At 37.9% G+C, this 134,036-nt stretch overlaps 1 long non-coding RNA gene across 2 annotated transcripts; it reads left to right on the top strand.

The window, feature by feature from the left end:
• The first annotated feature begins 56,968 nt into the window (after positions 1-56,968).
• LOC135579023 (uncharacterized) lies at positions 56,969-107,181 on the top strand. 2 transcript variants are annotated; one of them, XR_010471268.1, is made up of 4 exons: positions 56,969-57,313; positions 90,341-90,436; positions 99,034-99,147; positions 103,110-107,181. It is a non-coding gene; the product is annotated as an uncharacterized LOC135579023 (long non-coding RNA). The 2 variants fall into 2 exon arrangements; XR_010471269.1 differs by lacking the exon at positions 99,034-99,147.
• The last annotated feature ends 26,855 nt before the right edge of the window (positions 107,182-134,036 follow it).

Below are 134,036 nucleotides of genomic sequence, written 5' to 3' on the forward strand. Positions count from 1 at the left end.
ACTGTGATGAAAGCAGTGTTGGCAGCACAGGGGTGTTTTAGTCATTGCTGAGCAGTGCTTACGAAGCATGAAGGACTTTCCTGCTCCTCACACCACCCCACCAGCAAGGAGGCTGTGGAGTACACAAGGAGCTGGAAGGGGACACAGACAGGACAGCTGATTCCAACTGAATGAAAGGATATCCCACACCATATACATCATGCTCAGCAATAAATGCTGATGTTTGGATGTTACAGCATCTACCTTCCCAAGTAGCCATCAGGCATGATGGAGCCCTGCTTTGCTGGAGATGGCTGAACACCTGCCTGCTGATGGGAAGCAGTGAATGAATTCATTGTCTTAGTTTGCCTGTACACGCAGTTTTTTCTTTACCTATTAAGCTGTCTTTGTCTCAACCCATGAGTTTTCTCCCTTTTAGCCTTCTGATTCCCTTCCCCGTCCTGCCGGAGGGGTGAGTGAGTGAGCAGAGAAGGACAAAAGAGATTTTTCTCTTAGTGGTTAGAAAACACATTCACATGGCAGGGTAATGGAAGCAATGACCTAAAATCTCAAACTGGGTACTTAGGTTATATAGTCAATGCAAAGACACACAGACAGACAGACAGAAGAAGCCAGAAAGAGCGTTCAGAGCAGGGAGCTGCCTGAGGGAAATGTTACATGGGTGTTTCTAAATAGGTCTAAGGTATGTGCTGTGCTGCCCTTGTTGTTCTGTTTCCTCAGAGCACAGAGTGTGTCTGTATTCTTTCATGCATTCCTTCTCAAAAGAAAGCTGGAACATGTATTCCTTTCAGTCAAACCTTCAGAATTTTTGTCATCCACCCAAGACAGGGAAATAAGCTAGGTCACCTCTCTTTGAATTCAGTTTAATCTTCCTGCAGAGAACCTTGACATGTACAGGACAGGAGAACACAAGGCTAGAAAGAGTTGCTTCAGCCAGCAAGCACATTAGAGGATGGTATTAAAATTCAAAATTATGGTGACAAATTGGAGAAGTGGCTTAAAAATGTAAGGTATAATCTAATAAAGACAAGTGGTAGATTTTACTGTTAGGAAGAAATAATCAACTTCACAAATGTTGCATGGAGAATGACTGAAAAAAAGGCAATAGCAGCTTTTCAGAAAACTGTCTAAGCCTTATAATAAATAGATCACATGCTGAGCATGAATCAACACTGTCATGCTGTAGAGAAAAAGGTAAATGCCAAACAGACATGCAAACAGAATCATCATCTAGAAAACCCAAGCTTAATTCTTTTGCTGTACTAAGTGAATCATTAAGGCCCCAGCTGAATACTGCCTCCAGTTGTGGACATCAGACTTCAAAAATAATGTCAACCAATAATAGAAGTTTCTCTGCAATAAATGAAAACTATAAAAATAATCTTTGAAGGCACACTGAAAGCATTAATAAGTATTAACTTAGTTCAGAAAAAAAAATACGCATGGCATAATGAAAGTGAGAAAACATTCAGAAAATAATCAGAAAATCTTGATCTTAGCAAAAAGAAAGGCTATCCATGTCCACTGCAATCAGGACAATAAAGAGTGAGTTTGAAGGGTTTTAGTTCGGCCATACAGAAAACCTTTCTGAATCTAGGGCTCATCAAGCCCTGGAGCAGGTTGTTGCCTGAACAAGTTTGTAATCTTCATTGTTAGAGGTTCAACAGACAGCAGTTGGGGAAGGTTTAGGTCTGTCAGATTCTGCTTTAGGGTGTCAACCTCTATTGGAAAGATCATGGTGGACTGAATAACTTCTTGTTGACCCTTCTATTTGCTTTTCAGTGAGCCTATGATAAGAACAGCAATGGCTTGGATCACACTCCAGCACTCTCTTTGCTATCCTTTATAGAACTGATATAAAAAAATGCACTGAAGTATATAAGGGGAAGGTGAGGTGAGAAAGAGATAAGGGGAAAAGCAACAAGTAATGGGAGAGAAAAAAGATGGTACAAGAGGGAGAACTTTTCATTTGGCCCTAGTTCAATAATGAATGTTGAGTCTGCAGCTTTGTACATGCAAATTACAAATTAATTTGTTCTGGGACATATTCAGGCCTGACTGGATGAAACCCAGAGCAACCTGATCTGAACTTACGGATCACCCTGCTTTGAGCAGGAGTTTGGACTAGATTCTTTTTTAAGGTCCCTTCCCACTTAAATTATCCTATGTTCCTACTGTTGCTGCTCCGCTTTGGCTATGTACTTATGATGACTTTTCCAAATGCATATCTTATTTTAGATACATATATGTAATTTAGACATATGCAAGTCCTCTTGTAAAACCTTTTCTGTTTAGAAAAATACAGGTTGAAGACCAAGAATACTATTATTTCCAGAAAAATTAGATAAAACCTTGCAGATCTTAAATTCACAGCCATTAATATGGAGGTACCTTTAAAAATTCCTGATTTATTGTTTTTTAAATCTGTGGAATCTGTATCATCAATTATCAGTGTGTGACAAGCTACTGTAGCTCTAGATAAAATGTAATTTTTGCCAGTGTTCTGGATTTAAAAAGCAGCTTTAAAGCTCCCTGGATCAAATATTTAACCTGATTTATGGGTTGTGCTCTGAGAGTACTAAGGCTAAATCTCACTAAAATCACTTTAAATGACTTTTAAAATTAAGTAAAGAACCAAATGTAACTACTAATCTAAACATACTGTGAAATATTAATTATGCATTTTAAGTGAAGGGAATAAACAAGAAATAATTTAATCTGTGACATATAATAAATCCCAAAATGTATCCTTGCTGAAGGCATTTTCTAAATAAACACTTGTTTTTAAGCCACAAAGGAACTGAAGTTGAAACCATTAGTTACTGAGTCAGAAGCTGTTTACTAAAACATTTTTTGCAGTCACCTGTTAAAAATACATAAAAGTTTCTAAAGGGTGAATACATTGAGAGAAAAGTAAAGTAGCCTAACGTGAAAGGGAAGGAAAGATCTTTGTGTTATGCCCAGCAATGTCTATTAATGAGACAAAACTACTTAAGATCAATCACAACCACCAAGCCAATGTAAAATATATTTTAAGTTCACACAAAGTTCTGATATTTCAGTCAACATATCACACAAATGCAAAAATTGAGAGCTAAACAAAAAATCATACTTCCATAGACAAATTGTTCATGACCCCCTAGGTACACATTCCTCATGTTCTTTCATGCAGAAACTCCCCTGTGCAAAGTAAGCTCTGCTCACTGCAGAACCTAAATATCATGTATATTTTCTAAATGGAACATGCAGAAAAAGGGACTGACCTCTTTTCACTGGACAGTACTAAAACAAGATAGGTCAGGAAAACCTTCCTGGGGTGTAAATTTTACTCCTTCAGGAAGTAACCCTTCCAGTTCTTCTTCTGTACAATATGAGTACCACAGGGCCATGTATCAGTTTACTACTGAAAAGATAAGGTGTTCTGTTTTGTTTTTCTAGTGAGCTATGCAGATATCAGATATATAGAGTCTACAGAGACACTATTAAACTTAGAAGCCTTGTGAGTGAAATACTACTGCCCTCCAAAATATATAAGGAAAAGAAAAGAAAACAAGAATAAAACCACTGACCTGTGGAGTTTTCCCCTTGTGACCTTTCTTTAATCTGAGTAACAGTGCTATCTCACAGAACACTTACCTGGAGGATCTGGAGATGTGCATGTACAGGTGTGAATATTTAATAAAAGAAACATTGGTAACAGTCAGGATGAGAATACTTCAAACACTCTGTCTAGTATTGTTTGTCTTTTTCTTTGGCAGCGAAACTTAAAGGAAGGGCAAGAAGATAACTGCACTGAAGTCTGGGCTCAGAAGATGCATTTTCCCACTCAAAGTTACTACCTTTACATCTTTCCTACTCAGAGTTGCTGCCTTTCCATTTTGATCCAGACAGCCCAGCAATTACAGATCTGTGTATGGACTGGTGTACAACTTGTATTTCAAGTGCTCAGTACAAAAATTTTCACAGGACCCTGTGCTGTGTACCTTCAGAAAGTCCCATCAGAGTAAGACTAGAGACCGTGGCCAAACAGCAATCAGCTTCTTTTGCTGAGTGCTATGCATCTCCCTAGGAGCCCTTAATTTCTTCTTCTTATAGTCTTAATAAATATATATACTTGTGCTACCGAAAATCCTCCCTGATCCTAGCTTGACTTTGTACCTTATCTTCTGAATATGTTGATGGTGTACCATCTCCTTCTCAATAATCGCATCATATAACGTTGATCGTCATGTAAATATGTTTATGTTATGTATCTCTACATATTATTTTTTCTCAGTTCCAGAACTTTATAAAATATTATCAATCTGGTAATGCCCTTAAGGCTCAGCTACTTGTGGTGGGTTGACCCTGGCTAGATGCCAGGTGCCCACAAAGTCTTTCTACCACTCCTGCTCCTCAGCTGGACAGAAGAAGACAAAAAAAAACACAATGAAAGGCTTGTGGGTCGAGATAAAAACAGAAGGAGATCACTCATCAATCACCATCACAAGCAAAACAGACTCAACTTGAGGAAATTAATATAATTTATTGCCAACCAAATCAGAGCAGTGTAATAGGAACTAAAATGCAAATCTTAAAACACCTTCCAGCCACCCCTCCCTTCTTTCCAGGCTCAACTTCATTCCCAATTTTCTCTTCCTCCTCCCCTCCACTGGTGCAAGGGGATGAGAAATAGAGGTTGCAGTGAGTTTATCACATGTTGTCTCTACCACTCCTTCTTCCTCGGGGGAGGACTCCTCACACTCTTCCCATGTTCCAGCATGGGGTCCCTCCTATGGGAGACGGTTCTTCACAAACTTCTCCAATATGAGTCCTTTCTACATGCTGTAGCTCTTCACAAACTGCTCCAGTGTGGGTCCCCGACCGGGCCACAAGTTCTGCCAGCAAACTTGCTCTAGCCTGGGCTTCTCTCTCCATAGGTCCACAATTCCTGCCAGAAGCCTGCTCCTGTGTGGCCTCTCCAAGGAGTCATACCTCCTTCAGAAGTATCTGCCTGCTCCATTGTGGGGTTGTCCCCAGGCTGAAGGTGGAGGTCTGCTCCACCATTAACTTCCATGGACTGCAAGGGGACAGCCTGCCTCACCATGGTCTTCACCATGGGCAGCAGGGGCATCTCTGTTCTGGTGCCTGGAGCACCTTTTCCTCCTCCTTCACTGACCTTTGTGTCTACAGAGTTGATTCTCTCTCACATATTCTCACTCACTCTGCCAGCTGCTGTTGCACAGCAGTTTTTTCCCCTTCTTAAATGTGCTATCACAGAGGGCTACCACCGTCACTCATGGGCTTGGCCTTGGCCAGTGGTGGGTCCATCTTCGAGACGGTTGAAACTGGCTCTATCGGACACAGGGGAAGCTTCTCACAGAGGCCACCCGTTTAGTCCCACCACTGCCAGAACCTTGCGCACAAATTCAATACACTACTATGCAAACATGCTGTGCTTAGAAATGTGACAAGTCAACATTTCCAAAACACTCCCTCTTTCTTTGAATATGGAGTGATCTGACTCTCAGTGAGTTCAGAGGTTATATTTTCACACCCACATAAACATTCTAATTTTTCTGTCACAACTCCAATCTGTGCTTACACTGGCCTTGTGTCATTAGGCAGGCCTGATTATTGACTCTTGCTTCTTAAGCCATTAGCCACTGAAATCCCTGCAATTCTCAAGTGTAAAACACATGAGCTCAACAACAAATGGACTCAGTCTCTACAGCATTTTAACAAAATACTTGTATGCCAACAGAAAGAAGGATGGTTCCTGTGTATCTATATATTTCTGTGCACACCATAGTGTGCACTGTGCTGAAGTACTCCAGAAACAGACTATATCAAGTCATATCAAGTTCTTGAAGAGGACACATGCCACAGAAATTCACTGCAGCTTCTTTACGTTATGACCTTTTATGACCTTGTGACAGTGAATGTTGGCGTTTTATTTTGTTTTAGCAAAGCTTTTGGTACCGTCTCTCATAGTATCCTCTGGACAAAATGACCAGCATACAGCTAGACATGTACACAAGATGATGAGTGAACAATTGGCTGAAGGGTTGGGCTCACAGAGTTGTAGTAAATGAGCTAACATCTGTCTGGCAGTCAGTCCCTAGTGGTATTCCCCAGGGCTCAATTTTATGGTCAGTTCACTTTAATGTTTTTTATCAATGACCTGGACACAGGAGTTGAGTGCACACTAAGTTGGTTTGCCAATGATACTAAATTAAGAGGAGCCATTGATTCCCTCAAGGGTAGAGAGATCTAACAGAGACACCTTGATAGATGTCACTGACTATATGAAATGTAACGAGGACAAATGCCAGATTCTACACCTGGGACAGTGTAATCCTGGATGTATGTATAGACTGGGGGACAAGAAGCAGTGCAGCCCTGCCAAAAAGGGTTCTGGGGGTTTTGGTTAATGTTAAGCTCAATATAAATCAACAATGGATCCTGGAAGTCAAAAGGGCCAACTGTATCCTGGGGTGCATTAACTATAGTATAGTTAACCAGTAAAAAAAAAAAAAAAGTTATTGTCCTGTTATACTCAGCACTGGTGCAGCCACACCTTGAGTACTTTGTGCATGTTTGGGCTCCGAAATATAAGGATATCAAAATATCAGAATGTGTCCAAAGGAGAGCAAAAAAGATGGTATAAGGACTAGAGGGCATAAATTCTGATGAACAACTGAGGACAATAGTTTTTTTCAGCTTAGAGAAGAGGACACTGAGGGATGACATCATTGTTGCCTACAACTTTCTCAAGAAGGGAAGTGGAGAGGGAGGTCTTCTCTCTGGTGTCTAGTGATAGGACACGAGGGGATGGCTTAAAACTGTGTCAGGAGAAGTTCAGATTGGACATTAGGAAAAAGTTCTTCACTGAGAGGGTGGCTGAGCACTGGAAGAAGCTCCCCAGAGAAGTGGTCATGGCCCCAAGCCTGTCAGTGTTCAAGAAGCATTTTGATAACACTCTAAGACGTATGGTTTAACTTTTAGGTTGCTCTGTGTAGAGTCAGGAGTTGGATTCAATGATCCTCATGGGTCTCTTCCAATTCAGTATATTCTATGATCCTGTGATTCTGTCCTCCTCAGACAACCATTGATACAGGTTTGATAAAGAGAGGTTAAGGTTATTTACTGTCGTTACCATCTGTCCTCATTCCAAGTGTGGCAACACAAGGGTTGAAAGAGCCTCCTTCCCTCTTGTGGAGCACTGAGTAGGAATCTGGTTTAGTGTTCACACACTCAGACACCAGTTATAATTGCTGGAACCAATACATCAAAACAAGATGTTTCATGGGAAGTGATGACAACAGATGCAATTTGAAATATTGTATCTAAACATCACCATCTGTGCAGCTTCATTAGCGCAGACACTCAAGAGAGGGATTAAGAATTTTAGAGGAAAAACATAGAGGTTCTACTGGTAGTAGAGAGATGATATTGGTGTACCCCTAAACTTGGCATAAGAAGGGGGACACAAGAGAGGATGACTTCACTACATTTATAGTAAATTTGAGTAAATGTACCTCAAAAGGTATAGATGTGGAGGTGTAATGTCTATTGAACTGGGGACTCTGTACCCCCCTGAAATGACCATATCTGCTTCTCCCAATTGCTTCTAGCCTTCCCTCATGGTACCACTTAGCACCCATCAAGAGAGAGAGATGTTACAAGATAATTTAACAGTCGTTAGCTAAAACATGTAACTCTTTATAGCGCCCAAGCTATGCCAATGTGCAGCAGGACTTAGAGATGGGGAATCAGTCCATGAACCATAAAAAGCCACACAGCAAACAGGCATTCAGTAGAGTCTAGGTCTCAACAATTAGTAACAATTATGGATTTTCGAAAATACTAACAGAAAGACGCACGCATGCATATTTATTTATATATAAATACATGTGATTGCATTTGATATATGACAATAATAATAACAAACTTTTCCCAACATCCAGTAATGAAATTTAATTGGCAGATTCATGCTAATGACTGTATCTATATGCTATGTTGTAACCTAAAGCATTTTAGCCAGATTGTGAACATGTATCCTATCAAGCTACAAGCAGACAGACACTCAAATAGAGGGATTTAATTATTTAGATTTCTATAAAAACCTTTGTTCACTGAGTTACTAACATGCTTTGTGGTGATGAATATAATCTACATTTCCTGAAACAGAAAAAAAAAAATCCTATCAATTGAAAGAATGGACTTGGTCAATTTACAACAGGCAGTTTGAACTCTGAGGAATGGGAAATCCTTCTAGGCATGCATTTGCCTTCAAAAATGTTTGCAATTTGTATTTAAGTGGTGACAAGTGATGCATGGATGAAAGAGCAAAACATCCCTTTCATGCTCAGTGATACATGGGAAGATCATATATTCCACAAAACATATTGCACATCTGTGCTCTTAAAGCTTGGCTTTCAAACCCTCCTAGGACACAAACCTTTCTTCAGAGAAGAAAGGGGAAAAAAAGTCACTTGCATTGCTTTATTTTTCTCCTGTGTCTATAAAATGTTTCTCTCTGTGGAACTGCAGCTGGGCACTGTTACAAAGATTAAGGATACAATTCTCCAAGAAATAAAAGCATTAAATCGAATGATTCTAAAGTTTAATCCATGCACAGTTTGCAACACTCAAGTCTACTATCACACACAATGCACACACCTACAGTCACACACACGCATCAGCAATGGATAATCCTTTCAAACAGCCCACACTGCAGCACAATCACTGAGAAAATGATCCAATGCACTCAGGAGCACAGTAGGATTCCCACTCAGAGCTGGTTGACCTTCACCCAGGTTCCACTGATATGCTTTTGATCGTGTGATTTTTAAAGGTCAATTTGTCATCGTAAGGAAGACCACACTGCTGACAGTAAAATTATGAGCTTAGAAATACACTTCTGCTGATGCTTGAATCATTTAAAAGCAGCTTGTATTAAGAATTTTCATTCTTTTGCTATCATACCTTAGTTTGGATTATTTTTCTCTGTCAGAAGAACATGCTACCAGTGAAATTAAACAGCTGCGTAAAGTGAAAAATAGCTCATGATCTATATAGAGGAATCTGCTGTTTCCATCTGACTTTTCTTACAGCCCTTGCTTTCAGAAGTAGGCTGTTCTATGTGCATCGTCAAAGATTCAAAATCATGTTTACCAACTGTAGAGGGCTTAAAATCTCATGCATAAGGTTGCACTAAAATGAGGCTTTGGGGTTTTTTTGTTTGTTATCACAATCCCAGGACAATTCAGTAAGCAAAATAGTCTAACTGGTTGCATTATTGTGTGCAAAATGCTAGCATATTGCTTGTTTTGAAGAATGGCAAATTGTGATATTTGGAGGATTCTCTCATTATAGTATCTGATCTCTATTAGAAATGTGGTATTGTCATAAATATGACACCTGTCAGCTGGTTCAAGGTCATGCAGTGGTGTTTTACATATGACTGCATAAAATTATGACACAGTATTTCCTAAGAGTATGTGAAAACAGGCACAGAAATGCAGAGAAAATGTAGCCAAAACTTAATGAACAGTTTGGTTGAAACTACACTGACTGGCAATATCATCACTTACCAACTCTGTAGTGAATGTGCAGATGGGTAACTCACAAGGTATTTTATTTTCACAGCTACAGAAGAGACCGTGTTGTTTCTCAGAGGCTTTTGCTGTTTTCCCTTTTGAAGAGCTTGATGCATCTCAATATATATGTCTTACATAATAGTTTCCTGATCCCTAAGGAGGTTAAATGGCCTGATGGACTGAGCATGAAGCCAAAAGCCAAGAACTTCCAAGCTGTAATACTGGGCTCTGACACCAACTCACTATGTGGTTTGGGTTTAACAGGTGCCATTTTTCCCTAAATAAGGGCAGTATTATTTAAGAACCACAAAGAGCGCAGCAAAATATAATTATTATTTTACTGTGTTTTGAAAACACAAAGCAACAAAACTATCCACCAAGATAGGCATGATTTGCTGAGTTTTTCAGTGTTTACTTCAGTAGTAATGAGAGGAGACAGATTTCACTGGAGACTATGCCATCAGCAGAAGGAAAACCAGTTGTTAAGGGAAGATGCATATGGGAACTGTGAGATGATACCCAGACCAAGGAAAGCTGTTTCATTTTCTAATCAGAGCAGAGCGAACCGGTAATTGCAGCAGTCTGAGGGGAGAGCTGCTGAGGAGGCTGTGCCTGACCCCCATCTCACTCAACACCCATCTCCAACTGGCAGCTGAGAGCTGCCCGGGGACAGCAGGAGCCAGGAGGGAGCCTGTACGAGCTGGAGGCTGCAGCTGAGTGACCTCCACTGAAGCACAGAGCATCCGCTACAAATGCTGCCACGGGGCAGCCTGGCATCAGTCTGGCCAGGAGCAGCTTGAGGCAGCTTTGCCAGCTGCTTCACGGGCATCTGCTCCTCACTCCCACCAGCATCAGGAAGGCACTGCTCTGTATGAAAAGCTAGTTTATCAGCCCAAATTCCACAGATCATTTTGGACCTGTGTCAGGGCATGGAGGGGGAGAGTCTTCAGCCAGCAGCACTCAGGCCAAATCTGAGCCCAGCCCCTTGGTTTGCTGTCTTCTCACCAGGACACTCAGCAAGCTTCCCCTTTACTGGATAAATACGTCAGCCCCACACCATTTTTAAGCTCCCAGGCATGACGCATGCTGTTAATATTTTCTCCAAAGTGAAAGGTGACCAGGTAGGGGCAGAACACCCAGGTGCCAGCAGATGACTTGCCATTAAACATGTGGTCTCCAGGTCTCCACTGCATGGCCAGGTGGGTAGGCATTTCAGGGGTGGGTGGGATACTCTTTCAGTCTCAAGTATAGCTTTATTTGAAGGTTATGTGGATCACAGCTGGCTTTCAAAGATGTCATAAATTAGTAAGAAGAAGAAAAAACAGTAAAAACAGACTTTTCTGGACAAAGCTGTAACTGCTGCATCCTCTGAGCCCACTAACAAGATCCTAGGGCTTAGTCCCTAGTCCACAGGACTGCTGACTTATGCTAGGCAGCTTTGTAGGAACGCTTTCCAGTGGCATTTCCAATTAAAAGGAATGAAAAAACAATACTGGATGCTTCTCTCCCTCCCCACAGTGTTTCCCAATCAGAAACACTCGAACTATTTCACTATCTGGGTATGTGTTAGGAAGCTGATACAGAAAAACACCAATCAAATGCACTGAAAAAATAGCAGCAGGCTACAGTATTAACTTTAAAAGCTATTAGAAATCAATCAGGACTTCAGCAGGGCCTGAGGGGCAGACTGATGTAATGGAAGGCAGTCTATTAAGCATAAAAGTCAATTACACAAAAAGTTCAAAGCTCCTGTCCTCCAACACAAAAAATTAAGGAAAAAGAGATTATGTCAGCTTGGACCCTCATCTTCTCACAGGCTCATAACCTGAGGGCTCATCTCTTAACAACTGCGGTCCCACAAATGGGTCCAAATAAAGGACAATCAGGTGGGCATTTGTAGGAACCTATGTTCTGAAAATAGTGAAGATAGCTACCATACAATCAGACATCCTGGTCTGGTGTTTGGGGATGGTGCCTCACTGTTATCTGGAGATCACTTTAAAAACTCCTTTAAAGTGCATTGCCACTGATTATTAATTAATTAAAAAAAAAATAAAAAAAGAAAATAAAATCCCACAATCAACAACAAAAAGCCACGTTTACTGAGGCTAAAGGAAAGCTTAGGGAAAAAGTACATCTCAAGCACTTCTTAAATATTACCTACGTATTCCCTGCTCAGGGACATCAGTTCTCATTGGCACATAATAATATCCTACACATACATAAGGTCATAATGACTTGTTCCCTAAATCTCTACGCTCATGCAAAAAGAACTGGCAGCTGATGGGAAAAAAATTCTTCATCCATCCTGAGTCTGTCAGAAAAGCTTAATTCCAGCAGCCAGTTTAAGCAGAAAGAAATCCATATGACAAGAGGCAGAGGTCAAAGAAATAAGGGGGTTGTTTCTACTTGCAGTCCCCTGATAGCAGTACAAAACTTTTAGAAGGCTGGGATAGGTTTTGGAAATGTCATTCAATTCAAGACAGAACAACTAAAAACACACAAAGTGCTGCTTTGTTTTCTTACATGTTCTAAGGCAAAAATCCTTTATTTAAGAAACTATGTCACAGAGATAAATGCTGCCCTCTTATATTTTCCCAAAATATTTTTCTTACTCATATCTTTTCACCTTTTCTGCCACTTTTATTGCATTCATATATCTAGAAACAAGGTATAACATCTGCACATACTAGCCCTTGGTCTCTGAAGATGAGGGTTTAAATTGGCTTTAAAAAGAATTTCAAAGTGAAATATATAAACCCACATAGTTTCTCACTCTTGTTTGATATTACCAGTGCTGGCAAGAGCCATTACTTGATACAGCAGACTGAGTGCAGAATGAGAGAAAGGTGTTCCACAACCATAGGACAGCCTGAATGTTGGGTTAGTTCAGACTAATCAGTGCGTAACTTTCTGGAGTAATGAGAGTCACCAATTTCATCTATATGTTAGAAATACACCAAATCCTAGGAACAATGGAAAAAGCACATCATTGCATCACAACGGCCTACAGTTAGGGGAGCAGAGGAATCTAAAAGTGCCCGAGAACTATAATGTAAATGCAAAGGGTGAGCTGCAAAAATATTTACAGCTCACTATTGCCCTCTAGTGTATGCTGTGCAAGCATTTGTGGTCTTTTTAAGTGATGAAGGCGAAAGATTTTGAAGTACAGCGCTTTCTTTTAAATTGAAAGATAACAGCCCTTTCCAGAGAACTGGAGCTTTCTATAATTTCAAGTTAACCTTGAGAGAATCTGGAGTAGGTAGAGGACGGGCGTTTGGAAAGGTGATAATAATGCTCCATACCTTCTCTCCCCTGATTTTTGGAAGAACAGGTATTTTGCTTGGAAAATATTTGCTTCACAGACCCTCTGTCTTCTAATCTAGTTGCATCATGTAGCAACAAATAAATTGTTTCTTGACTGTTATAAGGCAAGACAAGACAGCAGAAAATATTAATTCCAGCATGAGATAGAGAGTAAGGGAAGAGCTTTTATTAAAAAAAAAAAAAAAAATGCTCATGGTCATTTGTTATACATAAGTATTTTTTTCTGCTTAAGGGTATCTAAAAGGATTTAAAGAAGGTTCTTCAGATGCCAAGATATGTAAAACACTAGGATAATAAAACCTGATTGAACATTTCTGAGAACAATGTTCCCAGAATGTTTTATGTACTGGGAAGCAATACTGCTGTAAGTTAAACAAATGATTTTTTTTTATTAGCATAGAAAAATATGTCTAAATGGATAAGAAAATTACTTATGCAATTTTCTGCAAAAAATCTTGTGATTACCACAGCTTAAAATGAGAGAATGAAAGAGAATGGAAATAATTACTACATTCAAGATAGAATGGAAAAACATGCTCAGAAAAAAGACATTTCCCTTGCTAAGCATTTGATTGTGACCAGTCTCTATGTGATCCTGAATATAATGTAGTTGTGCCAATAAAGGAGACTTCCAGATCCATTTCTGTGAATTACTGCTTGTTTCACCTGAAGCAACCATCTCAGTTTTCCCTGCCAACATTAATACTTTTTCTACTCACTCCCTCCTTAGTTGTCCAGAGTGGGGAGTGGGATTCAGCTGTTCAACATGTGTAACATGAACATAAACATTTTTTATTGCCCTCAAAGTTGAGCGTTGTCAGTGAAAATGTATAAGTGCTACAAGCGTGATTTACGTTACTTTTAAAGAAAGCATAGAAAAATCGAACCCTGGAAAGGCCCTTGCCTGAGCCTAAGGGGATGACCTAACATGTCCATACAGAAGACCACTAAAGTCAAGCAAGATGAGTCTATGAGCCTGGTCTCCAAATATCAAGAACATTTTGAAGATCCACCTTGCTTTCAGAGCAAATAGATTTGGGAAATAAGCTGCTCCCTTCTTTCCCCTGCTCTCCTGCACCAGTACGAAGTTCAAGCTTTCTTTTACTTCCAAATTCACTCATTTAAACTGCCTGCTTCAACACAGTTGTCCACAGCCAATTTCTGGAAGCTATTCAATCAGAGTCATTTAGCCACTGTGATACTAAGCCTTCATTCTTTCAAGTATTCTATTGTTAGCATAAATCAAAAGCAAAAGAACATTTGAAACCCCGAGGACTGCGTATTGACTGTCAGATCTGTGTGATTTGATGAACTGGGATGAAAAAAACCCCTCAAATGTTAGGGTTTATCATGGGGCAACTGACAAACTCTTAGCTTAAGCACTGCTGGCATGGCATTATCATAATGACATCAATTGCCATGGCAGATAAAGTATGTGAGTTTGACAAGTTCATTCTTTCAGAGGATCTGATTTGATAATAATTATTATTTTACAAGGACTAACCTGTAGATGAGATTAAAAATTAAGCAGACATACTTTGCTCTCTCATGCTTATCAGAAAGTATCCCAATGTACCTTCAAGGATCATAGTGAATAGCATATACAGACATTAATTTATTCATTACTCGAATCCAGGGAAAAAAAAACAGTTTTATTCTGGATTTTGATCTTGTTTGCTTGTTCTCCAAAAGCATGAGATGGTTATATTTACAAAGAAGCTACATTATTCTGATTGCATACAACTCCACTACCACTGAAATAATTGTCTATGGAAATACAAGCTCTTCTGGTGCTTAGTAGAACAATGAAAAGTCAGACTCAGCAGCTATGTAACCACAGTTAAGGGACAGTTAAATCTTAAGTAGTTACCAAAAATAAAATAATTTTAAAATATATTTTAAAAGTTACTTTGTCTTAGCTACACTGTGCAAAAAAATCACAGGAAATTAAAAAAAATCCTTTATTTGAAAGAATCTTAAATCAAGGAGTCAACTTTACCTCTTCTAAGCAACTATAAACTTCGTACCTGGATTTAGAGCCCTACCCTTTTGTAATCCAATAGAAACATTCAAGGCACCAGCTGACATGAGTATATTAGGTGACATTCATAGAAAAAAACATATCACAGTAGAACAGCTCTAATCTTAACAGAATGAAAAAAGGGGGGGGGGGGGGGGGGAAAGAGTGTTTTTCCAAATACTCTGCTTCCAGAAGGTGACCACATTCAAATTGTGTCAGAAGAATCTCTCCCAGGTCATTCTAACTTTTGAGTCTTGCCTGGGCATCGTCTATGAAGTGCAGCTTACCAGCAGCTTACAGACACAGAGGACAGAGGGTCAGCACTGAGAAATGTCTTGTGCACAGACCTTGTGATAAAGCACTGTTAGGGAAGTCCCAGCAAACCCATTTTTGTCAGACTGCCCCAGGACTGGTCCAAGGGAAATCAAGTTCCCTGTTTTTAGAGTTCAGACTCAGGCTGGATAGGGAATGGAGATGTGAAATTTGACTTGAAGGAAAAAAAAAAAAAAAAAGAAAGAAAAAAATAAAAGAAAAAGAAAAGAAAAAGAAAACAGTTTAATTCATTGCTAACCTCACTACTTTCCACATAGCAAGAAAATTTGTAAACTACACATTTTATTTGCTTTTTTGGTGGGGTGAGAGGGAGGATTGCTCTCTGCAGTAAAACTAATTTTAGCATTTCCAAAAACATCACAAATCAGAAATTCTGGCTTTCATTTGACTTTGCTTACAACAAAGAAAAATGTTGAGCAATGAAATAGCTGCAGCAGGGAGCTCATTCAGAGAGGCAAACAAGATGCCATTGCATGACCCAAAAACAGAATAGTGCTCTGATTCTCAATGAAAATCAGAAACTGAGAGAAAGAAGGAAATTTCAAGGTGATTCAGAGTCAAACATGGTTGGTATTAAATTACATTTCAAAGCTAAAATCCCAGCCAATTTGTTTTCCATCTACTGTGTGTTTTATACCATGATACCATATGTTACAGTTTGGAGTACTATCTCCCTCAGTTGTCTTTTAATTGGCTTGACCTATGGGAAAGATGGCAGGAAACCAAGCTAATTATATCAATTCACCTCATGCTCTATAAAATCTGCCTTAGAATGACATGTCAGGTGAAAAAAGCAAAAAAATGAAGCAATAGTAACAATGCAATTACAGTTTCTTAAGGTATTCCTACATGCTGGACCTTGTTTGTTGCACTAGCAGTTTATGGATTTCTAAGAATTTCACTTTATAAAGTGAGTGGTTTCAGATCTCAGGCTACAAAATAAAACTCCAGCAGAAAAAAAACAAAAACAAAAAGCCACCAAACCAAATCAAAGAAACAAAACAAAACACACACACACACAAAAACACAACACAAAACAAAAAAAACCCACCAAAACAACTCATAACATTTATTCTCCATAGAACTTTTTCGAATGCCACTAACAGTACTTCCAAAATGAGCAGACCCCAATGCAGAATAATTGGCTCATTTCCAATTAAAACCAGAATCAGTATTTTTATACCTTCTACTCAGCATACATCAGTGTTACTCTCCAGTTACACTTCTTTAAATCAAAATATCATTTCTAAACTTCTGAGAAACCGGGAGCTGATGTCAAAAAAACTGTTAAGATTGCAAGGTGACATGAGTTAGACAGTGAAGTAGATATCAGAGCTGTAAGAAAGTCTTATTCAAAGCCACAATTGCATGTCCCATATGTCAATAAAATAAGCATCTTGTCCCAACTGGCATCATATCCACTTTACAGACTGATATTTGAGATGATGAACAATGGAAAGCTTGTGAAATGCTATCCCAGTACACTTCATAGCTGCCGTGGAGTGCATTAGACACAAATGGGTGGTATTTTAATGGCTACCTACAATGAAATTATGAACTCTGTCTTACCTAATTTGGGCCACCTAAAAGTTAATGGTCTATTCTAGCTCCCCAGTCCTTGTTAAACCTGGAGCTCTCTCCGTGTCTTCATTGACACTGGAACATGTCTGGATGATTGACTTATCCGTCAAATACTTGGTGATATGAGCACCACTTTAAATCCTGAAGATTTAATCCTAGAGATTAAATCCTTGGAATACATTCCTGAGAGATTTAATCAATGTTTTTCAACAAATAGCATGCACATATAGTTGCTTATTTGTCACATCTCTCCCACATATTGGTTTACATGTGTGAAAGTGAACCCTCAGTATGCATTGAAATACATGCCTACCATCTCCAGCAGTCTTTTAGAATACATTCCTATTTGTATTTTGGTTTTGTAGGTAAGAGGACAGCCTACTAACAAACCCAGTTAAAATAATTCACAGAATAACTATAGAGGCTTAATGAAACCACCGGGAGAGAATTAATTAACTACCTCCACTAAATGGTTCAGCTTAAATGCAGCAAAGTGCTTGGATATCTGTTTAATTTGGACGAGAAAAAGCAGCACTGTTTAAACAGTCAAAGAAAAGTCAAAAGAGTCTCAGCTATGCATAGAGTATGTCAACAGCAATGTTGTGCAAAAATTCTGTTGCTCTCTTTCATGTAGTTTTCCTGAAATCCTAGTATTTTCATTTTCAGGGCATTTCTTGGAAATGCAGTACATCACCAGATTTCAACACTTAACAAGATTAGACACATAGGGCCCGGTCTCAAACTGAGCAGATATGCCTATTTGGCTAGTTCAGTTTTAAACTCACTGTCAAATTTCCATTTGGATACACTGCTTGCCAAAGTCAATATGAATCTCTTTGTGGGTTACAATACCACTGTGTTAGTCTAGTCCTTATTCTCTTATAAATTCCAGAGTTTTGGCATGGATGCTGTCTGATAACTGGACAGAGATGATTCCTGCAAATCAGTTACAAAATGGTCCTGCTACTGTTACACATTCGTAAAGAGTTGTACAAAAATTGCCAGTACCAATGAATCACAATAGTCTGATTTTGGGGTTTTTTGTTTTTTGTTTTTTTTTTTTCCTTTGAGACAGCAGTTTATTTCAAAAGCAACTACAGGAAATGGGCCTATCTTAAGGAGAAAAACAAAACAAAACAAAACAAACAAACAAACAAACAAGTAAACAGATACATTCTGTGCAAAATATTCCTCTTACTTTTCGCTCTGCAAGAACATCTAATGGGGTGCTCTGTAGAGATAGTCTCCACTCTCTACAGACAACTACGTGCAGGGCACTCACTTGAGGCATGCCATTTTTCTGAAAAAATGAGAACATTCTGCAACACCCTTGGAGCGCCCTGCACAGCAGAGCATTCTCACAGGTGAGCTTTCTTCACCTTCACCCCTCCAAAAGAACATACTGGATCTTTATTCAACCACATAAACTATTTTTGTTTGAAAGTAATAGGACCCAAGAAGCTTTTTTGGAAGTTTTTAAAGTCTCAGGCTGAGCTGTGACTGGCCAGGGCTTAAATCAACATATTTTTGCTTTCTCACAGCTCACCTAGAGTCGTAATCATGTTATGGAAAGATCACAGGAAACTGCCACCAAAGACAGTTATGATACTACAGATCTAATGCTGGTAGAGCCACAGAGAGTGAACTTCTAAAGAACAAACAATGAGTTTCCATGTAAGGACTTCCAGCAATTCAACATGCTCCAGTAATTCAATCACAAGCTGTTATGTTATGTGCAACAGTCCCTGGGTGAAATTGTGTAGTTTGGGTTATGCAGGAGTTCAGCCAGGATGATCATAATTGCTCCCTGCAGCCTTTAGACGTATTAAAAAAAATAAATAAATAAATAAATAAATAAAAAAAAAAAAAACAAAGAAACAGCTGAAACTGCCATATGTAGGGAAGGCAGACTTGTTTCCAAATTTTGGTCTTTCGTTTTGTTTTCCTCAAGTGCTATTCTTGACTGAGATTACAACTTCTTTGACAGAGCTGATATGACCTGGGCAATCAATCATAATGAATGTTCTTTTCCAAAAAAAACCTCATAGTGATCCTATAATTTTTAAGGTGAATTTCAGGAAAATGAGATTGAAAAAGCAGGTAGCCTGAACTTGAATGTGAAATAAGAATTTTTATTTACATATACTCATATATAACAGCTCTTTAAATAATCACTGAAAATGACCATAGGGAGGCCTCCCACTGAAAGCTGCTGCACTGGCCTGCCAAAGTTTTAAGGCCTTTAAGATCAGGGTACCTATGAGAATATGAAGACAGTTTATTTTAGTAAAAAAACTGCTATTGTGGTTCTGCAATATAAAAAGCAGAAAGGAACTGCATGACAGTTTGGGAGTTGAAACCTTCAACATACCCCAGCTTGCCAAATTTTAACCTCCAATATGAAATTATTCTCTCCTTTTAGTTTTTAATATAACCCACAAGCACAAGACTCTTCAGCTACAAGTGAATGCTGAGTGCAAAACCAAGAGTTGCAATAAAAACATAAGAAAATTCTGTAGATATTTCAGAAAAAAAATACATAAATAAACATCAAGTAAACCACTTCTGATGCTTCCAGCAATATACTGTGATGTTCATTTATTTAGGTTTAATTCTGAGAGAGAAAAGTGAAGAATATGGAAAATGCACCTGGAGTGGTTTCCGTGTGGAAAAGGCTATGTACTTATTGAAAGAAGTGAGTCCAGAGAGGCTGTGAAATCTCCGTTCTTAGAGATACAAAAAAAAATCAACTGGAAAAGTCTTATGGCAAACTGTCCCAACACTGAAATTATTCTGACTTGAGTGGGATTTATACTAGTCCACCAGTTCACAAATTCCTTTCAATTTATATTATTCTACAGTTCTAAACATGTGGTAATCCTCACTGACTAGAATCAATCTTAAAATCATCCTACATGCCCTTTCCCTATATTTCATTCCTCGTACTTAGGTCCCATGGAATGTGCAGTAGTCAAAGTGCTTCAACACTGAGGCTTCCTCTTCTTTCTGTCTTCAGAGATGCACACACAAAATATCACGACTCGGAGACAGAAATGCTTGCCTGGGGCTTGTTGCCTAATCCACCTACATCAAAATAAATCAGGGGTCACTCCTAAAATGAACAAGTAGCTTAATACACAGTGGCGCAGCTTCCACCCTTGTGCACTCCTCACCTCTCCTCTAAGGTGCCACTCTCTTCACCTTCTCCCAAAGTTGGAGAGATTTGAAACCTTCAGATATGCAGCAGTCTCAGTTCTCCCACTCATGGAAAACCAGTGTTCAACACTGTGCAGTTACAAAAAAGGAAACAACCGCAGCACTACCCCTTTTGAACGACACTTCCCACCCACAAGAGATAGCTCTTCACAAACTTTGCCAGCATGGGTCCTTTCCACAGAGTGCAGTCCTTCAGGAACAGACTGCTCCAGTGTGGGTCCCCCAAAGGGTCACAGGTCCTGCCAGGAGCCTGCTCCCAGTGTGAGCTCTGCACAGGATCACAGCTTCCTTCAGGGAAGCTTGCCCTGGCATGGAGTCCTCCACAGGCTGCAACATGGATATCTGCTCTGCCATGGTTTTCCAGGGGCTGCAAGACAACTTGCTTCACCGTGGTCTTCTCCACAGGCTGCAGGGGAATCTCTGCTCTGGCACCTGGAGCACCTCCTTCCCCTCCTTCTTCACTGACCTTGGTGTCTGCAGAGCTTGGTGTCTACAGAAACTGTTCTCCAAGTCACATTTTCTAACTCTTCTCTCACTGTTGCTTTGCTTTTTACCGCTTCCTAAATGTTATCACAAAGGTTCCACCAACAATGCTTATGGGCTCAGCTTTGCCCAGCAGCAGGTCCATTTTGGTGCCAGCTGAAACTGACTCTGACTGACATTGTGGGGATTTTTTCACAGAAGTCACCCCTGCAGCCTGCATCACCACCCCCACCAATACCAAAACCTTGACGCATAAACCTAATATGAGCAAAAAAACAGGCTAAGAAGTGGCTTATCCATAGTCACGAACTACATCAATGTCTGAGGAAAAAAAACAAATCCAGATCTCCAAAATGCAGGTCTACCACCGGGCAAGCTCTTGCTAACCTGATTTTGCATTGCTGCATTAAGGATAACGAGTTTTTTAATCAGTTTTGCTCATGTCAAATACACAGTGCAGGATAGTTCCTTGCTCCCCTAGTGTTAATTCTAAATGGAAAGAAAATTACAGTCAAATAAACTCTGTGAATTTGAATTTCTCCTTAACTTCCCAGTATTATTTAAAAGACTGACTTTTTTTCTTACTGGAGAGGTCTCTAGCCCTGTACCTTCAAGCTGCCTTTTACAAAACAAGATTTTAATTTATAGATATTAGAGATATCTACCTCATTTGCAAAAAAAAAAACCTAAAAAACAAAACCACAAAAAAAAAGTTACCAAACAGCTTTACACAGAGAAAAAAAAAAACCTTTTCTGGGGGAGTGGTAAAAATAAAGTGCCAGCATGTGTGTATTAATGCACATTTGCAAATGCAGACACCAGAAAGCTTAAATTAAAATAATGCTAGAAAGAAATATCTTATACTAGTGGACAGCAACCATTGTTCATAGTGAGAGGAAAAATACTAAATATTGGATAAGCTGGGAGATAATGTTGTGGAAAAGATCCACTATATTTGCACTGAACCGTATTTTCTGATTCTGCTTTTATGCAATGGTGTGTATAATAAAAGATGGTTGCCACTGAAATGTTATGTTTGACCAAGTATGAGAAAACATGGAATGTGTTCTGGAGCACCATTTGTATTGGCAAAATTCTCAGCTAGAGTCCCACAGAGCTACAAGATATTAAATAGATTTATTGCCTATCAGTTTTATACCAGAGGGAGAATATCTGCTTCTCACAGTGAAGAGATGCATTATAAAAAAAGTAACTTTGTGACTAAGAAATCATCATTCAGCCAAGCTAAAATAAATGATAAATTCCCTTTGTGGCTTATTTTTATTTGGCTGCACCTGACCACGAAAGTTTTCACAGGCAGATACTCATATATTTTAAAAGGAGAGTAACTATAAACAACATTTCGTGATATCAGTTTAACCCTCTCCCTTCTCTTCCCCATTTTCCCAAGCTATTGACCGCAGCAGAGAAAGCCCTTTATCAAATATAACTTGAGTCTATAGAGAAGTCAAAAGATAAGTCAGACAAAACATAGAATATAAATTTTCAATACCATTTTACACTTTCAGCAAAGCAAAGGTAGGCATAGTCTCTGCTAGGATTTTCTGCCACTTTCTGGAGCTTCACAGTATAAAAGGATCCTGATGTCCTACAGCATATGAAAAATATAATTCTTCATCATACTTCTGCAAGTAACAGAAACTAAGGTAAAGACCCTCATATGTTCCATACTAACATAAAACCCAAGAAAAAAGCCCCCATAGATTTCTTGATTTTACAAGTGAACTATGAAAAACATCCTCTATTAAACAAACATTTACTGCATAGCAAAATTAATACATTATGTCATGATCAAGCATTCAATAATTACACAGATTCACAGAATAGTTGGGCTTGTAAGGGACCTCTGGAGATCAAAATCCATCCCATATTTGTTTTGCCAGGGTCTATAAGTCAGGAATTATAGGAGATGGAAACACACCAGTAGGCAGGTATAAACATCTTTTAAGTTGCATAGGTTAAATATGAACGTCGCAAATCAACAGTAAATCTGAAATCTCATTCTCTTAACACAAAAATGGTGTGAATGGCTTATTCTTACTTAAAAGTTTTATACTTTTTTGTATCAGTGAAAATAACCAAAGAGCAGCAGAGTAGCAGGCATTACTTTACTCTGTACTCCATAAGATATGGTTTGTTTTTGACATGTGTCTCTTGGCTGCACATCTCTCTCTCTTCCTTAGCTTTTCTACATTATTTTTTCTTTTTTGTATATGGACATTTTCCTGTTCCTAATGGACTTTTTGAGTGGGAGTACACTTCTTAATATAAATTCGTTTGCTGATACTGAAATTCAAATCCTTTGCCTTTCCTGAAATGTGTTTTTTTCTGAGAGCTGAAATTCATTTTTACCGTGAGTACAAGGCTGTTGTTTATAAAGGATTGTTGCCCAATCCCATGGGAGCTGTTTTCTGTGACAGTGAGCATTAAGCTTTGAGCAATTGTACTATGGGTTCCAATGAAACTGTTCTCCAAATCTTACTCTAAAGTCCTCAGGGTAGGAAAATGTAGAGGCACTTAGGTCTTCATCTAACAGACAGAATAGCTTGTAAATAATAAAAAGAACCTGTACCTTTCTGGTAAAGGTGTGCAGCCAGAGTTCACATCCAAATTAAAGCACCATACATTTCACATGAAGGAGAATAGGGAAAGAGCTGTATTTGAAATAGGGCGACTCCTTGGTCATATCTATGAGGATTCACCCTGAAGCTGAAGGGCAAATTTAGTATTCTCTGCGCATAAGTGACAGATTGAACATGAAGGGAACAGAAAGGTATATTTTTGTAAACACTAAATTAAACTCATTTCCCCCTTTCTTTCATATTTTCCTTTTGAATTGAATATGGTCAGTAATTTCATTGAGAAATTGATGTGTGTAAGGTTGGATAAATAGAATTATTTACCCTGCCAGTGGAAGGTCCCCCTACATTCAGAAGTAATAAAGCTTACTGACATGATTAGACCTATTTTAATCTATGTTCTAGTTCAATTTGCTCTCTCATTTCTCCCTTCACTATTTTCTTTCTTTGACTAATTTTTCTGATTAATATTCAACAGCTGAATTACTCTGGAATCATGCTACAGTGTGAGGGCACAGGAAGTTCTAAGGCTTTAGCCTTGCAATTCATTCTGTGCAGAAAGAAAAAAAACAGGTTTAATGATTAACACGGTCTCTTATTTAGACTCAAACAAGGCACCCAAAGAGACAAGATATGTTATTGTTTGTTCTGTATATTGAAACAAGCAGATATCCAGATTGACTCAATTTATCTCAGCCCAAAGAAGGAATTTCAGTTTACAAGAAAACAAAACAAAACAAAAAAACAGTCCTAGATACATTATTATTGTTTCTAATTCATTAGTCTTGATTGGCTTTAATAGGTAAGAATTTGGTGAACTCTCTGCTAAGGCTTCTGAATTTACACCAGAAAAATAACAGCAGGATGGTTTTTATTCTAGCTAGCTTTGAAAATTAATTTGGAGGCATCAAAATTTTAGGTAGCACAGAAAGGCTTAGAACTGTACTCTATTTCTTTGTTACTGCTTAGCTTTGGATGATATAGATGAGTAAACCAGACTTGCAAACAGAACATACTCAAGACCATGTTCTGGCCCTGAGGCTGGCTGTCGCAGAAGAGCAGTGTCCATGGTCTGAAGGTCCCTGGGCCTCCAAAGCTGGGTGGCCACACATAAAACATCCATGACAATGCTCCCCAGACTGTGCTGAGCTCCAGAACAGCACTTGGGAATTAGTGGCATGGTGACAAATGTCCCAGGCCAGAGCTGTAGCAGGAACTCTTCCAACAGCAAGGATGAGCAAACACCAGTCCTCTGCGTCTGGCACTGCTCAAATTAGTAATACAGGCCTAGCTATAGAGTCTAAGTGCTTTGGTTGCTGTTTTGTGAGTGGCAGAAGCAGCTACTCCTGCCAGCTGGGCTGTTTGAAACCCGCTTCACACATCAGCACAACCAAGATCTATGAATCATGACTTTTCCATCTGTATACTGCAAGTTCAGCCCTCTGAGATTTCTTAAAGAACAATTCATGGCGTGAAGGTGACTGTTGCTTTTAAATTCTTCTTCAGGTGGTCTGAGGCTATAAGAACTGCTTTGACAGGGGGTGTGAATGTGTGTGTGCGCAGTGGGAGAAGAAGCTAATGAATGCCCCCTTTAGATTCAGGATGCCAGCTTCCAAACTCTTGTAGAAGCTGCACACCTACATTTCCAGAGGGAGTTCACACATGCCTGCTAAATCATCTGCAACGCAAAGGATATGCAACTGCTCAGCAGATCAGGACAGGTGGAAGCATTCAATTAGGAAGGAGAGCCTAGGGTTCCTGTCCCTCTGGAAATGTTTCTTTAAATATGTAAACTATCCTGGAGCAAACCTACAATAAGTGGTCTCCTGAAAGTGAGCCATCAGTATTTCCTTACCCTTCTCTATCGCCATCTGCCCAAAGCAACTTCAGTGCTTTTGTAAAGAGGAACAAATGCAATTAAAAGCATGATGCCAGAAAGGCTTATTTGCAGTCTAGCAGTTGAGTCATTGCTCTGCAAGATGGCTGAAGCAAGGACAAATGACAACCATGCTTCTCCTGCTGAGTGGTGAGGCACAGCTTCCTGACAGGGCTCAGTGAGTCACCCCTGTCCTGGAGGGCGATGCACTTCGATATACATCTCTAGAAGCTCACACCCAGCACGCAAGAGAATGCAGAGGCTCGTGCATATGCACATCATGGTGCTGTACTCTGTGGTGCTTACCTTATTCAATGTGCTCTTTAGGGGACAGTAGTCAACTTCAGAACACTGTATTCATCTTTGGGCTGTGGACTTCAGTTCAATGCTATACATCCCAAAGTTAATGGTACCATTTCACCCTGCAGTAGCCAAGTTATTTTTGCAACTCTGTCCCATTCTGACAATTTACGTTTCTGACTTACATTACAGAATCTCTGGAACCTGGTCATAAATCTAGCTGGGAATTATGTGATGGGGAAAGAAAGAGAATATGTGTCCTTCAAGTCTTAGGTCAGGAGCTCACCACCGAAATTCCAAGTCTCTGCAAATGTGAAAGCTCAGAGTAATGAATTTCTTTTTCTCCTTCTCTTTGCCTGCTTTCAGAGTTAAGCAAACCATTTTCAAATGAAAGGCAAAATTTCTCACAAGCAGATTTAGCTTTTTGTTTCCCAAGTGATTCCCTCTCTAAGTCAGTTTAAATGAAAAGGGAGTCATAAATTCATATCCATTTCCTGTCTTCACTATGAAAACAGCTATTTCAACTACTGTGGACAGATGACCATTTCCAGGTAAATATGAGCAAAACAAAAATTCAGAAACCAAAGGTCAGTGGTGAAATATTAGCACCATACAGTGTCAAAGCTATTGAACAGTTCATGTCCCCTTCTGCCTTACAAATTCATGACAGCTGAACATGAAATTTCCACATTTGGGACTGAAAGTTTTTCAGTATTATGACGATATTATAATTCTTGGTTTACAGCCTGGATTTAGAGAACTAGTTCCTGGAACATTTTCAAACAGCAAAATGTCTCAACAGCACGTATTTCCAGACTGTAGTTTCAGCAGATAACAAAAATAGCTTTTACTGGATAGTGTATGCTAGACTCCAGTCAGTGCATTCCCTGACAAAACACTCGATGCCATTTAAGTACATCCAGAGTGGAGGGAGGCCAGTGAACAGCATGTATCTAAAACAATATGCAAGGTAATAGAAAGATATAACTTTCCGCTTCTTTTCACTGGTAGTTTCAGACACTGGGTTTTTTGCATACTGACTGTCGGCTCAAATGCTGTTGTTTGTCTGGCAGCTGCAAGGGGCCATGTATAAAGTGGTAGCCGCATTCTGGAAAGGTAAGTTTTTTCCATTTTTTTCTGCACTTTTTTGACAATTCATTCATGCTCTTGAGCTGGTGTACCTGGTATATTAGTATGCATATTTATTAGTGCAGTTTCTCAAATTGTCAAAGCTTTCCTCCCTAAAGTACATAAAACATGACTTGTACAGCATTCCAGCACACTTTTCTTTTCCACACTAGCAGGTGAGGTTTGTAATCCTTTTTTCCTCTTTTCAAGTGACAGGTCGAGGATTCTTCACCTATCTCAAGGGTCGGACGCTCAGCTGCTTGGGCTTCCAGACTAGAGCTCCATCTGTTTTCAAGCTCTGTGGAAGACAAGGCAACCAGGGGAGCTGAGACTCCCCAGGAGCGAGACTCTGGCTGATTAATGACTCAGAAAATGGGTTCTCCAGAACAGAATGTTATCTATTCACCTGCAGTGCATAACACACACCACTGTAACACACACCAGTGTCAGAACAACCGAGTGTTAAAATGTACGTTTCCTTTAAGAATACAATAATATTTCCTTGGAAGATATGTGAGGTTCTCTCATCCCAGCCAGGCTAAGAGTAGCAGATTGATCTGTTTATAGTACTTACCCTGCACCTTTGTGTAAAACAGTTTATCTGGATTTCAGTCTTCTCTAATTCAGTCGTATTAATTAGTCCAGCATACCCAATTTAATACTACCTATAATTCTACGTATTTGACATGGAAAGATGAGCTGTAGAGTTGTCAAGTAGAAAGTACAATAGCTCCCCCACTGTTTTTCAGATACTTTCCAAGTGATTGTATATTCAACTGCTTCTCTCTTTCTTCTTAAACTTCTTTTAATTTATCTGTGTATTTTCTGATAGGTTAATATCACACAGGTAATCAGCCCTATGACATTTATTAAAACACTACAAAGAATTCCCTTATTCATCACATAAAATAATTCAATTCTCATTATGTGCTTATCAAATGAGTATTTGACTATTAAATATTCAGTAAATGACACTCCATTTTGTCCCATTCTGGCCCTAAGCAACAAATATTGCTTGTGATCCCTTCCTCACCCACATCTTACTTATTCTCCTAGAATTTACTGAGATTTCTTCATGATGGTCCCCTTCAACTTGTTACTTCTAGAGATAAAAGGAAAATACAGGAAAATGCTAGTCATGTTACGATGGTAAAGTATGTCTAAATATTTGCTACCAAAGAGCTGCATTATGTGTCAGGTTCTGGTGAAAACCTTTTCATACATATTCCATGGGCCTTACTGAAGTGCCTAAGAAAGACAGTGAGACAGAAAGTCTCTGGGCATGATCAGTGAATACTGGAACTACAAAAGAGAGTAACAGGCTTTTGTAGATGAGTTAGTAATTCTCCTAGGGTAAAGGAGAAGGATTGGTTTGCTCTATTCTCCACATCTTTTAGGGAAGGGCTGGCTCAAGCCCAGTATTTAAAAAAAATGAGAACATTCAAATGTGATACTTGATCCTAGGTATTCTCTTTTTTTCCTAACTTGGCAGATTGTGTTTGAATCCATTTGGAATTACACTAACAGTAACACTAGCACAATAAAAGACAGATCTTCAAGGCTGTAACTGAAGCAATAATTTCTCTTTTACGCACACTGCCTGCAGCCACACTGTGCTGGCATATGCCAGTGAGAACAGAGGCTGTATCACCTCCCTTGTCTGCTCTTCCTGACTCTGCACACCCATCCACACTGTGTCATATATACAGGCTCCTGTGAAACCCCAAGGAGCACCACGCACCACGAGAGTAATCCAGGTGAAGCTTTCTTTTCCCTTGTTCTCTCCCAGAGTTTTAGTCCCAGAGCGGTTTCCTCGTTGGCTTCTCTGCTGTCATTAGAAGGGGATTGAGGACAAGGCCCAGTTGTGGCTGAGACTGCTTCTTTAGTAGGAGTGCTGGCTTGTACCAGTTACATGTACACAATATCCTTAGTCTGTGGCAGGAAAGATTACTCAGATCAGCAGTATTGTAATACCTTTAGCTCGTCAAGATAACAGGGCAGAAAAGATAAAGATGTGAAAAGTGAAGAGCAGACAGTTGATGCCCTGAATATTTATGAATGGAAATCATGACCAGAAGGCTCTATGAATTCCTGAAAAAAATAGGATATTGCTTGAAATTTGCTATTAACACTGAAATAGTCAATTTAATTTTCATTTGCAACATTTTTCCCTTTCACTATTATCTGGAAAATTTGTGTAAAATCTTTCAAATAAAGAAAGGCTTAAAAAAAATCACTTTTTTCTTAAGCCAAACTTAAAAGAAAATCGATTTCATTGTGGTTGCAGGTGAATACATTTAAGCTTCCCATTTTATACATACATTGACTAGAAAGATTATTGTGCTTTCAGGGTCATTTGAAAACAAGTGCTCGTGAAAGATAAAATTTGAGAGGGCTTTTAAACACACCATGTCCCATGAGCTGCAGCAAACAGTCTTATATTATTAAGTGACAATCTCAAGTATATACACACAGCTAAGTAACTCCTGTTGAATTCCTTGCCAGCTGAGTTAAGGTGCAGGGATTTAGGAAGCACATTGCTTTTTTTCATACTACAAGACACAGACACAGATTTATCCTAATGGCACACATTAACATCCTCATACCATAGATTTCAATTTCAAGTAGAATAGCTTCATCTGCTTTCATCGATCTGTTCTTTGACAAAGAGGATTGAGGGAAGGAAATTTCAGACAAAAATCCAGTATGCAGTACCGAGGTTAAAACAACAGGTACCCTAAATAAGTAAGTGTATCATTAAGATTTAAAAATGCAGAAGTAAAAATAAATTTCACACTTAGCCATATGTAACTGGTACAGTTCATGTCATAATAATTACTTCACTACTAATATAACAGAATACAGATCTGTTTGATTTGTGTTAATACTGTATTTCTGTGTTGCAAAAAAAGGTTCAGTGCTTCTGACAGCACAGTTGGTGACTCTGACAAAGTTACAGTCCCACTTGCACATCACATTCTGTTCTACATATCATGGCAACTATGAGATTATGATGATGTGATAGAGTCATCCTGTCTACACAGTACTTGGATTTTGTATTTCTTTCCAGATGTTTGGTTCAAACCTGCATATCTCTTCAGTCTCAATGGCTTTAAAGTAAGTGTATTTATTTATTTTAGTGATTCCAAGAAAACCTATAGGAGAGAATGGAATGGTTCTAAGGAACTAGAAGAGAAATGGCAAATTGTGCACAGTATCTACAGTCAGGGTTTTCACTGATGAGGTCTTTGTAGCATTTTCTTTCTTCTTTCCAGTGAGAGAGACTGCTTTGGGGCTGAGAACACCTTTGTGTTCTGTGCTTCAGCAGCTTGACATGCTTAGGCAAAACAGAAGTCAAAAGTAATTTTCATTGAGAAAAAAAAAATACAGTTTATTAATTTGTTTGTTTATTTTTTTCCTCTGTAGCAGGGTTTTATCTTGGGAAATTTGAACACATTTTTTAATTGTTTGCTTTCCTCTTCTTTTTTAGATTTAAGTCTCTCCAAATTGTTGCTGCTCTAATGTGTGCTTTCGTAACTGCTTTCCAAAATAGCAAAGTGGAGAAACAAAACAAAACAAAAGGGAGTGGTAGAGAATGAGAAAGAGGGATATGGAAACCAAATGTGGGAGAATATAATCACAAAATGGAAACACGTGACCTTTCCACATAATAAATTTCAAGAATCCGAAGTTTGATTTTCCCTTGTCCAAAAACTAAACGTGAGCTCCATTTGACTGATTTATACTGTCCCCTTGCATGTTGTGCAACATACAGTTGGTTATATTTGTGGCATAATGAAAGAATATGCCTCGAGTCCTGAAAACCTCTGAGACACCCCTGTAAGAAGGTTGTCTGCAGTTTGAGTATTCCTTACCTGCTACAGAAAAGCTTGGAAATACCTTGGACTTCTCTTTCATACAGGTCAAGTGTGTGTTGCTGAAAACCAGGATCTTTAGGAGATTTGTTTCTTTGTTATGCATTCATAAGGAGTAGGTTTTTTGCTATTTCAGTAAGAATGAACAAGTATAAGATAGAAGTTTGAAGGTCAAAAGTAATGTAAAATCATTTAACAACACTGTAGATTCCTGTGTATTCAGTACAAATGAGGTCCAACTGGCTGAGTAGCTTAATATTTTCTTGTTGTGCATCCATCACAGTTGTCTGTGTACAGCAATCATTTTAAACAGATGCCTGCTTACTACATCTATGATGCCAGAATAAATCTAGCATCCAGTGATAAATCAATGTTGCTTTTAACATCACCATCCAGAAAGTCTTATATAGAGCACCATAAATGTGCTAGTGACCTTATACTGTATTATATAATCTTATAGTAATTCTTTCTACATTTTTATATGATAGAAAAATCCAATTCCCACTGCACTGTATTAGTTTGATATTTCAATAGTAGTTATTCTTCCCTAATGTTAAGCAAAAGCCCTACTGTGATAATATTTTTCTTCCAAAACTCTCCCAAAAGGTCTTATCCAAAGATAGCATTACATTTGTATAAGACTGAGTAGTTTTAAAGGTTTTGTAGGTAATCTGAGGATTAAACATCTGTAAAAGCAAATGTGAGAGGAAATAAGTAAAATAATTCATTCTGACTATAGGTAAGTTCTTTTCCTTGGCCAGAACAGCTTACTTTTCACTCCCAGAATTTTTTGAAACATTGCATACTTTTCAATAACTACTTCTCTGTTCCCCCCACACTGTTCTTCTCACACAAAAAAGAAATTGCAGTATTCAGTCTCATACTATCACAAGCCACACCCAGTAGGAGCAAACTAATAGATGTTCTCCTACTAGACCGACCTAAGCAAACTGCCCATCTCCTTTCTCACTGCTTGTAAACCTTTCCTTCTCACTAAAGTCACCCCCTGGAGAAGTTTTACAGGCACTATGCAGTCTTTGGTACAGACCATGCAGCTCCTGCTGTAACCAAACCTACAGCTGGCCAGGTGGCCTCCCCAACAACAGGTGCATTCCCGGCACAGGCCAACAGCTGCTCTCATGGAGGTTCAAATCTCTGCTATAGTCAACTTAAATTAGCAATTTTCTGGTCTCCTACATGTAAAAATGGAGACAACAGATGACCATTCTATCTCTTTCACCTATGTGATATAGTAGGGTACCAGAAATTTTCTGCACAATTTTCCTTAGATATGGTGTTTTGTGGGGTTGTCTGGTCTGTCATTCCTCCTGACAGAGGCAATGTACTGGATGGAGACACTAAAATTAATAGACCAGGTGCAGTCCTCAGGCCGCCATTTTGACCTTATAAGGTAACGCTCCATCATGAAGAGGTGCAGATGTGAAACAGCCTTTGGGTTTAGGGTCTATGATTATATTTTCTGCTGATGAAGCCTCTAAGACCACTTTTGAGACAATAGATTTTTCCTGTCTATTAGATGTTCGGGGTTTTTTCACATTTTCATAGGGAATTCGTGTGTGTTAAAAAAGCATGACATCCCTAGGAGAAATTTTTTGACACCTAACCACAAAACTCTGCTAATATAAGGCAGTACATACAGCAATAGCAGAGCTCAGTATGCCATAACCTCTTACAGACTTTCTTTTAAATATGAACAGTGAGTCTATCAAATTCCTTGGCCACGGAGAATTCACAGACTAACTGGCCACAGATGATTCTCACATCTGTTTCTTAAGAGTGCCTTTGCAAACACAGAGTTCAAATTGCTTTGGCACCAGAACAAGAAACAGAAATGGATGGACAAGCACAGCTATGACTCATACGACTTCACAGAAGCTTCCTAGAGCAGAATTGCCAGATCAAAATCAGACTGTTTCTTTCCTTTCTTCAGCTGTTGCTACAACCTAAATTAGCAATTCCAACATGTTGCAAGGAGGTAAGAGGGAGCAGAACTACTTGGCATGGATCAAAAGTTGGATCATCTCTGTGTTGATTAAGGAACCGGGAGTACTGAGTGTGAGCACCTATCAGAAACCGGTCTGAAGTAACTGAATTTTCCTGTAGTGGAAAAGCACAGGTTCATTTAGCAAACTCAAGGCACATCCATTTCCAGCTTTGATGGACAGATTTCCCATATAGGTCAACGCAGATCAGTCTTTGCCTGACATCCCCATGTATTGTGCTCCACGTTCAGGGATTTAAGAGAGTGAGACCTACAGCATCTCCAGTGGGTGTTGTCTAGTTGCATTGACACTGGCTGCACAATTGGGACTTAGTATCTGTCTTGCTTGCTAACCATGATTGCATTGTTTGTAGATCTGCCATGCCCACTGCTAACAATGTCTGCTGGAGGATATTCAATTCCTATATAGAAACGTGTATAAAGCATTAAGACAGCTTCTTCCTATCCAGTAAATATGCTCAAAACACAATCTAAAAGTCTGGAAAGACTCAGGGAAATAATGCCAAGTACCATGCAAAATATTCCAGGATTCATGAACTTTTAGGGAAAGACCAGACACTAGGTTTTAGGGACGTAAATTCTATTTAAAGTATCTGCCTTCTTTAGGAGTTTTGATCATAGATTTTACAAAGGAAATGTGAACAGAGGGCCCAGGGCCTCCCACTTTACCCTATTAAACAGAGACTCCCCAGGGGCAACCAACTTGATATTCCACCGCTTTAACTTTTCAAAAAGAGACATAATGTGCAGCAGTGTACTGATGGGATTAAGCCAGTGCCACTACATCCGTGACACCAGCCTCAGTCTGCGAGAGCCGTCAATGGTTTCATCTCAGTTACCCGAGTCTAGTCTCCCTCAAGTGTTACAGCCTAACAGTGGTAAAACTTACCCTAAGCAAAATAAAATTATCAGCTTTCTTGACTGTCCTCAACAGCTTAATACAGAATTTAATTTGCTGAAATAAATGTTAGAAGAGTTTTGTTTTTGTCCAGAGTAGCATCACAGACTGGGATAACATTGATTTGCACCTCTAGTCACAAACAGAATCTGTTAAGATCTGAGTTGCCATTAACATTATTAGTTTCAGTTGTGGAAAGTGGGCATGGGATTTACTTTTCTGTAAAAGGACACTAATTATCTCTTGTTATTTAGAGTTTTAAAAGCATTTTCAAATATCATGCTAAATAATTTCATATGTCAACAGTCATACAGCAGATAACAGAAGAACTAAAATCCTCTATCTACTACCCGTCTATTTTGCTCACTGCAAAAGAGCTGTGTAACACTCAGCTCATAATTTGATAATCCTGACCCAGAGGAAAGGGAGGAAACAGGTGTTTTATGTCAGCATGAGAAATATTTTTTTCTCACCCATTATGTTATTAGTATAGATTCAAAGGCACAGAGATGATAATTTTGGCCTGGAAAATGAAATTCTTCTCCAGGGACCCTTTTCAAACTGATTTATTCAATCAGAGCTCTCTCCTGCTACCTGATCATGGCTATGGTGCTTTAGAGTGCCTAATCAAGAGATGATTAGAGATGATGACATTAAGTAGGTTCAGGTTTAGTGCCATCATGGTGGCCAATCAATAATATGATTGTCCAACCCAGTACTCAGAGGATCTGTGTATAAATCTTGTTATTTACTAACCCTTCATTTCCTGCTATGAAAGCAAAACTGATGTGCTTTTATAGTGCAAAAATGCTCACTCTAAGAATATTTTGTCTGGCATAGGCATTAACACCTCTGAGACAATTCTTTCAGTCTCCTTTTGGCTTTAGCATAATTACAAGTGTTTTCACACTTTCAATGATTTGCCACTTTATCCGTGTTTCCTGTGTTCCAAAGACAAAATTAAGGCTGGCTGTAGTTTTCTGGATATACAGATCTCCAGTAAAAGATACCTTCACAATACTTGGAGCCCTTTGACACCAGTTTTGGAAAGGCAGTCTGATCAGTGAATTTCAAACACTAAAAGTTATTCAAAAACACAACCTAAAAAACCTCCAAGCAAACAAAGAGCTTATTATGAAATAGCAATAGGTTCCCCTTCTTACACTGTAAGGCTTAATAATTTTTTTTTCTCGTGATTCAAAACTAATCAAATCATATCTTTGTTCATAACTTATTTTACCTGGAGAATAACAAGGTTCAACATTTACTAGTTTTCCTGTTTTCTAACTAGGCATTAGATGTTGTGCTTCAACTGCAGAGCAGCAGAACTCAAGAACACTTTCAAAACACTTTTTGACAGAAGGAACTAATAAAAATTCACATTACTTAATTAATAAAGATTCAGAGTCATCTAGCTTTGTTTACTTTGCTGCACTGTACATTTTTACTTTTGAACAGAGTACAGGGTATTTATAACTTCCTCCAGGATTTATCTGTAAATAGTCACTCTGTCGTGACTCAGTTCAAGGGTTTCTGTGTTTTGGCCAGAGTAACTGAAATCTGGATCTGGCAGAAGATTTACCAAATTTCCATGTAGTTAGTTTGATTTCTATTCTGCAGTGCCTCAGCAAAAAGCAAGGTAATACTGACACTGTGTGAGAAAATTTCTGTAGCTAACATTAATTTTCTTCAGAGGAACTAGAACGCAATTACGCTGTACCCCAGCCATTTCAGTGAGAATCCCCATTTCTGATTTCACCAGGGCAGAACAAGATCATGTGGTGCTGTGAGTCAAAACACTTTGAACAGGAGCACTCTTGACACAATAATTTCATCATTCACTATTTCATGAAATAAAAAAAAATATTGTTATAACCTTTGTCCTTGCATTGTGGACAAGGCTTGTTGCCTGGTTCTATGCTTATTGTTTCAAATTTGATCATCAGGTCAGATCAGGTACTTGCTAATAGATGTTGCCAAAGGATAGGTTTGTTTTTGTTTTCCACGAGGAGTCAGACTTAAGTATTTATTGGTATATAAGATCTATGTGAAAGCCAAAGAAGCTTCAGAAGGTAAAATTTGAATCAAGAGTTGAAATGTAAAACTACCAGATTTAAGATACTTCAAAGATTTGAACCTGTTATATATATAATGGTTTGCAGAAGTGCCTTTTGAAAGTAGTTTTCCCTAACACTTTTGGGCTGTGAGTGAAATATCTTCTGTTTATTATTTTCATGATGTTCAGACTCTTATCTGATACAGTGTGAAGAATTTGATCCTGAAACAAAATCTGCAAAAAGTAAATAAATCAACCTACTGTGACCAGAGGTAGCTAACAGGAGCAAAAAACAAAGTAGTCAATACTTAAGTTCTAGACTACAAACAGCATATTTAAGAACATAAATGAAAATGCAACACAGACGGAAAAAAACCCCTATTTTTTAAATGAAAGGTATATGAAAAATGCACTTAAAATGAAGTACTTAAACCAGGTCCAAATACACTCCCCTAAAAATAATAAAGAACTAGGCAACAAAAGTACAACTTGATACCAGTCAAATTAAACCAGAAAAAGAACAGAAGGAAAATGCATGAAATAAACAGTGCTTTAGAACTACAGATAAATAAGTAGAAGCAAAATAAAAGGGATAAACTGCTTGGTAAAACCAAAAATACGCAATTTGTTGTAAAATAACACTACACAGAAATAAAGCTATACAGACAAAAAAAGAACATTAAAGTTATCTGTATTTGAGACAAGGATTTAGGCCTCAGGTGTTTGCAGGAATGGCTGCAACAACGTTGTAAAGGGTTTTCAAACCACTAATAGTTTTATTTCCTTGCTTTACTTATTTTTACACGAGCAGTTGCAAAGTGATAAACTACAGGATAAGCACAAAGTGATAATAGAATTTGATAAGACAGAACATGTTCAGTGCAGTACAATTCATGCCAGATGATGAAACTAGCAGAAGTTGTAAACAAATAAAAGATATTGTTCATTCAAGTCCAAAGCTGACCTCCCAGAACTCACAGGGAGAATGTCAGATAAAAGGAAGAAAGCATCTTTATCCCACAGCACAATTTGACAGGAGCTACAGTGCAAGAAAGTTCATACCTAAGCTATTACCAGCCTTCTTCCTCATTTATTAATTGGCCATATTTTGGCCCAACACCAAGTCTACTCCAGCTCTGGATCTCAATACAGTTGCTACATCCCCTAATTTGAACGATGTAATTCCCCCCTCTTCCACCACTGCTTCACTCCTCTTGTTCATAGCAGGAGGCAATCCTGGTGTGGTCCCAGTCCAAGATGTATTCCAGACCACTGCTAAGCCCTCGGGGGATGAAGAGGGGAGAAGCAGGAGGAACGGCAAAACCATCAGAAGCACAGATTCATTTATTCTTGCAGCTCACCAAGATCACCCAAGCCCTAGGCCTGATCTGTTACAACACAAGGAATTCTATTGCCAAAGGGGAATTTTTATGATGCAGACTCCTGCCAACAAATAAATACTTAAAGACTATTGATTAGCATCAGAGAGACCATCATCTGGCACAGTTTTGTCATTTCTAGTCTGAGCAGGCTTCAAACTAGCAGCTAAAAGAAGAGAATCTTTCTTACCCCATGTCAGCCACACACTTCCCTATAAGCAGGATAAGATTTGCCAATACTTCTGTAACATTTCATGGGTGTAACAAGAAAGAGTATTGCTATTAACTGACCATACCACTGGCCTCACACTTACAAATGCTGCTGATCTCCTCTTCCTCTGTTCCTAATTAACAGAGGATGCTTGTCTGTAGGCTTCAGGCTGGAAGCTGTCACCCTTGCACTCAGTCGGATGTGTGGCAGTAATCCCTGCATCTGCAAGGCCTCCTTTAAAGTCATAGGTCCCACCAGCCCCAGAGCCACGCTGCAGCTGTGCCTCCTTCCTTAAGCCTCACTGCTGCAATGGGAGTTTAAGCCTGGCTTGGGTGACTGCTCTGCTTCCACAGATCTTTTGTAAAGAGTCAGACTCCCTATTGCCTTGGGCAGCATGCTGTCATTTACCCCTATGCAAAGTGGGTATAACATACTGTTGGAGCAGTGCACTAGACAGATGAAAACTACTAAGATCAAGGTAACAACATGAAATGGCTTCCTCTCAGCAAGAGACTTCAGTAAGATGCTTTCAATTTAAGTGTAAAATTCTCTGCATTTTTCTGTACTGTAAATTCAGCAGAGGCTGGTTCTTTCACAAGCAAGCCTCTGAGTTTATTTTTTTTTTTAGGCTTCTTGTTTTCCTTATAAGCAAGCAAATACAATCAAGACTGCCACTGTAAAGCTATCTTACGAGGCTTACCTGATTCACACAGCAGGCTACAATGACAAAAACAAGAGATCTGCTATGTGGAAGCAGACTAATCCAGAGGAAAGGAATAGCAATCAAATAAAATTGTTAATGGAAGGGGGGAAAACATCTTTAAATAGCTATACAAGTGAGAATGGCTGGTAAAGAACAATCAAAATGATAGCTTTAATTACTGAGGAACAAGTAGGGGGGGAAATAAATAAATAAATAAAAGACTACTGTGTCCCAAAGATGCAAGTGGCTCTCCCCCAGGTCCTTTAAATATTGTAAGAAAATTGGACATTAATGAAGGTGGTAGGATGAATTCGGTCAAAAATGCAAGAAAAGGAGGCAGGACTATCAAAGTAGTGAAAAAGAATGATGCAATGCAGTACATATTTATGACCTGTAGCCTTTAATGGCCCAGAAGAGAGACATACCTAATTCCTTATTTTTGGGTTTGTTTCATTTTCTGTGGTTACTAGTTCTCCAGTTTGGTTCGTTTCCATTCTCTGTAGTTTCACACAATAATCCTTTACTACGAATTTTATAACTGAGTGTTTTGGGTCTTTTTGTGGGGTCAGATGCAGCGTCTTGTAGAAGGAAAACTACACAGCTTGAAAGAAATTGTGGCTGTACAGCACCTTCCCCTCTATCTACAGGGGTAGTGGCTGTCATAACCTACTGTTTGGAAACCCAACAGTGCCTAAGTAGTTCAAACATCAGTGATGTTATGTATCCAAGCATGTGTGAATCGCAGTCAAAGGCAAAACCATACAACCTAGCTTTGAACCAGACAGTTTGTGTGCCAACAGCAATGTGTCTCCGCATCACCACAGTTCTTTCTGCTCTGTTCCAAATGAATTTCGTAATGTGATCTATATAAAGAGAATTACTGACCTCAGCACACCTGTCACTTCAGCCTGGGCAATATTATTACTAATAGCATCTCTTTTGTAGTAGACTTACAGTGATGTGTATGGAGAATATGCTACATAGAACAGACTTTGAAAATTAGTCCTCATGTTTTTCAGGGGAAACATCATTTTTCCATGTATAATCATCAGAAAGATTGAGAACAAATCTAATCATTATATTTGATGAGTACTCTATCCTTCCACCTAACTCTAGACAAGAATATCTCACAGTATGTTGCATTTCCATCATTCTCCACAGAATCCCAGTATTTGCTGTTGAAGAAAATGGGGGCAGGGACTGATCTCTGGGTAAACAGTTTGACTTAACTACATCCACACTACGCAGCACTTAGTATTCATCTTTCCCTAAGTCTCAGTCACCTTAAGTCATGTTTATCACCTTTATATATTTTCAACTGGCATGTCTATACTACTGAGAAATCTGTGTTATAGTCCATCAGTGCTCCACTGCTTGAAACTGGAGGTGTTTTGGAGGTGCTGGGGTGTAGCCTGAGTGTGGGCACACAGGAGTGCTTGAGGATGCCAGTATTTCTGGGATACTGTTGGAGGATTGTACAAGGGAGAACTGTTGCACCACGTACCTTTTATGGTCAGCGATATGAGAGCTCCCTGACACATGCTATCCCCAAATTTTACCCATACATTGTCTCAGAAAATTCTAGTGGGTGCCAAAGCCACGACTGGAAGCATGACAGCAATTAAATAACATGCATGATGACAGAGCAAGTCCTGAAGGCGCCTCCCTGGATCTGGTTTGTTTAGCAGTGTAGACACAGCTTATGATACATTCCTGACTAACTTTTCCACTCCTTTTGTCTTGATCTTTTATTGATACTCCAGGCAAAAAGGCTAATACAATGCAACGGGGTCAGTGGAATCTTCTAACAGGACCTAGCAGTCAGCAAAGAAAAGAATAGCATCAGGAAGCAAGTATAAAGAAACAAAAACCTGATTACAGTGAAACATTACATGTAATTAATGATAACACAAATCTGAGAAGTAAAGAAAGGCTTAGATGCCATGGCAGCAATATTTCCATGTATGTGGCGACCTAGTCAAACATGCAAACTGTTCTGTCCCTGATGTCACAGATTACTGTTATAGCAAAGCTACAAAAGGTGTCTTAAGGTCTGCGGGCTTGTTTGCTTTTATTCCCCTCAAAGGAAAGCGGCAAGCTAAAAATCCAACTCCAGAAAGTGACAATAAGAGCTGCCTTTTACTGACAAACTGCTCTAGCAGTTTAGATGGGTTCCTTGCTGCTTCGCAATTAGTTATGAATTTTTGAAGCCCTCCTCTCCTTGCAGAGAGCACACAATGGAGATGATGAGGGCTAATGGTGGTGTGTGAGCCAACACTCCCATTAGTGTGTTCTGATGCACTTGCAGCTCTGCTAACTACATCTGAGCACTGCTCAGTCTCCAGCACAGAAAACCTAAAGTAAGAATAAATTTAGACTGTAATCACATTTCTAAAACAACCTATAAACAACCTAACAAATATGTGCAAAAAGGATGTGTCCTGTTTTTCTAGGGACATTCACTTTACGACTTACCTTGATGTAGTTAGTCTTCAAGTAAATGAAGGCTAAATCATTATCTGCTGACCACTATAATTAAAGAAGCAATTACTTTAACAAGTAATTGGTAACAAAATGCCTAACCAGTAATCAGAAGTACAAGCCATATGTTTTTAAATATGACCGGATCATTTGCATAGTGTTTATGTTCAATAAATTAAACCCAAATGAAAAATCTGCTGACAGGAAATAAGCAGCAATAAGGGTAGAGCGATACGTTAAATCCTTCATTCTGGATCATTTAGGTAATGTTCCATTCATTTTAGATTCATGAGTAGAAGCCTTTACAGATTGGGCATGCATACCATAAATCTCAGGTTATCCATTATTAGGTGGCATTCTGCTGTTTGCAATTGTACATGTTTACTTTGTGCATAATTAACTGCATAATAGCTGTCTATGTTCTGCACAGAATTTACACTCAGGCTCTCATCAAAACAAATGAATCTAGAAAGTAGTGTGATTCCATTAAGCTCTCTGCAATATGCATTTTCTAATACTGGGTCACAGAAAATGGAGTTGGACCTTTGATTTTCCAACTGCAATCTGAAAAAAATCCAGTCTATCAAAGGTCCTCGTGTTTGTTTTTCAGGGTATTTTATTAAATCTCAGAGAAGCAGTTGGAACACCAAGGGGTGGAGACAGACTGAAGCTGAGAATGCCTAACAGAAACGGGGAGGATACATTTCCATAAAAATAATAAGTATGGAGCAGATTTGGACAGGCAATTGATCATTGCAGAGCTCCATGCTATGGATCAAAAGCTTCACCCTGCAGTTCTTCTATTTCAGTGCATGATTACCACTACTAGGTCAACCACTTCGGCCATACAGTTTCTTTATACACTGTATGTCAGCAAAAGCTCCCAGATTTCTTTCTCCATAATGCAAAATTGGATGGAGAAGATAAAAATTAACATAAAATAAAATAAGGCTGAAAGAAAGGGGGGAAGCTGCTAATATGGAGGCCTGCAGCTACAGAATAAAATGAGAGAAAATAGAAAGAAGTGGTGAATTCATTCATGGAACTGCAAGGTGATGTCTCTATATTTTCAAATGATCTAGGTGCTACATAAAGAATATTTAGTACAAATGCAGGTATGCAGTGAATATTATTTTACAGCTGTTCTGCTGCATAAAGGAAGTATTTTATAACCGGAGTTATTTGAAAAGTGATTTGTAAAAATGTGTGGGAAGAAATCTTATAACCTACCCTTATGTTTGAAAGAAGTATTGTGATTAAATGTGACTATCATGGTGAAGAATAATATAAATATTCATAACAAATAAAATTTCTCATATTGGGCAGCTCTAAGCTAAAAAGCATGAAGAATATAAATGGCCCACTAATGTTAATGAGCTTCCATTTTTCCCCCTTGAAATGATGTAGGGCCATACTTGAGGGAAACAAATTAAATGTGAAATTAATTGCAAAGATAATAACATGCTTTTTACAGGAATTCCTTTGTTTCTGTTGCTTTAGAGGTTATGATAATGTAAATTTACATTTTTTTCTTACAAACAATCGTACTCTGAATTCACTGGAGGGGGGGAAATTTTTTTTCCTGGTTTTCCTTTTTGCTTTTAAAAGAAGCTGTGGTTTCTTACAGGGCAACAGCAGGAGGGGCTCTTTTCTATTATTTTTCTAATTGCTTTTCTGGGAAGGGATCTCCCTCAGTCCACACCCTTCATCACCCCAGAGAAGTCTAGTATATCTGATTCACGTAATGTCAGAATGTAGAATTTTTTTCAGAGGAAATTCTGAGAACTTGTGAAGTAAATGACAGTGCCTTTCCAAATGTCATATTAAAACTGATATATATTTCTACAGCTTGGCATGATTTCCTTTATTTTTTTGCAAACTCTTCACTATTGAAAAGTACGTATCAAAACATATCAAAACCAAAACATGCCAGATTCTGCAAGCTGATGTCTATATGTATTTACATTATCTAGATGGTATGTAAACAATAATTAGTACCCACACAGACATGCAGTGAATATTATTTTACATTTATGTACTGCATAAAGAGCTTTATAACAGGAGCTGCACTCAGTCCTCAAACTGCTTAATCCCAATGTATTTTTCTGTTTTGTTCTGTTGTGGTTTTTTTTTAATACATATAAAGGGATAAGCAGCTAGCAAACAAGCTTCTACTGCATGATTTTCCAGGCTGAGATTTATTCATTTCTTCTCAGTTCACATGTTATAACACTGCTGCTTTATACCCTACCTTTCAGCAAAACATCTCATTATTAAAGATTCCTTCTGTAGGCCATTGTTTTGTATTCTTTTTATAGATGATATATTAACACATGCAGATACCTAAATTTAATAAAAAGAGTCATTGAAGGCTAAAAGCAGCAAATGGAAGTTGATAGATGTTTCTGCTTATTTCCTATTTATGCCTTTGAGAATCCCTACTGTTACCCCTGTAAGCACCGTTGTACAAGTTGAAACCCAAGTCTGCATTCATCAAACAGCTACTCTGTAGAGTCATCCTTTTCATTCAGGAGCCCTCATCATCTTTTTTACAAGAAAGAAAAAAATAAAGGAGAAAGTAAAAAAAAAAAAAAAAAAGAAGAAAAGAGATGGAACTCTTCAAAGAAGAGTAAAATAAAACTTTAGACATTAAATGCCATCAGGACCCATACACATCCAAGGGGTACCTGTATAAAATCACATACAGTTCAGAATCTTAAGCAAACTCTGTCCATCTCAACTGTGATCAAATCCAATACTTCACTTTGAACATCTCCTGCTGTAAAGCAGCACAACCTTCTGGCTTTCGGGAGGCTTAGTCATTTTCATTAATTGAGCACTTGGTTCTTTTCAATTTGTGTTTGCTCTTGTTATGATTAGACAGTATATACATATTATATATGTATAAATACGTGTATGTGTATATCTTTGCTATGAAATTTTTGAACACAAATATTCATACAAGTGCTGTGCTGTGAAAGATTATTTCCCATATATTTTGTAACAAGAAATATACATAAAAGCAGGTTTGTTTCAGCAAAACTGATCTGTTAGTGATTTTAACACCCTCACAAGAATATTTTGTGCCATGAGAAAGGTAAAGGATTAAAAGGATGAGAAAAAGATACTTCAGGACTTGTATTAACTTCATAATGCTGATGATGCACAGTATAGTGTTGAAAAGCATGCTTGGACAAGATGAGAGCATTTACTAATGAGCTTTCAAGTGCACATAGCAGGAACCAAGAAAGTAACATTCTGTTTGGTAGGCTTCTTTTTAAATAACAGCTGATGTTCCCAGGGTCATATCCTTTCCCTTTCTCTGTAATATTCAATGGTGTATAAGTTGCTTTTCTGTAAGAGCTCCAAAGATCTGGAGGGAATTCTCCTGCAGGAACAAAATTACTCAATCTAGCACTTTCTTCTACTTGGAATTAAGCAGTGAATCAGGGAATGCAAGAATCTGCATCTACAGCTTACAGTTAATCAAAAATTAGCTAGATGAATGCCAGAGAGGGGAAGGATAAGTCTAAGCAGCTTCAAAGAGCAATCTAAGACTTTAGCTATAGTTTTGTCTGCAGCTGCCCAGGACACAGAGGGAATAAGGACTTCTCAGCTTCTCCTGGATCACCTGAGTTAGATTCACCTAACTGACCACAGTCATTGACAATACAGACATCTACATATGAACTGGTAATCCCTGGTTCCCCTCCTCGGCAATGGAGAGAACGAAGCACTTCTGAGGTTCAGTGGCCTATTTCAGGTAGTTCCTTTGCTATGAGATAGTTACTACCCTAGAAAACCTCTTTCTCTGACAGGGAAGAGAATCTAGATACACACCTCAGCAATAAGCACCCACACTGCAGATGTCTATAATTTGATCAGATGAATCCAACCATTTTTTCTGCTCTAGTTCTCAGGATCCTTATTAGCGCTGTTCAAGACCTTGACTCTAAGTAATTGCTTTTCAGCTGTTGTAGCTCTCTGGTGCAAACAGTAACAGTCTTTATCTGTAAACCTGTGGAGACAGAAATCCACAGCAGCAGGATTTAATCTGGTCTGGCCAGCTGAATCACTCTAGAAAAATATCAGGATCAAAGCTCGTAGTCTGAGTAACTGAGCAGGTAATATCTGACTCCTGGCTCCATTGTTTTTCTGCCTAGATAATGTCTATCAAATGTGATCTTTCCTTTCAAGTCTTTCCATGTTGATGAAAGAGCTCCAACTTATTTTTCCACAGAAGCACTTTGTGTTGGGAATGAGAACTGTCCTACTTTGCTTCACCTCTTAGTATGTACTACTGGGACAGACAAATGACAGGGAAAATAGGCTGCCCTACCTGAGCTGCTGGTGCTGAGATGGCTGCATATTGTCCTGTAGGAGGTCTTACTGCAAAGGATTCCAGCGGTTCATTCACCACAGCAAGCAGGCAACAAACTTTAGTCCTGTTATGAATGTATCCGGACAACCGCATTCACTTCCAGGTTGTTCGTAAAATCAGTAGAACAAATTCTACTATAAATTCTGGATTCAAAAAAAATCATTATGTCTTGTTTTATTGTTTTTGTCATTTTCATCTATGTAAATGTATGTTTCGTAGGTAATGAGACATTCATCTCTCTTTACTAGGTAAAAAGTCCTGCTCCCCTGTGTGCCAGCATATTTTTCAAGAACAAACAGAATCATGAATGTTTAATATATAAAGGCAGGAAAACACAGCAAATAATTGGATGTAAATTTATTTCATCCCATACACCCATTATAACAGCAAACATTTTTTAAATTAACTGATTTTACATCCTGTGTTTCTAAGCCATAGAGGTTTCGATTTCTCTCCACTGGCTACAAAGGAAGACCCCAGTGTTAAAATCAGGTGAAGATACCTAATCAAAAGCTAAGCAACATGAATACCAGCATTCCTGTTTTCTGATTATCATTCTTGCAATTTGCACATGTAAATTTAGAGCTCAAAGACAGCTTCTCTGATGAGCTGTAAATATTTACAGTAATTATCTTGGTTATCATCTTGGGTCACTGCTACATTTACCCTGCTGATTTTTCTTACACTAGGATTTTGATCACAGATTCTGTTGGGGAAAGTCATCTTCCACCCTGTTAATGTTGCTTATTCAAGATAACAGGAGTTTTTCTTCTGGTAAAATGTGTTTTTATCTCTAAACTGTGCTATGATCAGAGTAAAATCCTGCGGCTGGGTTTCACACCAAGAATCCTAAACTGATATGTGTGAAAGTGATGACTGCTAACACCTATATTCCAGAATGTGTATATGGGTGCAAATACAACAAGTTATACTTAAACTTCAGGTCACTGATTTCTCCTTTAATAGGAAGAGGAATTATAATGCCCTGGACACTTTTTAAGTATTCTGCAAAATATTAGGTTATGAATAAAAGCCACTAGCATTGACATTCAGAAGAACTATTTCACAGTGTGTCTTCCAGAGTATATACTTAATATACTTAAAGTTTGATGGATTTATGTGGCTCCTCCACAGTTTGTAAATTAATTTGCTTGCACAGTCATAGAAAATGAGCACTCTAGAAGTTATTTGAAATAAATAACCTGTGAAATTTGTATAAGTATTAACCGACATCATCCATGCCTGTTTTTCACAGAGGCATCCTTGAATCCATGCTTAAGAGTTCAGTTTAAGTTGCTTACAGAACGTGGTAGCAGTTAACACCACAAGAAGGTATTTGCAGCAGCAGGAACCATTACAAAGCTAACAAGCCCCTTCTTCAACTGCTGTTTACAAATATCAAATCAGGAAAATAAAGAAGCATATTCAGTTCTGCTGTAAACACAAATGCTTCTCAAATGCATTTCCTCACAGTCAGGTTCACTGAGGTCGAGGGTGCTTTTCACGGCCATAATCCCTTAACTGTTGCACAATGAAAATACACTGACGTTCAACAAGCAATTTCTTGCACACTTGTAAAGTCAGCCTGAGCCAGACCTTGTATTAATCACATCACTAGTGTTGACTGTTTCATTTTTTTTCCAATCTAAGTGTCTCAGATGTACTTGAATGAAACACATGTCAGCCCATAATGCCTGGTTTCTATTCAGTAACAGGAACGACAAATGTATAGTCTGCAGCAATTCATGTCAAGCCAGTGTCATGTTATTTTTAAACTGTATTAGGTAGGGAGATTGAAGTGTTGTGAATAGGGCTATCAGTCTCCCTACCACCTACAGCATCTTTGGAGACAATTCTCATCACATTTGAATAATGTTTTGGCACAGGAACACTTTATCTTTAAGATCTGGAAGCAGCACTTACACAGAGTTTTCTTACACTTATCACGTCTTACATATTCTGAAAGAGTTAGAAAGAAACATTTCTGCCTGTTGGTGCTTGTCATCAGTAGGGCAAAGACCACCAGAAACAAAACTAGGCATTCTGCAATGATTTATCCAAACACACAGTCAGAAAAGACACCACCTCTTTCCCAGGAAAGAGACTTTCATATTCTAACATTGGTGCCTGCTGTCTCTGTGTCATAGAAGAAAACTAACTTTACTGTTTCCTGCAGCCTACTACTAATGAATGATTGAAGAGCCACATATTCTATGCAAGAGAAGATGGAGTGCATCCTAAAAAGAACATATCATTGACAAAAAAGAGACACCTTCTATGAAAACCTAGTGAAGACCTGAAAACCTAGTCAAGACATCTCCCTAATGTTCGGTGAGACCTTTTTATACACAACAATGTGAATTACTGTGGTCTGCACCGCACTTGGGATCTTATCTGCAAATAGAGGCAGATCACCATGGCAACTTACATCAGCCTGGATGTTTATGGTTTGTTTTTTTCTGGTAGAACTTTACATTCTGTTATTTCCTCAGTAATCATAACATGTGAAGACTGAACTAAGAGCCTATGTGCATATCTTTACATCCTGTCTAATACTATTATATGCCTTTTCTGCTTGCTCTTATTTCAGCTTTCCTGTCTCTGTCATACTGTTAACTTGTATTAAATTTCCACTAACAATCGTGTGAGTTAGTCATTGCAAAAGGAACCATGACAATGAGAATAAAGAAGTTGCCTTTAACCCAGAAACTTTTATAAGGGGCAATACTCAATGAGACATTACTTTTAGGAAAAGGAAAGGAAAGGGGAAGGGGAAGGGGAAGGGGAAGGGGAAGGGGAAGGGGAAGGGGAAGGGGAAGGGGAAGGGGAAGGGGAAGGGAAGGGAAGGGAAGGGAAGGGAAGGGAAGGGAAGGGAAGGGAAGGGAAGGGAAGGGAAGGGAAGGGAAGGGAGAAAGAAAAGAAAAGAAGAAAAAAAAGAAAGAAAAGAAAAGAAAAGAAAAGAAAAGAAAAGAAAAGAAAAGAAAAGGAAAGGAAAGGAAAGGAAAGGAAAGGAAAGGAAAGGAAAGGAAAGGAAAGGAAAGGAAAGGAAAGGAAAGGAAAGGAAAGGAAAGGAAAGGAAAGGAAAGGAAAGGAAAGGAAAGGAAAGGAAAGGAAAGGAAAGGAAAGGAAAGGAAAGGAAAGGAAAGGAAAGGAAAGGAAAGAAAAGAAAAGAAAAGAAAAGAAAAGAAAAGAAAAGAAAAGAAAAGAAAAGAAAAGAAAAGAAAAGAAAAGAAAAGAAAAGAAAAGAAAAGAAAAGAAAAGGAAAATGTAAATATACAGCTAGCATGAATTCGTTGTATAGTAATCAGAATTAATGTACTGGTTCTTTCTAATGAAGCATTAATGAGCTATCAATTGCACCAGCCAAACAACAAAAACAACATGAAAACAAAAGAAGTCTAACTACATACATTGCTTTAATTGTTGATTAATTTCACTTTCTCCTGTTGTTAATTGCTGCTATAAACAGACTATGTTTCTTTCAGTTTATGGTTTGTTTGTTTGTTTGTTTTCCTAATTCAGCAAAAGACCTCTTCTATTTTATTATTTAATATAGAATTCCATCTCTTAGAATTAGTGGGAAGTGCTTGGATCAAGAGAAATTAATCTGCTAATCCCAAGATCCTACTGTGCATGCCATTCTCATCTACTTACTAGAAATGGGATTACTTCTACTTTGAATGAGGAGAGCAATGCTTCTCCACATTAATCACCATTATTTAGCAGTCAGAAGAGTCTCTGTTTTGACACTTCCCTGAAATCAACAGCTTTGAATTTTCAGTGTGCAAAATGGAAATTTGCAATTGATAACATGCAAATTTTAAAGTAACACCTGTTCAAACATGTTTGTTTCAACTGAAAACAGAAAGGAAAAAGGAAATATTTAAAGTTTCAGTACCACAATGATGTGCTGCCATACACAGGCTCGTTTTAAACAGTTAGTATTTACGTAAAAGCTAATTATGAAACGGAATCAAGCGCCAAAGGTCCACCTGGATCAGTATACTGGCCCTGACTGTAGTCACATGCTATGCCTTTTAAGAGTGAAAATGAAGCAAGCATGTTTAATGCTTTCTCCCATCTTCAGCTATTTTCACTTCCTTTCAGTTCCTGATCTAAAGAGATTCTTTCGTGTGATAAATACAGCTACTAAGTTATGACTATACGGAAGGCTACAGTATTCTCTAGAGATAAGAAAATGGCCTATCAATAAGCCAATTCAACTATCAAAAGTAATTTAGCCTATGCAGGAAGTTTTGCATAGGCTAATTTATCTTGATTTTCACTGAATTATGTCATATGTCGTTGGACCAGATTACTTCTGCTCTTGAAATTGTCTAATTTAAACCTAGCTCTACATTAACATGATGTCATTACACTGACTTCAGCACAAAACAATGTGGCTTTTTGCAGAAATACTACAGCTTCAGTTTGATGCTCCATAAGTAGATCCACCAATGCTCAAACATATGTCTAAAAGAGACAAGATTTTCTTGACTTTCTCCATTGACTAGGGAGGAACCCAAGCCGTACTCCTTGGACGTTTCATGAGTAAAGGCTGAAGTGACATATATCCCACCCTTGTCACCTCAACACGTATCGCTGTTTTCTAGTCTAATTTTCTAGTCTGGTTTTCTAGTATGTCTACTATTCTCTGTATCCCTTGTTATTTGGTGACAGGCAGAGTATGCTGGAGATCTAAATATGGAAATTTTTGTCGCAGGGTGATCTTAACTGTATTCCTGAGGATCATGCTATTTAATGCAAGGGCAAGCCTAATAGTTTACCATAAACTCAGGCAAAGATATTTAATAATGAAACACATTATTGCTAGCACGTGCTCTCTGTAGATCACTTCAGATTTTCACATATCAAGAATCTAGAAAAAAAGTCACGTTATCGTATATATTTATTGCACCATTACTGCAGGTGTGCTAGCAATATAGTCAAAGGTCACGTGTTTGATGGATTGAGACATTAACATTTCTAGTATTTAGCCTTTTCAAATCCATTTAAAAGAGATATCATTAGAAATCATCTCAACAGTCTTTTCTGGTTCACAGCCTGGACATCAGGCAAGTAATTACTGACTTAATTTTACTATGTTTTCTGAAACCACTTATTTAAATGAACATAGAGAATCTCTTCTCTAAGGACACCAATTTTGTAGACATTACATGGCTGATCAAGTTCCATAACCTGTTGCTGAAGTTACAAAATTATTTCTGAAACCAAATCAGCAATTCACAAAGCATGGTCTTTGGCAAGGTACTGCACTCTTAAGAGTTGCTACCCTTTCAATGAGGTGTTACCGGGAAGACACATCTGCTTGGTTCTCTTGACAGATGGAATTCAAAAGACCCCCAGTAGTACTACAGTCATGCTAATCCTGGTGTCCTTGCCAACATTCTTTTATCTATCAGTCAAACAAGTCCCATCCTGAATTCTGTAAGCTTGAGTCATTGCTGAACATAATGCATATTGCAGTAGGCCACATTATCATTGCGCAACCCTTTTCTAACATTATTTATCGAAATATTGTCAATACTATGCATGCAAAATTGCATTTGCAGAGAAAGACCTTTGCCAAAACCACATATATCTGATCTTTTTGAATTTGAAGAGATTTTTGTTACCACTCTTTAGAAACAGTTTTCTTGGTCCAGTCTTCAGAAAACCATTTTAATGTAAGTAATTTGGAAAGTAATAATTTACTTGCTGTTTTGTGAAATGGGTGTGAAATCACAGGCCGACCCCTGAATCTGTCCTTGCATTGTGTGGATGACCCAGGATCCAGTCTCCAGAGAGATGAATCATTATCTGAATTGTATGACTCAAGACTGATTTTTAAGGTTAGTCAGATTGTGCTGTATCCCGGCATGTATAAAATGAGTAAAGGACTTTATTTACCCTTATCTCGAAGTGAAGCGTCAGCTCTTCACTCTTTTCTGAGATACATATAAATGACTTTAAGTCCTCTTTATGTTCTAGTCTTAAACTGATACTTGACTTATTTCTGCTGTGTGGTTTGTGCTCAAGGAGAAAAAAAAAAAAAGAAAGGAAAGAAAGAAAAAGACAAATTTTTTTTAAGAAAAAGACAAATAAAGTAAAAAAAAAAAAAGAAATTTCATTAGATATTCACTTCGACATTCTGGCCCCAGAAGAAATAACATTAGTTTCATACTTATCCATCTGCTTTTCTGTTTCAGCTGGAAAATCTCTGCTTATAATTTTCTAGGGACATGTGGGCGACCTTCCAGTTGTGCCATTAAAATCCATTACATCCTAACAACATACTAATTAATGTTCTCTGATGGTTCTGCATGCAAAACTGCAGTGGAAAATGCATCCAAAAATGAGAAAGTTCAGAATTCAAAAGCAAAAGTCAAGTGATGTCTCTTACTTTCTTTGGCTGATATGAAACCTTAGTTTAACACATCTGTAAGCACGTTTAAATAATAATTTGAATTTCAGAAAATAATACATCGAATGTTTTTTAAAGTCAGCTCTCACAAGTAAAAAGCTGACCACTCATGTTGCCTAGCAACTCCATTTTGTTACAGGGAATCCAATATTGGGTAGTAATGATTTGCTAGTTAGAAGTAATATTTTGCATGAGAACGATATTAATGCCTCTTCTCATTAGGAACTACACTTCTCCACTAGAATTGGTCAGCATTAGTCCAGAATCATCCATCTGCCTGGGTATGCTTTTGTTTGTATGAAATGGCGGGTGAACATCGTCGTATCAGCAGCGTACTAATAGAACAGCAAAGTGATTCGGAAAATAATGGGGGAATAAAACAGAATCTGTCTTGGGCTTTCACACTGCTAGCACAGTATCACGTTGCACATTTAATAATATGTCCCTTCTGACGATTTCAAAGACCTTTACATGCATTCAAGTTAGAAATGGTAAGTCATCATATCAGCCCTCATGGCCAGGGTTTCCACTGATAGATTCTAGCATCATTTTAATGTTTTTGTCCTTTTACACAATTTTTTATACTGGTTTAATTTTCCCCTACCCCCCAAATTAATTTATTATTTACATTTGCTGAATTCTGACTTATGTCCAAATTGTTACAGTGAGTTCTGTTCATGAAGTTTACTGTTTCCATCTGTCTTTTTCTCTTGAGGAACTGTATTTATGGACCTTTTAAGCTTCTCCCAGGGGAATTATTATACTCCAATATACTGTAAACTAATATCATCTTATAAGCTTTCAGTTCGTGTTTATGATTAATACAAGCACAGCAGAAATCAAGTCCATCCAGACTGTAAGAACCTGGTTTGGCTTGTTGAATCATTGTTTTCTTAACCATTAAACACCCATTAATACCCTTCATTTTAAGCTTGCAGTTAGCCCCACTGACATATGACTTCCCTTGAGCTCTACAGAGCTAATCTCTGACACAGGCTGGAGAAAGACCCCCATGGTGTTTTCCCTCAGCTAATATCAGCCTACAGCTGAAGAACACACTGAGTGAATGGTTATACCTGTACCTCCAAATTAAATAACCTCTGTAAAACTTCTCTTCCATTAATCAATTCATCTTACCACTTTCCACCTTCTCACTTATACTTGTAGCTTCTACAGCCACAATGGTACCCCAGTCTTCAGTATGTGTTCTGTAAAGAAGAAATCCCTTTTGTTTAAGTCTTCTACCTGTTAAGTTGCTCTGGTATTTTCTGATCTAAGAAACAGCCACCATTTCTTACCCATGTATCTTTTGCCTTTCACTTCAGTATTTTAGGAAGAAGTAGTCTGTCACTGCAGACTAAGCAGAATAATTACATCTGCTAAATATATTGTTTTACACAACCTACCAGAAGATCACCTATTTCTTTCCCATGTTAAAGTATCCTTTATTTACTGTTTGTACAGAAATAATACCATATTTTGATTGCATCTGCCACCATTGTCTTTACCTCTTTTTGTTCTATCACCACCTTCTTTTTCTTTTTTTTTCCCCCAGTAGAACCTAAAGTGTGTGTATTTGATTAAAGTATGTGTAGATATACATATATGTCTCTTACATGTGCATACATGCATATGCAGAAAATTTCAGGATTAGGATTCTAGTATTTTGTCTTTTTGAATATGTTTACTTCATCCTCCTGGGTCTCTGTGTTACCAAAGTAATAATTTCCTTTTCTCTGGCAAAAAACCTACAACAAAGACATACATAAACATGTTTCAGTCTCTACATATGTCGTCATCATCAGGGTAGATCAACTTAAAAGTAAGCAAGTATTACATCAGCTGACTAGGACAGTGTACTGCTTCATCTAGCTGATCTACAAAGAGATTTCATAATGTTTTCTAAAAAAAAATAACATTTTATTGTAGCTTATTTTTATTTCACAATATTCCATTTTCTGAAAGTTCACGTTCCACCATATTCTCTACATACACATTTCTCTTCAGAATTAGCAGCAAGTTCAGGACACAGTGCAGTTCAATACAAGTGTCTACCATCATTGAGTTTATGTGGACGTCTAAATGCAAAATTTGACCCTCTGATGTCCTAACTTATGATACAGATTTAGTTATTCCATAAAGTACCTAAAGATTCATTGTGGCTGAATTTGACATTCAGAAAACAATATCAGCATGGCTCACATGAAAACAGTTCTGTTTACTTCACCTCATTATTAAAGCAGTCATTGTAATGGACTGCACCGTGCATGTATTCAGAGCTTTCTTACACATGTGGATTATAAAAAACAGCACCTATACCTAGTGACAAAGCTTATGTACAAATTACTAGGCATTACTAAATTTAAAATGCTGATGAGTAAGAGTACATTTAGCTTCATAAAGGTTTCTTTTTCATGCCAAAATTTTTAAATGCATTACTGGTGTGCCTTTCCAAACAGCTGTGGCATTAGATGTTAAGAACCCAAAGAACATTAAATTACATAGATGAATGCACATTATCAGATTCATAATGATATTATGGATGGTTCCCAACTCTGTCAGTATACATTATTACTTCGACCTCAGCTTCCCCAAAGTGGAAGAGCCTCAGAATCCATTTTCTGAGGACAAGAAAACTTTTTAATTATATCAACCACTATTTACATATTGCACTATTCAATTGTAAGAAAATACTGTCACAAAGAATATTGTGTTATGTCCTTTACATGGTGTTTTCACACTAAAGTGTGAAGCACTGTACAGTTTTTTTTAGATATCTCACCAAAATCTTCTGGTTTGGCTTTGGTATTCCTCATAGCCAATGTCAACATTTTTACAGTGGCATTTCTTTACAAAAAGCTTAGATGACTGGAATGAAGAGATATAACTAAGTCAGATGGTAAACCTGTTATTCTGGAATGTCATCAAGTGAGTGTATTTGCTTAAGCAAAAAATTTTGTTAGGATTTTGTTTGTTTTGGACAGTTCAGAAATGTTAGCCAATTCAAATAAAGGTGGAAGATTCTCATTTATTTCAAAGGAGGATCTAAGCAGCAATAGAGACGTTCAGGGGATTGCCTATGGCTGCCTCCCATCAGGTGAAGTGAGAAACCAAAGATCACTCTTTTGCAATCAACAAGAGCTCTTGAAGCCTTTTCTGTTCTGACATTTCATCTTCTGTTGCTGCTTTGTTTTACTTTGAAATCATATTCCTATGTTCATGACAGAATAGGCTGTCCTGAAAACACTGAGGTTCAACAGCTATTTTTACAAACTTCCTGCAAATGTGGAATGAGGAAAAGCTCATATAGCGTGCAAATATAGCTGATGTGAGCTAATACAGAGGGAGGAAAATGAATAAAGTGCCTCTATTGTCACCTCTCATCAGAGAAATAGATGCATAGTGTGACTTGCAGGGAACCTGTGGAAGAAGTAAAAGAGATCCTGGACTACAATTAACCACTGCTCACTTCCCCAACTATGTAAACCATTGCATGGATCTTCAAACAGAATAAGAAGATACATAGCGAGCCAATCACAGAAGTAATGATGCAATCTCACTGCAAGTCCAGAGTCTGCCTGCAGCCCTGAAGTCACGCACTGCGACGGGAAGCTCTGTTATTCCCAAGAATGGCTCCTAAGAAGGTCTGTCCACCACAGCTGGGAAATGCTATGATTTATCTTCCAAAACAGGCTCCCATTCCCAGCAGTAAACAGAAGATGTTCTGCTTCATAATTCCTGCACTAAGGGACGCAATTGCTTTTCTTTGGAAAACTCCCCTGGAGCTCAGTTGTCCCTGCTTATAACAGTCTCTCCAGTGGACTGTAACATTAATTAAACATTTTCTATTTTGTATGCTTTAGTTTGATGCAGTTCATGTTTTCCCAGTGGACATAACTTCCTTCAGGATTAGACAAACTGAACAGAACCTGAGCTGATATCTTCCAAAAAGCAGAAAAAAATGCTTTTATGCAACACGTCTTGTGTTTTAGTCTTTCTGTGGGTAACTGCTTTTTTCCAGTATATTTTCTAGTTGCTGAGAAAATTATATCTTTGCTACAAAGATATGGAGAAAAGTTCCTCAGTGAGTCTGGGTCACTGACAAATAGTTGCCCAAACATTGCAGTGTCTGTGTAAGCTCTACACTACAGTTACCAGCAAGTGTTGGCTCCTTTCTGATATGAATTCTGCAGAACATGTATTCCTCATTCTCAGAGCTCTAACATATCTGGCTCAACAGTAGGTATTTCTCATACTTTTCGTGGTTACGACTTCAGCTTGTGGAAGATTTGCTTTTATTTGTCTTTTTGTTTTCTGACTACTGTGTGAAGTTCTCCATCTTGTGTTCTGTCTTTTATTTCTCTCAATTAGTAATTATGTTTGGAATTTTCAGTCAAATGGAAACTAGATACTAAAATCCCATTAATGTTCAATTAGACAGACAGTTCTAATGGAGACCCAGTGAAAATCTGTATCATTATTTTTCACCCTGTTCTAGTCTACCACAATACGGCTCATTCTTCAGCCCTAAGCTAAACATTTCTTTTTTTTTTTTCCTTTAATAAATATTGGCCCATTGAATCTCAATTAGACATGTATTTATGCCATGGTATCAGTGATACTGTTGTGGTTATTAAATATTTTATCTACTCTTTACAGACAAAAAGCTGACTATCAGATAACACTGACATGATATTAGGCCTAATTAATCTATACAACTTTTTCCAAGTTCATTTCTTCGCACTCATACTGAAGTTATTGCAAGAAAGTCCAAATTTATTTCAGTGGAAATCACATGGCAGTGTTAACGTTTCCTCATTTCTTAGGGTAAGGAAGTCTTCAATCCAGGCTGATGTCTTTGTGATGTTTGCCTTGAAGAACACAGAACAGGGATGTATGAGATGTATGAGGAAATTTAACAACTTGAATCAAAAGAAACACTCTTTCAAAACAGCTTTTTGTATGTTTTTTATTTACTTTACTTACTCCCTAAATATTTCTTTACCTTACTGGCCAAAACACTGAAGTATCAAACTCTTGGTGGCTATTTCAGTCACTTGTTAACTTTTCTGAAATACATGTCAGTAATTTTTATCATATTGCAAATCTAAAATTATGTAAAAGTAACCAATAGCTAACTAAAATTTATGCTAAAATTTCTTTAGCTAAACAGACTTCTCATTCTTTCATTTTTCTTTTCAAAGGAATTTTAAACATAACAGAAAATCATCACTATTTCCTTAATTCTCTTCATTTTAATTAAGAACTCATTTCAGGCCTATCTTTCCCAACTTGCCAGAAGAAAAAAGAAGAAAAAAAAAAAAAGGAGAAAGTCATTAAGGTCATAACAGGAAAGTTTCACATTGCCCTTATACATGACATAGAATATTCTCTTTACCTTTCTGTCTCTTTGTTTCACAATTATTTTATGCCTTTTCTAGACTGCAGCCTAAACTCAAACCTGTTCTCTAATCACCATGAGTCCTGCTCCCATCATTTTATTCTTCATTGCAGCTCCCCTTTTCTTTTGATACATTTTTTGACTGCTTCCGAAAAACACAAAGTGCATTTCTGTGATGAAAATTTAAAATGTAATAAAAAATACTCATTTATTTAGAAGGTTCATTTAATCTGAAAAATTACTTAGTTGAATCTTCTTTCTGTAAAGAATTTGTCAATATTCTAGTACAATTACACCTGGAAAACCTCCAGTGAAACTACTATTTATGATGAAAAACATTATTTTGTCAGTATCACTGATTTTCAAAACACAAGCTTTGCAAGCATTTTTATTTAATGTAACTATATTCACCACACAGATATTGTTGGTTGCATGTAGGATTGTCTTTGCAGCCTTTTTGCTGACAAAGTAAATTTTTTCATCATAAGCCACTAAGCCCTATCCCTCTAACCCAAGCACTGTTGTCCCTGTCTACTGTTGACACAGATGGCCAATTTCTGTTACACATAAATTTAATACAGCATGTCTCATTGCCTTTCCCATTCAGCAGGCCACACACAAAGCACTAGACGATGTGAAATACAATTAACATGTTCCTTGTGAGAAGGGACAAATAGTGTGAGCATCTTTTACTTATTTGCTTTTTCATTAAGAAGTTTCAACAGCACACTAATGAGGAGGTTTCTCTTAGTCAAAGAGGTTTGTTCTGGGTGTCCATGTCCAGATGCTGGGAGTGGGTGGCCTGCAGGGGTGGCCTCTGTGAGGAGAGGCCAGGGGCTGCCCCATGCCAGACTGAGCCAGCCCCAACACACCCACCATGGACAATGCTGAACCCTTCAGCCTGGTGATGCCTTGGGGAAAACGTATTTAAGAAAGGGCAAAATGTCACACAGCAGTGAGGAAAAACAACAATGCTGTGAACATCAAGGTCAGAGAAGATGGAGAGGAGGAACTACTCCCAGAGCTGGAGCAGGTATTTCCCCATAGCAGTTGTGGAAGTGACCACAATGAGGCAGGTATTCCCTGCAGCCCACATGGAGAGGACCATGCCAAAGCAGGTGGATTTTTCCTGAAGGAACTGCAGCCTGTGGAGATGAGCCAAAGCTGGAGCAGGTTTATCCTGGAGGACTGCAGCCCATGAACAGGACCCATGCTGGAGAAGGGGAAAGTGTGAGGAGGAGGGAGCAGCAGACAGGAGCTCAACTTCTCATTCCCCATCACTGTGCTGCTTGGTGTGGGTAGAGGAGGTAAAGGAGTCAGGAATTAAGGGGTGAAGTTGAGCCTGGGAAAAAGAAGGGTTGTAAGCAAGGCATTGCTTGAATTTGTCTTTGTTTCTCACTCTCCAAACCTATTTTATTTGGCAACAAATTAATTTTCCCCAAGTCAAGTCTGTTTTGCCTGTGACAGTAACTGGTAAGTGATCTCTTTGTCTTTATCTCAGCTCATGAGCCTTTCCATTTTATTTTTTCTTTCTGTCCTGTTGAGGAGAGGGAGTGAGAGAGCAGCTGGGTGGGTGTCTGGTAGCCAGCCAAGGTGAACCCATCACAAGTTTTTATGTGTCTTTGGTTCAAGGTACTTGCCAAAGTCACAATTCTAGTTTAGGAGCAAGTTTGTAGATTTTTCCCAGATCAACACATGGCTTATTTTTCGAAGGCCAGAACTTCTAGAGTAAGCTGCAGACTCTTTCTTGTTCTGGGTTGTTTTTTTTTTTTAACAAGCTGGTTTTAGTTTGTTTAATTAAGGCTATTTTGAATTATACGATGTTCCTTTATTGCTGAGTAGGACTATGTAAGTATATGGCAAATATGATGCATTGTACAACAGTGATTAAGCATAGTGTGTTATAATAAACAGGTTCATTGTATTAGCAAAGGGTAATTTTGCACATGCTGATGTATCACCGATCTGCCGTATTTTGTGTGTCAAGAAATGAGATAGTTATGAGCTCCTCATTTTTACCACTTTATCAAAGTGCATCCACTGGAACAGTGCATACAAGTGGAAACCACTTCTACTGGAATGTGGCAGTATGAAATATTATTCACTAACCATTCCCATTACTCATGTTAGAAAGAAGCAGGATGGCATCAAAGGAATCTAACTGCAGAGATTCGAGTGGTGAATAAAACTAATTAGAGTCACATTTAATATCTTTATGTGGTTTATGTCAAACTAAGAGTATGTCTGTACTTCCCATGGCAAGTAATGGGTCTCTTAATTTTTTTCCATGATAAATCAGTATAGTTCTCCATCTCAGATAATACTAGAATAACATGAAATTACAAGTATGTTTTTAGAAAAGTATTTTAATCTTCTGTCTACCTTGCAAGAAGGAATGTTAACATATAAAACCAGTATTATGGTTAATGATTCAACCTGAGGTGTGAGACAATTTCTATTTTCAGCACCAATACAGACTACATAGATTAAAAAATGAATAGAACAGTTACAAAAAAACCTCACTGGTAATTAGAGAGAGGGCTTTCTTCAATTTTCTATTACATAGGACTTATCCTATGGAAACAGAAAAATAATTCATCAGAATCAATGGAGTAATTCTGGGTTTATACCAAGTCAGAGCAAAACTGATTATTGAACATAACTACCAGAAAATATACCCCAGTATTCTTCCTCATGCAAATTCAGGTGAAATGAATTATTGACTTTTTGAGAAGAGTAGTTTTCTTATTTTTAAATTCCTACAAAAACAAAATCAGAAAGGAGTAAATACACCATTCAGTTCCTCTCTGTAAAAATCCATGATACCTAAGATATATGTGAAAGCTGATCCCAATTTACCTTTGAAAATGCAGACCTGTTAAATATTATTAAGGGATTTTATCTACCTCAAATTAGGCACATTAATGTTAGTCATTCATATGAAAGACAGGGACCTCACATCCATTTTAAAGACAATGGAAAGAAATAGGCACACTATATCTTTTCTAAAATACAACAGGTGCTAAAACAGGTAGAATGAAAATCCATGTCACTATTTTTTCCTTTCCTGATTTAAACAAAAGGCTGAGAAGTCTGATTTAGAATTAATTAAGACCAGTTAAATCAGATGAGATCAATTCTGTCCTATGCTTTAAAAAAAAAAAAAAAAAAACAAAGCCACACTCACTTGCTTTTCATTATTTTTTATGACTTAAGGAGCACATATATAAACAGGATATGTCTGGCAATGTCTACTTGGATGTGCATGATGCAATTTTCTTTTCTACCCACAAAGATTGGTCAAGAAAATTATGTTTGCCTTCAAGTGCAATTGTTATCAACAATGATAGCAGAGCCTTCAAAACAGCTGGTCCGGTTTTACTCCAAAATAAGAAAATTAAAAGTCAAATGAGTTTCCATTCATTTTAAAATTACAGAAGAAACACCTAAATGCAGATTTATGGCAACCAGGGCTGTTATAGATCTTTATTTAACAGTATTTCTAATTAGTAGTCCTATTTAGCACTAGTTAACATTAATTAGTATTAATATTTAGTACTAGGAAATATTAAATGTCTGCAACACAATCAATAGAATAAAAGCAACTTGCTCAAAATTCTCACAAAATCAGAAAACAGTCTAGGTTTATTGAGAAAATTGTGTTCCAGTTATAATTACGTTGATAAATGTTGTGGATCAAATCTTCCTCATTTAGAGATGCATTATCATTGTTGGGAGGGAATTTTCTTCTGTTTCCTTGTGTTCAACCACACATGTGCAAATATGAGCTTTTCAAGTATTTGCTCCTCATAAAACACTGCAGTTGTGCATTTCATGAAACACACAAACAGGCATCTAACACAGTCAGTAGCTATGTATGTGTTAAAGAACTGTTTCATTATTTTTAGCATTCTTCAACAAGCTCCTGCATAATAATTTCTATGTCAATATGCCTTAGTTCAAAAATTTTAACAGAATCATATATGTTCCCTAATGAAAGGTACTACAAGTGTTTTCCTAATATACAGAATTTTAAAAGTCATCATCTTCAAAATATCAGTTAAGTTTTGCAAGACAACTATATATAGGGCATATGGGATTGACATTTTAGAATAATCATGAAAATTATTTGCAAGCAGCTCATTAAATACATCTTTAATATATAACTAACACTTAGTAAAGTACAATAAGAGGTTTCTGTGTAGTCAATCACTTTCTAACAATTATTTAACATCTTATTCTGTCCTATTGCTTACTAGTTCTTTTTAAATGTGTGAGGCTAGCTTTAGGAAGGTCTGCATTTAAGATTGAGACACATATGCAAGGTGTTTAAAAAAGACGGACCCAATTTGAAATCAAACTGCTTTGAAATTGCGTGCATCTTTTTGAAACACCCTGTATTTCTGTCATCAGTGCTTGGAGTTGAAAAACCTTATCTTGTAAAGCTAAGAATTTTTGTTTGTCAGTAATGAAATTGATATGACGCCTTCTTGTTGGAAGGCAGTGAACAGCAAGTTAATTTAATCTTCCACAATTATAGGTGAGACATGCACAAGTCTTTCAAAATATATTTGCTACATTAAATGATTTTTTCTGGAAAAAAACTAAGGGAGACAGTAATTATTCATAATGGGAAAAACTCTTGTATCCTTGAGAACTAATCTTATTTCAGCTAATGCTATTAGCAGAACAAGCTTGGTCAAAGACATATGTAAGTGCATTACTTCTAGATATGTTCTACAGCATTGTGGTACAAATGGAAGGCTATTGAAAACATATTCTTACTCAAACATTCAACAGCACGGCATGAGATCTTGAGAACAAAAAGTCAGACACAAAAGTGTACTTACTGTCAAAAAAAACCCATAAAACAACTATGGGAAGATACTGTTTTTAAAAGCCCTTGAATATTTAAAGTAACAATATCATGTTTATTAACCACCACCTGGAAACTAGCTAGTTTTCTGTTTGCTTGTTTGTTTTGACATTCACCCCACTGAAAGCTGCTTCAGAGACTTATTGTGATCTGGAACAATTTAAGCATCCATTGTTCTAATTGTCTTGCTAATTATGCCTCTTAACAACTGAAACACATGTTGGTTTGATTTCTGTTCTGGCTAGAGATGTCTTCAAGCAAGTTGGCACATAATGATCTTTTTCAAAAACTGGGTGTCAAGTCATAAAGCCTACTGAAAGACTTTTGAAATCTACAGAGGAAGTACCTCTAATTTCATTCCACTGACTATGAGACTTGACATAAAACAGCCATGTGAAAAGCTCTGATATTTATCTTTGCTGATGAGTACTGCTCTATGCAAGCTTCTCCTAAGACACTGCTCCATAAAAGGATCAGCCTTCCAAAATTAAAAACCCAACCTCCCACAAAACCCATGGGAACTCCAATTTGGGGCCCATGTTTTTTTTTGAGTTTCATGCAATTATCAGATTTGGCTCTTTATTTCAGCTTCACTGTTGTGCTAAAAATATCAAACTGGGATTACAAATCTAGATTATGTTCTCCTATCTGCACAAACTGTAGGCATGAAGACAACTGAAGAATTAATGGAGCAAAAGATGAAGAACCGTAAATGCTGGCCAGGTCCTTTAAGTACTGCATTTTGATTATTTCTTATCAGGTTATTTTTTTTTTCTTCCAGTACCAGGAATATGTGACTCATAACTGGGAGAAGAAAAGAAGCAATAGAAAGGAATAGGTAGTAAATGCTGGTTTGCCACTTCAAGATGAAATGCAACACATCAGTGCAAAGGTTAACAAACCTTAGCACAATTTGTCTACTGGATGTGTGTGTTTTTAAAATATTAGGTGCTTAATGGTGTTGCTGACAGTGGATTGCAAAATTGCATTCTGTTACAGAAAATGTGCTTTGCAATATTTTCACTTGATGCCTATAACTTTGTTTGCTGACAGCTGTAATAAGCTACCATCTGCAGATGATTCACATTGTGACTCACCATAGCTTGTGCTAGGTGAACAGCAGCACATCAGAATTACTCTCTAATCAGTTAATTGAATCTCCATGAAGTAGTATATTGACTTTGTGTTGCTCTTTTGACCTATGCATTTTTATTACATAGTACTGATCCTTCATTCATTCGTAACTGGTCTGCTCTACATCTGCCCTTTTTAAGTATTAGAGTTAACTTAGGCATCGGTTTTCTTGCCATTTATATCCTCATTAAATATGATTAATAGAAAGCAAGTACCCAGTTTAGAATGGAATTAAAGATTTTCTCATATTTTTGTGATTTCGCCTGTGGATGGGCATCATGCACGCACATTGCCTTAAAGAAGCACCTCTTGACATGTCTGGAATTGATCTAGGCAAGATGTAGGAAAAGTAAATAGAAGTACTACTATCTCACTTTGCAAATAGGGAACCCATAAGGATTAACTACTTTGCATGGGATGTCATACCCCAGATGCATGAGATTCAGTTCCTTCATCACAAGACAAAGCCTCTTTGAAATTCTGGGTTTTCTGGCATTTACTTCTTCACAATGTCAACTCCCATGAACCAATACTTCAGGTGTTAAGGGAAGTTAGTGAATTTTTTATTCTTTTTAATGGGGAAGGGGTTGTGGGGTTTGGGCTTTTTTTACTGTTGTGTGCAGTGAATCATAACACCCTGACCAGTCAGTGTCATGAGTATCATCCTCATCATCTAAAGTATTAATTGTGTTCAGGGTAGTCTTGGAGAATAAGACAGAACTGCTGGAGTCCAGCCCTGCTCCAACAGAATTTTTCACAGGATCAGACTCCAGCTGTGCCAAGTCAATTCATTTTCCTTTTCTCATCCTGTCAATATTGACTTAAAAGTTTTTCATAAGGAATACGAGACAGACAAGACCAGCTAATTGGGAGGGGGGGAAAGAGGACGTCTTTCATTATCAGCACAAGCTGTGCTGCCTCATAAACAGTGAGTGATCAAATTTAATAAAGATAAACCCTTGAATTCCTGCTGCTCTACTGCAGCAACACACTGTGAAGGCTTTGGGCACTGTTTTGGGGGAGTCTGAATCCCAACATATGGAGGGACTGCCAAGAGACACGCAGGAGAAAAACAAGTTCAACTCCTGCATCTCTATTTCCTGCTGTCTCTCTCCAGCCTTAGGCTGCAAAGCCATTTCAGATGCTGATTTTTAACAACACACAAACAATGAAAAAGCAGCCTTAAAAATCAATCTTAGGATACAAAGAAATTCTCTTTAAAGAAGCCAGAGAGTTTGATATTGGATAAAATGCGACAGAGAACTTGAGGTAGAGACAAGTGTGAAGTGAGGATGATTAACTGCCTTTTCTCTACAGAAATTCCTAAATTTAGACTTCAGCTGCCGGAACTCCTGTACATATCAAAAAAATCGTATTTCTTATTATGAAATAAAATTTCCCTGAGAAACAAGATATTTTTCTACCATTTCTGTAAGGCATAGTCTGCATGCTACCCTCCAAGGTATGACTGTGGGAACCTCATAACTAGTATTTTGAGAGCTGATGTATTTTCAAAATTTAATTTAACCAATTCTAAGTCTCTAACCATAGTTGATGGAAGGCAGTAAAAAAGGCAGTCAAAAAGATTAAAAGAAGGAGATAAATTATGATAAATGCAGGGCCCCTGCAATTCCATCTTTATTTCAAAAGGAGTTGTAAAATTGGAAGCTGAATTATAAAAAAAATACAACACACCAACAGAAGGAGGGTGTTTGGGCATGGTCACATATCTAATTGCACCAAAATATGGGAAAACATTTAGAAAGACGAAAGCATGATTTAAGCTGGATATCCCTATTCATAACAAAGCACTGAAGTACAGGGTGTTTCAAAAAGATGGACAATGGATCCAGTTTGAAATCACTGTATCTCTGCAACCATGAACTATTAAATATCATCTCAATGTTGTTAATATAGCAGGTGGAAGCAACATACAGTATTTATAAAAAGGTTACTAAAACATGATAATTCATTAAATGATTTATAAATTTTTGTGCAATTTTAACAGTTGGGTCTATCTTTTTGAAACATCCCAGGAAATTATTTATTGGGTTGGGGGGGGGAGGCTCTCCATCATTAGAAGACTTTTAAGTTCTGCAGAACAAACATCTGACTGTAATGATACAGGGATACTTAATCCTGCCTTCAAAAAGATGGTATGTTTCAAGGTTCATTCCACTCTGATTCACTGGACATGTTATTTATTAAAAGCACTTTTCAGAAAAAAACATGAACATATTTAGTGTCTTGCCATGATAAGAAGTCTAGCTGCATAATGTGTTCAAGTGGGCATAGTTGACTTCTCATTAACCTCACTAGAGAAAAGCAAAGCAAAATGCAGTTCTATTTTTACCTTGTCTTCAATTTTTTGTGATCCATCAGCCTGTTCATGGTGTTATAAGAGCAGCAGCAACACAGGTCAGCTCTTCAGTTTTGTGAACCTAATAACTTAGTGCCTCAGTATGAAGAGATATACTTTTGTATAATGCAAGGATGGCTTCTCCACATGAAAAATTTCATGAAAGAAGTTAAAAACAGTGAAATACCACTACTTCAAATATTGCAAGGCACTCACAACTGTGTCTTTTGAAATTTCTTTGGAAACAGTCACTTGCTGTTCTGTGTTATTGAATAAGAGTCTCACAGTTGGCAAAAACAACTTTTAAATGCAAAATCTGTTTTTTTCCATTACTGTGGGAAAAGAGAAAGAGAGAAAAAAAAGCCTTTTCCTTTTTTTTTCTTTTTTTTTCTTTTTTTTTTTTTTTTTTTTTTGGTGGGGGAGTAGAAGGGGTGTATTGCTATGTTCTCTTTTTAAGTTAGATATTAAGATTTTATTTCCAAGCCTAATAAAGCTCACTCTAATTTAGGGGTAAGCAGAATAAGGAAGGGACAGTAGAAAAAAAAACAGACCCATGAATCTTAATCAAATTAAAATATCTATGTTAAACTGGGTTCTCTCATTCCTAAACACTTGTATGTACTTATCAAGTCTCTTTCTACTAAATACATCAAAGAAACTGGAGCATTGACAAATCTAGATACACTAAAGCAGATATACTTGATTATACTGAGACAAGATATAGTGGATGTTGTAGGGTTTTTGAAAGAGATTATATCCACTAATGCCACAAAAGAACATTGTGATTTACATTATTACAGAAGAGTGCCAAACGAATTAGTAATCATGGGGCGCATACTGAAGTGTCACAAGAAATGCTTCAGCAATCACCTGCCAGAAAAGTACAAGTTCAAAAATTTGTCATATTTGCAGAAACTGTCAAAGCACATAATGAAAAAGCGTAAGTTATCTGTAGTGCAGTTAACCCTGTGCTAACCCATCACACTACAAACTTGAGTTCCACTCTGCTCACTACCTGTGATGTCCTGGACACCAAAACATACAACTAATGCAACAGCTTGTATGATGATGTTTGTTCAATAGTGACAAGAAAGGGTGTGAATTATGCCTGACTAGAAATGCTGTCACCTTAGCAAACAAAAATAGATCCTCACCTCACAGAAATATTGTTAATTCTGGGAACTGATGCCTCTTTTTACTATAGGCTGTTAGCAGTTTTGGATTGAATCACTTTTCATCTTCCATGTTGCCACGGGATTGCAAGGAAAGAAAGACTCATTAAGGAAGGAGAAATAGTGAGAGCAAAGGCAAGATAAGGTAGCTCAGAAGTGACTGCTTTGCTGGGTAAGAGTCTGCCAGGGCCCTGAGGGGCTTTGCTGTCTCTGCCCAACCCTGCCTGGGCTCCCCCAACTCTGCCCACAGTCCAGGACCCCATTTCAGCTCCCCAGCTGCCCTACCTCTGGCTGGGAGAGTGGAATGGGTTCTGCCTGCCATGCCCTGCCTTGACAAACCCTATGAGAAACCCCCGTCACTCCAGATCCTCAGGGATTACCTGTCCCCTCACAGAGATGAGATATATCAGTTTGTGTTCCATTTGCCAAACCAGATTGAGGTATCTTGTACAGTTACAGTTCACACGGTCAGGAAAAAACATCAGAGACAAACATTTGCACACTTGACTGTGAGCCCCAGCCTCTACTTCACACAATTGTGCTGCCTCTTCCCCCTTTCTCTGTTTTCTTACCTCCAGTCTTCTGTTGCACATTGCTACAGCAACAGTATCTACGAATTAAAGATGATCCTTTTCCTAAAGCCTACTGCACAGTTTTCTGTATTCCCTTGTTTTCACCATTTCTTGCAGACACTCTGTAGGAGGGATGCTCGCTGTTCTGGACCCTCACTTTCCCCACGCAGTGCACAGTGCGCAGGACATAGGATGCCATGTGCGGAGACAGCTTGCTCTTTCCCCTGTAAAGAGATTTTCTAACATGACACTAATATGTCAGCCAATGTCTTGGTCAAAGCATGACCCAATATTCCACATACCCTTTATCAAGTCTAGCCCAAAAATCGTTCTTTCTCAGTAGGAGAACAAAGAACTAGGACCCAGATTATAACTTTGAATTGCTCCTTTCAGACCACTTTCTTCAGTTAAAATTGGGAATACAGTTAGAATCTGTAGTTCCTCTAGAATCCCAGCTGTCTTTTAAAATAAGGCCACTGAAGATATAACAGCTAAAACAAGCAGAGAGGGGTAGCAAAAGTTACATCCTGCTTTGATCTTCATAGTGTTATCCTTAACAGATCTAAAACAACTAACACCATGGACTATAAAGAATATATAAAACTAAAAAAAAAAAAAAAAAAAAACAAAGCCTATCTGCGATCAGTGAAAAAGATCCAATGAGAAGCAAGAAGGCCCCAGACTCAAATATTGCTATTGGACTGAAGCATAGTATAAATGATCTGTAAAAATATAAAAATCTGTGGTTTCCTATGCTTGGCTAGGACCTCTGCACAGGCACCCAGCTCAAGCCAGCCCTCCTGCTATTCTACTCCATTAAATTATTTATTTCTATGAACTCTGATGCCTGAGAGTTTGCTTCATGAGTCCTAAGATCCAGACTTCAGAGTGACCCAACACCACGCCCCTGGAGGGAAGGTAAGCAGGATTGGGCTTGGCATATTTCCTCCACGCAGTAAATAATAGAGTGAACCTCGCCATCGAACTCTCTTAAGTCTCACTTTTCTTTGAGTGATCTAAACATTGTTCTGCAGCAAGTAGGAACCTAAATCACTCCCCCCATGACAGATGTATCTATTGCCAAAAACTCACACTGAAGTGCCACAGAAAAAAAATACCGAAGCACTAAGGTTGAGATTTAAGGAAAAACAATTTGTTTTCAGATCAGATACCTGCTGCTTCCAATTTAGATATCGGATAAACTATCTAAAATGAAAGCAGCAGACTAAAATTGAGTGTTTTTCTAACCTCCTCTAATTAGAATCAGCTAGTTCAGTGCATCTGTAACCAGAATCACCTCTTCTTCTTTTCCTGACCTGGGTGACCTACCGAACAGGAGGAGTGAATGTTGTCAAGGAACATCACAGCCTCCAGATAAGAAATGAAGGCTTTGAAAAAACTGTGAACACCCTCTGGGGAAGAAATTAGACTTGTGAACTTAGAGGGGGAAAAAGGCGTACAAATGGTTTAAACAAGAACTGAAGACAGAGGTCAACAGGGATGTTTCCAACTGGAAGTCACCTGCTGGGGAAGAAATTAGTTTTGAACACCTAACACAAATCAATGGAGTAGATGGGAAACATTTTAAATTATTCATCTTTGTCAGGAAATCCTGGTTTCTACCTTCCATGGCTTCCTCTACTCAAAGTGTGTCACTGTAAAGGTATAATCCAAGATGAACTGCAGTCTAAGAACACAAACGTAAGAGGAGAAAAGCAAACATTACACATCTAAGCAAAGGTCCCTGCAACCTGTATCCCACTTCTGAAAGAGGCCTGTACTAAATGTGTGGTAAAAGAGCTCAAGAATAGCAAAAGCAGAGATTGCTACTTTCTCTCATTATTTTACTAGTTTCTAGCAGTTTGCCATATAGCGATTTTTTTTCAGTTAAAAGCTGCATCTGCATCCTGTTTGATAGCCCTTGATTGATTCTTCTTCAATGGATTTGTCTAAGAGTTTTTCAAACCCATTTAAAAAGAGCGCCTCCACAGGAGCCTCTAGTGATGAGTTCCAGACTTTTCCTGCATGCTGTGTGAAAGAGCACTTCCTTTTCTTTGATTTATACCTGTAGCCTGATGATTTGGTCTGACACTCCACTGGACTGCTGTGGTGAGAAAAAGGGGGTAATTTTTCCTTGATACATTTCTCCATGCTACTCTACCATATCCCCCTTCAGGTGTTTTCCAAACTGAAGAGTCCTCACTTCTTGAAACACTTCTCGTATTCACAGAATCACACACAGAATGTTAGGGACTGGAAAGGACCTCGAAAGATCATCTAGTCCAATCCCCCTGCCAGAGCAGAACACCTAGATGAGGTTACACAGGAAGGCGTCCAGGCGGGTTTTGAATGTCTCCAGAGTAGAAGACTCCACAACCTCCCTGGGCAGCCTGTTCCAGTGTTCTGAGTTTCTTCTCAAATTTAAGTGGAACCTCTTGTGTTCCAGTTTGAACCCATTACCCCTTGTCCTACCACTGGTTGTCACCAAGAAGAGCGTGGCTCCATCCTCATGACACTCACCCTTTATATATTTGTAAAATATTGTACTGGATCTTGATGGGATGAAGTTAACTTTCTTTGTAGCAGCCCGCATGTTGCTGTGTTTTACATCTGTGACAAAAACAGGTGTCACTTGGACTAGGAGAGCACTGTAGGTCCCTTCCAACTGAAATAGTCTAGTATTCCATTCCATTCCATTCCATTCCATTCCATTCTATTCTATTCTAACCTTAAAACAATGTTGATAACACAACAAAGTTTTAGCTATTGGCAAACATTGTTTGCACAGTGCTAAGACTCCCTCTGTTTCTCACTCTGCCCCCACAAGAAGTAAGCATACATATGTACGTTCTTTGAGTTAACTATCAATTTTATATCATTGTACCTTTGCAAGCACTTTAGTTTAGATCTTGAGTGCTCTTTTGAAGGACATTTCCCCATACCTCCCATTTACTGAGCTTCAGTTCATCACAGGGTGGAGTAAAAGGATCTCATAGTATCTGAATTACTTTCTCATGAACCTAAACAAAATTATATCTTTTTCTGGAGATTTTCTGTTCTCCAGTTGCTATTGGGCATCCAGTCCACAGGATCAGATTCAAGTTAACGTGAATCAAACTCCATAGTGTTTAAATGCACATAGTGGGTGCATACATCCTCATGTTTCCCCAGGGCTACTCCTAATGCACTTATTAATGTAGATATAGCCTAGGAAGAGAGCAAAATGTGGAAATTCTTATTGTTAAAGGATTCTTTCAGATATATTGGTGAGATTTCCTTTCTGATTAAAGCTTTTTAGTCTGCAGTTTTTCAGTTGTTCCTCATCCACAGTATTTACAAGGGCTCTTTCCTAAAACACACCTCCTTGATACACAGAGACACTGGTATATTCATTAGTGCCTATTAAGAGTTCGAAGCTGTTTATACAGTAGTTGTGTAGCATACCCTATAAATGCCTAATTTTTAGATGTGCTGCAGCCAGCCATGACTATTTCAAGTATGAAATACATGCTTGGTCTATATGGGCCCATAAGACGCATCTACAAATTGCAAAACCCTATGTCAACCTCAGTCCTTTAGTGTGAAATGCTAAAAGCTGCAAAACCTAAGTCTGATGCAATGATTGTTATCCTGTAAGAACCACATCAACACTGACAGCAACATGCAAAAGGCCTTATGCTAACCTTTAAAGGCCCCAAATCATGCCTCTAAGGCCTGTTGTCAACCTGTTATGAGAACTTCTATGTAACCATGAGGTTTGTACCTGGTGATCTTTGCTACAATGTGGAGTTCAAGCATAAGATGATACCAAAGAATAAGAGACTCTACCAGCATTCTACAGACACCCTGAAGCATAGAGAAGATTCAGATTTTTACTGGTGTGATTAGTCAGGAGATAAAAGTGAGGAGACTTACCTTTTTTAATTGAAAGAAAAGGACTAAGTGCCCTTAATGGGTCACACATCCTCATAGAGCTCCACCAAGTGTGTGGATCAGGATTTCAACTAAAGCTATACTGAGTCTTTCCCAATATCTTGTGCTTTTCCATGTGCTCAGTGGTCTTATCTTTTAGATATCCTTACCTCGCCATGGAGGAAATCAGACTCTTTGGTCTGTAGTTCTCATGTTCCCTTCTGTGACTCACAGCCATTTTTGAAATGGGAGTTACTCTTCTAGCACAGTAGCAGTTGCATTGCACTGTCTGCAATGAAAGTTTACAAGGCTTTGTCAGATACTCTGCAGTTACTCCAAAGAATTTTGCCAAATGTCATCCAGTTCTAGAGACCTACCTAACTGGATAGTGGGAATTAAAGTCTTCAGCTGTAGAAAATCCATTACACTTCTCTGCTATGTCTTGTTGATCCCTGAGTACCCCTGGTATGCCCTGGTCATAAAATTCACTCTTTGTCTTCCCATATCTGATGAAGAAGTAAACAACTTCCTACTAGCAACTTGGGCATTCTCTGCAAGCTGCTCTTCAAATTCTTTTCTGGTCTTCAGACTTTTGTCTTTACACTCAAGCTCCTGTGTTTTATGGGCTTTCTTTTTCTTCTCATTTAGACAAGCTTTCAATTTCCTATAATGCTGACCTTTCCTTACAGTAGCCTCTTTAACTTCTCTATCAAGTCTGGCAAGTCCAGTAAAAACTGGGCCTGTTTCACTTGGTGGGATTCTTTTGTTTGTTGTTTTTGTTATGGGTTTTTTTGTTGTTGTTTTGTTCTGGTTTTTACTTTTGTTTTAGGTTGTACCTTTTATAAGACTATTACTAATAGCAGGCATTTATGTAGTACTTTTCCTCAGCAGATATCAAAATGCTTTATGAAGGAAATAAATAGCACTACCTCTGCTCTTGAGAAATAGCTGTCACTAAGCCTTTCAACAGACCACTAGCAAACCAGGAATAGAATCCTTCTCAGTCCCAATAGTCATTACATTGCATGCACCAATAGAGTGGCATTCATATGCTTGTTTACACACTGTAGTGAGCATCCAGCCAGCCATTTCAGCTTTGCTATGCAAAAAGTTCTCTACAACTATATATGGCTTAGTGGACACTAACGGCAATGCAGACAAACAGGAAACTATATCCAAGATAGGTTAACAAAAGCAGTCTTGACGTCTAAATAAATTAAAAAGGAAGAGTTGCTTCAAACTTCTGTTTGTATGGATCAACAATGAACTGTAATGGATAAGCCTGGGTGTTGTAAAAGCATTTAAATTTCAGTACTGAGACAGTTTTCAGATTAGAACAGTTTAAGACTGGGACATGGTGAACTCCGATTTGCAGTGTTCCTTGGTCCATAAAGGAAACTTTTGAAATATCATTGAAAGTGCAACCTTTAATTAAAAATAACCAAAAGAGCGACTGAAAAAAGAAAGCACAGGACAGGGTTTTGTGCTAAATGAAAAACATTGATAGCAGACTAACCACAGTACACTGAAATGTTTCAGAATTCCATTTTAAAACAACTCATTGGACCTCTTTCTCTATCACATGAAGGCTACTTCACGCTGCTTGGCTGGAGAAACAGCCGTAAGGTAAATAAGAATAAAACTTATTGGCACCAGGTAATCCTTGTCACTATCACTTAGTTGAAGTGGTACACGTAATCACTTCAGCGTGAGACCTATTATAGCTCAACTCCAGCTTGAATTTAAACAAGCATCAGAGAACAAGGATGTAAACTAAGAAAGGAGAAAGCAATGTAGTATGGAAGAAATTCACCTTTAATATTTAAGGAAAAAAAATGAACACGTATAACCTGGAAACAGAAAATAGAAAGACTACAGTAGTTCAAACTGATCTAATAAATGCTTTTTCATCTTGATTTCAGTGTGTTACTTGATATAGCTGTATAAAATTTTGTGCAATATACAAAGATTTTATTTTTATTTCCTGGAATTATATTCTGTAGAGTCTCAAGGTCAAACATTCAAGTAGAAAGTCAGAATGAAAGGGAAATTTCTGCCAACTTCTTCTTTAAGTTTTTTTGGTTCAATGCCAACTTAAAGAATTGCAATCATTACAACTTGCCAAACCATTTTTCTGTGCTAGGGACTTCTGTACAAGCTGTATTTCTAGGAGACTTTAGCTTATATGCCTCCTGAGACCATGAAGATCACCAGTATACTACAGCTTTATTTTCACTGTTAAAAAGTGTATGTTCTGAAATCACACTCATTATTAAGCAATAAATATTTTGAGCTTAAATTGTTTTGAAGACAAGACACTTACAGTTTTACTATCACTTACCGCAAACGATTGACACAATGAACTGCCTTGGGTGTTCTCAGAGCACCTGTAAACAGATCACCCTCTCCCCTTCTATTTACATGCAGCTGTTCCTGCTTGAATTGTTCCTAAATAATGATGAAACAGCACATACTGTATTCCCAAAATGTTACAGACATTCCTGTGTCCTTTTTGTGTCATTTTTGAGACTTTTTCAAACTATAGTTCAGGAAAGTAAAGTTGTTTTGTGATAGCCATGAATGCCATCACCTTTGTAAATTGATCAAAGACCAGAACTAAATTTTATTTTTCCTACATGAGTCATGTTGTCATAAACCAGAGCCGTGGTAACAGGTTTTACTCTTAGCTTAACAGTTTTACCCTGCTAAAAGTATGCATACGCAACATTTCTACTTCTTTCTAAAACTGTTTTTCTTTCCATGAGGCCATTTACAATTGCCATTCTAAATTTCATTTCTTCTGTGAGCTCCCATTCCTCACTGCAACAAGAAGCAATGAACTACAGCATGATTTTTAAAGATTTGTATTTTAAACAAATAGTTGGTATAAATAAAATCTTGGAGTTTAAATCAAATTCAGACTACGTATTATTGATTTTTGAGACTTCATGGCAACAGGAATGCTTGGCTGATACATCAGAAAAATTATTCCTTTCTGTTCTTTATCATGGCAGCTGTGCTGAGACGAAACACCATAGCTGACAGGGCCCATGAGAGAAAGTTGTTACGCTATTCTGTACTCATTACTGTGCCTAATTACTCTCAGACTACAATGCAAAATGCATCTGCTTTAAATGACATTCTAGTAACAGGCATGCAGAGTGAACCAAATATCCCTTTCTAATGTCATGCAAGTGATTTCCTCCTCAAAAGGGTGAATGGCATCGATATGTACATATATATTATTCACAACAATGTAACACTTTAATACTAATTATTCACTGCAGTTGAATGAGTTATTTTCATGTATCCTATAGCACCTCAACATTGTAAGTGACATCTATATTACTGGATCCAGGAGCGTACCCATGTTCTCAGGTACAGACACTCCCACAACTATCCTCTTCCAACCAAGTCTAGAAGACTGGTGGTGGCCCAGACTCTACTTTCACTCCATCTCTGCAGCTCCTGGTTTCCATACAAATAAAATACAAGCATGTAGGCCAGACAGAAGCAGCAGGGCTCTTCAATGAATTGCCAGATCAGGGTAATGAGGGAACTGTGTTTCTTGCACATGCCTGCGTGAGTGCTGGAACAAGAGGAATGGATTCATTTGGAGAGTCTGGTAACTTCAAACAAATTAAACTACTTGCACTTAGCAAGGCTGCTTATTTGCTTGGTTTGGTTTATTGTTGTTTGGCGTTTTTTCACTTTTTCTTTATAACTGTTGTTCAGTTTGCCTAAAACAATAACTTCCAAGTTCCATTTTTATAGGGAATTAGAATCTCTTACAGAATACTGAAGGGCCAGCTATCCTAATATTGCATCAGCTGAGACAGAAAACAGAGGTAACATTTTGGTTGGTTGGTTTTTTTGTTTGGTTTGGTTGGTTTGGGTTTTGTTTGTCTGTTGTTTTTTATTAGAAAGAAATTGTGTCTCAAAGAAGGATCAAGAACAAGCAGCAAACACTACCCGTATCAGAATTTTTTTTGTGTGGATCCTGTAATTTAATAAAAGCAATCTACTAGAAGAAATGTTTTCTGTAGAATATTAGTTGCACACTAAGTTTCAGCCCGCAGTGAATCTGTACCGATTAATTGTAAACCACTTAAAACCATAGTGTAAACAACTGTAATAGAAATCCTTATTTCTGAAGTTTACTAGCATATGATGGAACAACACTATAATAAGGCCTTGTCATTTGCATAGTTCTTCAATACTGTATTAAAATATTTCAAACATGCCACTCTTAATAGTTACATATTGCATTTTCATTTTTTTTTCGGAAATAATTCTGCTTCACATAAAAATTACCTTGGTTATTTTGCCACAATTATACTATAAATCGCACTTCATACTTCTCACAGGCCCTTTCCATTGAAAATATTATCCATTGCTCCTCACTTTCTATAAAACGCTATTGCAGACTTCCTGTGATTAACTGAGCACAGAGCTTGGAAAGACTATTTTAGTTTGGGTAACTCTAGAATCTCTATATAATATCAGCACAGGAGATTCCTTCTTAGCCTTTTTTGTCCTTGGTATCTGATCACTTCCTCTTTTCTCTACAATCCTAGATTCTAAAGAGAGGGGAATTATTTAGTTCTTTCTAGTTGCTCAAATAAAAACGAGTAGTAAAATAGGAGAGGCAAAAAATTGTTTGTAAGACTTAAAAAGAGTGGGGAATACAAAAATGTAAAAATAGTCAAATAAGAGCAATAGACTTCCACAGCATGCCTTACTTTCAAAGGCAAATATACGAGGCTACTTTCTTGTCATACCTTGGTAGTAACAAGGGAACACCCAAATAAAAAGAATGTTACAAATTACAAAGATAAATCTAAATTTAGAAAATAAAAATGGAAAAAATTGACACCAAATGCTTCTTCAGTTCAAATTTTACTGTCATTTAACATGTTTGGAAATGCTGAAAAATTATCCCCCAAGTACATATTTGGGTTACACAGGAGATAGATAGAAGCAGATGCTTCTGCAAAAGACTGAGTACTGAAAAGAACAGATAAATAATAGTTTCTGGCATTCACAGAATATATTATTATATTTTAGAGTTCTCTCAGAAAGAAAAAAAGGGGGGCAACACATCTGAAATGGGATTTTGAGCATTATTACTTTGCAGTAGAAAGTAAACAGAAAGAGATCTGACTGACAATAAAACCTTCTCAAGCAGTACAACTGTACGGGGGTTTTGGGTTTTCACAACACAGAGGACTGTGAAAGGCAGTTTGTGGCAGAACAGGTCTAGAGAAATATCTCTCTGAATGTGCTCATCATCTGACAGTGAGGAAAGGATGCTAATTCTGAAGATGGAGACAACATGGAAGTTGGAGAAGCACACAGAGCATTAAGATGTTTCAGGGAATCTTTCATAGGAGAAAAAAAACACTGACTTCCCTATATATAATTCATCATCCCACCTAGTTATTTACAGCTATCATAGATATCTGGTAATCAAAACAATCTGAATCGATTGTTGAGTCTGAAGCATGATTGCCTAATGTAAAGTTGCGTACTGGTTCCTTGTTCCCCTGATTAAGAGCACTTGTTTGCTGAATATTTTTAAAGAATCCCCAAGTTAATGCAATTGAATGAAAGCTGTCAAAAGATTTCTCTAGAGTGTTTAGCTCCAGCAAACTCATATGAATCAGGGAAAAGTATTTATGTCACTAAATTTTTTTCAGTATATTTTCAGGAATATAATTCAAGAAATTCTACATATCAAAAGCACACATACGGAAAGACACCAAAAACAACAAAAAAAAAATCTGTGGGTGGAAAGATGGACGTGTAAGAAAATCTATTCTTTTCCATTCTTGCACCAACCATATTCTCTCTCAAGTCATTCATAACAATTAAAGGTGATATGGTGATGTGTCAAGTTTGGCAGATATATAAGCGGATACATGCACATACACAATATAATAACAATGTGCTAATGGTGATGATAGCTGGTAATGAAGCATCATTATGGCATTTTAATGTGTCTTATCATTATTACTCCTATTGACTTGGAAGTAAACAGTGTATTCAAGAAACATAACCCAACTTGAGGTCTTGCAGTAGGCAGGCATTTACAGCTGTATAGAAAAAAATGTTGGCAATACTGGCAATTTAATTTCAGATTTACTAATAATTTTGTAACAGTGAAACAGTGTTTGAGTTTAAGGAGCAAAGTTTCTTGGTAAAAACAACAAAGCAGAACCATCAGTTGTACCACTACAAAGGGGCTTAGAAGTACTTATATCTCTTCTTAGATCCTAGTGCTTGCTGCAGTCTAAGCTTACCTTACAGGATGCTCATAGGTTGGACTTTAAGGCCATATCAAGACACTCATTAAATTTGCAGATGACAGAAGACAGACTTTGTCTGCACGCTAAAGGAGAAAAAAATGATTAAGTATCCTTCACTTTCTCCTGTTTACAGAACAAGAGGCAAACCTTGGTCATGCTGCGTTAAACTCATGTCTTAGCCATTGACAGATGCTGAAAAATTTGGTGAAGTGTTATAAACATGTAAAAGAACTCATATATTTGTAGATTGTGAAGTATGGAATGAAATAATAAGATTTTCTTTTTTTCAGTTTGCCTGCATTTAGTAATCAGATTGCTACTGTTAGATTAGCCTAATCATATATTTAGGTAAATTAGGAAAAAAAAAAAAGGTAGCAATTAGATAGTCAAAAGGAATCTCTGCATGCATCTAGCTATACAGTAGGAATTATTAGTAGAAAAACACATACTGAAATATTTGGATTAGCTTGAACTGCATGCAGTAAGGACCCTGAGAGAAAAGCAACTCACAATCCCTGCTCTACCAAGGAGTGAGAGCACATACATTGTAAGGAACTGCTGATTGACAGGTTAAATGTTTAGGTAATTTTGGTATTTGTTCCCCAGACTTCACACATTCTATTAAATAAATTTCTGCCTCCCAGAAAGACTCAACTCAGTCTTCTCTTCAAGCCGAAGGGGTCATTTGAAAAGGGGAATATGAGGGAAGATAGAGGGCAGGTTGTTAGGACTGTATCTGATTGATATAAATAGGAAAAGACAGTTCACCAGGAAGAGTATTTATACTCTGCTCCTCTCTTGCTACAGGCTAGCAGTAACAAATATTCCTATTATGAATGAGAACTGAGATCATAGTGGAAATTCTGAAACCTGTCCATCCTGTAACTGGTGTGTATCAAAACTTTTGTGATATATTTGATGTTCCAAAAGGTGTCAGAATGGTATAGCTTTTTTGTCCATTGCAAGGCTCATGTGACACTAGAATTAGGCTTTATTATTTGTTTTTGGCATAGTTAAGCTTCTTCTCTGTCCACAAGACTCAAGTGGTATTTTTCACCCATGGCAAAGTGATTAGGACAGTGCACATTTTTCTGCTTTTCCTATGCCAGAGCAGTGAGCAGGTATGTGGAGCACAGAATGTTCGAATTGTGACTGAAATCCATTGCAGGTACTTCACAGAAGAGAAGTCTAGTCCTCTAGTAAGCCAGAGATGAATACAAAGTTAGCAGAAGTCTCTTAAAGATCCACGATCACATCATACCAGCAAAGAGAAAATGTTCACCTTCAGCCCTCCTTTTGATATCTGTTCAAAGAGAGTTACAGAATCACACAGAATCACTGAATGTTAGGAATTGGAAGGAACCTCAAAAGATCATTTTGTCCAATCCTCCTGGTCTCACCAGGGCAGAGTAGAGGGGAAGGAGAACTTCTCTTGACCTACTAACCACCCCCCTTCTAATACACCCCAGGATGCCATTGGCCTTCCTGGCCACAAGGGCACAGTGCTGGCTCATGCTCATCCTGCTGTCCACCAGGACCCTCAGGTCCCTTTCCCCTACACTGCTCTCTAACAAGTCGTTCCCCAACTTATACTGGTACCTGGGGTTTTTCCTACCCAGATGCAAGACTCTACACTTTCCCTTGTTATATTTCATTACATTTTTCCCCGCCCAACTCTCCAGCCTGTCCAGGTCCCGCTGGATGGCAGCACAGCCTTCTGGCGTGTCAGCCACTCCTCCCACTTTGGTGTCATCAGCAGACTTGCTGACAGTGCACTGTATTCCCTCATCCAAGCCATTGATGAATATATTGAATAGTACTTTTCCCAGTACCAACCCTTGAGGGAATCCACTAGATACAGGCCTCCAACTAGACTCTGCCCCATTGTCAGTTCACTGAGTCAGGGCTGCTCTCCACCGTTCCCCAAAACATTATAATAATTAAGGCAAGAAAGATGGTCCACATAGTATGGCTTTCTCTATGTGATTTTAATACAGTTATATTCTAATTAAACCACATTGCCCACATCTTGTCTCTTTTCCTGTGAGGCTAGGCCAGGGCTGATCTCAGCCTGAGGTGTTAGCTGTAGATAAAACCTGAACAGCATAGATTGCACACAAGGAAATAGATCAAGCTAATAACTGGTAATGAGCTCCAGGGAGAAACACTGCCATTGAGATTTCAGCACTACAGTGCTCAGAAGTTAGCCACCCAAATCTGAAGGGACTCTACTACCCTGTAGAGAAAATACAGTCAGCACCCTATACAGTCAGGTGCCTTGATTTGAGTTTTGAGATGATCAGACTATTGAATATGGGTAATTAGAGGTTCATCCATAACTGTTTCTCACTTTGTCTCATTGTCACTATGGGTGTAGAAGGTTTGACTTAGATGTCCAAATGATGCAGAGATAAAAAATTGCTTTCTTTTAAATCACTCCTATGGCTAGTAACCACCTTTTGTATAATGAAGCTGTTATCACAAGTGTACTTTGTTAGCACACTAGTCTGTGAAAGGACTTGCTTTTACAGCTTTCCTGGAATTAAAGATTGCATCCATTACTAAGATTTACTAAAATCCCTAAACCCTATCCTCATCATGTCAAATCACTTAAGTTATTTTAGTGTTTTATTCAGAAACTTTTCTGGCTGGATTTGAGCAGTTATGTTTTTATTTTCCTATCAGTTTTCTATTAGCTTTGTTATAAACCTTTTGTTGCAAATCAAAGAAAGCATGCTTCACAGAGAGCTAGCCTTGTATTGTCTTCTATAAAAAGAAGGGCTGAGGTAGATTTACCTGAGGTAGATTTCATGGCCCCTTGTACAATGTAACTTTTAAATAAGCAAAGGTTTTCAATAATGCCTCATAAAAACAGGCTTGATGAAATACTTAATATTTCTAGATTTTAAAGCCAATTTTGACCTCTTTCACATTCGTGTAACTTCCACAGTATTTCCATGAAATCTAAATAAAAAGAGACACCAAGAAACTTTACTGTGTCCTTTAAAACTTCGTTGATCTATTTCTTTTGGAGTTACCAGAAAATCTTTGTAAAAGTAGCAAAACATGAGCATAAACTGTCCAAGCTTCCAATTACTGAGAAACATAAATACTTAAAAACCAATTTACTGTTTCAGCTGTTGGTAGTTTATACTAAAGAAAGCTATTCCACACTTAAGTATAATTTCTGTTCAAACAAGACGATGTTCAAAAGCAATCCCATTTGACTCCGTACACAACAGTAATGAGCTGATCCTGCCATGGGTAGGAACTGCTTTGCCTCCACGTTACCTCCCAAATCTGTTCAGTGCCCAAAGAAGAACTTACAAAAGATGGCCAGGAGCCAGACCAAAACTGTGTAAAGAAAACAGCAGTCTGGAAACGGGTCCCAGATACCAACTGGTGGTCAGGTCTTAACAAAACCGAAAAGCTGACCATTGTGCTATGTAGTATAGCAAATTGAACACAATCAGGTGTTAACATGGTTGGTTCAAAAAGCCAGTGTGGTTCCTGCAGGCACTGGTGGTGCTGAACTGCAGAATCAGTGCCGATGCACAGCTTGGGATCAGCACTAACTTGATGTGTTCTGTACTATGAAGCCTTACATGGTATAAAAGCTTACAGGAGGGAGAACATCTGCGCCTCTAGCAGCTCTGTGGTAAAATCTAACATTTCAACTCTGTTATTATATACATGCACACAAACATAAACACATTTATTATAAATATGAACTATACTTATTTTCAACTCATCGACTTTTTTTTTTTTCCAATTATGGCCTTGGCTCTCAAATGCGAGTAATTCTTGTAAAATACTGCAGCATTTTGAATACACAAGTGTATGTACAGCAAACACCAACAATAATAATGTAATGCTGTTCAGCCTAAGGTGGAGCAACTCTGTGTGTTCACTTGTCACCACGGCTGGGCTGCCCACCAGTCCCATTGGGGCTAGGAACAGTAACAGATCTCATTTCTTTTCTTTCCCGGTCCAAACTTTCTTTTACTCTGTTTCATCTCTGTAACTTCGAGAACAGAAAAATGTCTTTACCAGAGCCATGACTGAGCCCCTAGAAAGCTACCTTGGATTTTTCTTCATTTGAGATTTAGGGCTGATCCTGATATATACTGGAAATTAATTTCATGAAGTTGCTTTGAAAACCCTTCAAAAGGCTTTACCTTCCACAGGATCATACCTTCTACACCCAAACTTTGGAAAGAAATGCCTTCTTTCTAACGGTCTCCTCCAGACCATTTTTATACTTTTTTTTTTATTACTATTTTTTATTAGCAATGAGCTTATTTCCTACCTAGTGCAAGCTTTGAACCTTTTGCAATACACGCTTCACGGATCAGTTGCAGTTTTCCCGACAGCTCAGCAAAGAGGTGATGTGTTGTTGATAGCCACAGCTACAGCAGATGAGACAGATGGTGAATCAGAGCTCTGTGCCCTGTGCCCTGAACTGTGCAAAGGCCAGGGAGGGGGGACATTAAGCCAGGCTACTGAGGCCCTGATTTAATTCTATACTTATACAGGTTTCATGCTAGTAGCTGATATGATAAAATGTTTATGCTTCAGTATTTACGTGCATTATGTCAGCTAAATTAAGAGGTCCAATAGTTCTAGCTTGAAATAGGTAAACACAACACAGCATGATAAAGGGAAGTCCTGTTTTAAAATGTCTGATGTCAGCTTGATGTGGTAGCCTTCATAAATAATTATTCAGTCCTTTGCTATATTAAATTTATGACCTGTTACTTGAGTGTACATACTTTACTTCTATACCTTTTGAAAGACATTATACCTTTACACTTCATAAAACATTCAAAATGACACAGAAGAGCTTAAAGAAAAATGCTTTAAAAGGCTAAGGTCAAAAATATGATTGTAGTTCTACATGCTAAAAAACGTAATGGATATTAGCATTCTACTCTACTAGTATCTAAGGCATCTACATAGGGCAGAGAGAGCTGACATAGGACTCGGAGTGTATCTGCCCCTTGCTAGGTCAAGAACTGAATGCGAGACCATTACCTAAGGCAACAGTAGAAAGGTACATTTTTAATACAGTTAAGTGAAACCCACTTCCTTTTTCTGCTCTGAATTTGTATTCTAGAGGCAACAAGCAGCAAGAACAAAGTAAAATAAAAACTAAACAAGGAAACGAACAACCTTCTTCCAGGGAGACCAAAAAATATATATTAAAAACCAAACAAACAAACAAACAAAACCACAAACAAAAAAAGTTTGACGACTACATATTTCATTTTTAAAACTGGAATAAGAACCAGCTCATCCTGTTGCTGCCAAGGTAATATGCAAAACGTAGAAGTACTTGCCCTGCATTTCCAGAGCTTCTGGAAGGGACTGCTGTGACTGCTGAGCCATTCACAGAAGATGTATTTTAGATCAATCCCACTTATGTCCAATTTTTGAGCACTCTTAAATCTTTAGAATAAAGGACAATGAAGTAGAGCATATGAATACCAACATGCTGTATGGAATATTTGTATGAATATTATTGTGCACTAGAGAAAACAAGTGGTTTGAATATAATAAGATTAGCAGAGAACTGTTAGGTTTGTGAAAAAAGTTTAATTCACATTTCTTTAAGAAACTGACTATCTGTTTCAATCAGTTTCTTTACAGTCATATTAATTTATGAAGCAGAAACAGAGGGAAAGTTTGGGTTTTTTTCCCGTGGAAAAAATGTAAAAATAATTTATCTATAGAACTGCAAAACCATTCAAAGAACTGTTAAGGTTGGAAAGGTCCTCTCAGGATTGACTAGTGCAACTCCCTGCCCAAAGCAGGGTCAGCTAGAGCAAGTTGCTTGGCTATGACCGGTTGGGATATGTATGTCTCCAAGGATAGAGACTACACAGTCTCTCTGGGCAATGTCTTCCAGTGTTGGATTGCCCTTGCATCTCACTAGGTTGAGATTATGAACACTCATTATGATTACTCTCATTATTTTTAAAATTGAATTTACTGTACTTCAATTTGTGCCCTTTGCCTCTTGTTTTCTCACCATGCCTCTCACCAAGAAGAATCTGTCTCTTTTCATCCCCTCCCATAAGGTATTTACACACATTGCTCAGATCCCCCTGAGCCTTCTTTTCTCCAGGCTGAGCAATCACAGCTCTCTCAGGCTCTCCTTGTATGCTCCAATACCTTAATTATCTTTATGGCCCATCACTGGACTGGGTTCTGTAAACCTACATCATCCTTGCACTGGGAGGCCCAGAACTGGACTCAGCACACCAGACAAGTCTCACCAGAGCTAAGTACAGTAGAAGTATCACCAACGTCGATCTACTGACAACACTGAAAATACCCCAGGATGGTGCTGGCAGTCAGTATTTAAATACTACTTTTATTTTCCGGGTATTTTTGGCATATTGCCATCTTTGTACTCTTCTATTATGTTAATAAATCAATGGGCATAAAAGGGGAAGAAAAATGCCATCATGAAAAGAGCCTCTATCCATAGGAGATGACCACAAATAATGAACTGCATACATTCCTGAATTAAGCTATAGTAGAAATAGGCAGGATTTATATGGGCAAAACTAATTGTTGACAGGTATTATGAGCAAATGTTATGGACAAAGAGCATTACTAGCAAAGAGTAAGTGCAGTCATAAATTATAACTACATCTGATCTTGACTGTATAAATTGTAGTTTGACATCCCTATCCACTGCAAATTTTAAGTGCAGGATATAAATTTATCTTCCAGTCATATAATTGTGACATTATTATTTTTGAAGAAAGACTTCTTGGTTCTGACTTTTATTTTGTGTTGTCCTTTTGTATTAAGAAAAAATTAAGAGATGTAAGGAAAGTGTCTATCTTCCTGATTGTTCAAAAAACATTAAAGCAAATATCACATAATTCACTGTGAAAATGTACTCATATATTTATAGCTCTATTTGTCGTACTCTGAACCTTTTCTTAAGACATGGAACATGTTTCTTCGTAATCCTGAAGGATGAACAAATTGTAGTTATTACATCAAAGCATTAAGAACAATTAGTTTAGCATAGGATTTGTAGTTTGAGGTTCTTTTTCTTATTATTTTGCTCCGTTTTTTTTTTTTCCCCTTAGTGGCTCTTCATCTCTAATTTTCCTATACTAGTGGGTAATTTTACCCACCTGTTTCATCAGATAAGAGAAATAAATGGAAAGAAGGTCCTGAAAAGAAGGGAGGATACACAAGGCAACAAACAAGAAGCTTCCACATCTTAAACCTTTCTGACTTGTCAGCAGCAGAGATAGGATCTGGATGTACTGTAAGGCATCATGGTAAATAAATCTGTAATAATCTTTTCCATTAGTCAGATTGCTGTCTTTTGCCATAGTGCCAAGGGAACTGCTGCTCCTGGAAGATGCTGAGAATCACCCTGGTCACTTGTTTTGTGCACTTTTTTCTTTTTTTTTCCTATTGGGGCTGATCTGGCTAAGAAAAAGTACTGTGCTTTGCCACTTCCACAACCTCATAGTGATACAGGCAGGTTACACAAAAGGTGGACCAAGACATTCAAACAAGAAAATTATAGAAAGGTTCCACTGTCACAGTTTACAGCTGGTACACAGGGCAAATCAAAAACTAACTCTTGAAAATGAAAGATATGTGTTTCATACAAAAGAAACACCTAATACCTTTACAGACCAATGTTCTCCTAAAGCGCCTCTCCTCCCCTGACCTGTTTGTGAGGAGAAGAATCAAAGAGATGAATTAGAGAGACTAAGGAATAGAGCACTGTCATGGAGGCACCCCAAAGCCAGTGTTAGATGGACAATAAGTTCCAGAAAAGTGTAGCAAATAAACTGATTAGGAACAGGGTTTATACAATTATTTAGCAATCTGACAACGTAAAATACAGGTTTGGATATCAGTTGAGGAAATTATTGGGGAACGACAACATAAGAATAATGAGGATCCACAACATGCATGCATTCACTCACAAGAAACAAAAACAGAAGCCTCTCACTCATGGGTAGCCAGAATAAATAATCACTTACTTGGGTGAGGCAAGGACTCATCCTTGCCTGGGTTGGGCAAGGACCCATTCAAGGATATATTCAACAAATAACCACTCACCACAGGAGGAGGTGAGGTGCTCTCAATCCCAGGAAGTCTCCTTAGACAGCGTCCCAGTCTAAGGGGAGGGCTCCAGTTCACAGACTCGCTGCTCCCAGAAGACCACTCCAAGGTGGTCTTCAGTGGGGACCCCGTTTTATAGCCTGGTCAGATCTGGCTGTGGTCACTTCAATATGGTCCAGAAGCTTCTCAGCTTCTCCGGGCACCTCCTTTGTTGAGGACCTTGTCGATCGACTGCAGGTCTCACCCCTCCTGCCCCACCAGCTGGGGGGAGGTGAAGTCACCCTGCCCCGGGGTAGGGGATGATGTGACTGTCAGCACCTTGGCAAAACCCTAGATGTGTACATTGGGACAGGCACAATGGGTCACAAAAGGTGCTAAGGAGCCATTAACTGCCTCACTGAAGGCTCCGGATCTCAGGGGGATGTGCAACTGCCACAAGTACACTGAACTGTATGCTGTAGAACAAACAGCCTACAAGCTCTGCCTTTTTGTTTGAATGCAACTGTGGGTAAACCATGTGTGCTACTACCACCAAAAATGTCACACTACTTTCTACCTTATAACACAAGATTCTGCAGTATAATGTCTTTGTCTTGGTTCTCCCCCTTTACTTCTTTTTCCAAAGGGCTCTAATTCTCAACCAATTAATACTGAATATAAAAATTAACCTAATAGCAAGATAATTTGTAAAGTGCTTTGAAAGTCAGTGTAAAGCGTTTAATAAGGCTAATGTTCGTTTCTCACAATAAAAGCATGAGATTCCCTCCAACTACTTTCCCTATGAGCAGTTCACTTTTTAAAGATTATTTTTTAATTATTTTCCACATCAGTTCTGAGCCCCTTAGATACATTTTTTGCTTGGGAATCTCCCAGGGATTCCCAAATAAAACATAGTCCAGATTCAGAAAATTCTTTAAATACAAACCCAAATACATATTTAAATGCTGATTTGATTTGGCTTTAGTGACAATAAACTAATAACATTTCCTGATTATCTTTTCAACAAGTGATCAGGCATTTCTCTTTTTTATTATCAAGTTTAAATAGCTTTCTGGCTTCTGCTTAAGCTGAAACCTCTGTCAGCAGTTTATGCGCTCACTGTCAGAAGGCGGAAACAACAGGCAGTGAGCTCATCAGTCTGCAAAACTGGAGCAAGAGGGAACTCCAGCAGAGGAAAAAGGAGTGAATAGCTGAGGACAGGAAAGCCTCTTGTTTCTGTTTTGCCTTCTGACTGCATGCAAGCAAGGTGCATTTTCCCAACAGAAACTGTGCACTTGCACAGCTATATGGCTCCTGGTACTCAGGCCTTGAACTCAAGTCTCCCTTCACCTTTTCTGCCAGTGAGGAGTAAATCTACCAGTGAACATTAATCCTCTTTCAACATGAGGAGGGAGATGATGCTATGATTTATTTTAGCTGACGAACAATCTCAGTGGGAAAATCTGGTGAGCAGATGGAAATTCTGCCCAGAGTATCCATGAATAATTATCACTCCTTAAGAATGAATTTTTCAGGTGACAGTCAAGAACAAAACTGAAGGAACCTGAAGAATACAGAACCTGGGAAGCTAATTTATTCTACAGTATTTTCTTTTTCCCATTGTTTCCATTACAGAAGAATCTGGAGTCCTTATGTAGAGTCTTGATCTACTCGACTATGGAAAGAAGTAAAGCAATGACAATCTGCTGGTAGAATTGTGACAAGAAGCCAGCATGGACCTTCAAAAACTCAGACCCAGTTTGTTCAGCTTCTCAGATGAAAAGATTCACTTGTGATCTCGAAAGAATTAGTAAAGCATAGCTCTTACTTTTTCAGAGCATAGCTACTAAGCAATTTTAGCCAAACAGTCCTAACAAGATTGTTCAACAAGATGAATTCAGTAAGACCAGTAGAAAGTACTCAAGGAAGGTAACAGCCACAACAGAACTGAATGCATCATTCCCAGTGGGGAAAAATCAGCCAGGCAGAAAATATTTTAAGGACATAAAAAGATCAGAGGCATACTATAAATTCATAAGACTCTGCTATTGTAAATACAGATCTCACTTCAATATATATATTAGGAGGACCTGCATAGGACAAGAAAGGTAGTTATCTTTGCCTTGTCCACTGGTAGTATGGGGCCCCCAGCTGGAGGATTCAGGCTTATTTTGGATACCTTCCTCTTAAGAATGATGCTGGCAAGCTGCAGAATGCAGACGAGAACTGGAGAAAACACAGAAATGCAAAGGGGTTTAGAAAACATGACTTAGGAGAAAACGTAGAAGATGTATTTAGTCCCCTCCCAAAAAATGGGCTGGCTAGTAGAAAACATAACTGTCTTCCATTACTTAAAAAGCAGTTATAAAAAGGGACATAAATATTTGTTCTTCACATACATAGGGGGAAGGACAAGAAGAAATCAGCAAAGACTTTAGGTTTAAAGCAGTAAAAATGTTCTAATGAAGAGTAATGAGGCACTTTATCAGGCTACCCAAGGATGTGATGAACCATCTTTCACTGTTTTTAAGAATAGATTAGAGAAGCATATGATACTTTTACATGATCCAGCTTCAATGCAGTGGATTGAATGAAATGCCTTCAACTCTAGAGATTCTTTCTGATAATACATGCCTATGATCCTTTCCACTATTCGTGTTACGCTGAAATGTACTTGAAAATATTGCAATGATAACACTTCTTTGAAAAAGGATAGTAACAGTCAGTATACAATGCCAGGTTAATTTTGCAAATAACACAAACTATTCTCTTATGCTTCTGTACTACACTAAGTGATTCCTTCATTTGCAATATATAGGGAAGGAAGGCTTTCAGTGCCATACATTCACCTAAGGCATATCTCTGCTACAATGCGCTTTTTCTCCTCTTAACTGCAACAAGAAAGGATTTTAATCAAATATCCTTAAAAAGAGATCTGATGAATAAAATTAATATATTTCAATAGAGCAGAAGCAGGCATGATTAAGGCATAAAGAACTGAGGTTAAAAGGGGCTACCATAAAAGGTTGAGTAAAAATTAATTTTAGCATAGACTTTGTACAATACTGCATAAGCTATTCCTTTGTTTCGTTGCCTCTTTTTGGAGCCTTAATTTTCAGTTAGTCACTGGCTTACATCTTATCTCATACCATAATGGCAGAAATTAATGGGATAAAAGTACTCCATTGAAAGACAAATTATCGTTTAACTGATCTACTTCACTGAGTGCAAATTCCCTCTGCTCCCATTAAAAGCTTTAGAGCTGTAGAAAAATGCTAGTTAACTAAAATTGTGTTTCTTTTCTTAGACCATAAAATTTTCAGTTATTCTGTCTGTAATACCCTTGTGTAAATACAGTAATTTTGAAGCCTTTCAGTATAGTGTGATACATATTTTGGCATTGTTGCATGTCTGGATTTCTTCCATGGTACTTTAATTTTGTGGTTCAGTGAGCAAAACTAAGAGTTCTCCTGAAGGGCCTTGTGCTTAAAACAGTCAGGGGCGTGTTGCCTGCTGAAACAGTCAATCTTTCCCCTTGATGAGGCTGTCCAGCCACCGTTTGTATGAACTGCATCTTTGTTTAAATTTACATCAGTTCTTAGCAGCAACTCCTTTCAGGCAAATAACAAGCTGCAGTAGACAGCTAAACAAGGAAAAACATTTTCACGATATGAAACAAAAATGTAACATCTGTTGGAATACAAGCATTTTCAGCATTTTGAGAGGAAGTTACAAATACAAAAAACTGAGAGATGTCATCAGCTGTGTGAGGTTGAAGAACCTCTAAAATGAGAAGAGAGATCATTTTTTATGTGTTGTTTAAGCTTAAAGATCAAGATTTCTTTTGAAGGAACAGAATATAGATTACCTATAACTTCCCAAATCCAGGAATTACAATTCCTTCTACTCCTATAATAGAAGGAGAAAAAAAAAAAAGTTCCCCATTATGATTAGAAGAGCAGAGTTATTTGATAATAAAAAAATCAGAGAATCATTTAGGTTGGAAAAGACCTTTAAGATCGAGTCCAACCATTAACCTTGCACTGCCAAGTCCACCTCTACATCATGTCCCTAAGAACCACATCTAAACATTTTTTAAACATCTCCAGGGACCGTGACTCCACCACTTCCCTGGACAGCCTGTTCCAATGCCCGACAACCCCTTCCATTAAGAAATTTTTCCAAACACCTTATCTAAACCTCCCCTGGCCCAACTTTGAGGCGATTTCCTTTTGTCCTCTCACATGTTACCTGGGAGAAGAGACAGACATGCCCATTAATCCTTCAGATCAATCCATGAAATAAAGTGTTACTTAAAGGTTTTACCAGCTTACTATATTATTCTTGCTCTAAAGAGAGCCTAATGTTATGCACACTCCTCATGCATGCATGCACATGTAATAAGTACATACATGCACAAATGGCCACTCATATGACTGTGAATTCAATATCTGAAACACTATTCATTAAAAGTAGACTATAACCATCAGTGTAACACAGAACTTTGACCAGATCAGAATTTTTCTGCCTCTCATTAACTGTCCCAAAATATTCATTAACCAGTCCTATGGTATTATCTGCCATTTTTAAGTATTATAATGTATATCAATAATCCTAGCCTTCAGGGCAAAGCAAAACAAATCAACCAGAACACCAAACAAGTAAGAACACCAACACTTCTTCCTCAAAAATCCAAACAGTATTTGCTAAGAGCATCATGAAATAAATAATTTTAAGTTTTAAGAAAAACCTACATACATTATTCTTCTAAATTTTATAAACTACTAATAGACAACTGATTTTCTCCTGCTTGTAAGCTTCCTGGTAATTTTATTTATTTTTCTTTATACAACACACCAAAATAATTAAATTTCAAGACCTGGAATTTCAGTCCTAACTGGAAGAAACATTTAATCTAAACCTTACGAATAAAGCCCGGAATTAATTTGTTTTAGTGAATTTTTGCCTGAGTAAATCGGACATGACAATGAAGATAAGGCTTTAAGATTTTCTCTCCTATGTAGCTAGAGCAGTGGAGAATCTAGAACTGACCAAAGATGGCAAAACGAGGCACTAAACCTTTGCATTTTCTATGCAACTCATCTAAGTGAAGAACCAAGATGTCAAAGTCACACAATGAATTGCTAGCTCAGTAAAGGCAAAGACAGTTTTAACCCAGAGAAAAATCAGGATATTATTCAGTCATTCTTGGTGGCCCTGGAAATGTGACCATTATCATAAGCAAGAGCTTCAGTTTAGGGAATTCCATGGGAAATAAGAAAAACTAAAGATCCTGACACAGACAGTGTCTCAGCTGTTGCAGGCCCAGCAGCAAAACAAAAAACCCACTGGACTAAGTCCAGTTGCAATGAAGTTATTTCATTACATGCCTACAGCTGGAACAAAGGCAAGTCTACGATTACCTTGATTTAATTAATACAGCATCCCTGCATCTATAAACATAATCACATTATTTTTTGACAGCCAGACAGAGAAAGTAGAAACTTTTGCTGAATCCTTGAGGAACTTTTAAGGACACAGAACAGTTAATATGGGGGCAGGTAATAAAAGTACATTTCTATATGTGCTAGCAGAGAGAAATCCAGTCTTCCCTGCATAATCACCTTTCTACCTCCCAGGACTAGGTGGAAGCAGATGAAAACCAATGGAACACTACATACCTGCCTAGGAAAGGCCTTCAGGCTGTTCTTCACTGAACCAGCATATCCAAAAAGGTAACGTAAAGGGATAATATAAACTGCATTTCCAAAAATAACAAAAATTCAGTCTTTATAAACTATTAATCAAGTCTGATTTAATGGGATCATTATATCTGGCATTCTGCATGTGCTAATAGCGTCTAATGCACAGATGCTTTTTTTTGACTGTTGAATGAATAATGATCTGGGATTCAGGTTTTCTTAATGGCTCCTTAATATCAACCACTTTGGCTAGAGCTGCAAATAAAAATACATGACATTTATTTTATATTAGCAGCATGGAAAATGTGTATATTTGTAATCAAGGTAAAATTTGACAATGTAGACTTAATGACTTTAACTGAAGAGAGGATGATTATGAAGAGCACTGCTTCCAGCATATATATATGGAATGCTGTCACATTAAAAAGTGATGGGAGAATACACAAAATATTGATAAGATACCACTAATTTACACAGGTTCTTTCTGACAGAATTTATTTTTTAGAAACTTAGAAAAGAAGGCAGGAAAGCAAGGTCAGAAACACAAATTTAATGTGTTTTCCGCCATGCAGCACAGGAGGTAGAGGGGAAAACAAACCAAAACAACAACAAAAACACACACAAAAACAAACAACAAAAAACAAACAAACAACTTCAGAGGCCTGTACAACATATGTATAACTATTCTTTTGCTACACAATTCCTATCTGTGATATCTGTATCTGTAATCTGTATAATACATAACTTTCACAATCACTTGTTGGACTTTTTCTGATACGGACAAAAAGATGGAAAAGAAGCCAAAAACCATGGGTAAAGAAGAATACATCTATTCTGTAGCGCCATCAGAAATCTGACTTCAATACGCACAGGCATATAAATGAAATTGAATATAGCTAGGCAAGTATGAACAAGCCACCTGTGAATCAGTCAAGGCTTAGTTCAGCTTGTGTATGTCTAGATCTAAAGCACAAGCTCTGGAGAGTTTATTACTATCAGAAGTAGCTAAGTGAAAGATAATATGAGTATAATTACTTATAATATAACAAGTGTTGTCATACACAGGCATTGGTATAATCTTAGCAAATTTTCCTAACAGTTACACTGGTTTTATGTAGATGCGTGTATCATAATGAGGTAGGATGATCCTGTATTGATGGGCAGATTAATTGCATAAGTATTTGTCCAGCTTAGTCTTAATGGTGCAACTCTGGTGCTTTCAGCTGGCCTATCCATGCTGGTATGTGTCAGTAACTCACTATGAGGAAGGAAATTTAACCTCCTTTGGAGATTATTTTACAGAGGAATTAACTCTGTATACTCACAAGTGAGGCTGTTCACACTATGAAATTACAGAGTCATTAAGATAGTAGGGATAAGGCCATTCAACTCAAAAACCGCTCCATACATGGATTTAAGTTGTCTGTATAGGGATGGGACTTGATATAGGATCTGTGTTTGAGTTACAGATTGATTTAGGTTTGTAGTAAACACAAGACCTTGGTTATGATGCTGCTAGAGACATAATCAGAATAAAAAGAATCATTAAAGAAAAACCTTAGTTTGGTCACTTAAATCAGTAGTTGTGACAGTCCATACAAGGAAAAGTCTTAAGTGTGAAGTGTGAGTATTTTTATATAATTGTGGTCGTTTGACCCTGACTGGATACCAGGTGCCCACCAGAGCCACTTTATCATCCCATCCTCAACTGGACAGGGGAGAGAAAACACAACTAAAGGCTCATGGGTTGGGATAAAACAGGGAGAGATCATTCACCAACTACTGTCACAGACAAAACAGACTTGACTTGCGGAAATTAGTTTAATTAATTACCAACCAGATCTTAAAAACACTTTCCCCCCACCCCTCCCTTCTTCCCAGGATTAACTTTACTCCCAGTTTTCTCTACCTTCTCCCCACAAGCAGCACAGGGGGATGGGAAATGGGGGTTGCGGTCAGTTCATCACACATTGTCTCTGTTGCTCCTTCCTCCTCAGGGGAGGACTCCTCACACTCTTCCAGTGCTCCAGCCTGGGGTCCCTTCCACAGGAGACAGTTCTCCACAAGCCATGCAAGTGCTGGTCCTTCCACAGGGTCCTTCAGAAACAGACTGCTTCAGCATGGGTCCCCCACAGGGTCACAACTCCTGGCAGCAAACCTGCTCCAGCCTGGGCTACTCTATCTCCATGGGGCCCCAGGTCCTGCCAGGAGCCTACTCCACTGTGGGCTTCCCATGGTGTCACAGACTCCTTTGGGTATCTCCCTGCTCCAGTGTGGGGTCCTCCACAGGCTACAAGTGGATCTCTGCTCTGCCATGGACCTCCATGGGCTGCAGGGGGACAGCCTGCTTTATCTTGGTCTGCACCATGGGCTGCAGGGGCATCTCTGCTCTGGTGCCTGGCGCAACTCCTGCCCATCCTTCTTTGCTGTCGTTGGTGTCTGTAGAGCTGCTTCTCTCACATATTCTCTCTTCTCTCCAGCTGTAATTACTGTTGTGTGGAAACTTTGCTCCCTTCTTTAACTGTATTATCACAGAGGTGCTACCATGTCATTGATGGGTTTGGCGTTGGCCAGTGGAGAAGCCATCCTGGAGCCAGATATCATTGACTCTATCAGACATTGGGGATGCTTCTAGCAGCTTCTCACAGAAGCCACTACTGTAGCCCTCCTGCTACCAAAACCTTGCCATGCAAACTCAATACATTCCCCCTCTCCAAAAAGGGCTGTGGTGGACTTACCTTGGTTAGATGCCATGTACCCACCAAACCACTCTATCACTCCCCTCCTCAGCAGGACAGGGAGGAGAGAAAATAAGATGGAAAGAAGCTCATGGGTCAAGATAAAGGCAGCTTAATAAAGCATAAGCAAAGGCTGCACACAGAAGCAGAGGAAAACAAAAGACTTGTTTTCTACTTGCCATCACCAGGCAATGTCCAGCCATTTCCCAGGAAGTAGGGCTTCAGTAGTAGCAGTTGTTCTGGAAGACAAATGCCATAATAACGAATGCCTCCCCTCCTCCTCATTTCTCTTAGCTTTTATTGCTGAGCAGACATCAAATGGTATGGAATATCCCTTTGGTCAGTTTGGGTCACCTGTCCTGGCTGTGCCCCAAGATCTTGCCCACCCCCAGCCTATTGGTGAGGGGGGATGCTGGAGAGGCAGCCTTGATGCTGCGCACAGCAGTAGCCGGAACACCGGTGTGTCATCAGCACCTTTCTAGCTACCAATACAAAGCACAGCACTATGAGGGCTGTTATGAGGAAAATTAATTCCATCTCAGCCAGACACAATACAGTAATCAATACAATCAGTGACAGCTGTACTTTGAAAAACAAAGCATGAATGAATGCAAATGAAAAAAATCAAAAATATCCAATTTAGATTGTGAAAGCAGAAATGAGTCAGATTTGGAAGGTTAAAGTTGCAGTCTAAAAATGAACTTCTCAAAAAGTTAAGGCATGTTCTTATCTTGGGGCTTGATTTCTCACACATACATACTCATTGAGACAAATATCTCCAGCAAATGTGTTTTAATGTTAATTAATTGTGTCAGACTGCAAGATTGTTCAATCTGGGTTCTGTTAAATTTATGGATCATTAGTCTCTTATCTTTTCATTATGGTCTCCTGAGATGAACCATCATAAAATTAAATGAACACAGTAGGAAATTATTACAATCCTCCTTTCCCTTTCACCCTACCTCCCTCACTAGAGGAGACAGGGTATCAATGCATTAATTCTATGCAACAAATGATAAATATATGTTTTAAAGTCCCTGAGCGTCTGAATTATTTTGTCATTTTGTAATTGCTGTAATTAATGAAAAAGATGTAATATATGGGTTTTCCCCTAATACCAAAAGTACCAAGACCACACTAAAGCTTGGCTGCCAACAATTAAATAGAACATCAAAAAAGGCAAATGTTTGAAAGGAAAAAAGCTAATGATCTGTTGCACTCCAATAAATGAAAATTAACACACACACACCTCTGCCCCAATTTCACAGATATAACTAAAGATTTGTGCACATAAACAAAATGTTTGTCCCTAGAAATTTATGTTCCACTCTTTAGCCCTGAGCTTGTTTTCATGACTAACTGAAAGACCATTCAGTACTTCGGAGAAGTGTACAACTATACCAGGAATAAAACAATCACAAAATTCATTTATGGTAAATCATACTGCCAGAAAATAAACTCTAAGAAAGAGTAATCACTCGTAGACTAAAAAAAGCCCACAGCACTTCTTGTAAATGTTGCAATACAAAACTTCTATTCACCCCAGGAAAACAAGTATCTTTTTAAAATGCAGAGCTCAGTTTTGTTTCAAACCACATTTTGACTTACTAGACTCTCCAGCTGTATTCATCAGAACTATGGTTTAGGGTTTTGTTTGTTTGCTTATTTGCTCACTTGTTTCCATTTTTGTTTGCATATCTTGCCTGCTTTAAAATATATTAAAGGTGTCTAAAATTAGAGGGACAGAAAAGGAAGTGTTTCATGCACAAGAGATTCAGTGTCCTGAATATCTGTGCCTCTGCACTTTATCTCCTGCAAACAGTTGCCTCCTTGGCATGAGGTATAATTCACTGAAATAAAAGGATACAAACTGCAGCTGCTAGTAATAAGGAGAAGAAAGCAATTAGTTGTTCACAAATGTAATTTGAAAGGTCTATGGTGCACAAAAGGGATTTATATTTAATACTGAACCAAACAGACATACTTGACTGTTGCATAAAACTTACTGTTTTCCAGTCTTTTTTTTTTTTTTTCTGTTTATCAGGTGGGGTGGGAGAAAATTCCATTTCACCCTTTGTCCCAGAGATTTCAACACTGAGATCAGCAAGAGTTATCCTGAAATGGCAGAGCAACAGCCACGCATCCAGAGTGGCATTAATGGACAAACTAAATCAACAATTAAATGAGATTAAATACAAAGTAATTAAATCTTGAGAAATATTTTGTTGACCTTGGGTTGATTTAAGCCAGGAGTTACCTGAAAGGACCTTTACAGATAAGAGATTTAGCTCTGCTAGTGATCTATTGGTCCTTGGTACCCCACTTCTCTAGTTTCACTTTCACTCTTAACTCATTAGAGCTTGTAAGCATGGTGAAAAAATTCCAAAATATCAAAAGTAAACCTCTCACTCTATTTGAGTCTTTCACAAATCTACAAAGCAACAAAGACTGTTGAATTCAGGAAAGGAGAATATTCTCAATATCCAGGAAATCTCTATACATTTGAAAGTGATGTGGCTGGATCCTGTTACAATCTGTCTGCTGCTCCAGCTGTGGAGACCTGAGAGACAGGAGAAGGTAGCATCCCTCTCCTTGTCAGCTGGTAGCTGGTTTCCTTCGTTTGTATTCATTTCACCTAACTTAGGTGCAGGACTGAGCCAAAAGCAAGGAAAAGTGTAAAGAGGCATAAATCATCTACTTCAAATGTCTCTCTCTCTTCACTCCCCTAAGGCTCTTGCCAACTTAGTACAACCTCAGGAAGATGATGAAAGATCCTAATACCTCTTTATTCCTCTGGCACAAAGACTGATGACATTTTTGTTTTGGAGATGTCAAACAAGAAAATGAATTGAAAGAAATATACTTGGGTAGATTTCAAGCAGACCTCTAGCTAGTTCCCATTTTTGCGAAGGATATACATTGGTCCAGGAGCATTTGCAATGAAGATAAGGTCAAAACTTCCTACTCAAATAATTTCTCTTAAAGAATTAGCAAATTGGAAGGCACCTCTACATGCTCAATATATACTTCTTTCATAAAGACTGAACAAGCTTTACTGCTCTATATTTAACTTTTAATTAATACAGAAATTTGAAATTTGCAAAAATTATATTATATTAAATGAAGATCACCCAGAAGACATGAGCAATCCTAAAATTGTTCTTTCTAAGTTCTTCTTGTCTGCCAACTGTGTTTTTCAGTATTCATATTCAGCATGTTTTAATATTGGTTTAAGAAACTTTAATAAGTTGCAATAAAAATTACTGACAACTATTAAAATAAAAATTTAAATCTTGAGAATAGTCATTCATAGTTAGCTTTAGCAAAATGAGTGATTGGCAGATTTGTCATTTTGTTTTCAGGCACGAACCATACTTCTCCTAGTGCATGGTTTCCTTTCTCTCAATATCTTTCTCATTCATTCTTTCTCTCTTTCTCCTACATATTGAACGTATTTTTGTGTAAATGTATATTTAAAGGTATAATTATGGGATCTAGTCCATATTTTAGCTAATCAGCATGGCAACACTGACATCCAGATATTAGCAGAAAAATTATAAAAGTTGATGAAAACATCTCCAAAGACAGTAGACTTTCAAAAATTGCTTAGTAAATCAATCATTAAATATAATGAACATATAAAGAGTAAAGAAATGTAGATACATGGCAAATTCATGCACTACTGTGCTATGGAAACACATGCAAGTGATTAAAATGTGGATAAAGAATGAAATTTTTAAAAAGAAAAAATTTAGAAAGGTTTTTAAAGGCAGAAATCTTACCTAGCCTAGCTATGTTCAGTGACCAATCTTTAAAAAATACCAAGATGTCTGCCTCAACAGAAATTCATGGGCAGAAAACCATAACTACTATTTCAGTGTACTACTGGTTTTTAAAAAAATCTTAATACATTTCTTCATCGATCACCCAATTACTGCTTAGCCTAACAAATCCTAAAATGACATGAACTACCTGTAACAGTTATTGATACATACTGAACTACTGCTCTGCTCCTGCCCTATCAACTCTACCATGTTGTCTGTAACAGACTTATCCTGTATTATCTTATACTGTTACTATATATACATCTGTGGAAGAATTTACAACAAAATGAGAAGCTTGCATAAGGTTTGATTATTTTCTTATTTCAAAAAAACATTCTGCATGAGAGGTGTGTGGCACACCTAACCATTCACACCCCCTTCCAAACGTGTGCTGCCTGCAGCTCCAGGCTGTAGCAAATGGAGCCCAGAGACGTAGACTACAGGCTTGGATAAGTGGGATGTCTAGCTTAATGTAGAAGAAACATATTGCATCCCAGGGTGGGCTGGATTCCTCACAGCTGTTCCTGTGGAGTAGTACAATACCCCTCCAGCAATTCGACTGAAATACCATGTGTCAGCTTAGTCACACATGGAAGATGATTTAGCAATGCTTAAAAAAATCACTATGCTCTGTGTAAGCTACTTGACCACTCCAGCATTGCCAGTAGTTCTACATTATACATTTTTTTAACCGTTCCCCCAGGCTTAGCAATGCCCAGAGGCTTTACATTCAATCTTCCACAGAGAAAAATATTTACTCAACACAGTGTTACATATAGATGCGAGTACTCCAGGAATTTCCTGATATTTCCCAAGCTATTTATCACAGAGCAACGTTCCTCTTCCCCTTTGAATACACGGAAGAAAGCTCAGAGAGGTAACAGATAAATCATAAAAAGTATACCTGAGCATTTGGCGATACTGGTTCAGACCAAATGTACACCAAACCCAGCATCTTGTCTCCAAAGCCAGTCAGTAACTGCTCAGGGAAAGCACAAAGAAACGTGAAGGGAAACTTCCCAATCGGATCCTCTTTCTAGAAACCTCAGATGGTTACAAGACTTTACTAGTTCCTCTCACCAGCAAAGCATACAACCCAACAGTCTCATAGAATAACACATGGAGTTTGTTCAGCTAGAGCAGAGGCTGCTGTTATTTGGAACCAACGGGGTACAAGGGCCGGACCGTGAAGGCCTCTTGCCGTAGAAGACAAGTACCCTGGGAGCAGGGGCAGTCATCCACCTTGCTCTGTACCAGCCTGTGTAGCAGAAGTGAAAGTTGTCCTTAGGCTGCATTAACAGGGCAGCATTGACTAAGGTTATCCAGGAATCTCTATACAACCCAGGTGTTGATATTGCCTTCACAGTTAAACCTTTACAGAACTTTTACATTCACTGCTGTTTATCAATGACTGCTGTATTTGATGCACATGCCGGGGCACTGGCAGCAGCGGATGCAGAGTCCTCTGTCTGCAGAGGCTGGAGTTGCCCCATGCCAGACACAGATGGTCCCCACTGGCTCCAACCAACCCACCCCAGGGTACGGCTGACCCCAGTGGCCAGGATGGTGGCACCCTTGGGAAGGTGAATTTAAGAAAGGGCAAAAAACTTCCCACAGAGAGAGGAGCAGGTAACAAAAAAAGTGTGAAATAGCAGCAAGGTTAGAATAGGAGGAGGAGGTGCACCAGAAGCTGGAGCAGATATTCACAGTGCAGCCCATGGAGAGTCCATGTTGGAGCAGGATAACATTGTGAGAAGGAAGCAGCAGGAGCAAGGACATGCTGTGGACAGACACTAACCAAGCCCATCCTCCCTGTGCCACTTGGGCTGGGTTTGGAGGAGTCTGAGTTCAGCTGGGCAGAGGGCAAAGGAAAAGTTTTGGGTAATACTTGGGGGTGTTGGGTTTTTTTTGTTTTTTTTTTTTTTTTTGTTTGTTTTTTTGTTTGTTTGTTTGTTTTTTTGTTTTTTCCTCAATCTATCTTAATTGCCAATAAATTTAATTTACCTGAAGTCAAGCCTATTGTGCTCACAATGGTAACTGGTAATTGATCTCCTCATTTTTATCTCAGCCCATGAGATTTTTCATCGCATTTGCTTCCACTGTCCTACTGAGGAGGGAGAATGAGTGAGCAGCTGGGTGGCACTGGGCTGCCAGACAGGGATAACCTGCCACAACAGAAGAGGTAGGAACTGGCAAAAAATAATTTATGCCGATCCAGTAGTCAGAAGTATTTCACTGTGTGTCTCAGGACATGTTTTAGCTGCACTTCTTGACAGACACAAAACATTTCTACAGGCTTTGTACACTTGAAAAAGCATGGCAGTTGGTATACATTCATCTTTTACTTACTGTTGGTAGCACATCATCAGAAAGCAAGACAAAAAAACCCAATGAAATAACAAATTATTTGAAAAATTGACTCAATTTGAAAAGAGCCACGACACCCTATCTGCAAGTCTACAGCTGTAAACCAACACTGAAATATAATGTTGGGAACCTGGTTGTACTGAAGTAACTCCTTGTACACATTGGAAGGTAATTGAATAGGGTCATCTACACCTATTGTTCGAGTGATAAATGAGTGTGAAGAGCAGAAGGTATTAAACTTCCTTAGAGGACAAAGTGCAGTATTAGACAAAGGCTGTCAAATTATGATTACACATAAATTATAGTGATGAGGGAAGGCCTAAGTCTGCTGAGATTAGCAACAAAAAAAATTATATTAAATGTGTGCAAGCGATGAGGATTTAATGACTGAGTAAGTCTTCTAAAGTTTCTAAGATATTCCCTACAAATAGCCAGATGATTTTTCAGGGACAGGTTCACAGATTTTAAGTCTAAAATCAGTATAACTCACAAAACCAATGCTTGATTAAAACTAGTTTGGCATATTTGTAGAGAAAATTAGTTTCATTTGAGTATCTGTGGAATCAACTCTATTATGAATCAAGTCTAAAGTTACATTAAGAGAAATGAGGTGTTGCAGCTGTATAGCCATGCTTTTCTTAGCATACTGTGCATACCAGTGATATTAAGAATCTGTTTAATTTTAAAAAAGGCATCAGAACAATGTAAACCAATGCCTAACTCATTACAACACTGATATGTGGGACTTTAAACTACAGAATCACAGTTGGAAGAGACCCTCAGGAGCATTGAGTCCAACCATAACCTAGCTCTAGCACTAAACTATGTACCTAAGAACCTCGTCTAAATGCCTTTTTTAAACACCTCCAGGGATGGTGACTCCACCACTTCCCTGGGCAGCCTATAATATGTTCAAAATAAATGCTACTAAATGTACTTTCAAATGAAAAGCTCTATCTAAATTTCTTTTAGAAGGTGACTACTCACATTACAAGGTTTATAAATCAGCATACTATTATCAATGCAGTGGGCACTTTCAGCTGACTGACAGGTTGTTCCACCCAGGGACAATGATGAAGAGCTGTAAAACAGTATGAGGCAGGAGGCAAAAATGGATCTTGATCTAAGGAGACAAAACATGAACATTTGCTGCACAGTGAGAATGCATTTGTAGCTGAAGAAAGCTTTTGAATCAGTCTTCTGTTCTTGATAATTTTTACAATTAAAGAGAAAAATATTTGTGCCAGGAAAAATAAGCAGGACTCCTGGAAGCAGAGAAGCTCATGTCAGTCATGCTTTTTCTGCTATTTGCCTGATTTTGATTTCAAAGAATCATGGAATGTCCTGAGTTGAAAGGCACCCATAAGGATCACCGAGTCCAACTCCTGTCCCTGCATATGACAACCCCACAGTTCACACCATGTGTCTGAGGGCATTGTCCAGTCTCTTCTCCACTGTCAGGCTTGGGGCCGTGACACCTCCCTGGGGAGCCTGTTCCAGTGCTTCACCACCCTCTGGGTGAAGAACCTTTTCCTAATGTCCAACCTAAACCTATCTTGGCACATCTTCCTGCCAGTGATTTTTATATACTCATTTGTTTGCAAAGAATAGATTTGGAAAAGGCACTTAGAAGCAACAAGGTCTGGAATAGCAACACAAGAGTCATCAGAAATACAAGTCTTTATTGCTTGCCAGACGTTTGTATCTTCAATAAATTTATTTAAAACTTCAAATTTCTAATAGGAAAATTACTGATTAATATAAGATACATATGACCAGCTTTCAACATGTGCAGACTATGTCTGTATAAAAAACAAACAAACAAACAAAAACACAACTATACTCAGCATATATTAAAATATGACATTAGAAACTCCAGATAAGACCATTCATTGTTATAGACCAGCAAGGCTTCTTTTTCTTTTGTTATAGACCAGCAAGGCTTCTTTTTCTTTCCTTTTTTTTTTAAAATACAATTTTCTATAATCCTACAAAGAATAATTACTCATCACATGCAGTTGTTTCTCCTTGATAAATATTTTATTATTTTTATCTCATTTACCTTTAACTCTCTTCTCACTAGTTCTGCCAGTCACAAATATTACTGAAGCCATACCCTGTCTCCCAGAAATCACAACAAAACAATTGCCCTATTTCCATATTTTCAGTTTAAAGCACAAAAACATTGAATAAAAGCAGGCAGCTTTTACAGAACAAATTGCAGCCTAGATACAATCCCTGCAAAATCAAGTAACTTTTAAAACACAAAGCATATCCTTGAAATTCTGGAGAAAAGCCATCAATATTTTAAGTAGGGTTAGTGTAAACATATTCTAAGATAGTATCCCCTTATATATTACTAAACATGGTATAAAGACTATAAAATTAAAAACAAAATTATCTTGTCACCTAATAAAATCTGAGAACTGGGTAAAATTCTAGTTCTAATATTAAAAAAAAAAAGAAACTGATTAAAATTCATTATGTAGGATTTTTTTTTTTTTCATTTTCCAGTTTTGTATTTTCTATTGACTATGTATCCTTCAGTTAATTATATCATCCTTTAAAATAGATTTCAGGATGGATCTTTTTACCATTCTTTTCTCTCTCACAAACATCATTATTACCAGCATTCACTTAAAGGACAGTTTTAATGAATTCTGCCTAGTAAAATACAGGAGTCCAAGTTTGGCTTTATGCTTTTGCCTACTGAAAATCCTCTATAAGAAAAGTATTTTGAATCACTATAAAGGTGCTCTGTCATTTATGCTCTGAAAACCTCCTGCCTCTCCTTTTTCCTTCAGATTATTAAGAGAGGCAATCTTTTTTCATCATCTCTGGCTGGAATGAAAATGCAGAGGTTTAGATTTCAAAAGGCCTCCTATTGTTGAATTTTTGAGATTTGGCCATTAGTATTTTCCTGTTATTCAGTGTGAAACAGTGGTAGGCACTAAATGGGTTCTTTAATATTGTTATTTAAGAGAAAGGTTAAAAAAAAAAAAAAAGGAGAGAGAATAATGTAAGGATATATACAGCCTTGATATGAAGAAAAAGCAAAGAAAAAAAAAGGAGCTTTGGAAAAACAGAAGTGACAAGCTCATATGTGTTTTTTTCCTTGAAGCCAAATGTTACATACAGCAACCAAAGCTTAATAAAATTTCAGTGACTATGTTGATGAGTACGAGGATTTTTATTCACACTTCAGGCAGTGCCCATTCTCAGCTCCTTTTGCAAATTATGCATATACAATTTATTTTTGAAAAATGTAATTTCATTCTGCACTTCCAAGTTTCTTTTTTGTTGTTGTTCTTGTGCATGACAATAATCACTGATAAGTCTGAAAGATGAGAGAAAAAAAAAAAACACATAAGACCTGTAGGGCAGAAACACAAGGCTGAGCTCCACATGTAAAACAGTGAGACTCATGCATACAAATCCGTATTTTCAAATTATTAGATTACTACTCCAGTGCAAATAATGCATGATTTGGCTGTGTAAGTCAAATAGAGCAAAACTTCTACAGGGAAGTGAACCTGCCTCTACCACATATGGTTTGGTCACACTGAATCTCCACATAGATTGTTCCTCTCACCAGTATCTAACACCACCCAACCCAGCCTGCCTTGCCCTCTCTACAATTGCACATTATCAATTATATTTGTGACAGTCTTCAGATTATGTACCTATTCATTGTGCATCAGTAAAAAACAACGAATTTCTAACAATTTGGTGGCATTTACTGTGCATTCAACACATTTCTCTGTTTCTTCTCTGCAGCTTAGCTGGAACCATGTGAGATGACCTGAGTCAATGAGAAAACAGCACAACAATGCTAAGATGTGCACTGATTTGATGTTCAGATTGCTTTCCATTTTCATTGACATTTCCTACAAGGTACACACAAGACCTTTTAGAATAAATTTTGGGTGATTGATTTGTTCTCCATATATTTATCATCTTAGATTTCCAAATGCATTCTTTGTTTTTTGTTTAATTTTCGTTTTCGGGAGGACTAATAGATGATATAGGATTCTATTAAAAATAGGCAAAGAAAAGGAAAAAAAATAAATATATTGGAGATTCATACAGGTGGTACTAAAAACCAAAATGGAGTAATCTTGATTGTCTTGTCTTTTCTGAATGCCCTTTACTAAGCACTGTCTACATCTATATCTCAGTCACCAACCATCATCAATAAATCATCAAAACTTGTCAGAATAATAGAATCACAGAATATCTCAAGTTGGAAAAGACCCATAAGGATCATCAAGTCCAACTCCCTGCTCCTTGCAGGACTACTTAACACTAATCAGTATGACTAAGAGCATTATCCAGACACTCCTTGAAGTCTGACAGGCTTGGTGCCATGATCACTTCCCTGGGGACTCCTTCACTATGACCAACCACCCTCCTAGTGAAGAACCTTTTCCTAATGTTCAATCTGAACTTAACCTTGACGCAGCTTCCATTTCCTCATGTCCTATAGCTGGTCACCAGAGAGAGGAAATCAGCATCTCCCCACTCCGTTTCAGGGTTGTCCTGCACAGGGACAGGAGTTGGACTCAATGATCCCTGTGGGTCCCTTCCAACTCAGGGCATTCTATGATTCTATGATTGTCTCCCTTGAGAAAGTTGTAGACTGTGATGAGGTCACCCCTCAGCCTTCCCTTCTCCAAGCTGAACAAGCCAAGTGACCTCGGGCACTCCTTGTAAGTCTTACCCTCAAAACCTTTCACCAACTTTCTCATCTCCAGATGCTCTCCTTTGGACACAGTGAAATAGTTTGATGTCCTCCTTGTATTGAGATGCCCAAAACTGCACACAGTATGCTGTGGGACAATCATCTCCTTTAACCAACTGGGCTATGCTGAATGTGGTGCACCCCAGGACATGGTTTGCCCTTTCAGCTGCCAGGGCACACTTTTGACTCATATTCAAATTGCCATCAGCACAAACCCCCAGATGTCTTTCCACAGGACAAATTGACTCAATCCTGAACAACCTAGCCATAAAGCACCAGGTTTAAAGCTGATCTGAGGCACTGACTTATGTCTTCCTCCCAGGTTCAGACAGCAGACATCCCACTCACTTAAAAGCCAGTAGCTCGTATGGATACCATCTCACCAATTCTTCCTAACTTCTTCCAGCCAGAAAAGAGAAACAAATCTGCCAGCTGCAGCCTGCTGTTTCCTCCATCTGGGAAAGAGTGGCAGAAACATGATGGCTCAGTGCAGCCCTTTAACCTCATGCATGTGGGAGGGCACCTCATATGCAGCAGCATTGGTGTGGGTTCAGAAAAAAGACCTTGGGGGCTTGGAAGACAGAATTATGTAGTTTCACAGGCCTACATATCTATCTATAAGAGTCTTCTCCATGATGTTTTCACACAGAGTTTGTTTTGTCACACAGCTTACTCAATCAGGTTTGGGGCTAAAGGTTATTTTCATGTACCCTGAAGCAGTAATGTTTTTAAACTAAAGGAGGGGAGATTCAGGCTACACATGAGAAATAATTTTTTTACAATGAGGGTGGTGAAACACAGGTCCAGGTTGCCCAGAGAGGCGGTAGATGCCTCATCCCTGGAAACATTCCAGGCCAGGCTGGACGGGGCTCTGAGCAACCTGATCTAGTTGAAGATGTTCCTGCTCATTGCAGGGGGGTTGGACTAGATGACCTTTGAAGGTCCCTTCCAACCCAAACTATTCTATGTTACAGTTAAAACAGGAGCTACCAAATGACTAATGAAACCTAAAAAATGTTTATAAAACAAATATAGAGCAAAAGAAATTAGCAGCTTAAGTGAAAGAAGGAGCAAGATCAATTGATTTCAGGGATGTTTAAGATTTTAACTTTAATGTTTTTCAGTCCATTACTAGACAATTATTAATACGGTAGGTCTTCCATTTAATTGACAGGCACAAGAAAGATTCAACACATATCGACCTAATTTGTAATTAAATTCTGGATTTAAAACAAATCCACTTGAAACAAAGTAGATGTTGCACAAATCTCTTCACAGCAATAATGCAAATAGAAGTGTTTATACAATGTAAAATGCTAATTTTGGGCACAGGCAAAGCATCATACATGGCAAAATTAAATCCTTCATAATGAAAAACATTCATCCAAACTGGCTGTTTGCTTTGGGAATAACTAGCATTTCAATCTCTCTTTCTAAAACATAATTTGTATTGCCTAAAATATTTGGTATACTTTTTCCAGCTAGTGAGCCCGAGAAAGAATTCAGATACTCATTATTCCTTAAGCATTTTTTATGATTAATGATACCTATACAGAAATGCAGCTCCACAGAGCCATTAAAAAAATGTGTGGGCCTTCATAAAAGAAAAAAAAAAAGTACCTGAAGAGGCATTCAGACCAGGCAGGTATGAATTTTTGCACTAGAAACTCTAATAAAAATAAAGAAAAGTTTCCCTCACATTTTTAATTCCCTGAAAAACTGCAAAATGGTACAAGATACTGCCTTACAGAGGACATTTCCCTGACTTTTCTGTTTCATCTTTGAGCATCAAAACTTGCAGTTAAAACAAAAAGGTAGACAAGAAAAAAGAAAAAAAGAAAAAAAAAAAAAGGCAGAAATACACACACAGATAAGACTCTACAGATCAGAATATTAAGGAATAAACTTTCACTATTCTCCCAGAAAGGCTGCTACTTTGATGTCAGAGCACCTGCTGTGATGGAGGTCTTCTTTGAAATGCTTAAGGTGATGTGGTTTTATATAGCTCTGTAACAAGACCTTCTTGGAAAATGAGAGACATTGAAAGCTGCTGTTACGGGTAATTCAGTAGGTGACCAGCTGAATTGTACATCCAGACACTTGTACTAAAAAGAAACCAGCCACAGGAGACAAAAGGGCCAAATGGCTTCTTTTGGCAACAATATCAGCTGCCAATGGCTTCCAATACTGAAGGTAAAACTTACTTTCTTTGCACTGTTCAGCAAAATAAAAGTGATCCTGGTAGTCAGTACTGACTGCCCTAATGGTAGAAGTAGGGTGTTAGGGTGTTAAACCGTTTTAACAACTTAACTATTTTTTCTAATTAGTCATTAGACTATTCTCTAGCAAAAATAAAAGACTTGGAGAACTATCTTCAAAGCTAAGCAAAGCCCACGGTTCATTGAGCATTTCACAAGAGTAGTCAGGTGCTTAAGTATGGCCTTTGTCGAACCAGGGCCTTACTGTAAGTCAATCAGTTATGCACAAAGACAAGCATATTTTCAAGACCACTCCTTAAAATACCACTGAATAAAAGACATTCATTGATGAAAATAAAGAAAAAAATCTTGTGGTATGGCAGAACACAAAAGAAAGGTACCACACTACAGAAGTATGGGGGGCAGGAAAGGGGAGTGGTATTCACGAAAGAAAGCTTTTGGATCAACTACGTGTAAGACAAATTCAAAATCTACAAATAATAGTTTAAGAAATTTAATCGTGGATACAGGATCATTACAATTAGCTGCACCTAACATCTGAGGGTCTTCTAAATGAAGATACTAAATAATAAATGTGCTATTAGATTATTTTATACAGACAGTGCCTTTTATTTGCATATATCAAATACTTTCAGACTTTTATTTAGTTTCACAATAAAGCAAGGAGTAAGGCTGGCATTTATGAGCAAGACTGATATTCCGTGAGTGTGTAAGGTAAATATATGAGGTAATTAGGTTTTGCGTAGTCCAAACTTGAATTAAAAAAATTTAAAGGACATGGTCCCGAGAAATAATATTTTAATTTTCTGAGTAATTTCTTCTTCAGTGGCTACATAGGATTAGTAAAATGTGTTACTATTAATTATTGTAATATTTATGTTTGCTAATTGTTGGCATTTAAAAACATACTATAATATATTTTTGCTGTACACACTTTTCATTTTCTCACAGTAAAGTGGTTTTGTATGCTATCTTGCATTATATTTTGAAATCTTAATATAATAATTGCATCTTTTATCATTTAATAGTGACTATTCAAAACAAAACATTCTCAAGTATTTTGAAATCATATATACTGAATATTTAGAAGGCTATCAAAAGCAAAGTGTTGCAGAATACTTACAGGCTGATCACAGTTACACATGCAATTACAGCACGTAAATGTTGATGCTTGGTAAAGTTTTGAATTTTGGTGAATACACATGTACTGCATTTGGATACTTCAAAGATTATCATATCTCTCAGACAATACCTTTACTGTTTTTTTCCTGTCCACAATACTTGAGTAATTCCATCTTCATTCATCTTTAATCTCTACAGCTGATTAAAATCGTGTAGAGTACAGACATCCCATGTTCCAAGAACTTCCATATTTTAGGAAAACAACTCCAAAACTTATTTTCATAGACACATCCATTTTTAAAATCAGATTCTTGCACTATGCTTAGCCAAATCTAATAAAGAAATATTTCATCCTTTTGCACACCTGGGCTGCATTGTAAATTTTGTATTAGTGTTGGAGGGAAGAAGATAACTGATTTACATTTTGCTATGAGTGTAAATGGGAAAAGATGCTTTGTCTTGCTGAGGATTTTATAGTTCTTACTTCTCTATATAAAGGTGGATTTGATTGCAGCTATTCATACAGTCTCCTTGGAAGAAGAGAAACAACGCTATACAACCTTGCTGAACTTCAAGCAACTACAAAGATACCCAATATTACCAAGCAGATACCACTCTGCCTACTTCTTATTTATTTACTCTAAAAATGAATATTGAGAAACTGGAGTGGGTTCAGAGAATAAGCAATTTAAGGAGCTCAATAAATTCGTTTTGTAAAAGAAATTGAAGCAGTGACAGAACTCCAAACGTAGGCAGAAAAATAACTCTTCAAACTGCAGAAGGAAAACACAGTACAATGACTATAATTAGAAGGAGGAAACCTTCTTAGAGCACAGTGATTTATACAATATATATTTTAAGGCAAATTCATTATTGATACTTCTTGAGAAACATGAGAACTTATCTATCACTGAAATCTTTAAATCAGGACTAGGAAAGATTCTTTATAGTACAAGGAAGAAACCCTTCACCTCTTGAAATTATGTGGAAATGTAGCCACCATTGACGCTGAGGTCAGTATTTAGTAAGTACTGACGACTATCTCAAAAAAGGCACAAACCAGCTCTGAGCTGAACTAAGACAGAGGAGAAAGGCCTGTGAAGAACAGCAAATGCCAGCATAAGGGCAAAAGTCCATGCCAACCTCAGCACTGCTATTTTGTATCTTCCCTCTTTAGCCTCCCTGTCCTTGCCTCTTTGATTGTTGAATAATTGCATGCCTCCTAAGAGCTTGCTGTCCATAGTCCATTAGAAGGCTGACTGAAGAATTCTGCTAACAAGTTTAATTGCATTTGTCTTATGTTAAAGACTTACCCAGCAGCCTGTAGTTTAACCTGCAAAAATAATGACAAGAACTTTGCTCTCCCTGCACCTACTTTGGATTATAAACAGTGTCTCACCAATTAACAAAATTCTAAAGCCCAGAAAAAGAACATGATGAAGAATAAGGGACCTGCCCCTGTGAGTTGACATGACTACCTCTTAGGGTGGTCAGGAATTTCCAAGATCAGATTATTTTCCCAATCAATAATGCATCAAGTGTATTTCTTTTGTCAGCCAAATATTGATCTTGTCGTATCTGACTTTGAAGACCTGCTCCTTCATACTTCACAGACTGAAATCACAGAATCTGTGTTGAAAAATCTTTCTCCCATGGACAAAAACAGATGGCTGAACTCCTGGTAAATCCATTGGTTGTAGTCCCTTAATTACAACAGGTCTTTATTTGTACATTTCCTTTTTGATGAATGTATTAAGAGCTCAGATTAATTTTTAACTAAATCATATTAATGAGAGTGCCGACTTCCTAGAGAAACAATGGGAAAAGCCAAGCTGAGCACCAACTATCATTCTGGTTCATTCGTGTTCACTGATGGTCTTGTTCACATCACAGTTAATCTTTTTATTCTCCAGTGAAAGCATCAATGAAGTCTCAAAGTTATCCCCCATTATATGGCACTCAGGACATGCACACCCAATCACGCACTTGCTTGGAATTGTAAGAACATATTAGAAAGTTGAATTTGTATGAAAATATTTAGATGGAAAGAAGCTAGTAAACTCATATGCAGTGGAAATGTTAGAAAATTGTATATTTATATTTACTATATAATTGTATATTTATATATACTATAGCATCAAACTATTCAGAAATATATTTATGTTCTATAACTCATCTTGGGCACTACATTTTATGTTAATTATGTGTACAGATGTAATGAAGATGTTATTTTTCATACATCTTGACACTATTCTAATATGGATTTGCAAGGTGATTTACATAATTAAAATGTTTGGACAACTATAAAATTATCATATCCTAATTATTAGGTGCCTGAAGTAAAAAAGAAAAAAAAAATCTTCTTGCAGGAAATTTACTAGATTCCCGGAGAAGGCAGTCATTTTTTTTAGGTGGAAACAAAGACATTCCATTCTATTCCAGAGAAATAATTCGCTCACAGTACTTTCAGACTATTTGATTTTTATAACTTCTGCCCTGGAACTACAGTACTACAGAACTGATTTACAAGAGGAAAAGAGTCATTGATGAAAAATGGATTCATTAGATTTCTAAGAGTTAGGAGTTGTCCTGGGCCATATACAAGGCCAGGAAAGTAATTTAAAGAAAAAATGGTTCAGTGCAGTCTCTCTCAGGTCCATTTTTTTCTCACCAGAAGGTAGGGGCCCCACAGTACCATACAATTCACTGCAGCAGAGAAGGACTGCAGTTGTCAGTGATGTCTGCTGGATTCAGGAGGACCCATGGTGGGTTCCTTCCTTCAGAACTCTCTGATTCAGCACTTCTGAATTGTTCTGAATGGATTAAATGCAGCAATTGCTTTTGTGTAAATAATATAAATGTTTGCATGCTGAAGAATAAGACAAATCTGAAGTCCTTGTAGGGTATAGGTGTTCCTTGAAAAAGTAATAATGATGTTATGAACAAGAAAATATTTTAGCTAAAGAAAAAATACTTGGAATTTAGAATTCTATTGAAATGTAATTTTTTCTATTTTCAATTTCTTGGACGAAACCTATTTTTTTGAGGGAGAAAAATCAGGTTAAAAACAGCCAATGAGCTGTACATTTAATCCAGTTCCTGTGAAAATTTTATTTGAAGAAATGCTGAGCTAAAATTTGGGAAAAAGTATGTGAAAGGAAGATTTGAATCCAGTACATGTAAGAACTTTGGAAAAACAGAGTTCTCTCAGGGGACGTATTTCCTCTTTCTAGCACCAACTTATCTTTCCTTTTTAAAGAATGAAATATCATTTTCCACAATATTAGTTTTCTGCTTAAATACATAAGATTACAGACTTACGTCTGAGATTTTTAATAAACTTAAAGAAAACTAGACACTAGGTTCCCACAGCATTATTGTATCAAATGCTTATTACACTAGTCTACATCTGTGAGGGCCAAAAGTATTCATCTAGTGAAGTCATGCTATATACATTGTGACCAGAGCCACACTGTATCACAAAACAAGGCTAGAAAAATTAACTACAATTCCTTAAACAGGTCATAATTCCAAAATAACAATCATATAAATTACTCAATAACCCAAAGTACTGGGCTACTATAAGAAGTAAGTCTGAAGTGTATGAAGTTCAGATCATAACTGAAATAAAGTGTCTTTAATTTGTCCTCAAAATGTTGTGGAAATTTATGACACATTCCACATTTCTAATTACATGGCCTTCCAACCCCCCCCCCTTTTTTTCCCCAAGGAGGGATTTGTTTTTAGTAAAATCTCTACATGCAACCGTCATCACACTGATAATATTAAATTTTACAGCTCGACACTACAGCCAAATATGCCTTTTGGATACTCATCTGCAGGCTCTGCTGCCAGTTACTTGAAATCACAATTACAGAGGTTATAATGAAATGACCCTCTACACTCAAGCTGTTTCTTATGTAAATAAGACACCATGAGCAGATCACTGTCAGTTATACATTCTTGCATAAACTCTAGGTAATCTGATTAACAAAATGTTCTTCACCAGTTACTGAGAGAGCATGTTATAATCTTTACATTGATTAACTTAAAATTCCCCAGCCATCTTCTGTTTAATGAAATAAATTTGGTTCATCAAAACCTAGGAGAAGTATTGAAGATACTTGCATGTGCCACTTAATTGATGTTCAAAATGGAAACAAAACCCGAGCTTGCCAATGCTACTTGATAACCACCCCTGAAAGAAGGGCTCAGAACACTGGGAATTCCCTAGGTTTATGCAGAAATTTTCTGAGACTTCATAAAGTCAGCTGACTAGGCTGACAGTCACTACCAATGTAATTAACTGCTCTCAGTAAAGTCTCCTAGACAAACTAAACAACAAACAGACCATTTCATGCTCCCTACTCTTCTTCGTATATGACATATTTGCCTAAAAACCCACAAATTTTAAAGATTAAGAGATATGTTCTGAAAAGCACAGATGTAATGACCATGGTTGGGTGAAACCAAAGAACAGACCCAGTGGCTAGAAACAATTGTATAAATTCAAATTTAAAAAAAAAAAAAAAAAAAGGGCTGTGTATATTTTCAGAAAAGGAAGAAATTCACCACCAGAACAATGTGCCGAAGGCAGTGATTTCTCCATCATTAGAAATCTTGAACTTAAGATCGGACATGCTCCTAAAACATGTGCTGTACTCAACACACTCCTTCAACTTAGAGAGAGAACCAGGCAAACTTGTCTGTCTGGTGTCGTATAAACTACAATGGTCATAACAGCTGCTACTGGCCTTGAAATGTATTGCTTATGAATTCCAGCATCTCAACTGAAAGCGACTTTTGTGTGGCCTCCCTGAAATACTAGCTCTTGAAACAGCCATATTCACTCCTCTGAGAAATATGTATCAAAAAGAGTTGAACTGTGTGTAGTAACATCATGTTCTCAGAGACAGGCTTTGTCTGTTGGGCACAGTCCAGTGGCCAGTTGCACAAAGGGATTATGAAAGCACACCAGTGTTGAGGGCAGAAAAAACTGATCCCTCCAGTATCTCCTGCTCTCTTTGGGGCTTCTACTTTGTCCTCAGTGTGAACTAAAACGACCAATATCCTTTTCCATGAACTCAGTCTAGTCACTGTACCTGTAGATCTCTTAAGTAAAATTCATGAAGTACAGAGGAGTATGGTTTATTTCCCCAGAAACTGCAACATGAATTTTACTAAATAGACCCCTCAACAAATAACTTCTATGGTAATCAACAGCTGTGAAAAGTGATACATAGGGAAAAAAAAAACCTGGTTGAAAATAACAAAAATCTATGTCGTCAAAGCTTAACTGATGAAACTGAAGCAAAACCAGAACCGTAAATCATCAATAGCCTTTGCTATAATTGGAAGAATTTGCATGAAAGTAATAGCAATTGCACCTGCTTTACCCAATCTCATTTTCTTCAAAGGCTTGTCATAGCTTACTTTATTAATTATTTATTTTTCAGTGGTGCACCTAGAAGCCCCAGTGTTTATCACTGTGCCAGAAATTACACAAATACAGGGAGGAATGACTGCCTTTAATATTCGAAGCATTTCAAGTAGTTATTTACAAATAATCCTAAATACTATTTCTGGAAAAGATAAATCTTCAATTTTCTGAATCCAATATACCTTTATCCACACATCTTATGACAGTAATGTCATCAGTATTATGTAAAGCAATTATTTTCTTAGCATTCAGTTTCCAATGAGTATCAGAAATCCCAACTTCACAAAACCTGGAAATAAATTAATGGAAAACATTATGGGAAATTTCTAGTCTACTTTCAGAGTCATCCCTGGTCCCACACTTAGTTTTACCACAGATCTGACTTTATAAGTACACAATAAGCATGAAAGGTAATTGTTTGCCTATAATTAACCACTTTCTACACTGTTATAATACTTACTTTCCACATAAATTCACTAAATTCCAATGATGCAATGTTATATTGTTGATGATCTTATGCAGAAACAAAGGTTCTTTTTTGTCTTAGATATAAAAAAACATATCCCCAGCCACTATCCTTATTGTAACATCTGTATCTCTTTATTGATGCAAGTGTAATAACTATTAAGATGGTCCCCAAAGGATACTGTATCTTTGCATGTTGACTGGTATTCCTTATCAAGATGGGAAAAGCCCTTCAGCATCTGAATATAGCCAAACTTCATTTGCAATAGTTAACATTATTATTTCTATTTTGCCTGGCCTATTTTTTTTTTTAACTTTAAGGCTTCATTCTTAATCAAGGCAGTAGATCAGAAACTTGATAGAAAGCTCTTCAGACTTGTACAGATTAGATTAATTCTCCTGAAGAAGTGTTCCAAGAATGCTTTCTGATTTCACTTTTTTTTTTTCCTTTAAGCATGGAGTGATCATCAGAAAAGACAAAAAAAAAAAGTTCTGAATAATATATTTAAACAAACTTAACCTTTTTTTCTACTAAAAAATGTCTACTGCCCAGATTCTGTACATTTACTTACATAATATCTTTTTTTTCTTTCTTTAAATCTGACATATCTAAAATTGCAAAGGAATTCCTCACTTGTAACTGGACACATATAAATTCAATATTTTTTTATTGTAACAATTAATGATCATAAGTATATGCCAATTGATATATATTGAAATTCTGCTCCTGCAATATTTACAAAAACAATTCAGTTCAATCTCTTTCTTGTAGAAGGTGTACATAAAGGAGAATTTAACATAGTTATACCAAAAGGGGTAATTGGAAAACAGCAGTTTCTTGCAGTATTTTCCCAGATATATTAAATAATAATTGTTATTCTTCCTATATGGAAAATACATCTGTTTTTCACACAAATGTGATCTCTTGATAGCAGAGGAGCTTTTCAGAAATGGATTTATAATTTTAAGTGCTGATTTTCTGCACAATTCATTTTTAGTTTTGAGATGGGATGTTTTTTGATCTGAATCAAATTACTTAGTTATTAATAATGGCACAAGAGAGAAAAAAAAAAGCCTTTTGTAACCAGAGGGAAGTATAATGATGATTTTCAAAGCTAAATGGAATGATATTGGTAAGTGAGATATAAAAGCAGTTTGAAAAAAAAATTCTAAAACAAAAGCTAGTACTATACAGTCATGCAGTATACCAACATGCACCATTTCAACTGGTCCTAAGTTCCTTAGGTTTGTTTTCTAGGCTTTTAAATAACTATTTCTGAACACAAATGCTTCAAGAACAATTTTTCAATCCTATCATTTTCAACCGTATGTTCATCAAAAATGTCGTAAATTCATAAATTACATAATGTGTGCACACAAAAACAAGATATAATGCTTATGAATGCAGCAAAGATAATTAAGTATCCTATTTGGTAAGAATCTTTTCAATCTCACAATCATGGGCCACAGATTTTGACCCTCCCAGTTTCAAAGGATTTCTGAGATTTGTGGTTGTTCTTAACTGAAGCTACCATTTGAGAAGTCTTAAGGCAATTTAAGGATTCTCACATTCATTAACACTTTCAAGTTCCCAAACAGGACTTCTGAAAAATTCATCAGAGTTTTACCCACCCACCATTTTATGAAACAAAGTTGGAGGCAAGCAGTGATGGGAGATCCTCCCTTATAAGATTAGTACTGCTTTACCTAATTTTATGTTCTACAGCCACTTGTAAATCCACACTAAAACAGTATTAGGTAGGAAAGGACTGGACAGTTGTTAAAATTCTGATTTTCTGTCTCTAGGCCCCTCTAAAATTAAAACCTTGACTTCTTCCAGAGTTACTCTGACTTCTAAAGAGAGATGTGGTAGGAAACCAAAATACTACTTTTACAACAGCTGTATCTCAATTAATTAATTGTTTCTGAAGTAATATATGTTAATATATCTGCATGGCCTCAGAGCACAAATATAACAAATAGTATGGCTGAAATTTTTGTATGGCATATCAAAATATAAGTTTTCACATAGCACATTTATATCTGCACCTTCAGATCTGCAACACCACCAAAGACAACTTACAAGTGATTTACTACAACTGAGCTAAGCCTCCCTTCACTCCTGCTTTTGTTCTCCTGTGTCCTGCTTAGAAGTACATTTTACTGCCATATGACGGATCACTGGACACTGAGCATATATTTATCATTTCATGCTGATTTTAAACAATAACTGAATGAAATAAAAACACCATGTCTCCTTGAATTTCTTGATGTCTCCTTGAATTTCTTTGCTAGAGTAGGATATTATTTCATCTGTCTGAAAGTGTATATACAGAGAGAAACTTAAAGATAAATTTTCCAGGGTAAGTATAGCACCAGTTATTGCCAGTGGTTCATCAGAGTGGTTTTTTTTTACTGGCTGGTCATTTTTATTAACCAAAAGGACCTAACAGCAAGATCAGCACATATAACAGCAGTTGCATGGAAAGTGTTCAGTTACATGAAGAAAACAAACAAAAAAAATTCTAAAAGGAATTTTAGGGAATAAGGCTTATAGGTAACTAGTTTGATTCCTTGGAAATCCTAGCTAGTCTCAAGGAGATGATTTCTAACAGTCACAAAAGGCAGGTTGTTTACCACCTTCCTTGTGTAAATGACAGAAATCTGCATGCTGAATGCAACAACAGATTAGGCAGGACTAAATACTAAAGAATTCATTGTCGTTAATAATCACATATTATCAAGAAGATGACTTAAATGGTTTATTGAGTCTTTTGCTTCTCCAGCTTCTGAAATTTACAATGCATTTTCTTCCTGTTGTCCTTGAATTTTTAAAGAATGAAACATCAACGTATTTCAGTCCTAAAGAAAAAGGGACAGTCCTGTGGCTGTAAAGGCTATGAAATCTTAAATATTGTGATATGGGGAGTGTAAGGATTCAGCTGAGACTTCCAGCACCATCATGTCTTGTGCAGAGAGACGGCTTGGGACAGAAAATCCAGCACATATCTGGTCATTTTCCAGCTGAACACCAGAAAAGACTTTTTAATGTGAAGGTGACCAAGCACTGGCACAGGATGCCCCAGGGAGGTTGTGGTGTCTCTATCACTATCACTCTATTCAAAAGCCAGAATCTGAACATGGTCCTGGAAAACTGGCTCTAGCTGGTCCTGTTTGAACAGGGGGGTTGGGCTAAATGATCTTCAGAGGTCCCTTCCAACCTCAACCATTCGTGGTTCTGTTTTTCTGTGCCGTCTGTATTCAACTAGTTTTGCACCAGGATTAGGTGCTGTAAGCCTTGTATCTGACAAACTGACCTTTTCTCCATTGATAAAGGAACAAAACTACATCAAGAATATATCCTCATCATCACTTTTGCGTGACTTGCATATATTCACTCTCTATATTTGGTATTTCATTTTAAATATGTAAACATGCCATTAATATTTCACACCACAAACACAACCAGAACCCCATTTCGACACAGTTTGGTAGCAGAGTTACCAAGTGTTCAGCTGCTTCCCAACCCACTAAGCTCAGACTCCTTTCTATGAGTTAGAGGCTGTTATGTCCCTCCTATTTAAATCTTGCTTCATAGAAGCACATTAGAAAAAACTGCTGGCACCTCAGGTATGCAGATGATGTTATATCAAGGTGACGGCTTTCTTATGTTTTCAAACTGCCAATGAAAATATTTACCACCATGGATAAATCTCATAATAAGCTACAGCGCTTAAAGACCTGCAACAGCCATCTACTTATAATATCAAACCTTTCCTAGCAGGCTTAGTCAATTATTATTCTGCCCACTGATGTATCACTAGAAAAACAATTTGATATTATTTTTAATAAAGAAGTAGCATTTAGCAAAAGTAGCATGCACATGAAATCAGATTTTATTTTTATGCACATCTAAATTATACTGCACAAAAACCCCACAGTTAACTATTATATGATACCTGGTGGCTATCTTTTCCCTTTTATTGATGTGCACTAAGCACTTCTCAATGCTGTTTTATGGTTTGCGGAACATATCTGAACTTAGCTGAGAAATTATTTCAAAAGGAGACTTCCATTGGGAATGTCAATGAGGTAAGGACATTTTTGACATATTATCTGCATTACTGAGCTTTATTTGATTTGCAAGATTAAAAGAGATTGAGTTGAAAGAAGCAGTGAGCTGCACCTTAATGGAACAATAGCCTGACATCAAAGCTGTGTGTGATTTGAATGACTGAGTGGCAGCTGCTACAAGGAGATTATAAAATCAGAATCCAGGCTTCAGTAGTCTACTCTGAGTCTTGTTGTGGAACACAAACCTGCAGTTCAGTAATAGTTTTAGCAGACCAAATATGTAATCTAGGCTGCTTTCTTTCTTCCATCTTTTTCTCTAATTAGATAATAATCAACAGTTTACATGACTTTTTGAAATACCCACAGAGAATTATGTTTCTTTCCTACTTGTGACAGCTCTATTTTTAGCCTCTTCTTAAATTCACTGTCCTCATCATCTATGGAATGATTCAGTGAGGAGAAGTCAAAAATCGCAATGCAGACATGTAATTTCATTTCCTCAGAAAGGAAAGCAGAGAGAAATCACTTGTGCCAATCCCTCATTCCTATGCAGGTGATACATTGGAAGTGGAACCTACAACTCTCTGGTTGGTCTGGTTCCTGGGTATATGTATCAGTTGGGGGATTCTTTTTTTAAGTAAATATATTCTTCTTCTGTCTTATTTTTGAAAAAAAAAAAAAAAGTCTGATCTGCTTTTGACACTGAGCTGTAGGACAGGTTCGGCTGCTATGAGTTTCTCTGATCATGAGATATGCTCCTAAATGTGTGTATGACTGGGATAAGGCCACGCCTTAGCACTTCAGCATTTTCCAGTGGCCAGTTAACACTGGCTAACAACTGCCAGTTTCATTCTTAAACTGGGCAAGAACAGGGCAATCACTGACCACATGAAGTTCAACAAGAGCAAGTGCTGGATTTTGCACCCGGGACATGGCAACCCTGGCTGTACATACAAACTGTGGGATAAAAGGGTGTAAAGCAGCTCTGCGGAGGACGATCTGGGGGTTCTGGTCAATGGCAAGGTGAACATGAGCCAACAGCATGCCCTGACAGCCAAGAGGGCCAACCGTATCCTGGGTGCATCAAGCACAGCATTGCCAGCCGAGCAAGGGAGGTGATTGTCCTGCTCTGCTCTGCACTGGTGCGGCCTCACCTGCATCACTGTGTGCAGTTCTGGGAAACACAGGATATAAAAGATATTAGGCTACTGGAGAGTGTCCAGAAAAGGGGTACAAAGTTGGTGAAGGGTTTGGAGAGGAAGCCGTATGAGTCACTTGGTTTGTTCAGCCTGGAGAAGAGGAGACTGAGGGGAAACCTCATTGCGGTCTACAGCTTCCTCACAAGGGGAGGAGGAGGGGCAGACACTGATCTCTCTAGCAACCAATGACAGAACCCAAGGGAATGGCAGGAAGATGTGCCAGGGGAGGTTTAGGTTGGCCATTAGGAAAAGGTTCTTCACTCAGAGGGTGGTGGAACACTGCAAAAGGCTCCCCAGGGAGGTGTCACAGCCCCAAGCCTGACAGTGTTCAAGAAGAGACTGGACAATGTCCTCAGACATGTGGTGTGAACTGTGGGGCTGTCATATACAGGAGTTGGACTCAATGAACCTCGTGGGTCCCTTCCAGCTCAGGACATTCTATGATTCTATGATTCTATGCTTAGGTCCCCCTACATCATGTACAGAAAGCCCTGGCATTTAACTTGCGCTCGTGAATTCAGCTGCATGGCAGGATGCCTAAAAAGAATTGAAATGTTCTGTCTTACAAACCCTGAGCAATGGGTTTTACCTCAGTGATAATGAAGATTTTCTGAAGCTGGTATAAAAGACTGAAGGTTGTAAAAACATTCTGAAGGGCATATCAGGATGCTTTCTTATTTGGGCTGTGTTGTTTCTGGCAAGATAAGATGCTTGAGGGAAGGGACTTGGCTATAGATTCTCACATTCACCTTCTCTGGCTGGTAGCTTATCCAGAAGGCTCTTTCCCTTTATAAATATGTCAGCTCATATTAAGAAGAAAATACATAATACAGAAGAATAAAAATAATCTTATATATGACAGGACGGAGATCTGGTGCTTCTATTTCAGTTGGAACACTGGATCATCACAAGGATACTGTCATACAGGGACACAGGAAAATGAAAGCTGCTGATAGGAGTTATGTGCACTCTCCCTGCCTCCCAGTTATATACCTAATTCAAGCTAGATCTTTCAAGTACTCTGGAACTATGAAAAGAGTAGGTCGGTAAAACTGAAGTACCTACCAATGGCATTCTCCTGGAGTGCTATTCTGCATCTTTGAAAATGAGTACCATTTGTACTCTTAAAACCATGGCTGTCCAGAGCCAAAATCCATTTTGAAAATTTCAGTTATGTTTAGAGTGAACAGGTCAGAGGGCAACAAGGTAGCAGACTTTAAAGCTTTTCAGCACAAAACCCTGTGGACCACCCTTATTCTCATTTCATTTCTACAACAATTCAAATCTGTACGACAACACCCATATAATGAAGCAAGTCTGTCTGTGAAGACAAATTATTTCTAAATCTGAAAACTTTTGTCTTCATTCATGTTGTAGATACACACTGTATCTGCATGATCGAACAGATGTGACAAGTGACACATTGTTATAAAGCTGCCAAACAAAAGCAGATGTAGGTGTCATACCATTATAACTGTTCTGTACACACCATTGGCATTACTGAGAATGCTAACTGCACTCAATAAAGAAAACTGCTTTCTTTCAAAGGAACAATTGCAAACACAGAGCTTTGGAAACAGTTAATTTATCATCAGTAAGAAAACAAAAATCTTGTCTCATATGCAAATAAAAATCAAGCCCCTGAAAATATTAAAAGCTCAGAAAATAAATCCAGAAGGTAATATAATGAAAAAAAAGGTAAATGTAATTTTTAGGGAAGGAAAATAAATTTTCACTTAATTACTATGCAAGTTTCCTTCCCTGTGGCCCAGCCGAAGTATATTCCTAGACCCAGGTAGGAGCATCACACAGAGCTTAGCTAATCAAACTGAGAACAGTAAATCTTCTTGACTTGACGAGCTTAAAGTTATTCAATTCACTGTGGATTTGTGTACTATCAAATACTTCTCAGAGGCAACATGATATATATGAGATAATAATCACTTCCTGAGCCAAGCGGGATAAATCACCAGGAAGGTTTGTGGTTTTCTTTTTTTCCTAATATGAATTTTATCATAAATACTATGTGTTCAAATTAATTAAAGACTGGGGAAAGTACAGTAACCCACCATTTAGGAAGTGTTACAATAGTTATGCACTGCATATAATAGTCCATGGTATTTAAAATTCCAGTAGATCTGGTCAAACCATGGCATTTTATAACCTGAACATTCAAAAATGTATTCTTAGTCCACACTATGGACGATATTTTTTCTGCAATCAGCACTCTGATATGAAGATGTTGAATAATTAATCTTTCATAATGCAATAACTATGTAGTAAAGTATGTCATGCAGTGTCAAAATAAATATTTCAGGATCAGGCAGGGACCATATTACTTGGAAGAATTTTCTTTTTGGAAAATATTTGAAAAAAAAAATTAGATCAAATCTATGAATTCCTCTGTAATATTTTGCTTTTGACAAAATAATATTTTTATTTAAAAAGTGTAGCAGCATCCAAAATTAGAAATGATCTTACATGTTGAAATTACTGCATACATAGAACCTAAGGAAGCTGTAAAAAGGATAGTGAATATTACAACTATTATTGCTGACCTAGCATTTTTACTACAAAGACTCCTGACCTTGCTCCAAATGCTGAACATGGCTCCATCTGGTACACATAGTGATAATACCACTGCCATTACAAGTATTAGATCAATGGTCGTTCCCATGTGGCTGCAGTCTAAAGAGTCTCATACTTTATCATTATGGGGCAATGTTATAAAGAATATTATAAGCTGCCTATCAAGTACCTAAGAGCATTTCTTTTTTGATATTAGATAATATATCATCAAATCTCTCTGCCTATGTCCTGATTTAGTACAAATCCACTGAGATATTTTATCTTCATTCTAATCGTTACTTAAATCAGTTTTCTAAGGCAGTTAATGTTGTGCTATGCAATGTTACTCATTCCGTTAGTTACTTAGCTTTTCATAAATTCTGTTCCCTGTGAATTTCAGTCTTTCAGTTAAAATTCATTTAACTCTCATAGATCAAACTTTTCTATGATTACTTGCCAGTATTCCAAATAAAAATAGCACTCTTTGCTAATCCATGAAGGTAATGCTACCTCAAAATATAGAACTTGTATCAAACATAAAATTTTTAACATGAGGGGCATCATGGTTTAATGGTCACCTTTCATTGCCCATCAGAATATTCAACTCATTAAAAATTTCAACAAAATATTCTGCATTACTAGTTTTGGCTGAAGGAGAAATCAGTACATTCTCATGACTAAAGCTTTAATATGGTCCTCACTCCCAGACCAGTGGTTGTTGTGTCATATAAGGTTTGCTAAGTACTTGCAGAACTTTGCAGTTTGCCCATGAGAGTACTCTTTGTTTATCTAGAAATACTGAGAATTCACACATTTAGGTCTAGAGCAATTAACTGAAGCCTTACAATGATAAGTATCAAAAGTTGTATTGTTTACACATATTTTATCCACATGCTAATGTAAAGAAAGATGATCCCCCCCAGAAAGATTTTGCTTTGCCAACCATGAAAAACCACACTTCTTCATATCAATATAAAAGCCCTGAAAAATACTCAAAGACATCTTCTACCCCAGCACGAAAAAGACATGCAGGAAAACTGCAGCTGATGCATTCCATGTTACTATGTAAAATAAAACTGTCTATATGACTAATCAGGATTCTATGACAATTTTGTATCATTTATATTACAAAAAAACCCTATTTTTATGTTACAAAAAACTATTTTATTCATATATAGAGAGGCATAAATCAATTTTAATAAACATTGTATTTCAGTGCTTAACCAGGTGTTAATGACTTAAAAATTCAAATATTTAAACTCTGCACTAATTATTTCAATGGCCAATGGATTAATATTACTTTCCTGTGTCCTGTATCCCTTTTTATTGTTAATATTTAAGTAACTACATAACTACAGAAAACCTAAGCTAATATTAATAAACTGAAATAGACCAAGGAATAAAAGTGAAACTGTAATGGACAAGACTACCAATGGAAAGAATGAATTCTTACTTAAATTCCTTCTGACAGAAAAAACAAACAAACAAACAAACAAACGAAAACAAAAACAACAAAAAACCACAAACGAACAAACAATAAACAACCAAAAACAAAAATAAAAAAACAACCAAACAAAACCCAACCAAACAAAAGAACCCTCACAATTTCACTAGGTAAATGGTGGGCTTCCATGTCATAAATGGATGCACACATTTAATTTTCCACTCTGATCTAATCATCTAGAGTTACTCCCCTTTGAAACACACATGGAAGTCTGGTGATATACATCATACATCTTCTTGGAGCACAGCCTGCTTTCAAGTGCTTGGAAAGCATTTCCTTCTGATGACATCACTTTTTTTTCCTCATAAGTTCTTCCAAAGGCACTTCCAAAGGCACTGACACCTTAAAATCCTAGTATCTTTACGTGATCACAAATTGGTGCATGTGGACAGTGAGAAATCCTGATCATGGGTGTATGAGCTTAGTAAGGACAGGGCAAAACCACTGGCTTTTCTTGTAATCTCAGATCTACTACTGACGATGTATGTCTGGAATCATGCAAGTAAGCCTCTTCAATAAGCTTGTTTATTCACAACAGTACATAGCACTTGATTTTTTTACTAATGAAAGTCAAAGGCAATTACCATATTAATTTCCCTGCTCATCATGACTCAAGAAAAAAGCATCAATAAACAGAAAGGTCATGTAAAAAGAAACACAACTGAAGAAGCAGAAAAAAAAAAACAAAACCAGAGATGATTTTACTCTAGAAACGACAGACAGAAAAGTGACAGAATGGAAGTAAATTAAATAAATAGCTCAGAGAAATTAGATGGGGCTCTGCTAAGTACCTTTTTTCATGAAAGAAGAACACAAGGGGATTGTATAAAATGAAAGGCTGAAACTTCAATCTGGTAACAGAAAAACCTTTTCACCTGATTAAACTACAGATTTTCCTGCTGCAAGTTATTCCTGATGCTAATAGAACAGTCTGGTTCCAGAAAAGAATCAAACCTGTAAAAATAGTATACTAATTACATGGGTTATAGCAGAATACAAACCTAACCAGGAATTTCACTAGCCATGTTCTCATACACTAAAGCTCGAAATGGCCCAGTCTTTTACAGCTGTAGCTACAGGTTAAATTTCAGCTGCACGATCTTCTCAAAGATCACAGGTTCCTTCTCATGTTTCAACCCTCCTACATAAGCCCTCCACTGTCATCTGGATACAGTAACCACAGCTCAGCCTCTATGAACCAGGCTGTTTGCTGGGATAGAAGGAAGTATTAGACAATTAGGGGAAAAATATTTCTGCCAGAAGCCCCTGTCATCTTTCGTTTTCTCTCCTCTTTCTTTTAAACAGGTGGTACTGGCCACTGCCAGGAACGGGATAATAAACCTCCATTTCAAATCTGTGCAGTGAATCCTGTGTCTGCATCTGTCAGTTTCTGGCAAATCTTCTTCTTCCTCTGTCTGGAAATAAATAAATAAAGGCAAGGTTTCTGTAAGGATGCTGAGGGTTTCCTACGTTTTTAAACAGTTCTAAAGCTGCATTTTGGCAGCAGAAACAGCCATTGTGCCAATATACTTGATCCAGTTAATGTCAAAAACGTCAATACGAAAGCACAACAAGAGCCCTGTCATATAAATGCATAAAAGTCAATGTTATGTTGCTCTTTGTGATTTAAGTACTATTCATGTCTTGTATCTGAAAAGAAGTGTCTAACAAGAGAAATTCACATGAGAAAACAAAAACCTTTACTCAGAACAGAAAAGACTCAATAATGGTGTAAATCTTTTCTGTACATAGGATTTATTAACATTTTGCTGCTGGTAGCATTCATCTCTCTACTTTAGAGAGCTCATTAAACAATTGCTAAAGTGTTTAATAAATTAACTTACAATAATAAATTAACAGCTTACCCAAGATCAGAACCATTTTGACCACACAATTATCTCCAGTTCCCCAAGGCTCCTATCATACCATAACCTTATACCTGGTAAACCAGGCAGTACTTGAATTATTTTTACTGATAATTACGTTAGATACATTGCATTTTTTCCTCTTTGAACATGATGCTGAAAGGTTATGGACTTTGTATAATGGCTTCTAGAAGCAATATCGATTCAACTATAAGCAATTAATAATATCATTATCATGCTCTGTAAAGGATGTCAGTCTGAGGTTATCCTGTTTTCAAACGACAAATGTTTATAGCAAACCAACCTTATTGAGAAGGTTCCGCAGATACAACAGCATGTTTCAGAGAAGCTACTCTGAAACCTGCACAATTAGCAGAAAATAATAAACTGTCAGTGTGCATTTGAGAAGATAAAAGTATCGTGTACAATCTTACAAATATCTGAGGATATCCTTTTCACAAGTTTCTACAATAGCTCAAGCATCAAATTTGTCTGCTGTCCTTTGAGTAACAGCTTCACATACACCTCCTTTGAGCAACCACTTTGCATACACCTACAATCCATCCTGCTGCACTACAGACGATCCAGAAATTAAAGACATTTAATTTTCATCTTTCATATTTGAATACAACCTTTATTGTGACAAGTCCGCTGTAAGATCCACACCACATTTGTAGAAGAAAGGTCACAAGTACAGTGTTTATCATCTGGACTACATTATGTATATATTTTTCCATATTCGGTTCTTATTGGATCTCGCCAAAGCGGGAACAGTTTAAGAATTATGACCTGCTTGCACATAATTTTATCAGTTTAGTAACTCTGATTTGGGCCCTGAGTAACTTCTCCTGATCAGTGGAAAAATTTCTATAAATGATCACTCTAGAGAGTTTGACTGAAGAAAAACCCATATGCTTTTGCAACCACACAGAGCCCTTGCAAGTAAAGAGAGGAGTGGATGTCACTGTAGCAAGACACTGCCTCACAGAATATTCACATAGCCTTTGAGGACATCACCATCTAGATGGATGGACAACCAGATGTGTTCTCTAACATCTTTATGAGTGATTTGGAGCAGGCAATGGACTGTGGTCTCACCAGGTTTGCAGAGGACACTGAATGTGGGGAAACGGTCGATATGCCTGAAGGCAGGCTGCCATTCAGAGTGATCCAGACAGGCTGGAGGAATGGGCCAATAGGAACCTGACAAAATTCAACAAGGCCAAACGCCAAGTCCTGAAGCTGGGAAGGAAGGGCTCCTTGCAGCATTACAGGCTGGGGGCTGCCTGCCTGGCTGGGGAGCAGATCTGCAGAAACGCCCTGGGCACAGCAGCAGACAGTGGCATGAGCCAGCAGCACGCCCAGGCAGCCAGGAAAGCCAACAGCATCCAGGGCAGTATAAAGAGCAACAGCCGACAGACTGAGGGAAGGGGTTATCCACCTATACTCAGCACTAATGAGAACACATCTAAATACTGCATCCAGTTTTGGTCTCCTGATGCCAGACAGACATTAATAAAATGGAGTGAGTTCAGGACAGGGCCACCTAGAACATGGGGGCAGCTGGAGCACTTTGCCTCATTAACAGAGAATGGGAAACAAGGTTTATTGAGCCTAGAGAAGATGTGGCTTCAAGAGGACCGAACGGCAGCCCACTAGCACCTATGAGCATGTCATCAAGAAGATCGTGATGAAGATACACCAACACCTTCCCAGTGGTGCATGGTGTGCGGACAAGTAGCAGGCATAACTTGAGAATAAGAGAGGTTCCTGCTGGATATAAGGAAAAGCATTTTCTCCATGTAGTAGACAGTGTAGCAGGTTGTGCCCAGAGAGGATGCATCACTGAAGGTTTTCAGGATGTAGACAGATAAAGCTGAGAGCAACATGGTGTGATCCTACAGCTGACCCTGCTTTGTGCGAGGGACTGGACTAGAGATCTCCTGAGGTACTTTTCCACTTGAGTTAACCTATGATTATGAAAATATCTATATAAATGGGTAATCTCTGTGTCTGTCAAATGTGGAAAATAAAAAGCCTGCTTATTTGAATTAAATACTTTGATAATTTTCAAGTATTATCTGAAACAATAGCTAAAATTTTCTCATCTATCCCTATTTCAGTTAGTAAGTACTTATTCACAGAATTAAATTCGAGGTGCTTTGGAAAAACTTGATGTCTATATTTCCAGATTTATTGGCATCTTATGTTTTTTTATATTTTTAAGATCTATCTGCATACTAACAAACTTCTGTCCCTTCATTCTTATTTTGATGATTCACATCACATGCCAAAAGAACACAACATACATGCTTAGATGTATGACACTGAAATGAGACACTAAAATTTGTTTTTTGAGTGCTAACATAGTATATTACATACAGTCTTCTCAAAGGAATTCTGCCTTCAAGATCATAGATCACATTTAAAGATTAAGAGATTAATTAGAACTTCCATAAACTGCCTAAGTATACTGTAAATAAATCCCTTTTTTGGGCACTCATCACAGAAATATTCTAAACACAATCCATAAAGCTCTCTCATAAAGCTTCTTTTATGGTGCTATAATTAAACCTGTTGTTCATGTGTTTTATTTTCAGATTTACATTCATTTTCTGTACTAATAAACCAGCAACATATAAACTATGTCCTGATTTCTCCAGGATCACTCTGATGAGAAAGGTGTCAATTTTTTGAGGGCAGCATGCCAGTGTGCATTTTACTTTCTTCACTTAGACATCAAAGAGGTGCAAGAGTAATCCCAGTGAGGACCAGAAGATACTGCCTCTCAGAAACCACAGGTGTCTTACGAGCTAATGCATCAGCCTTTCTGAGAGGCTCAGATAGTAGGAAATGTGGATCTCAGCAGGAGTGAGCTGTTGCTGCCTTTCAGTGGTGCCTCCCCCTAGATGCTGTGGCTTTCTTAGCCCTTTTATCTGACATTCTAAACCAACCTTTATACTGGGCTTTGCTTTTATTTACTAAGTTGCTGATCCCCAATCCAATATTATAAATGATTGCATTTCATGATAAGCTAGACATACTATAATAGGATCTGGTAATCTCAGTTTTGATCTTTTCCATGGAATGAATCAACCCTTAAAAGCTCTGCAGTTTAAAAGGAAACCCTCTCTAGGATTTCATATGGATGAGACACATATTTTAAAAGATACAAAAATAGACTGAGTCAACCAAATCCGATAACATAGGCAAACACAAATACAACCTTCATTTATTAAGGAGTTGCTTGCAATAATAGGGATCTTGGTCATTTCCACTCAGGAAATGCTGTAACAGTAAAACAGCATGAAAACTTTATTGTATTACATTAACAATTTCCCATTACATATTATTAGGAACTGTCATATTGCCCTAGAGTCCAGCACAATCATGGATCTCCATTAACTTAGTGGAGGGGCTTTCTTCTCTCCCTGACATAACTGCTAAATTACACAATACTACTCTTTCCTTCTGTCAGAATATGGCTCCATCAGACTAACCATCTGGCCTGAAATACTTTCCTTTCCTGTTCAAAATCTGTTCCATATTCGACCCAGAAGAGTTTCTGAACACAAAAGGGCTATTCAGGCCGAGCCATTTATCTGGCAGAGCAGACTTCCATCCAACTGCAGATACACTCACATCTGTGATGGTGTTCTGCAGAGACTAATTTTCTATCCACAAGTGCAACTGTTTAATAAAAAGAAGAACCTATTCTCTGATTCAGAAGAAAGCTATGTCACACAAACACGAGGCTGTACCATAAGTATGATTTTTTTTGCTATTTGTACACCATCATCAGATAATCTCAAGAAATTGGGGCCAGATTAGTTTAAATAATTATATATAATATTCACAGCATTCTCTCTGAATTTAGAGTTGCTGTAACCCATGCACCAAGAAAGCTGAGGGTTAATCATAGAATGTCCTAAGATGGAAGGGACCCACAAGAATCATCAAGTATAACTCCAGTCCCTGCATATGACAACCCCAAAATTTACACCACGTGTCTGAGGGTGTTGTCCAGTCTCTTCTTGAACACTGTCAGACTTGGGGCCGTGACACCTCCCTGGGGAGCCTGTTCCAGTGCTCCACCACTCTCTGGGGGAAGAACCTTTTCCTAATGTCCAACCTAAACCTCCCCTGGCACATCTTCCTGCCATTCCCTCAGGTCCTATTGTTGGTGACTGATCAGTGCCTGCTCTTCCTCCTCCCCTTGTGAGGAAGCTGTAGCTGCAGTGAGGTCTCCTCTCAGTCTCTTCTCCAGGCTGAACAAACCAAGTGAGTTTAGCTGCTCCTCATACAGCTTCCTCTCCAAACCCTTCACCAACTTCATAGCTCTCTTTTGGACACTGTCTAGTAGCTTTATATCCTTTTTATCCTGTGGCGCCCAGAACTGCACACTGTGCTCCAGGTAAGGCCGCACCAGTGCAGAGCAGAGCAGGACAATCACAATCACCTCTCTTGCCTGGCTGTCAATGCTGTACTTGGTGCACCCCAGGACACAGGTGGCTCTTTTGGCCATGGTTGGCTCATGTTCAGCTTGCCATCGACTAGAACCCACAGATCCCTCTCCACTAAGTTGCTCTCCAGCATCCAGCATTCCATTCTGCTGAAGCATAGGCAGCTGGAGAGAACATGTATGATACAGCAATGTACTCTACAGAAGTAATGACATAATAGCTGCATGGTACTTCAGTGAAGTGTATATCGACCTTTTCAATCTGTGTATCCTTTTCAAGGGACAGAAATATGGTAATTATGTCAAGCATTGTTAAGGAATAGACTGCCTTAGCTTAGTGAATTATTTGGTACACTGCCTCTTACAAAAATTGTTTAGAAACAGCTTATACAGAATTCGCTTGGCATAAGTTCACCTAGACTGCAAGTTGTGAGCTTTAGAACTTTGCCTTGTTAAGCAAAAAAGGCCTCAGAGTGGTTCAAGATACTAGATAACGGGAGATTTTGATAGTCAGTTAAGAACTGTGTCCCCAGAGACAAGTAAAGGAACAGAATAGCATCTAAAAGAAGACAAAACAGAAAAATGGTTTGGTTATGCCAAGGACTTGTTTTTCTCCTCAGCTGCAGGAGCAAAATAACAACCAAAGGTGAGGGTTGTAACTGACATCTAGCCTGGTAAGTAAAGGCAAACAACTGACCTATTAGAGAGCAGCGTAGGGGAAAGGGACCTGGGAGTCCTGGTGGACAGCAGAATGACCATGAGCCAGCACTGTGCCCTTGTGGCCAGGAAGGCCAATGGCATTCTGAGGTCAGTAGGTTGAGAGAGGTTCTGCTTCCCCTCTACTCTGCCCTGCTGAGACCATACCTGGAATATTGTCTCCAGTTCTGGGCCCCTGAGTTCAAGAAGGAAGGGAACTGCTGGAGAGAGTCCAGTGCAGGGCAACGAAGATGATGAAGGGAGTGGAGCATCTCCCTTATGAGGAAAGGATGAGTGAGCTGGGTCTCTTTAGCTTGGAGAAGAGGAGACTGAGGGGTGACCTCATTAATGTTTACAAATATATAAATATATAAAATATATAAAGGGTGCGTGTCACGAGGATGGAGCCAGGCTATTCTCAGTGACAACCAATGACAGGACAAGGGGTAATGGGTTCAAACTGGAACACAAGAGGTTCCACTTAAATTTGAGAAGAAACTTCTTCTCAGTGAGGGTGACAGAACACTGAACAGGCTGCCCAGGGGGGTTGTGGAGTCTCCTACTCTGGAGACATTCAAAACCCTCCTGGACGCCCTCCTGTGTAACCTCATCTAGGTGTTCCTGCTCCGGCAGAGGGATTGGACTAGACGATCTTTCGAGGTCCCTTCCAATCCCTAACATTCTGTGATTCTGCAGAGATAAGAAAGTGGCCACCTGATAAAAAAAGAGATCCAACAAAGACTGGGGAGACCCCAGACTCTAATTTTACAAATGGCCCAAACTGATATGTTAGGGGTGGGAAACTTAGATTGTAAGGGTTTAGTTGCCCAAGGGTTTTTTTGGCTGGGGGTCCCTCTTCCAGAGGCACCCAGCTTAAGTTGCTCTACACTCTACCTTGCAAATAAATGATTTATTTAAGAATTTCTGGAACCCGTGCCCAAGGCTCAGCATCTGGAAACATGGGGGCAAGAAACTTAACAAGCATTAATCTGTACTCTGAGCATTTTATTAAATCTACAGCTATTAAAATATTTATCAATGCAAACTTTTTCCTTTTTTCAGAAGTAGTATGGAAAGACTCTCTACAATAGGGCATACTGAAGGTCACTTGGTGAAGGAGAGCTTAGCTGTGGTACAGGTCGTGACTGTTATAAGTGCCTCATCATCTGAGATCAGACCAAATCACCCAGATTACCACTGTGGCTGCACACAGGCCAGCACAGCTCCAGTTGCTTCCCACGCTCCCTGTTGCAGGTTCAGCATCTCATACTTTCTGTTAGAAGGTGCTATTTTTAGGTAGGTGATCAAATGCTCTTTGCACTTGTTTTAAGGAAAGGCATTCAATAGCAACACTGGTGATCTGAAAACCAAGCTCAATCCTTAATACAGTATAAGCCTTCCATCACTTGTACCAGCTTAATTAGCATAGTTATAAGAAAAGGTATCTGTTGGTTGTTAGGTTGGTTTTTTTTCTCCACCCTCACTGTAGACAGAAAAAAAATTGGAAAATAAACAACTTAGGAAGGTGACAATATGATTTACAAATTTAGAGGGCAATGGAAAAGCATTTAGAAAAAAACAGATTTTTCCAGTGGGTACTGAGTTTAAAAAGTGCCTGTGCCATATGGAACATAGATGATTTATAACCAGGGGACTTCAAGCTTGCAAAATGCATAAAACTACCCCAGCATATTTATTAAAAAGAATAATAGTTTCCTTGTAGAACAGCATTTACTATGCTAATTTCTCCTGTTTAAATGAAGGAATAAAAAAATAATCCATAATTTAAAATGCTGAACATTTATTGTTTCTTTGTTCTTAACAATGTGCTTTAACATAGCACTTTATCCTTATTTATTTATCTTTTAGACTAGCCTGGAAGTCTGGAAGGTGTCAAGAAGTATTAGCAAAGAATTGAAGGTCATTGGCTGCTGCTGCTTACTGCAGTGTAAAGCTGACACTCTCAGTCAGCTGGGTGCAGCACACTGGCTTGCCAACATATGGAAGACAGTATAGTGTGAAGCGAGAACCACTTCCCCAGCAGCATTGGGCACAGCTGCACTGCACGCAAGAAAGTGTGCTACAAAGGCACAGAGGAAAAAGGACCAGTATACATAAAGCAGAAAGAGCTGTATGGCTGTTTTCTCGATGTATGAATGTGTTGTGGGTTTAGCCTTGGTAGGCAGCTCAGCCCCACACAACCACTTGCTCATTGCCCTCAGCAGGATGGGTGAGGGAATCAGGAGGGTAACAGTGATAAATCTTATGGGTTGAGATAAAGACAGTTTAATAGGCAAAGAAAAAGCTGCATGCACAAACAAAGCAAAATAAGGAATTTATCCGCTGCTTCCCATTGCCAAGCAGGTGTCCAGTCATCCCCAGGAAGAAAGGACTTCATCATGCCTAATGATTACTTGGGCAGACAAACACTGTAACTCTAAATGTTCCTCCTTCCTCCTTCTTTCCCCCAATGTTTATTGCTGAGCATGGCAACATATAGTACAGAATATCCCTTTGACCAGTTGGGGTCACTTGTCCCAGCTGTGTCCCCTCCCAACTCCTTGTGCACCCCCAGCCTACTGACTGGTCGGGTGGGGTGAGGAGCAGAAAAGGCCTTGACACTGTGTAGGTACTGCTCAGCAATAACTAAAACATCCCTCTGTTATAACACTGTTTTCAGAACAAATCCAAAACACAGCCACATATGAGCTACTATGAAGAAAATTAATTCTATCCCAGCCAAAACCAGTGCAGAATCGTAATCCTTTAACATATACAGTAGGGAAAAATAATATATTGAGCGTAGGATAACAGCAGCGAGAAACACAAATCAAAGGTCCTTTGCAGTTCTGTGACTGAGAAAAATCTTTCTGTTCTAACAGTTGCAGTTAACTAGATGGAACTTGTAGGATAAAACAAGTTAAGCAGAATAAGTCGTCTGAAATAGAGATTATGCTGGTCCTAACCCACTTCCTTCTTTTAGTAAGACACTTAATTTGAGCTTGGCCCTATACAAGGGGAGAGCTGACAATCTATTAGATATCACTGTAGCAAGCACTGTTCCCCAATTAGTTAGGATCACTAATTTCTCTACGGAACCTCAGGATTCACAGTGAATCTTCTTTAACTCTTCTTTCAACTCTCTCTTTTAAAACTTTGTTACAAAAAAAGAAACCTGAGAGAGGGTTACAGCCTCTATAACATATCTTTAAAACTTTCATATTCTGTCTTACACTTTCACTGAGTGCTTTTAATTGATTCTCTTTCCTGCATGATTGATGTACAGGATTTTATGTGCTGTTGAATGCCACCTGTTCTATAATAATTTTAACTATTGAATTGCATCATTGTACCAGCACATAACACCTTCACCGTAGTTTAAAATGACAGATCTATTTATGCCTCTGTATGATCTTTAATTGCATTAGAATAATACAAATCCAAAGGCCCTTATTTAGGAACTGGATCAGGTCTTCTCTTTTTTATTTACTCTGAGGTGTGAAACAGAAATCAGTCAGCTTACTTCAGGGTAATTTTGGTTTTTAGGGTAACACATCTAAAAGTGAGGCTGGATGAAATTAGGCATTTTCAGGGTTTTTTAATCACTATTACTACTAAAATGTAAGGTCAGCTACAGAGAGAACTGTTTTGTTTTCTTTAAATGTGAGATCAAAGAAAGCCATAAACCTTGAGGAATCATTTCATACATTTCACTCCACAATATAAACTCATTCCTTAGATCACACCAAACAGCTGTGCATTGAGTGTGTATGCTTTTGGCTATGGCTGTGATAAAACCTTTGAAGAAAATCCCTCTGTAAGCACATCAGTTGAGGAACATGGAAAACAGAATGTATATCCCACACCATTAGCCTCGGTGTTTTTTCTTTAGTATAACACTGTTTCATGTTTATCTACAAAAGCCTTTGTAAACATGTTTTTTTAAGAAGTCACTTATGGTCAGTTTAACAACTAGAATGTGCAAAATAAGTACTGCTGAGGATATACAATGAAGCCATTATCAATAAATCACAGTATTAATATTACAGCTTTTAGACAAATTAACAAGTTTTGCAATAATCTTTCCATTTCCAGTGTAGTAACTTGGAGATTTAGCTGTTTGTCTCTTAAGGTGAATCACCCTTCACACCAACTTGGGCAGGTATACCTAACATTAAAAAAATCGCAATAAGAATATGGGAAAGTAGGGACCGTATTCCTCAGTGGTATCTGCACATTAGTTTAATAAAAGTATTACAGGAATGAATTAATAAATAAATACTCCATTGTCTCTATTTTTACAATGCTCTTAACTATTTTAGTTAGACTGGAGTCAGGCAGAAGCAAGG

The sequence above is a fragment of the Columba livia genome, chromosome 3, assembly GCF_036013475.1.
Source record: "Columba livia isolate bColLiv1 breed racing homer chromosome 3, bColLiv1.pat.W.v2, whole genome shotgun sequence".
NCBI lineage: Eukaryota > Metazoa > Chordata > Aves > Columbiformes > Columbidae > Columba > Columba livia.